At 40.7% G+C, this 144179-nt stretch overlaps 6 protein-coding genes across 7 annotated transcripts; 1 reads left to right on the top strand and 5 right to left on the bottom strand.

The window, feature by feature from the left end:
* Window positions 1–62153: 62153 nt before the first annotated feature.
* adgrf3b (adhesion G protein-coupled receptor F3b) lies at window positions 62154–79575 on the top strand. Its single transcript, XM_080452537.1, has 15 exons — window positions 62154–62285; window positions 67603–67758; window positions 69214–69284; window positions 69439–69497; window positions 71032–71156; window positions 71708–71944; window positions 72224–72466; window positions 74926–75066; window positions 75247–75446; window positions 75774–75962; window positions 76111–77430; window positions 77570–77611; window positions 77731–77766; window positions 78557–78627; window positions 78890–79575. Exons 1-14 carry the CDS (start codon window positions 62171–62173, stop codon window positions 78617–78619), a joined length of 2997 nt encoding a protein of 998 aa, XP_080308663.1. The 5' UTR covers window positions 62154–62170; the 3' UTR covers window positions 78620–78627; window positions 78890–79575.
* Window positions 79576–85904: 6329 nt separating this feature from the next.
* mep1a.2 (meprin A, alpha (PABA peptide hydrolase), tandem duplicate 2) lies at window positions 85905–93386 on the bottom strand (the record flags this gene model as incomplete). The annotated part of the gene is made up of 12 exons (XM_080452780.1): window positions 85905–86055; window positions 86403–86688; window positions 87630–87803; window positions 88166–88609; window positions 89184–89399; window positions 89908–90054; window positions 90454–90675; window positions 91519–91694; window positions 92759–92876; window positions 92969–93044; window positions 93136–93173; window positions 93320–93386. The coding sequence occupies 12 exons, from the start codon at window positions 93384–93386 to the stop codon at window positions 85905–85907; spliced, it is 2115 nt and encodes a 704-aa protein (XP_080308906.1).
* Window positions 93387–95750: 2364 nt separating this feature from the next.
* On the bottom strand, window positions 95751–101855 carry mep1a.1 (meprin A, alpha (PABA peptide hydrolase), tandem duplicate 1). Its single transcript, XM_080453114.1, has 12 exons — window positions 101778–101855; window positions 101329–101373; window positions 101051–101091; window positions 100733–100808; window positions 100457–100574; window positions 99709–99884; window positions 98737–98958; window positions 98241–98381; window positions 97937–98152; window positions 97171–97632; window positions 96234–96407; window positions 95751–95820 (listed from the first exon to the last, which is right to left on the bottom strand). Exons 1-12 carry the CDS (start codon window positions 101827–101829, stop codon window positions 95771–95773), a joined length of 1773 nt encoding a protein of 590 aa, XP_080309240.1. The 5' UTR covers window positions 101830–101855; the 3' UTR covers window positions 95751–95770.
* A 4554-nt stretch (window positions 101856–106409) lies between these two features.
* Window positions 106410–109958, bottom strand: LOC308103287 (uncharacterized protein). Its single transcript, XM_080453209.1, has 5 exons — window positions 109754–109958; window positions 109099–109257; window positions 108745–108799; window positions 108279–108373; window positions 106410–107225 (listed from the first exon to the last, which is right to left on the bottom strand). The coding sequence occupies exons 1-5, from the start codon at window positions 109772–109774 to the stop codon at window positions 107007–107009; spliced, it is 549 nt and encodes a 182-aa protein (XP_080309335.1). The 5' UTR covers window positions 109775–109958; the 3' UTR covers window positions 106410–107006.
* Window positions 109959–110279: 321 nt separating this feature from the next.
* On the bottom strand, window positions 110280–123807 carry brox (BRO1 domain and CAAX motif containing). Of its 2 annotated transcripts, none has more exons than XM_080452590.1 (13): window positions 123668–123807; window positions 122451–122588; window positions 121797–121903; window positions 120756–120852; window positions 118886–118981; window positions 118694–118766; window positions 118329–118434; window positions 117629–117718; window positions 117076–117161; window positions 116026–116107; window positions 115310–115460; window positions 114342–114501; window positions 110280–112679 (listed from the first exon to the last, which is right to left on the bottom strand). In XM_080452590.1, exons 2-13 carry the CDS (start codon window positions 122549–122551, stop codon window positions 112593–112595), a joined length of 1236 nt encoding a protein of 411 aa, XP_080308716.1. In that variant the 5' UTR covers window positions 122552–122588; window positions 123668–123807; the 3' UTR covers window positions 110280–112592. The 2 variants fall into 2 exon arrangements, with proteins under 2 accessions (XP_080308716.1, XP_080308717.1); XM_080452591.1 differs by having other exon boundaries at window positions 122451–122585; window positions 123668–123749.
* Window positions 123808–124593: 786 nt separating this feature from the next.
* On the bottom strand, window positions 124594–128756 carry LOC308103508 (alpha-1,6-mannosyl-glycoprotein 2-beta-N-acetylglucosaminyltransferase). Its single transcript, XM_080453505.1, has 2 exons — window positions 128649–128756; window positions 124594–128513 (listed from the first exon to the last, which is right to left on the bottom strand). Exon 2 carries the CDS (start codon window positions 128220–128222, stop codon window positions 126960–126962), a length of 1263 nt encoding a protein of 420 aa, XP_080309631.1. The 5' UTR covers window positions 128223–128513; window positions 128649–128756; the 3' UTR covers window positions 124594–126959.
* Window positions 128757–144179: the final 15423 nt, after the last annotated feature.

The raw sequence follows: 144179 nt of genomic DNA, 5'->3' as shown, positions 1-144179 counted from the left end.
TGTTGTAGCTGTTGACAGAGGTTGTCACAGTCAACCAAGTTCAGCTGTGGATCTGAAAACAGGTGAGATGTTCACCAAAGACACCGTAATGCTGATTTGTTTTTCTCTCTGGGAGTCAACTTAATTCAATTGAATGATTAAAAATCTAGTTATGGATGAATGCATGCATTGAGTAAAGGGTGGAAGGAAAAAATAAGTTGCCCCATTTCTCCTTATTAACTTTGAGATTCAAACAAAAACGATGGAGCTTGCACAATAACACATTTCACTCACTTTTTACACCTGTAAACCTGTGATGTGACAATAAAGATGATTCTCATTCACTTTCTTACTCTTTTTTTCTTTCTCTTCCCAGCCCCGTGTGCCCCATATAACGTTACTGCCAGTCTGGTGTGTCCCAACTCAACCCATGTGACCTGGTTGGGAAGCCCCAGTGCCACAGCTTACAACGTGACAGCGGTGGGCCAGGATGGACACATATATTACTGCTACACCAACAGTACCAGCTGTCAGATAGCCAACATGCACTGTGGCCAGAACTATACCATCACAGTGACACCATATGCTGACTCATGTGCTGGGAATCCCAGCACTCCTTATCAGTTCATTGCAGGTACAGAGCAGCAACAAGACTTAAAATCTAAAAACGATGTACTAATCTGAATAATCTCCAACAGACAAATTCTATCATACTAATTAAAATATCCTCCACATACCTTGTATGTGTTCAGTTCAAAAAAGCGCCAAAGAGAATAAACTTTATTTTTCTCCACTTCTTCCCTCTTATGTCTCCAGGTCCCTGCCCACCCAGTAATGTTTCTGTTTCTACATTATGCGGGGTTAATACAGTGTCCTGGTCCCCTGACACAGGAGCAGACATGTACATAGCAACAGCAACAACACATGATGGACACATCCACACCTGTAACTCAAGCAATGCAAACTCCTGCTCTTTCACTGATCTATACTGTGGTGAAAACTACTCTGTCACTGTTGTAGCTGTTGACAGAGGTTGTCACAGTCAACCAAGTTCAGCTGTGGATCTGAAAACAGGTGAGATGTTCACCAAAGACACCGTAATGCTGATTTGTTTTTCTCTCTGGGAGTCAACTTAATTCAATTGAATGATTAAAAATCTAGTTATGGATGAATGCATGCATTGAGTAAAGGGTGGAAGGAAAAAATAAGTTGCCCCATTTCTCCTTATTAACTTTGAGATTCAAACAAAAACGATGGAGCTTGCACAATAACACATTTCACTCACTTTTTACACCTGTAAACCTGTGATGTGACAATAAAGATGATTCTCATTCACTTTCTTACTCTTTTTTTCTTTCTCTTCCCAGCCCCGTGTGCCCCATATAACGTTACTGCCAGTCTGGTGTGTCCCAACTCAACCCATGTGACCTGGTTGGGAAGCCCCAGTGCCACAGCTTACAACGTGACAGCGGTGGGCCAGGATGGACACATATATTACTGCTACACCAACAGTACCAGCTGTCAGATAGCCAACATGCACTGTGGCCAGAACTATACCATCACAGTGACACCATATGCTGACTCATGTGCTGGGAATCCCAGCACTCCTTATCAGTTCATTGCAGGTACAGAGCAGCAACAAGACTTAAAATCTAAAAACGATGTACTAATCTGAATAATCTCCAACAGACAAATTCTATCATACTAATTAAAATATCCTCCAGTCCACATACCTGGTATTTGTTCAGTTCAAAAAAGCGCCAAAGAGAATAAACTTTATTTTTCTCCACTTCTTCCCTCTTATGTCTCCAGGTCCCTGCCCACCCAGTAATGTTTCTGTTTCTACATTATGCGGGGTTAATACAGTGTCCTGGTCCCCTGACACAGGAGCAGACATGTACATAGCAACAGCAACAACACATGATGGACACATCCACACCTGTAACTCAAGCAATGCAAACTCCTGCTCTTTCACTGATCTATACTGTGGTGAAAACTACTCTGTCACTGTTGTAGCTGTTGACAGAGGTTGTCACAGTCAACCAAGTTCAGCTGTGGATCTGAAAACAGGTGAGATGTTCACCAAAGACACCGTAATGCTGATTTGTTTTTTCTCTCTGGGAGTCAACTTAATTCAATTGAATGATTAAAAATCTAGTTATGGATGAATGCATGCATTGAGTAAAGGGTGGAAGGAAAAAATAAGTTGCCCCATTTCTCCTTATTAACTTTGAGATTCAAACAAAAACGATGGAGCTTGCACAATAACACATTTCACTCACTTTTTACACCTGTAAACCTGTGATGTGACAATAAAGATGATTCTCATTCACTTTCTTACTCTTTTTTTCTTTCTCTTCCCAGCCCCGTGTGCCCCATATAACGTTACTGCCAGTCTGGTGTGTCCCAACTCAACCCATGTGACCTGGTTGGGAAGCCCCAGTGCCACAGCTTACAACGTGACAGCGGTGGGCCAGGATGGACACATATATTACTGCTACACCAACAGTACCAGCTGTCAGATAGCCAACATGCACTGTGGCCAGAACTATACCATCACAGTGACACCATATGCTGACTCATGTGCTGGGAATCCCAGCACTCCTTATCAGTTCATTGCAGGTACAGAGCAGCAACAAGACTTAAAATCTAAAAACGATGTACTAATCTGAATAATCTCCAACAGACAAATTCTATCATACTAATTAAAATATCCTCCACATACCTTGTATGTGTTCAGTTCAAAAAAGCGCCAAAGAGAATAAACTTTATTTTTCTCCACTTCTTCCCTCTTATGTCTCCAGGTCCCTGCCCACCCAGTAATGTTTCTGTTTCTACATTATGCGGGGTTAATACAGTGTCCTGGTCCCCTGACACAGGAGCAGACATGTACATAGTGTGGTATATGGACAGTATGCAAGTAAAACCCTCATAACATAATGTACAAATCTAAAACCATATGTTAGCAGTACTGGGATCACAAGTCCACTTTGGCCTGTACACAGGAGAGCTTATTCAGAGGTGGCTGATGGGCCTAGCCAGGTGGGGGTGGAATTAGCATTACCAATTGGGGAGACAGAAGTCTCCACATTGTCTCCACTCCCTTCCTCCAGGCACTTGAATGATCAAAGAAGTTGAACAGTCAACAGTTGGTGGGGGGATTCTCTGCCACCCAACCACCTGTGTTCTAATGTAAATGTGAAATACAGGGCATAAAAGTAAACTGTAATGTGACTTTAGACTAGAACACTCTCACAAGCCGTCAGGCTGGGGGGTGGACAGGGGCTCTGCTCCTGGCTGCTCTTCTGAATGCTGGTTGTTTGTTGCTGACTCTGAATAAACACACTGGAGATTCTATAACCTGGAAACCCTGACGTCTGTCTCTGTCTGCTTCTCCTCCACTTCTTATAACAACTACAAGCCTGCTAACCTGCAGTTTATGCCTCATAATATACGACATTTGGCGAACCAGCGGCTATTGTTGCTTTCCTTTCCGGAGGCGCTTTAGAGAAGAACCTGTGTATTTTGAGGTGGCCGCAGCAGCGGGCCTGTGCGGAGAATCGGATCCGTGGATGTCTTCCTACGGCGAGGAGGGCCACCGCGGAGCAGACCATGGAGACTTCGGGGCGACCTACGATGAATGCCTCGCGACGGCGACGTTGTGATGACTGCGCGGCCGCTCGTGACCAGATCTAGGACGGCTGGACGACTCATCTGGCTGCGCAACATATCTTCTGCGATCGCTAGAAGGGCGCGCTGCGGTGCGGACGGCAGAGCGGAGAAATTGGTGTGTCGAATTTCTTCGTGGCGGGTATGTTGTGGGGAGAGGACAGCGGGTGCCGGCAGAGTGGAGGACTTGCGATGATGGGGTTCTTCGTGGAGAGTGTGGTAACACATCTTCAGCGATCGCAAGTGGAGCGCTCTGTTGTTAAAATGCAGCTATCTGTTGGAAAATCTGGGTACGGCGTTGGAGCGCCTGGCTGGGAGACGGCGGTGCGGAAAACTTTCTGTCGAAGTTGTCCGTGGGGGGAGGTGGTGAGCATGGAGGCTATCTTTTGGCTGGAACAAAGATATCACCTGGAACTGCGCTCGGCTATTCTGCTGGGTGCGTGGACATTGAGGTAGAGACTACAACAGCAGCATTATCGGATGGAACACTGAACATTCGGGACAAGAGGTTGTATTTTGGTGATAAAGTGATTTGAACCACGGAGCGTTATTTTTGTTGCCGTGCGTAAAAGTGTGATGTGAGGATTTAGTTGTTACACTCTCTGGTCTATTTCATTGAAGAAACACTGTCTTCTGTTCAATGTAGGCACCTCCGTTGGTAGTTAGCATGTGTAGTTAATAGGAGTACTCGAAAGGTTCTATCTTTGGTTACAAGTTTGGTGACTCGGCGTGGGGGGACATTGGTAGGGGGAAGGGTTATCTTTAGTGGGAGAGTTTAAAGACAACAGAGAGACCTGCGCACTAATTGAATGAGAATGCATTTTGACTGGTGTTTTTATTTTCGAGACATGGTTATGATGAAGTGAAGAAGTGGTATAAAGAGAAAGTTCAGCACCGTATTGATGTATTTTCTGTGAATATTTTTATTTTGAAATTTAAGGTGAATCACTGTATGACTATTGTGTAATTTTGAAGCCTGTATCTAAGTTGCTCTTTCTGATGTGTTGTTTGTGTTGAATCTACTGAATGTCTTCTTTGTTTAAGTTTCAGCCATTGATTGGTCTTGGGGGGTGTAAGTTGGAGGATGTTGTTTTTTTATGTTTTTCTTGCAAACTGTTTTATTTAATATACCTGGTTGCGAAAGAAGTTTAATTCTTTCGTGGGGGGAATAGTTGTGTGGTATATGGACAGTATGCAAGTAAAACCCTCATAACATAATGTACAAATCTAAAACCATATGTTAGCAGTACTGGGATCACAAGTCCACTTTGGCCTGTACACAGGAGAGCTTATTCAGAGGTGGCTGATGGGCCTAGCCAGGTGGGGGTGGAATTAGCATTACCAATTGGGGAGACAGAAGTCTCCACATTGTCTCCACTCCCTTCCTCCAGGCACTTGAATGATCAAAGAAGTTGAACAGTCAACAGTTGGTGGGGGGATTCTCTGCCACCCAACCACCTGTGTTCTAATGTAAATGTGAAATACAGGGCATAAAAGTAAACTGTAATGTGACTTTAGACTAGAACACTCTCACAAGCCGTCAGGCTGGGGGGTGGACAGGGGCTCTGCTCCTGGCTGCTCTTCTGAATGCTGGTTGTTTGTTGCTGACTCTGAATAAACACACTGGAGATTCTATAACCTGGAAACCCTGACGTCTGTCTCTGTCTGCTTCTCCTCCACTTCTTATAACAACTACAAGCCTGCTAACCTGCAGTTTATGCCTCATAATATACGACAATAGCAACAGCAACAACACATGATGGACACATCCACACCTGTAACTCAAGCAATGCAAACTCCTGCTCTTTCACTGATCTATACTGTGGTGAAAACTACTCTGTCACTGTTGTAGCTGTTGACAGAGGTTGTCACAGTCAACCAAGTTCAGCTGTGGATCTGAAAACAGGTGAGATGTTCACCAAAGACACCGTAATGCTGATTTGTTTTTTCTCTCTGGGAGTCAACTTAATTCAATTGAATGATTAAAAATCTAGTTATGGATGAATGCATGCATTGAGTAAAGGGTGGAAGGAAAACATAAGTTGCCCCATTTCTCCTTATTAACTTTGAGATTCAAACAAAAACGATGGAGCTTGCACAATAACACATTTCACTCACTTTTTACACCTGTAAACCTGTGATGTGACAATAAAGATGATTCTCATTCACTTTCTTACTCTTTTTTTCTTTCTCTTCCCAGCCCTGTGTGCCCCATATAACGTTACTGCCAGTCTGGTGTGTCCCAACTCAACCCATGTGACCTGGTTGGGAAGCCCCAGTGCCACAGCTTACAACGTGACAGCGGTGGGCCAGGATGGACACATATATTACTGCTACACCAACAGTACCAGCTGTCAGATAGCCAACATGCACTGTGGCCAGAACTATACCATCACAGTGACACCATATGCTGACTCATGTGCTGGGAATCCCAGCACTCCTTATCAGTTCATTGCAGGTACAGAGCAGCAACAAGACTTAAAATCTAAAAACGATGTACTAATCTGAATAATCTCCAACAGACAAATTCTATCATACTAATTAAAATATCCTCCACATACCTTGTATGTGTTCAGTTCAAAAAAGCGCCAAAGAGAATAAACTTTATTTTTCTCCACTTCTTCCCTCTTATGTCTCCAGGTCCCTGCCCACCCAGTAATGTTTCTGTTTCTACATTATGCGGGGTTAATACAGTGTCCTGGTCCCCTGACACAGGAGCAGACATGTACATAGCAACAGCAACAACACATGATGGACACATCCACACCTGTAACTCAAGCAATGCAAACTCCTGCTCTTTCACTGATCTATACTGTGGTGAAAACTACTCTGTCACTGTTGTAGCTGTTGACAGAGGTTGTCACAGTCAACCAAGTTCAGCTGTGGATCTGAAAACAGGTGAGATGTTCACCAAAGACACCGTAATGCTGATTTGTTTTTCTCTCTGGGAGTCAACTTAATTCAATTGAATGATTAAAAATCTAGTTATGGATGAATGCATGCATTGAGTAAAGGGTGGAAGGAAAAAATAAGTTGCCCCATTTCTCCTTATTAACTTTGAGATTCAAACAAAAACGATGGAGCTTGCACAATAACAAATTTCACTCACTTTTTACACCTGTAAACCTGTGATGTGACAATAAAGATGATTCTCATTCACTTTCTTACTCATTTTTCTTTCTCTTCCCAGCCCCGTGTGCCCCATATAACGTTACTGCCAGTCTGGTGTGTCCCAACTCAACCCATGTGACCTGGTTGGGAAGCCCTAGTGCCACAGCTTACAACGTGACAGCGGTGGGCCAGTATGGACACATATATTACTGCTACACCAACAGTACCAGCTGTCAGATACCCAACATGCACTGTGGCCAGACCTTTACCATCACAGTGACACCATATGCTGACTCATGTGCTGGGAATCCCAGCACTCCTTATCAGTTCATTGCAGGTACAGAGCAGCAACAAGACTTAAAATCTAAAAACGATGTACTAATCTGAATAATCTCCAACAGACAAATTCTATCATACTAATTAAAATATCCTCCAGTCCACATACCTGGTATTTGTTCAGTTCAAAAAAGCGCCAAAGAGAATAAACTTTATTTTTCTCCACTTCTTCCCTCTTATGTCTCCAGGTCCCTGCCCACCCAGTAATGTTTCTGTTTCTACATTATGCGGGGTTAATACAGTGTCCTGGTCCCCTGACACAGGAGCAGACATGTACATAGCAACAGCAACAACACATGATGGACACATCCACACCTGTAACTCAAGCAATGCAAACTCCTGCTCTTTCACTGATCTATACTGTGGTGAAAACTACTCTGTCACTGTTGTAGCTGTTGACAGAGGTTGTCACAGTCAACCAAGTTCAGCTGTGGATCTGAAAACAGGTGAGATGTTCACCAAAGACACCGTAATGCTGATTTGTTTTTCTCTCTGGGAGTCAACTTAATTCAATTGAATGATTAAAAATCTAGTTATGGATGAATGCATGCATTGAGTAAAGGGTGGAAGGAAAAAATAAGTTGCCCCATTTCTCCTTATTAACTTTGAGATTCAAACAAAAACGATGGAGCTTGCACAATAACAAATTTCACTCACTTTTTACACCTGTAAACCTGTGATGTGACAATAAAGATGATTCTCATTCACTTTCTTACTCATTTTTCTTTCTCTTCCCAGCCCCGTGTGCCCCATATAACGTTACTGCCAGTCTGGTGTGTCCCAACTCAACCCATGTGACCTGGTTGGGAAGCCCTAGTGCCACAGCTTACAACGTGACAGCGGTGGGCCAGGATGGACACATATATTACTGCTACACCAACAGTACCAGCTGTCAGATACCCAACATGCACTGTGGCCAGACCTTTACCATCACAGTGACACCATATGCTGACTCATGTGCTGGGAATCCCAGCACTCCTTATCAGTTCATTGCAGGTACAGAGCAGCAACAAGACTTAAAATCTAAAAACGATGTACTAAACTGAATAATCTCCAACAGACAAATTCTATCATACTAATTAAAATATCCTCCAGTCCACATACCTGGTATTTGTTCAGTTCAAAAAAGCGCCAAAGAGAATAAACTTTATTTTTCTCCACTTCTTCCCTCTTATGTCTCCAGGTCCCTGCCCACCCAGTAATGTTTCTGTTTCTACATTATGCGGGGTTAATACAGTGTCCTGGTCCCCTGACACAGGAGCAGACATGTACATAGCAACAGCAACAACACATGATGGACACATCCACACCTGTAACTCAAGCAATGCAAACTCCTGCTCTTTCACTGATCTATACTGTGGTGAAAACTACTCTGTCACTGTTGTAGCTGTTGACAGAGGTTGTCACAGTCAACCAAGTTCAGCTGTGGATCTGAAAACAGGTGAGATGTTCACCAAAGACACCGTAATGCTGATTTGTTTTTTCTCTCTGGGAGTCAACTTAATTCAATTGAATGATTAAAAATCTAGTTATGGATGAATGCATGCATTGAGTAAAGGGTGGAAGGAAAAAATAAGTTGCCCCATTTCTCCTTATTAACTTTGAGATTCAAACAAAAACGATGGAGCTTGCACAATAACACATTTCACTCACTTTTTACACCTGTAAACCTGTGATGTGACAATAAAGATGATTCTCATTCACTTTCTTACTTTCTCTTCCCAGCCCCGTGTGCCCCATATAACGTTACTGCCAGTCTGGTGTGTCCCAACTCAACCCATGTGACCTGGTTGGGAAGCCCCAGTGCCACAGCTTACAACGTGACAGCGGTGGGCCAGGATGGACACATGTATTATTGCTACACCAACAGTACCAGCTGTCAGATAGCCAACATGCACTGTGGCCAGAACTATACCATCACAGTGACACCATATGCTGACTCATGTGCTGGGAATCCCAGCACTCCTTATCAGTTCATTGCAGGTACAGAGCAGCAACAAGACTTAAAATCTAAAAACGATGTACTAATCTGAATAATCTCCAACAGACAAATTCTATCATACTAATTAAAATATCCTCCACATACCTTGTATGTGTTCAGTTCAAAAAAGCGCCAAAGAGAATAAACTTTATTTTTCTCCACTTCTTCCCTCTTATGTCTCCAGGTCCCTGCCCACCCAGTAATGTTTCTGTTTCTACATTATGCGGGGTTAATACAGTGTCCTGGTCCCCTGACACAGGAGCAGACATGTACATAGCAACAGCAACAACACATGATGGACACATCCACACCTGTAACTCAAGCAATGCAAACTCCTGCTCTTTCACTGATCTATACTGTGGTGAAAACTACTCTGTCACTGTTGTAGCTGTTGACAGAGGTTGTCACAGTCAACCAAGTTCAGCTGTGGATCTGAAAACAGGTGAGATGTTCACCAAAGACACCGTAATGCTGATTTGTTTTTTCTCTCTGGGAGTCAACTTAATTCAATTGAATGATTAAAAATCTAGTTATGGATGAATGCATGCATTGAGTAAAGGGTGGAAGGAAAAAATAAGTTGCCCCATTTCTCCTTATTAACTTTGAGATTCAAACAAAAACGATGGAGCTTGCACAATAACAAATTTCACTCACTTTTTACACCTGTAAACCTGTGATGTGACAATAAAGATGATTCTCATTCACTTTCTTACTCATTTTTCTTTCTCTTCCCAGCCCCGTGTGCCCCATATAACGTTACTGCCAGTCTGGTGTGTCCCAACTCAACCCATGTGACCTGGTTGGGAAGCCCTAGTGCCACAGCTTACAACGTGACAGCGGTGGGCCAGGATGGACACATATATTACTGCTACACCAACAGTACCAGCTGTCAGATACCCAACATGCACTGTGGCCAGACCTTTACCATCACAGTGACACCATATGCTGACTCATGTGCTGGGAATCCCAGCACTCCTTATCAGTTCATTGCAGGTACAGAGCAGCAACAAGACTTAAAATCTAAAAACGATGTACTAATCTGAATAATCTCCAACAGACAAATTCTATCATACTAATTAAAATATCCTCCACATACCTTGTATGTGTTCAGTTCAAAAAAGCGCCAAAGAGAATAAACTTTATTTTTCTCCACTTCTTCCCTCTTATGTCTCCAGGTCCCTGCCCACCCAGTAATGTTTCTGTTTCTACATTATGCGGGGTTAATACAGTGTCCTGGTCCCCTGACACAGGAGCAGACATGTACATAGCAACAGCAACAACACATGATGGACACATCCACACCTGTAACTCAAGCAATGCAAACTCCTGCTCTTTCACTGATCTATACTGTGGTGAAAACTACTCTGTCACTGTTGTAGCTGTTGACAGAGGTTGTCACAGTCAACCAAGTTCAGCTGTGGATCTGAAAACAGGTGAGATGTTCACCAAAGACACCGTAATGCTGATTTGTTTTTTTCTCTCTGGGAGTCAACTTAATTCAATTGAATGATTAAAAATCTAGTTATGGATGAATGCATGCATTGAGTAAAGGGTCGAAGGAAAAAATAAGTTGCCCCATTTCTCCTTATTAACTTTGAGATTCAAACAAAAACGATGGAGCTTGCACAATAACACATTTCACTCACTTTTTACACCTGTAAACCTGTGATGTGACAATAAAGATGATTCTCATTCACTTTCTTACTCTTTTTTTCTTTCTCTTCCCAGCCCCGTGTGCCCCATATAACGTTACTGCCAGTCTGGTGTGTCCCAACTCAACCCATGTGACCTGGTTGGGAAGCCCCAGTGCCACAGCTTACAACGTGACAGCGGTGGGCCAGGATGGACACATATATTACTGCTACACCAACAGTACCAGCTGTCAGATAGCCAACATGCACTGTGGCCAGAACTATACCATCACAGTGACACCATATGCTGACTCATGTGCTGGGAATCCCAGCACTCCTTATCAGTTCATTGCAGGTACAGAGCAGCAACAAGACTTAAAATCTAAAAACGATGTACTAATCTGAATAATCTCCAACAGACAAATTCTATCATACTAATTAAAATATCCTCCACATACCTTGTATGTGTTCAGTTCAAAAAAGCGCCAAAGAGAATAAACTTTATTTTTCTCCACTTCTTCCCTCTTATGTCTCCAGGTCCCTGCCCACCCAGTAATGTTTCTGTTTCTACATTATGCGGGGTTAATACAGTGTCCTGGTCCCCTGACACAGGAGCAGACATGTACATAGCAACAGCAACAACACATGATGGACACATCCACACCTGTAACTCAAGCAATGCAAACTCCTGCTCTTTCACTGATCTATACTGTGGTGAAAACTACTCTGTCACTGTTGTAGCTGTTGACAGAGGTTGTCACAGTCAACCAAGTTCAGCTGTGGATCTGAAAACAGGTGAGATGTTCACCAAAGACACCGTAATGCTGATTTGTTTTTCTCTCTGGGAGTCAACTTAATTCAATTGAATGATTAAAAATCTAGTTATGGATGAATGCATGCATTGAGTAAAGGGTGGAAGGAAAAAATAAGTTGCCCCATTTCTCCTTATTAACTTTGAGATTCAAACAAAAACGATGGAGCTTGCACAATAACACATTTCACTCACTTTTTACACCTGTAAACCTGTGATGTGACAATAAAGATGATTCTCATTCACTTTCTTACTCTTTTTTTCTTTCTCTTCCCAGCCCCGTGTGCCCCATATAACGTTACTGCCAGTCTGGTGTGTCCCAACTCAACCCATGTGACCTGGTTGGGAAGCCCCAGTGCCACAGCTTACAACGTGACAGCGGTGGGCCAGGATGGACACATATATTACTGCTACACCAACAGTACCAGCTGTCAGATAGCCAACATGCACTGTGGCCAGAACTATACCATCACAGTGACACCATATGCTGACTCATGTGCTGGGAATCCCAGCACTCCTTATCAGTTCATTGCAGGTACAGAGCAGCAACAAGACTTAAAATCTAAAAACGATGTACTAATCTGAATAATCTCCAACAGACAAATTCTATCATACTAATTAAAATATCCTCCAGTCCACATACCTGGTATTTGTTCAGTTCAAAAAAGCGCCAAAGAGAATAAACTTTATTTTTCTCCACTTCTTCCCTCTTATGTCTCCAGGTCCCTGCCCACCCAGTAATGTTTCTGTTTCTACATTATGCGGGGTTAATACAGTGTCCTGGTCCCCTGACACAGGAGCAGACATGTACATAGCAACAGCAACAACACATGATGGACACATCCACACCTGTAACTCAAGCAATGCAAACTCCTGCTCTTTCACTGATCTATACTGTGGTGAAAACTACTCTGTCACTGTTGTAGCTGTTGACAGAGGTTGTCACAGTCAACCAAGTTCAGCTGTGGATCTGAAAACAGGTGAGATGTTCACCAAAGACACCGTAATGCTGATTTGTTTTTCTCTCTGGGAGTCAACTTAATTCAATTGAATGATTAAAAATCTAGTTATGGATGAATGCATGCATTGAGTAAAGGGTGGAAGGAAAAAATAAGTTGCCCCATTTCTCCTTATTAACTTTGAGATTCAAACAAAAACGATGGAGCTTGCACAATAACACATTTCACTCACTTTTTACACCTGTAAACCTGTGATGTGACAATAAAGATGATTCTCATTCACTTTCTTACTCTTTTTTTCTTTCTCTTCCCAGCCCCGTGTGCCCCATATAACGTTACTGCCAGTCTGGTGTGTCCCAACTCAACCCATGTGACCTGGTTGGGAAGCCCCAGTGCCACAGCTTACAACGTGACAGCGGTGGGCCAGGATGGACACATATATTACTGCTACACCAACAGTACCAGCTGTCAGATAGCCAACATGCACTGTGGCCAGAACTATACCATCACAGTGACACCATATGCTGACTCATGTGCTGGGAATCCCAGCACTCCTTATCAGTTCATTGCAGGTACAGAGCAGCAACAAGACTTAAAATCTAAAAACGATGTACTAATCTGAATAATCTCCAACAGACAAATTCTATCATACTAATTAAAATATCCTCCAGTCCACATACCTGGTATTTGTTCAGTTCAAAAAAGCGCCAAAGAGAATAAACTTTATTTTTCTCCACTTCTTCCCTCTTATGTCTCCAGGTCCCTGCCCACCCAGTAATGTTTCTGTTTCTACATTATGCGGGGTTAATACAGTGTCCTGGTCCCCTGACACAGGAGCAGACATGTACATAGCAACAGCAACAACACATGATGGACACATCCACACCTGTAACTCAAGCAATGCAAACTCCTGCTCTTTCACTGATCTATACTGTGGTGAAAACTACTCTGTCACTGTTGTAGCTGTTGACAGAGGTTGTCACAGTCAACCAAGTTCAGCTGTGGATCTGAAAACAGGTGAGATGTTCACCAAAGACACCGTAATGCTGATTTGTTTTTTCTCTCTGGGAGTCAACTTAATTCAATTGAATGATTAAAAATCTAGTTATGGATGAATGCATGCATTGAGTAAAGGGTGGAAGGAAAAAATAAGTTGCCCCATTTCTCCTTATTAACTTTGAGATTCAAACAAAAACGATGGAGCTTGCACAATAACACATTTCACTCACTTTTTACACCTGTAAACCTGTGATGTGACAATAAAGATGATTCTCATTCACTTTCTTACTCTTTTTTTCCTTTCTCTTCCCAGCCCCGTGTGCCCCATATAACGTTACTGCCAGTCTGGTGTGTCCCAACTCAACCCATGTGACCTGGTTGGGAAGCCCCAGTGCCACAGCTTACAACGTGACAGCGGTGGGCCAGGATGGACACATATATTACTGCTACACCAACAGTACCAGCTGTCAGATAGCCAACATGCACTGTGGCCAGAACTATACCATCACAGTGACACCATATGCTGACTCATGTGCTGGGAATCCCAGCACTCCTTATCAGTTCATTGCAGGTACAGAGCAGCAACAAGACTTAAAATCTAAAAACGATGTACTAATCTGAATAATCTCCAACAGACAAATTCTATCATACTAATTAAAATATCCTCCACATACCTTGTATGTGTTCAGTTCAAAAAAGCGCCAAAGAGAATAAACTTTATTTTTCTCCACTTCTTCCCTCTTATGTCTCCAGGTCCCTGCCCACCCAGTAATGTTTCTGTTTCTACATTATGCGGGGTTAATACAGTGTCCTGGTCCCCTGACACAGGAGCAGACATGTACATAGTGTGGTATATGGACAGTATGCAAGTAAAACCCTCATAACATAATGTACAAATCTAAAACCATATGTTAGCAGTACTGGGATCACAAGTCCACTTTGGCCTGTACACAGGAGAGCTTATTCAGAGGTGGCTGATGGGCCTAGCCAGGTGGGGGTGGAATTAGCATTACCAATTGGGGAGACAGAAGTCTCCACATTGTCTCCACTCCCTTCCTCCAGGCACTTGAATGATCAAAGAAGTTGAACAGTCAACAGTTGGTGGGGGGATTCTCTGCCACCCAACCACCTGTGTTCTAATGTAAATGTGAAATACAGGGCATAAAAGTAAACTGTAATGTGACTTTAGACTAGAACACTCTCACAAGCCGTCAGGCTGGGGGGTGGACAGGGGCTCTGCTCCTGGCTGCTCTTCTGAATGCTGGTTGTTTGTTGCTGACTCTGAATAAACACACTGGAGATTCTATAACCTGGAAACCCTGACGTCTGTCTCTGTCTGCTTCTCCTCCACTTCTTATAACAACTACAAGCCTGCTAACCTGCAGTTTATGCCTCATAATATACGACATTTGGCGAACCAGCGGCTATTGTTGCTTTCCTTTCCGGAGGCGCTTTAGAGAAGAACCTGTGTATTTTGAGGTGGCCGCAGCAGCGGGCCTGTGCGGAGAATCGGATCCGTGGATGTCTTCCTACGGCGAGGAGGGCCACCGCGGAGCAGACCATGGAGACTTCGGGGCGACCTACGATGAATGCCTCGCGACGGCGACGTTGTGATGACTGCGCGGCCGCTCGTGACCAGATCTAGGACGGCTGGACGACTCATCTGGCTGCGCAACATATCTTCTGCGATCGCTAGAAGGGCGCGCTGCGGTGCGGACGGCAGAGCGGAGAAATTGGTGTGTCGAATTTCTTCGTGGCGGGTATGTTGTGGGGAGAGGACAGCGGGTGCCGGCAGAGTGGAGGACTTGCGATGATGGGGTTCTTCGTGGAGAGTGTGGTAACACATCTTCAGCGATCGCAAGTGGAGCGCTCTGTTGTTAAAATGCAGCTATCTGTTGGAAAATCTGGGTACGGCGTTGGAGCGCCTGGCTGGGAGACGGCGGTGCGGAAAACTTTCTGTCGAAGTTGTCCGTGGGGGGAGGTGGTGAGCATGGAGGCTATCTTTTGGCTGGAACAAAGATATCACCTGGAACTGCGCTCGGCTATTCTGCTGGGTGCGTGGACATTGAGGTAGAGACTACAACAGCAGCATTATCGGATGGAACACTGAACATTCGGGACAAGAGGTTGTATTTTGGTGATAAAGTGATTTGAACCACGGAGCGTTATTTTTGTTGCCGTGCGTAAAAGTGTGATGTGAGGATTTAGTTGTTACACTCTCTGGTCTATTTCATTGAAGAAACACTGTCTTCTGTTCAATGTAGGCACCTCCGTTGGTAGTTAGCATGTGTAGTTAATAGGAGTACTCGAAAGGTTCTATCTTTGGTTACAAGTTTGGTGACTCGGCGTGGGGGGACATTGGTAGGGGGAAGGGTTATCTTTAGTGGGAGAGTTTAAAGACAACAGAGAGACCTGCGCACTAATTGAATGAGAATGCATTTTGACTGGTGTTTTTATTTTCGAGACATGGTTATGATGAAGTGAAGAAGTGGTATAAAGAGAAAGTTCAGCACCGTATTGATGTATTTTCTGTGAATATTTTTATTTTGAAATTTAAGGTGAATCACTGTATGACTATTGTGTAATTTTGAAGCCTGTATCTAAGTTGCTCTTTCTGATGTGTTGTTTGTGTTGAATCTACTGAATGTCTTCTTTGTTTAAGTTTCAGCCATTGATTGGTCTTGGGGGGTGTAAGTTGGAGGATGTTGTTTTTTTATGTTTTTCTTGCAAACTGTTTTATTTAATATACCTGGTTGCGAAAGAAGTTTAATTCTTTCGTGGGGGGAATAGTTGTGTGGTATATGGACAGTATGCAAGTAAAACCCTCATAACATAATGTACAAATCTAAAACCATATGTTAGCAGTACTGGGATCACAAGTCCACTTTGGCCTGTACACAGGAGAGCTTATTCAGAGGTGGCTGATGGGCCTAGCCAGGTGGGGGTGGAATTAGCATTACCAATTGGGGAGACAGAAGTCTCCACATTGTCTCCACTCCCTTCCTCCAGGCACTTGAATGATCAAAGAAGTTGAACAGTCAACAGTTGGTGGGGGGATTCTCTGCCACCCAACCACCTGTGTTCTAATGTAAATGTGAAATACAGGGCATAAAAGTAAACTGTAATGTGACTTTAGACTAGAACACTCTCACAAGCCGTCAGGCTGGGGGGTGGACAGGGGCTCTGCTCCTGGCTGCTCTTCTGAATGCTGGTTGTTTGTTGCTGACTCTGAATAAACACACTGGAGATTCTATAACCTGGAAACCCTGACGTCTGTCTCTGTCTGCTTCTCCTCCACTTCTTATAACAACTACAAGCCTGCTAACCTGCAGTTTATGCCTCATAATATACGACAATAGCAACAGCAACAACACATGATGGACACATCCACACCTGTAACTCAAGCAATGCAAACTCCTGCTCTTTCACTGATCTATACTGTGGTGAAAACTACTCTGTCACTGTTGTAGCTGTTGACAGAGGTTGTCACAGTCAACCAAGTTCAGCTGTGGATCTGAAAACAGGTGAGATGTTCACCAAAGACACCGTAATGCTGATTTGTTTTTTCTCTCTGGGAGTCAACTTAATTCAATTGAATGATTAAAAATCTAGTTATGGATGAATGCATGCATTGAGTAAAGGGTGGAAGGAAAACATAAGTTGCCCCATTTCTCCTTATTAACTTTGAGATTCAAACAAAAACGATGGAGCTTGCACAATAACACATTTCACTCACTTTTTACACCTGTAAACCTGTGATGTGACAATAAAGATGATTCTCATTCACTTTCTTACTCTTTTTTTCTTTCTCTTCCCAGCCCTGTGTGCCCCATATAACGTTACTGCCAGTCTGGTGTGTCCCAACTCAACCCATGTGACCTGGTTGGGAAGCCCCAGTGCCACAGCTTACAACGTGACAGCGGTGGGCCAGGATGGACACATATATTACTGCTACACCAACAGTACCAGCTGTCAGATAGCCAACATGCACTGTGGCCAGAACTATACCATCACAGTGACACCATATGCTGACTCATGTGCTGGGAATCCCAGCACTCCTTATCAGTTCATTGCAGGTACAGAGCAGCAACAAGACTTAAAATCTAAAAACGATGTACTAATCTGAATAATCTCCAACAGACAAATTCTATCATACTAATTAAAATATCCTCCACATACCTTGTATGTGTTCAGTTCAAAAAAGCGCCAAAGAGAATAAACTTTATTTTTCTCCACTTCTTCCCTCTTATGTCTCCAGGTCCCTGCCCACCCAGTAATGTTTCTGTTTCTACATTATGCGGGGTTAATACAGTGTCCTGGTCCCCTGACACAGGAGCAGACATGTACATAGCAACAGCAACAACACATGATGGACACATCCACACCTGTAACTCAAGCAATGCAAACTCCTGCTCTTTCACTGATCTATACTGTGGTGAAAACTACTCTGTCACTGTTGTAGCTGTTGACAGAGGTTGTCACAGTCAACCAAGTTCAGCTGTGGATCTGAAAACAGGTGAGATGTTCACCAAAGACACCGTAATGCTGATTTGTTTTTCTCTCTGGGAGTCAACTTAATTCAATTGAATGATTAAAAATCTAGTTATGGATGAATGCATGCATTGAGTAAAGGGTGGAAGGAAAAAATAAGTTGCCCCATTTCTCCTTATTAACTTTGAGATTCAAACAAAAACGATGGAGCTTGCACAATAACAAATTTCACTCACTTTTTACACCTGTAAACCTGTGATGTGACAATAAAGATGATTCTCATTCACTTTCTTACTCATTTTTCTTTCTCTTCCCAGCCCCGTGTGCCCCATATAACGTTACTGCCAGTCTGGTGTGTCCCAACTCAACCCATGTGACCTGGTTGGGAAGCCCTAGTGCCACAGCTTACAACGTGACAGCGGTGGGCCAGTATGGACACATATATTACTGCTACACCAACAGTACCAGCTGTCAGATACCCAACATGCACTGTGGCCAGACCTTTACCATCACAGTGACACCATATGCTGACTCATGTGCTGGGAATCCCAGCACTCCTTATCAGTTCATTGCAGGTACAGAGCAGCAACAAGACTTAAAATCTAAAAACGATGTACTAATCTGAATAATCTCCAACAGACAAATTCTATCATACTAATTAAAATATCCTCCAGTCCACATACCTGGTATTTGTTCAGTTCAAAAAAGCGCCAAAGAGAATAAACTTTATTTTTCTCCACTTCTTCCCTCTTATGTCTCCAGGTCCCTGCCCACCCAGTAATGTTTCTGTTTCTACATTATGCGGGGTTAATACAGTGTCCTGGTCCCCTGACACAGGAGCAGACATGTACATAGCAACAGCAACAACACATGATGGACACATCCACACCTGTAACTCAAGCAATGCAAACTCCTGCTCTTTCACTGATCTATACTGTGGTGAAAACTACTCTGTCACTGTTGTAGCTGTTGACAGAGGTTGTCACAGTCAACCAAGTTCAGCTGTGGATCTGAAAACAGGTGAGATGTTCACCAAAGACACCGTAATGCTGATTTGTTTTTCTCTCTGGGAGTCAACTTAATTCAATTGAATGATTAAAAATCTAGTTATGGATGAATGCATGCATTGAGTAAAGGGTGGAAGGAAAAAATAAGTTGCCCCATTTCTCCTTATTAACTTTGAGATTCAAACAAAAACGATGGAGCTTGCACAATAACAAATTTCACTCACTTTTTACACCTGTAAACCTGTGATGTGACAATAAAGATGATTCTCATTCACTTTCTTACTCATTTTTCTTTCTCTTCCCAGCCCCGTGTGCCCCATATAACGTTACTGCCAGTCTGGTGTGTCCCAACTCAACCCATGTGACCTGGTTGGGAAGCCCTAGTGCCACAGCTTACAACGTGACAGCGGTGGGCCAGGATGGACACATATATTACTGCTACACCAACAGTACCAGCTGTCAGATACCCAACATGCACTGTGGCCAGACCTTTACCATCACAGTGACACCATATGCTGACTCATGTGCTGGGAATCCCAGCACTCCTTATCAGTTCATTGCAGGTACAGAGCAGCAACAAGACTTAAAATCTAAAAACGATGTACTAAACTGAATAATCTCCAACAGACAAATTCTATCATACTAATTAAAATATCCTCCAGTCCACATACCTGGTATTTGTTCAGTTCAAAAAAGCGCCAAAGAGAATAAACTTTATTTTTCTCCACTTCTTCCCTCTTATGTCTCCAGGTCCCTGCCCACCCAGTAATGTTTCTGTTTCTACATTATGCGGGGTTAATACAGTGTCCTGGTCCCCTGACACAGGAGCAGACATGTACATAGCAACAGCAACAACACATGATGGACACATCCACACCTGTAACTCAAGCAATGCAAACTCCTGCTCTTTCACTGATCTATACTGTGGTGAAAACTACTCTGTCACTGTTGTAGCTGTTGACAGAGGTTGTCACAGTCAACCAAGTTCAGCTGTGGATCTGAAAACAGGTGAGATGTTCACCAAAGACACCGTAATGCTGATTTGTTTTTTCTCTCTGGGAGTCAACTTAATTCAATTGAATGATTAAAAATCTAGTTATGGATGAATGCATGCATTGAGTAAAGGGTGGAAGGAAAAAATAAGTTGCCCCATTTCTCCTTATTAACTTTGAGATTCAAACAAAAACGATGGAGCTTGCACAATAACACATTTCACTCACTTTTTACACCTGTAAACCTGTGATGTGACAATAAAGATGATTCTCATTCACTTTCTTACTTTCTCTTCCCAGCCCCGTGTGCCCCATATAACGTTACTGCCAGTCTGGTGTGTCCCAACTCAACCCATGTGACCTGGTTGGGAAGCCCCAGTGCCACAGCTTACAACGTGACAGCGGTGGGCCAGGATGGACACATGTATTATTGCTACACCAACAGTACCAGCTGTCAGATAGCCAACATGCACTGTGGCCAGAACTATACCATCACAGTGACACCATATGCTGACTCATGTGCTGGGAATCCCAGCACTCCTTATCAGTTCATTGCAGGTACAGAGCAGCAACAAGACTTAAAATCTAAAAACGATGTACTAATCTGAATAATCTCCAACAGACAAATTCTATCATACTAATTAAAATATCCTCCACATACCTTGTATGTGTTCAGTTCAAAAAAGCGCCAAAGAGAATAAACTTTATTTTTCTCCACTTCTTCCCTCTTATGTCTCCAGGTCCCTGCCCACCCAGTAATGTTTCTGTTTCTACATTATGCGGGGTTAATACAGTGTCCTGGTCCCCTGACACAGGAGCAGACATGTACATAGCAACAGCAACAACACATGATGGACACATCCACACCTGTAACTCAAGCAATGCAAACTCCTGCTCTTTCACTGATCTATACTGTGGTGAAAACTACTCTGTCACTGTTGTAGCTGTTGACAGAGGTTGTCACAGTCAACCAAGTTCAGCTGTGGATCTGAAAACAGGTGAGATGTTCACCAAAGACACCGTAATGCTGATTTGTTTTTTCTCTCTGGGAGTCAACTTAATTCAATTGAATGATTAAAAATCTAGTTATGGATGAATGCATGCATTGAGTAAAGGGTGGAAGGAAAAAATAAGTTGCCCCATTTCTCCTTATTAACTTTGAGATTCAAACAAAAACGATGGAGCTTGCACAATAACAAATTTCACTCACTTTTTACACCTGTAAACCTGTGATGTGACAATAAAGATGATTCTCATTCACTTTCTTACTCATTTTTCTTTCTCTTCCCAGCCCCGTGTGCCCCATATAACGTTACTGCCAGTCTGGTGTGTCCCAACTCAACCCATGTGACCTGGTTGGGAAGCCCTAGTGCCACAGCTTACAACGTGACAGCGGTGGGCCAGGATGGACACATATATTACTGCTACACCAACAGTACCAGCTGTCAGATACCCAACATGCACTGTGGCCAGACCTTTACCATCACAGTGACACCATATGCTGACTCATGTGCTGGGAATCCCAGCACTCCTTATCAGTTCATTGCAGGTACAGAGCAGCAACAAGACTTAAAATCTAAAAACGATGTACTAATCTGAATAATCTCCAACAGACAAATTCTATCATACTAATTAAAATATCCTCCACATACCTTGTATGTGTTCAGTTCAAAAAAGCGCCAAAGAGAATAAACTTTATTTTTCTCCACTTCTTCCCTCTTATGTCTCCAGGTCCCTGCCCACCCAGTAATGTTTCTGTTTCTACATTATGCGGGGTTAATACAGTGTCCTGGTCCCCTGACACAGGAGCAGACATGTACATAGCAACAGCAACAACACATGATGGACACATCCACACCTGTAACTCAAGCAATGCAAACTCCTGCTCTTTCACTGATCTATACTGTGGTGAAAACTACTCTGTCACTGTTGTAGCTGTTGACAGAGGTTGTCACAGTCAACCAAGTTCAGCTGTGGATCTGAAAACAGGTGAGATGTTCACCAAAGACACCGTAATGCTGATTTGTTTTTCTCTCTGGGAGTCAACTTAATTCAATTGAATGATTAAAAATCTAGTTATGGATGAATGCATGCATTGAGTAAAGGGTGGAAGGAAAAAATAAGTTGCCCCATTTCTCCTTATTAACTTTGAGATTCAAACAAAAACGATGGAGCTTGCACAATAACACATTTCACTCACTTTTTACACCTGTAAACCTGTGATGTGACAATAAAGATGATTCTCATTCACTTTCTTACTCTTTTTTTCTTTCTCTTCCCAGCCCCGTGTGCCCCATATAACGTTACTGCCAGTCTGGTGTGTCCCAACTCAACCCATGTGACCTGGTTGGGAAGCCCCAGTGCCACAGCTTACAACGTGACAGCGGTGGGCCAGGATGGACACATATATTACTGCTACACCAACAGTACCAGCTGTCAGATAGCCAACATGCACTGTGGCCAGAACTATACCATCACAGTGACACCATATGCTGACTCATGTGCTGGGAATCCCAGCACTCCTTATCAGTTCATTGCAGGTACAGAGCAGCAACAAGACTTAAAATCTAAAAACGATGTACTAATCTGAATAATCTCCAACAGACAAATTCTATCATACTAATTAAAATATCCTCCAGTCCACATACCTGGTATTTGTTCAGTTCAAAAAAGCGCCAAAGAGAATAAACTTTATTTTTCTCCACTTCTTCCCTCTTATGTCTCCAGGTCCCTGCCCACCCAGTAATGTTTCTGTTTCTACATTATGCGGGGTTAATACAGTGTCCTGGTCCCCTGACACAGGAGCAGACATGTACATAGCAACAGCAACAACACATGATGGACACATCCACACCTGTAACTCAAGCAATGCAAACTCCTGCTCTTTCACTGATCTATACTGTGGTGAAAACTACTCTGTCACTGTTGTAGCTGTTGACAGAGGTTGTCACAGTCAACCAAGTTCAGCTGTGGATCTGAAAACAGGTGAGATGTTCACCAAAGACACCGTAATGCTGATTTGTTTTTCTCTCTGGGAGTCAACTTAATTCAATTGAATGATTAAAAATCTAGTTATGGATGAATGCATGCATTGAGTAAAGGGTGGAAGGAAAAAATAAGTTGCCCCATTTCTCCTTATTAACTTTGAGATTCAAACAAAAACGATGGAGCTTGCACAATAACACATTTCACTCACTTTTTACACCTGTAAACCTGTGATGTGACAATAAAGATGATTCTCATTCACTTTCTTACTCTTTTTTTCTTTCTCTTCCCAGCCCCGTGTGCCCCATATAACGTTACTGCCAGTCTGGTGTGTCCCAACTCAACCCATGTGACCTGGTTGGGAAGCCCCAGTGCCACAGCTTACAACGTGACAGCGGTGGGCCAGGATGGACACATATATTACTGCTACACCAACAGTACCAGCTGTCAGATAGCCAACATGCACTGTGGCCAGAACTATACCATCACAGTGACACCATATGCTGACTCATGTGCTGGGAATCCCAGCACTCCTTATCAGTTCATTGCAGGTACAGAGCAGCAACAAGACTTAAAATCTAAAAACGATGTACTAATCTGAATAATCTCCAACAGACAAATTCTATCATACTAATTAAAATATCCTCCAGTCCACATACCTGGTATTTGTTCAGTTCAAAAAAGCGCCAAAGAGAATAAACTTTATTTTTCTCCACTTCTTCCCTCTTATGTCTCCAGGTCCCTGCCCACCCAGTAATGTTTCTGTTTCTACATTATGCGGGGTTAATACAGTGTCCTGGTCCCCTGACACAGGAGCAGACATGTACATAGCAACAGCAACAACACATGATGGACACATCCACACCTGTAACTCAAGCAATGCAAACTCCTGCTCTTTCACTGATCTATACTGTGGTGAAAACTACTCTGTCACTGTTGTAGCTGTTGACAGAGGTTGTCACAGTCAACCAAGTTCAGCTGTGGATCTGAAAACAGGTGAGATGTTCACCAAAGACACCGTAATGCTGATTTGTTTTTTTCTCTCTGGGAGTCAACTTAATTCAATTGAATGATTAAAAATCTAGTTATGGATGAATGCATGCATTGAGTAAAGGGTGGAAGGAAAAAATAAGTTGCCCCATTTCTCCTTATTAACTTTGAGATTCAAACAAAAACGATGGAGCTTGCACAATAACACATTTCACTCACTTTTTACACCTGTAAACCTGTGATGTGACAATAAAGATGATTCTCATTCACTTTCTTACTCTTTTTTTCTTTCTCTTCCCAGCCCCGTGTGCCCCATATAACGTTACTGCCAGTCTGGTGTGTCCCAACTCAACCCATGTGACCTGGTTGGGAAGCCCCAGTGCCACAGCTTACAACGTGACAGCGGTGGGCCAGGATGGACACATATATTACTGCTACACCAACAGTACCAGCTGTCAGATAGCCAACATGCACTGTGGCCAGAACTATACCATCACAGTGACACCATATGCTGACTCATGTGCTGGGAATCCCAGCACTCCTTATCAGTTCATTGCAGGTACAGAGCAGCAACAAGACTTAAAATCTAAAAACGATGTACTAATCTGAATAATCTCCAACAGACAAATTCTATCATACTAATTAAAATATCCTCCACATACCTTGTATGTGTTCAGTTCAAAAAAGCGCCAAAGAGAATAAACTTTATTTTTCTCCACTTCTTCCCTCTTATGTCTCCAGGTCCCTGCCCACCCAGTAATGTTTCTGTTTCTACATTATGCGGGGTTAATACAGTGTCCTGGTCCCCTGACACAGGAGCAGACATGTACATAGCAACAGCAACAACACATGATGGACACATCCACACCTGTAACTCAAGCAATGCAAACTCCTGCTCTTTCACTGATCTATACTGTGGTGAAAACTACTCTGTCACTGTTGTAGCTGTTGACAGAGGTTGTCACAGTCAACCAAGTTCAGCTGTGGATCTGAAAACAGGTGAGATGTTCACCAAAGACACCGTAATGCTGATTTGTTTTTCTCTCTGGGAGTCAACTTAATTCAATTGAATGATTAAAAATCTAGTTATGGATGAATGCATGCATTGAGTAAAGGGTGGAAGGAAAAAATAAGTTGCCCCATTTCTCCTTATTAACTTTGAGATTCAAACAAAAACGATGGAGCTTGCACAATAACACATTTCACTCACTTTTTACACCTGTAAACCTGTGATGTGACAATAAAGATGATTCTCATTCACTTTCTTACTCTTTTTTTCTTTCTCTTCCCAGCCCCGTGTGCCCCATATAACGTTACTGCCAGTCTGGTGTGTCCCAACTCAACCCATGTGACCTGGTTGGGAAGCCCCAGTGCCACAGCTTACAACGTGACAGCGGTGGGCCAGGATGGACACATATATTACTGCTACACCAACAGTACCAGCTGTCAGATAGCCAACATGCACTGTGGCCAGAACTATACCATCACAGTGACACCATATGCTGACTCATGTGCTGGGAATCCCAGCACTCCTTATCAGTTCATTGCAGGTACAGAGCAGCAACAAGACTTAAAATCTAAAAACGATGTACTAATCTGAATAATCTCCAACAGACAAATTCTATCATACTAATTAAAATATCCTCCAGTCCACATACCTGGTATTTGTTCAGTTCAAAAAAGCGCCAAAGAGAATAAACTTTATTTTTCTCCACTTCTTCCCTCTTATGTCTCCAGGTCCCTGCCCACCCAGTAATGTTTCTGTTTCTACATTATGCGGGGTTAATACAGTGTCCTGGTCCCCTGACACAGGAGCAGACATGTACATAGCAACAGCAACAACACATGATGGACACATCCACACCTGTAACTCAAGCAATGCAAACTCCTGCTCTTTCACTGATCTATACTGTGGTGAAAACTACTCTGTCACTGTTGTAGCTGTTGACAGAGGTTGTCACAGTCAACCAAGTTCAGCTGTGGATCTGAAAACAGGTGAGATGTTCACCAAAGACACCGTAATGCTGATTTGTTTTTCTCTCTGGGAGTCAACTTAATTCAATTGAATGATTAAAAATCTAGTTATGGATGAATGCATGCATTGAGTAAAGGGTGGAAGGAAAAAATAAGTTGCCCCATTTCTCCTTATTAACTTTGAGATTCAAACAAAAACGATGGAGCTTGCACAATAACACATTTCACTCACTTTTTACACCTGTAAACCTGTGATGTGACAATAAAGATGATTCTCATTCACTTTCTTACTCTTTTTTTCTTTCTCTTCCCAGCCCCGTGTGCCCCATATAACGTTACTGCCAGTCTGGTGTGTCCCAACTCAACCCATGTGACCTGGTTGGGAAGCCCCAGTGCCACAGCTTACAACGTGACAGCGGTGGGCCAGGATGGACACATATATTACTGCTACACCAACAGTACCAGCTGTCAGATAGCCAACATGCACTGTGGCCAGAACTATACCATCACAGTGACACCATATGCTGACTCATGTGCTGGGAATCCCAGCACTCCTTATCAGTTCATTGCAGGTACAGAGCAGCAACAAGACTTAAAATCTAAAAACGATGTACTAATCTGAATAATCTCCAACAGACAAATTCTATCATACTAATTAAAATATCCTCCAGTCCACATACCTGGTATTTGTTCAGTTCAAAAAAGCGCCAAAGAGAATAAACTTTATTTTTCTCCACTTCTTCCCTCTTATGTCTCCAGGTCCCTGCCCACCCAGTAATGTTTCTGTTTCTACATTATGCGGGGTTAATACAGTGTCCTGGTCCCCTGACACAGGAGCAGACATGTACATAGCAACAGCAACAACACATGATGGACACATCCACACCTGTAACTCAAGCAATGCAAACTCCTGCTCTTTCACTGATCTATACTGTGGTGAAAACTACTCTGTCACTGTTGTAGCTGTTGACAGAGGTTGTCACAGTCAACCAAGTTCAGCTGTGGATCTGAAAACAGGTGAGATGTTCACCAAAGACACCGTAATGCTGATTTGTTTTTCTCTCTGGGAGTCAACTTAATTCAATTGAATGATTAAAAATCTAGTTATGGATGAATGCATGCATTGAGTAAAGGGTGGAAGGAAAAAATAAGTTGCCCCATTTCTCCTTATTAACTTTGAGATTCAAACAAAAACGATGGAGCTTGCACAATAACACATTTCACTCACTTTTTACACCTGTAAACCTGTGATGTGACAATAAAGATGATTCTCATTCACTTTCTTACTCTTTTTTTCTTTCTCTTCCCAGCCCCGTGTGCCCCATATAACGTTACTGCCAGTCTGGTGTGTCCCAACTCAACCCATGTGACCTGGTTGGGAAGCCCCAGTGCCACAGCTTACAACGTGACAGCGGTGGGCCAGGATGGACACATATATTACTGCTACACCAACAGTACCAGCTGTCAGATAGCCAACATGCACTGTGGCCAGAACTATACCATCACAGTGACACCATATGCTGACTCATGTGCTGGGAATCCCAGCACTCCTTATCAGTTCATTGCAGGTACAGAGCAGCAACAAGACTTAAAATCTAAAAACGATGTACTAATCTGAATAATCTCCAACAGACAAATTCTATCATACTAATTAAAATATCCTCCAGTCCACATACCTGGTATTTGTTCAGTTCAAAAAAGCGCCAAAGAGAATAAACTTTATTTTTCTCCACTTCTTCCCTCTTATGTCTCCAGGTCCCTGCCCACCCAGTAATGTTTCTGTTTCTACATTATGCGGGGTTAATACAGTGTCCTGGTCCCCTGACACAGGAGCAGACATGTACATAGCAACAGCAACAACACATGATGGACACATCCACACCTGTAACTCAAGCAATGCAAACTCCTGCTCTTTCACTGATCTATACTGTGGTGAAAACTACTCTGTCACTGTTGTAGCTGTTGACAGAGGTTGTCACAGTCAACCAAGTTCAGCTGTGGATCTGAAAACAGGTGAGATGTTCACCAAAGACACCGTAATGCTGATTTGTTTTTTCTCTCTGGGAGTCAACTTAATTCAATTGAATGATTAAAAATCTAGTTATGGATGAATGCATGCATTGAGTAAAGGGTGGAAGGAAAAAATAAGTTGCCCCATTTCTCCTTATTAACTTTGAGATTCAAACAAAAACGATGGAGCTTGCACAATAACACATTTCACTCACTTTTTACACCTGTAAACCTGTGATGTGACAATAAAGATGATTCTCATTCACTTTCTTACTCTTTTTTTCTTTCTCTTCCCAGCCCCGTGTGCCCCATATAACGTTACTGCCAGTCTGGTGTGTCCCAACTCAACCCATGTGACCTGGTTGGGAAGCCCCAGTGCCACAGCTTACAACGTGACAGCGGTGGGCCAGGATGGACACATATATTACTGCTACACCAACAGTACCAGCTGTCAGATAGCCAACATGCACTGTGGCCAGAACTATACCATCACAGTGACACCATATGCTGACTCATGTGCTGGGAATCCCAGCACTCCTTATCAGTTCATTGCAGGTACAGAGCAGCAACAAGACTTAAAATCTAAAAACGATGTACTAATCTGAATAATCTCCAACAGACAAATTCTATCATACTAATTAAAATATCCTCCACATACCTTGTATGTGTTCAGTTCAAAAAAGCGCCAAAGAGAATAAACTTTATTTTTCTCCACTTCTTCCCTCTTATGTCTCCAGGTCCCTGCCCACCCAGTAATGTTTCTGTTTCTACATTATGCGTGGTTAATACAGTGTCCTGGTCCCCTGACACAGGAGCAGACATGTACATAGTGTGGTATATGGACAGTATGCAAGTAAAACCCTCATAACATAATGTACAAATCTAAAACCATATGTTAGCAGTACTGGGATCACAAGTCCACTTTGGCCTGTACACAGGAGAGCTTATTCAGAGGTGGCTGATGGGCCTAGCCAGGTGGGGGTGGAATTAGCATTACCAATTGGGGAGACAGAAGTCTCCACATTGTCTCCACTCCCTTCCTCCAGGCACTTGAATGATCAAAGAAGTTGAACAGTCAACAGTTGGTGGGGGGATTCTCTGCCACCCAACCACCTGTGTTCTAATGTAAATGTGAAATACAGGGCATAAAAGTAAACTGTAATGTGACTTTAGACTAGAACACTCTCACAAGCCGTCAGGCTGGGGGGTGGACAGGGGCTCTGCTCCTGGCTGCTCTTCTGAATGCTGGTTGTTTGTTGCTGACTCTGAATAAACACACTGGAGATTCTATAACCTGGAAACCCTGACGTCTGTCTCTGTCTGCTTCTCCTCCACTTCTTATAACAACTACAAGCCTGCTAACCTGCAGTTTATGCCTCATAATATACGACATTTGGCGAACCAGCGGCTATTGTTGCTTTCCTTTCCGGAGGCGCTTTAGAGAAGAACCTGTGTATTTTGAGGTGGCCGCAGCAGCGGGCCTGTGCGGAGAATCGGATCCGTGGATGTCTTCCTACGGCGAGGAGGGCCACCGCGGAGCAGACCATGGAGACTTCGGGGCGACCTACGATGAATGCCTCGCGACGGCGACGTTGTGATGACTGCGCGGCCGCTCGTGACCAGATCTAGGACGGCTGGACGACTCATCTGGCTGCGCAACATATCTTCTGCGATCGCTAGAAGGGCGCGCTGCGGTGCGGACGGCAGAGCGGAGAAATTGGTGTGTCGAATTTCTTCGTGGCGGGTATGTTGTGGGGAGAGGACAGCGGGTGCCGGCAGAGTGGAGGACTTGCGATGATGGGGTTCTTCGTGGAGAGTGTGGTAACACATCTTCAGCGATCGCAAGTGGAGCGCTCTGTTGTTAAAATGCAGCTATCTGTTGGAAAATCTGGGTACGGCGTTGGAGCGCCTGGCTGGGAGACGGCGGTGCGGAAAACTTTCTGTCGAAGTTGTCCGTGGGGGGAGGTGGTGAGCATGGAGGCTATCTTTTGGCTGGAACAAAGATATCACCTGGAACTGCGCTCGGCTATTCTGCTGGGTGCGTGGACATTGAGGTAGAGACTACAACAGCAGCATTATCGGATGGAACACTGAACATTCGGGACAAGAGGTTGTATTTTGGTGATAAAGTGATTTGAACCACGGAGCGTTATTTTTGTTGCCGTGCGTAAAAGTGTGATGTGAGGATTTAGTTGTTACACTCTCTGGTCTATTTCATTGAAGAAACACTGTCTTCTGTTCAATGTAGGCACCTCCGTTGGTAGTTAGCATGTGTAGTTAATAGGAGTACTCGAAAGGTTCTATCTTTGGTTACAAGTTTGGTGACTCGGCGTGGGGGGACATTGGTAGGGGGAAGGGTTATCTTTAGTGGGAGAGTTTAAAGACAACAGAGAGACCTGCGCACTAATTGAATGAGAATGCATTTTGACTGGTGTTTTTATTTTCGAGACATGGTTATGATGAAGTGAAGAAGTGGTATAAAGAGAAAGTTCAGCACCGTATTGATGTATTTTCTGTGAATATTTTTATTTTGAAATTTAAGGTGAATCACTGTATGACTATTGTGTAATTTTGAAGCCTGTATCTAAGTTGCTCTTTCTGATGTGTTGTTTGTGTTGAATCTACTGAATGTCTTCTTTGTTTAAGTTTCAGCCATTGATTGGTCTTGGGGGGTGTAAGTTGGAGGATGTTGTTTTTTTATGTTTTTCTTGCAAACTGTTTTATTTAATATACCTGGTTGCGAAAGAAGTTTAATTCTTTCGTGGGGGGAATAGTTGTGTGGTATATGGACAGTATGCAAGTAAAACCCTCATAACATAATGTACAAATCTAAAACCATATGTTAGCAGTACTGGGATCACAAGTCCACTTTGGCCTGTACACAGGAGAGCTTATTCAGAGGTGGCTGATGGGCCTAGCCAGGTGGGGGTGGAATTAGCATTACCAATTGGGGAGACAGAAGTCTCCACATTGTCTCCACTCCCTTCCTCCAGGCACTTGAATGATCAAAGAAGTTGAACAGTCAACAGTTGGTGGGGGGATTCTCTGCCACCCAACCACCTGTGTTCTAATGTAAATGTGAAATACAGGGCATAAAAGTAAACTGTAATGTGACTTTAGACTAGAACACTCTCACAAGCCGTCAGGCTGGGGGGTGGACAGGGGCTCTGCTCCTGGCTGCTCTTCTGAATGCTGGTTGTTTGTTGCTGACTCTGAATAAACACACTGGAGATTCTATAACCTGGAAACCCTGACGTCTGTCTCTGTCTGCTTCTCCTCCACTTCTTATAACAACTACAAGCCTGCTAACCTGCAGTTTATGCCTCATAATATACGACAATAGCAACAGCAACAACACATGATGGACACATCCACACCTGTAACTCAAGCAATGCAAACTCCTGCTCTTTCACTGATCTATACTGTGGTGAAAACTACTCTGTCACTGTTGTAGCTGTTGACAGAGGTTGTCACAGTCAACCAAGTTCAGCTGTGGATCTGAAAACAGGTGAGATGTTCACCAAAGACACCGTAATGCTGATTTGTTTTTTCTCTCTGGGAGTCAACTTAATTCAATTGAATGATTAAAAATCTAGTTATGGATGAATGCATGCATTGAGTAAAGGGTGGAAGGAAAACATAAGTTGCCCCATTTCTCCTTATTAACTTTGAGATTCAAACAAAAACGATGGAGCTTGCACAATAACACATTTCACTCACTTTTTACACCTGTAAACCTGTGATGTGACAATAAAGATGATTCTCATTCACTTTCTTACTCTTTTTTTCTTTCTCTTCCCAGCCCTGTGTGCCCCATATAACGTTACTGCCAGTCTGGTGTGTCCCAACTCAACCCATGTGACCTGGTTGGGAAGCCCCAGTGCCACAGCTTACAACGTGACAGCGGTGGGCCAGGATGGACACATATATTACTGCTACACCAACAGTACCAGCTGTCAGATAGCCAACATGCACTGTGGCCAGAACTATACCATCACAGTGACACCATATGCTGACTCATGTGCTGGGAATCCCAGCACTCCTTATCAGTTCATTGCAGGTACAGAGCAGCAACAAGACTTAAAATCTAAAAACGATGTACTAATCTGAATAATCTCCAACAGACAAATTCTATCATACTAATTAAAATATCCTCCACATACCTTGTATGTGTTCAGTTCAAAAAAGCGCCAAAGAGAATAAACTTTATTTTTCTCCACTTCTTCCCTCTTATGTCTCCAGGTCCCTGCCCACCCAGTAATGTTTCTGTTTCTACATTATGCGGGGTTAATACAGTGTCCTGGTCCCCTGACACAGGAGCAGACATGTACATAGCAACAGCAACAACACATGATGGACACATCCACACCTGTAACTCAAGCAATGCAAACTCCTGCTCTTTCACTGATCTATACTGTGGTGAAAACTACTCTGTCACTGTTGTAGCTGTTGACAGAGGTTGTCACAGTCAACCAAGTTCAGCTGTGGATCTGAAAACAGGTGAGATGTTCACCAAAGACACCGTAATGCTGATTTGTTTTTCTCTCTGGGAGTCAACTTAATTCAATTGAATGATTAAAAATCTAGTTATGGATGAATGCATGCATTGAGTAAAGGGTGGAAGAAAAAAATAAGTTGCCCCATTTCTCCTTATTAACTTTGAGATTCAAACAAAAACGATGGAGCTTGCACAATAACAAATTTCACTCACTTTTTACACCTGTAAACCTGTGATGTGACAATAAAGATGATTCTCATTCACTTTCTTACTCATTTTTCTTTCTCTTCCCAGCCCCGTGTGCCCCATATAACGTTACTGCCAGTCTGGTGTGTCCCAACTCAACCCATGTGACCTGGTTGGGAAGCCCTAGTGCCACAGCTTACAACGTGACAGCGGTGGGCCAGTATGGACACATATATTACTGCTACACCAACAGTACCAGCTGTCAGATACCCAACATGCACTGTGGCCAGACCTTTACCATCACAGTGACACCATATGCTGACTCATGTGCTGGGAATCCCAGCACTCCTTATCAGTTCATTGCAGGTACAGAGCAGCAACAAGACTTAAAATCTAAAAACGATGTACTAATCTGAATAATCTCCAACAGACAAATTCTATCATACTAATTAAAATATCCTCCAGTCCACATACCTGGTATTTGTTCAGTTCAAAAAAGCGCCAAAGAGAATAAACTTTATTTTTCTCCACTTCTTCCCTCTTATGTCTCCAGGTCCCTGCCCACCCAGTAATGTTTCTGTTTCTACATTATGCGGGGTTAATACAGTGTCCTGGTCCCCTGACACAGGAGCAGACATGTACATAGCAACAGCAACAACACATGATGGACACATCCACACCTGTAACTCAAGCAATGCAAACTTCTGCTCTTTCACTGATCTATACTGTGGTGAAAACTACTCTGTCACTGTTGTAGCTGTTGACAGAGGTTGTCACAGTCAACCAAGTTCAGCTGTGGATCTGAAAACAGGTGAGATGTTCACCAAAGACACCGTAATGCTGATTTGTTTTTCTCTCTGGGAGTCAAATTAATTCAATTTAATGATTAAAAATCTAGTTATGGATGATGCATGCATTGAGTAAAGGGTGGAAGGAAAAAATAAGTTGTCCCATTTCTCCTTATTAACTTTGAGATTCAAACAAAAACGATGGAGCTTGCACAATAACAAATTTCACTCACTTTTTACACCTGTAAACCTGTGATGTGACAATAAAGATGATTCTCATTCACTTTCTTACTCTTTTTTCTTTCTCTTCCCAGCCCTGTGTGCCCCATATAACGTTACTGCCAGTCTGGTGTGTCCCAACTCAACCCATGTGACCTGGTTGGGAAGCCCCAGTGCCACAGCTTACAACGTGACAGTGGTGGGCCAGGATGGACACATATATTACTGCTACACCAACAGTACCAGCTGTCAGATACCCAACATGCACTGTGGCCAGAACTATACCATCACAGTGACACCATATGCTGACTCATGTGCTGGGAATCCCAGCTTTCCTTATCAGTTCATTGCAGGTACAGAGCAGCAACAAGACTTAAAATCTAAAAACGATGTACTAATCTGAATAATCTCCAACAGACAAATTCTATCATACTAATTAAAATATCCTCCAGTCCACATACCTTGTAGGCCTATGTGTTCAGTTCAAAAAAGCGCCAAATAGAATAAACTTTATTTTTCTCCACTTCTTCCCTCTTTTGTCTCCAGGTCCCTGCCCACCCAGTAATGTTTCTGTTTCTACATTATGCGGGGTTAGCACAGTGTCCTGGTCCCCTGACACACGAGCAGACATGTACATAGCAACAGCAACAACACATGGACACATCCACACCTGTAACTCAAGCAATGCAAACTCCTGCTCTTTCACTGATCTATACTGTGGTGAAAACTACTCTGTCACTGTTGTAGCTGTTGACAGAGGTTGTCACAGTCAACCAAGTTCAGCTGTGGATCTGAAAACAGGTGAGATGTTCACCAAAGACACCGTAATGCTGATTTGTTTTTTCTCTCTGGGAGTCAACTTAATTCAATTGAATGATTACAAATCTGGTTATGGATGAATGCATGCATTGAGTAAAGGGTGGAAGGAAAAAATATGTTGTCCCATTTCTCCTTATTAACTTTGAGATTCAAACAAAAACGATGGAGCTTGCACAATAACACATTTCACTCACTTTTTACACCTGTAAACCTGTGATGTGACAATAAAGATGATTCTCATTCACTTTCTTACTCATTTTTCTTTCTCTTCCCAGCCCTGTGTGCCCCATATAACGTTACTGCCAGTCTGGTGTGTCCCAACTCAACCCACGTGACAGTGGTGGGCCAGGATGGACACATATATTACTGCTACACCAACAGTACCAGCTGTCAGATACCCAACATGCACTGTGGCCAGAACTATACCATCACAGTGACACCATATGCTGACTCATGTGCTGGGAATCCCAGCTTTCCTTATCAGTTCATTGCAGGTACAGAGCAGCAACAAGACTTAAAATCTAAAAACGATGTACTAATCTGAATAATCTCCAACAGACAAATTCTATCATACTAATTAAAATATCCTCCAGTCCACATACCTTGTAGGCCTATGTGTTCAGTTCAAAAAAGTGTTCCTGTAAACCTGTAAACCTGTGATGTGACAATAAAGATGATTCTTATTCACTTTCTTACTCTTTTTTTCTTTCTCTTCCCAGTCCCTTGTGCCCCATATAACGTTACTGCCAGTCTGGTGTGTCCCAACTCAACCCATGTGACCTGGGTGGGAAGCCCCAGTGCCACAGCTTACAACGTGACAGTGGTGGGCCAGGATGGACACATATATTACTGCTACACCAACAGTACCAGCTGTCAGATAACCAACATGCACTGTGGCCAGAACTATACCATCACAGTGACACCATATGCTGACTCATGTGCTGGGAATCCCAGCTTTCCTTATCAGTTCATTGCAGGTACAGAGCAGCAATTTGGTACAGTAAGTGGAGTGTCAGAATTTGGAGTAGAGAGATGTTGACAGATGGCTGAAGGGGAATTTTAATTAGATTGTAGTCCTCAACAGTATGAAGATTACTGTGAATAGAATGTTGTCTAGCAGTAATATGCACAGGAATGGTCACGATGCAGAATGTAGATTGAGAATGTAATAGACAGGGAGATTTCGGGGATCCACATAGTTAGAGTTAGAAACTGTTGAGGGAGGTATAAAAGTATGGATCGGATCGCGCCACACTTCATATCAAGGATTAAAGCAATGAATTTAATGAAATTGTCCCACAGTATTTTAGTGCCCTTGCTGTTTAGGTGCACACCATCTTTCCTATACAGATTAGGGATACGGCAGAAGTAATCAAAGTTCGGAACCTCTTTCTCAGAGTCAGAAATAACTGCTTTACGTGAAGGGATATCCTTAGAGCTGGGAGAGAAATACAACATAATAAGGGAAGAATTATACTGTGTTTTAGTTGCAAAATTATAAGACAATCTTTTTTTTATTATCATTGTTGTCACCAATTCTGCAAGTCTGTGGCATAACCACAGAGACCACTCTCCACAAAACTATTAATAAAACTATTCTTGAAAAAATCCTTTTCACTTTCTTGATAATGCACTTTCAATGGTGTATGTTTGGTACACCCTCTACTATACAACATATAACACTTGTACACTTTTCTTTGTACAGTAACAGCAACTCTGACAACTCCTCCAACTTCAACAATTCTGACAACAACAAATTCAACAACTCCAACTCCAACAAATTCAACAACTCCAGCTCCTTCAACAACTCCAACAACTACAACTCCAACAAGTGCAACAACTCCAGCTCCTTCAACAGCAGAAGGAAATACAACAATTGTTCCGAATCCATCAACTCCAACTCCAGCAACTGCAGCAACAACAAGAAATCCAATAACTAATCAGAATCCAACAACTGCAACTCCAACAACTCCAGCAACTACAAGAAAACCAATTCAGAATCCAGGTATCGTATTACACAGCAAATGAAAACAATGAGAGTAATTGTCTTTAAACAGGTAGCTTCAACCAAACAATCACACTGATCAAATATGCATTATGTTTTGACATTTCCCTTAAAAGCATGGCTAGTCAAAAATGAAATTGCATGCCACATGAACTCAGAACAAAAGGGACTGTAAGATAAATTACTTTGTGGCATAACAGAGACCACTTTCCACAAAACTATTAATTAAAATCATCTTGACCTTTTGAGAGTTCAGTGCCATAGTCAAATACAAACTTTTATTTCTCTCCTCAGTCTGTCAAAATCATCCCATTTTTGGTAGTGGAACTGTTGGGCAAGTAGCTAAACCAGGTTGCAAAGATGATGAAGTGGGAGAGAAGACAGCTGTTTGTAAAGCAGATGGAAACTGGGATATACAAGACAACTGCATCCTGAAAGTGATTGAGGACCTGTTTCTTCAGTCTCTGGTAACATCTAGTCAATTGCTCATGTATTATGTATATTATGACATGTTTGGGGTGTTAAAATTGGGAATAGAGTATCAAATCAAGTCCAAGTTGTTGAGGCCAACAGTGGTCTCACACACTTAACATTAAAAGGCAGATACATAATGTATCTAAGCCATTCAATAACGTAGATGTAGCCTTAATCATATGTAGTAGAAGGCATGCATTGCAGATACAGCAATTGTGGGGAAAAAAACATTCCATTAAAATAAATGAAAGCAGGGTGTCTGTTGGCTCAGTCCTTGTGAGTCACGAGGACAAATCCAACTCCTTGCATGTACCATCTCTGCCCTGGTTTGTCTCTCTACACTCTCCTGTCTAAATAAAGGAGAAATGATGCCAAAAGATCACCTTTGGCTGTAGATGATGAACTGTGTTATTTGTGGTAACCGTGTAGATGCAGAATAAATTAATGTAAATTAATGTAACTAATACATTAAACAGTCAAACCCTGACCGCACCATTTCGTGCTATGCAACATCTTGATTGATGGTTTAAAGTTGCCTTTTACAAAGGACATATTACTGACCAGATGCAAGATTTTGTTTAGCACCATCTGTGACCTCACCCTTCACATACAGTATGGCTCTTTTTGACTACAAGAACTAAGCGAACTGTTCTGGGGATCCATGAGAGGAGCAAGTCGTACTGTTGCTCTGAATTTGTAAATATGTGCCCATGTGCGGAGAATTCTCACAAAGGTTTCATTAAGAATCAACACTCTGTCTGAGTTGCTTTGTTCAGAGACAGACACAGACAGATACATAAAAATGATTAAGTAATAATGAAAAGTGATTGCAGTACTCTGTCACAGATATAGACGTTACGTGTAGCGGGCAGGATAACTATGACAGTGGCAAATATTCATGATGACATTTCAGATATTTGTGACAAGGTGTTAACTGCATAGCTGTCACTACAGATACAACTTATATACAACTACTAACTTTTATATTTCAGAATCTGAATGAAACCATCATTTCAGGGTTTCTGGAACAGTTCAGCGAGCTCACTGCCAACAACACTGAGAGAGTGGTTAAATCTCCTGCCAACATTGGCCGCATTGTTGACACACTGAGTAATGTGGCAAAGACATTTATACCACTGGATAAAAAACTAATGACGGTAGGTAAAGTAGTAGACAGTATTTTGTACCTATAACAAAGATTTGTTTTTTTTAAATGTGACAAATAAAATATTCATATATTCACCATCTGTAAAAACAAATCCTCCTTACAAAATAATAGCAACCATTATAGATTTATGGAATGCTCATATATAATATGGTGTTATGCTCTATTGCATGTTTAGCCCATTGACTATGATATGGTATACTCGACATTGCCGACCATTTTCCAAAGCATAGTGGTTTGTTTGATTTTAAAGGAAGTCACTGGATACAGTTGATATCAATATGTTAAGAAGATAAACTTGCAGAGACTTAAAACTGAATTTAAATAGGTAATCTAACATGTTAAATACAATGCCATGGTTATTTTGTGTCAAAGTCATTGTTGTATTTTAATTAATTTTAAAGATTTGAAACGTATAGCCAGAAATAGTCCCTGGAGAACAGTAATTTAATAAACCAATTCTTCATACTACACAATTATGTTTGGACAATGTTGACTTTATTTATATTCAGGTAAGTTGGGTAATGTTTTAATAACTGGACAAAACTAATTCAAAGTCTAAAAGTAAAGCCATTCATGGAGAATTGGTCTCTGTGCGTTATGTATGATAAATGGCTAAAGCTGTGAATAGACAATGACTGTGTTGATGCAGATATAGTCCGTTTACACAGTTTTGTATTGTAATGATAGAATCGCTTGTTTTCGCATCTGACTGAACAATACCAACTAGAAAAACCTCTTCAAAACATAACATTTGTACGTAAAAGGTATTTTTTCCTTGTTTTTCAGGATACCCTGAAAATTGTAGATATCCTCATATCTGATGCAACAATAGAGTCATGGATATTTTTAAATGACAACGCCACTGAAAGCAAAACTAGAAGTGCCGCTGCTCAACCTCAAAGTGACAGCTCAAACTTATTGAATGCTATTGAAACAATAACCGGTAACCTGACCAGTGACGCTTTTGTAATTCAAACACCGCTCATTACCTTGAACAAAAGCACCTATAACAATGATCTGAATTCATCTGTTGAGATAGACATACCAGTATCTAACATTCCTCACAGTGCAATCACCACTGTGATATTTGCCTCAATGCATAATGTCCTTCCCGCAAGAAACACCACCAACAATGACACAAATTCCACTGTCATCAATGGAAATGTGGTTCTAGTCAAGACTGAAGCCACTATCAACAATGTGTCATTCACCTTTGATATTTTTAATGAGACTCTGGGCAATGAGACTCTGGGAAACCCTCAGTGCGTCTTCTGGAACTTTAGTCTCTTCAGTGGTCTTGGCGCATGGAACAGTGAGGGATGTGTGTTGGTGAGCCATGCTAATGGAACTGTGACCTGCAACTGCAACCATCTCACCTCCTTCTCTATCCTCATGTCGACCTCGAAACAGCTTGACAAGACAGACATTCTGATTCTGGACTACATAACCTACATTGGAGTGGGCATATCCATGGGTTGCTTGGTCATATGTCTCATTATTGAAACAGTCATCTGGAGAAAAATAAGAAGGAACGACACTTCCTACTTGCGACATGTGTCCATCGTCAACATTGCTGTGTCGCTCCTGATTGCAGACATTTGGTTTATTATTGGAGCAGCCATTTCAGACCCAGAGACAGACAACGTACCAGCATGCACTGCGGCAACATTCTTCATCCATTTTTTCTACCTGGCTCTGTTCTTTTGGATGCTGGCATATGCTTTGCTGTTGCTATATGACACAGTAGCCGTCATGGGGAATTTGTTTAAAAAAAGCAGGCTAGCTATTGCTTTCTCTCTAGGCTACGGAGCACCTCTCATCATCGCTACTATAACCATAGCCGTAACTGCACCCAAGAATTATACCCGAAGAAACGGGGTCTGCTGGCTGAACTGGGACCTCTCCAAGGCTCTATTGGCGTTTGTCATCCCTGCCCTTATGATAGTGGCCACAAACCTCTTGATCCTCATTGTGGTGATGTACAAATTGTTGAGAAGAAGACAAGTGGGAGAATCGTCACGGTCTGAAGAGCGGCATGTCCTGGTGACCATCGCTAGAAGTTTGGCTGTGCTAACACCTTTTTTCGGAACTACTTGGGGTCTGGGAGTAGGAACCATGGTTTCTCCACACGACAAAGGAATCCATATTGTGTTTGCACTCTTTAATTCACTACAGGTATTTGACACACACAGTTGATATTATGGAGTAATGTACAACTTATGAATTTGGAGTAAAGTTTATAGTATGAATAACACCATGTTAGTAATGCTTTAACAGGGTGTAACACACAAGGAGTACCTGACAATGTTCAATATTACCTGTGTTTTAAGGACAGTTTTGTGTTTGAACCTCTCAAATCTATACTAAGGTACAGGCATTTATCTATACTGCTCAGCATATATTACTCAGTAAATTGATTGATTGAATATGTTATTAGTCAAAAAATGTAAACAGCACAATTACATTTATAATACTTTGTCTAAAAGGTCCGTCCAAAAAAGTCCTTGTGGTCTTGTTTCCATTGGGGTCCTAAATAATACATAATTATGATATTTTAATATATGTCAGTACGGTAACAGTGGAATAAGGCCAGTGGAAAGTAAAGTGTTACACAGTTAATCCTGCCTTTAACTGGTCTCAATGTATCTTTACAAAAGGGATTCTTCATATTGGTGTTGCTAACACTGCTGGACAAAAAGGTGAGTACATGTGTATGTATATGGGGCTTTGCAATGAATGGCTTTCTGAAAGCCTTTACACTACATATTTTTACCACATGCCCAGCCCTTATTTTCCCCTTGGGAGAGGGTGATAACCACAAGGGTAATAAGTTGTGGTGTGACTATTTTCGGTACTTAACGATTCCATACAATTTTGATTATTGGGGTCAAGTTTCAATTCAAAATCCATTCTCAATTCAAAATGATTCCGGATTCAAAATAGATGTTTGATTCAGTACTCATGGGAAGTGTCCTTCAGGTATTTCTTTTTTTCACAATATGCACGGGCAGCACACGCACTTCCTCAACGTGATAAGATCATTGCATGCGTTTGCGTGCTGCTTGTGTCCATTTCATGTATACTGTTGGATATTTTTTACTACTGTCATGTAATTTGCTCAAATAAACATTTGTAATATATATATATATATTTGGAAAAAGACCTGAAGGACACTTCCGTGAGTGCTATCATTCTTCTGTTTTAGCACACTGATCTGCACAATCTAAAGCAGTGGTTTTAGTAGGGACCGGGGGCCCCTAGGGGTCCTTGAGGTTCCATGGGGTCCCCAGCAAACTTTGTTAATATAGCATAACAATCTGTTTAACCACTTAAACCCTATGTACTGCACATCGGTTATTTGAAAATAGCAGATCTACCAGCTCATTGCATGTGTTTGTGCAACCCGATCTCACACAACACGGTGAAATAGCACATATTGACATTCCGTACATAGACGACTAAAACAACAGAAAAGCTGTGCCTAGCCGCCTCGTATCCCCTCCATTGACTTTGTTACGTTTTAGACCATGTCGGAGGCGCGCATTCTCAAGCAAACTTGAGCCACGTGAAGCACCACTGAGCGAGCTAAAGCGAGCGAGCGAGTTGCCGTGCCAAACGTTGCGACGTTCGCTTGAGCCTACTTAGCGCCGTCCGAGTTATATAGACCGTGAATGCTGAACTGGCACAGTAAGCATCCTCCCTGCTAACGAGCTCAGCGTGTCAATCTTGGCTTCCAAACACGGCTGTTGTGGAGGCTTTGGTCAAATAAGATAAATAAATTATCACACGCAATTGAATGTTACCCTTGTTATGCAACTTAATGGGGCGATGAGAGTTTGATTGATTGAATACTTTATTAGACAGAAATGTAAACAGCACGTTGTGCAGTCAGACATTTGAGTCCTAGAAACTAACTGTAACAGTGTTACAGCTGTTTCTAAGTGATAACCTTTATCTATTTCAGGGCTTTAGATGTTTTAATTTCTGATCTCACTTTTCTGATTGTATTTCAGATTCGATCAGAGCTTAAAAATGTATTTGTGTCAAATTCTGGTTCAGCTACAACGGTAAGAGTTGTTTTGTCTTTGAATAGCTATTCTGTGGTGAACAGTGCATCAGTCACATCTCAAATATCTGTATATTTGGTTTTCCTTTCAGAGCATCCCCGACACTTTGTCAACGAGACTGGGCTTCTTCCGGAATTTGAGAAGAGGTATGATATCCTATATTAAAATTGCAGAGAGGGTGGGTGGACATGCAGACTTGCAAGGTGCACGGTTGCTCCAATTCGTACCAAACTTGACACAAACACTTTTCAGGGGTCTGCCATGACAATACTCAGGGGCCACTCAGTGGCGGAACAACTCAAAGCTGGGCCGGGAGGCATAGCACAGTGATCAGGCCCCCTCTGCGCATGCACGCACGCGCGTGCGCGCAAAATTTTGTGGGTTTTGGGCGGATTCGGTCACTTTTTGGGGGGCTTTTTGTCACTTTATTTCGGTTTTAGGGTTAGGGTAGGGTTAGGTTAGGGTTATGTTGTTTAATTCTTATTTTTGCCTGATTTTACCGATTTATTATCTGACGGGCCGGGCCCTCCAGGGTCGCGGGCCCGGAGGCGGCCGCCTCCCTGGCCTCCCCGGACGCTCCGCCACTGGGGCCACTGGTGTTGGCTACAGTCAGTGCAGGATTAACGGAAGGGCTTTAGGTGCTGAAGCACAGGGCACTAACCTTGGGGTGTCACAGGTTCGACTCCCTATTTCGATGGCCTTTGCTGTGTGACACTCAGCAATTTCCTGTCCCACTATCCTATCAATAAAAGGCAGAAAAAGCCCCAAAAAAATATATATATAAAAAAAAAAGAAGCAGCGACTGCTGAAGGAGCGCTAAAGTGGTGAAAAGTGCCGGCGAAGCTGACAAAATGGTCCTGGGGGGCACCGTAATGGGTCGTAGCACCGGGCACCACGAAGGGTTAATCCGGCTACCGCTTTTAAAAAAAAAAAACGTACTCCTAAAGATGTTATCCAAACATCACGCAAATCAGTACACAGTATCTCTATAGTCATGTGATAAGCACGGATCTGTCCAATTTTCCATATTCCATCCTGATTGGCTAAGGTTGGCTTCCAAAGTTTGCAGTATTGTTCCGTTTTGAACAAAATTTCACACGCACATTCCCACTAGGCCGAGGAAGAAATGCCACTTGAAAATGTCCAAATCAGCCTCACGGTGGTGCTATAAAAGGCCGATTTGCTTTTTTAACTATAACTGCACCGATCTGCGTGAAACTTTGCACGCACACTCCCTAGAGGCCAAAGAAAAACATCTGCCCTGCATTTTTCACATTGGCTTTCATAGCGCCACCAAGAGGCCGATTTATATAAAACCTTTTTTTTTAGCCTTCAGAATTTGTCCAAATTTCACGCAAATCGGTACACATGATCTCTATAGTCATTTGATCAAGATGGATCTGTTTAATTTTTCATATTCCATCCTGATTGGCCAACATTGACATCCAAATTTTGCAGGATTGGCCCGTTTTGAACAAAATGCCACAAATCATCCGATTGCGGTGACACTTTGCACGCACATTCGCACTACGTTTAAGAACAAATGCCACCCTTTTACCATTGCCCTATTGTAGCGCCACCAGGAGGCCGATTTTTGCAACACTTTTCCTTTTTATAGTACTCCTTCAAATGTTGTCCAAACATCATGCAAATCGGTACCCATTATCTCTATAGTCAAGTGATCAAGATGGTTCCGATTTTTCATATTCCATCCTGATTGGCGAATTCCGAACATTGCTGGCCCACAATAACCTACCTGACCTGGCGGAGACCTGTGCTCCGAGGAGCACTTTTTCTAGTTTATTACATCATTCATGCCAATTATGCTGATGACAAAGGGTTGCATGATTTAGTTATGGTGAGGTAATAATGTCTGGACATGTAAACATAGACTTAGAGTCTATGAGAGTATGAGATCTAATCTCTCTAAATTGAAAAAGTAAAAAATGTAGCACATCCTGATTTCTCAATCTTATTTGTGCATACTCTATGCATATTATGCTAATTAGGAAAGGTTGCATGACTGCACCATGATAATTGATTAATTTCTGGACATCACAATTATGGACTTAGACTCTTGGATTACCGTTCTAAGTTAATTAGAAGCAAAAAGCGATTTCCATTTTTTGGCCAATAATTGCTAATTATGCAAATTACGCAAACTAAACACAACAGAATACAATTGAGATATCTTTATTTGACTTTCTAAGAACCCCAAGAATCAAAACATACCACTCAACAAAGATAAATAAGTGACACGGTGGTAAGGCCACCACAATTTGATGGATATGCCCCCTGAAAAGTAGGCGTTTAAAATTTTATGGCCAGGAGTAATTTTTTACTAAAAGCTAATGGTTGGAATGGATTCGGGACCCCTGAAAACCTAAAATTAGACATCCCACAAGTTCATATTGGCCAATTTAAAATGTTACGTTTTTTTGCCCAGGCCCTCCAAGTACCCCAACTTTCTTTTTTGAGTGTTTTCACTAACCATTGAAAAATCATAGAATATTATTCTTCACAAGGATCCACCCGCCGATCGCTTATATATATATATATATATATATATATATATAATAAGCGATATGATATGGGCAGTTGAATGAGGGGTGGTTTCGCCCCAAAACAGAAAGCAGAGAAAAAGGCTTTTTCTTTTCTTTTTTTACACAGAAGTGGACGTGCTGTTTTTTGCCCCCCCCTGTATGAATGAATGAACCATTGTAAAGCGCTTTGAGTTAGTTTGAGTACTTAGAAAAGCGCCATATAAATGCAATTCATTAAACACGTCAATGGCACTCTGGGCCTTTGGTAAAAAACCTGTCAAACCCGTCATTGACTCTGAATGAGTTAATGAAGAATGCTAACAATGATTCAGTCATTTTGGTTTTATGGTCAAATGTAAAAAACATTTCCTGCATTTAACAAGAATCTAGTGAAAAAAATGTAACAAAATGAGCTAGTGTCTGGCTTGGTTTATGTCTGTTAAAGTATATATTTTAAGATGTTATCTTCCCTCATGCATCACTTGTTCCATTGCTGCACTGAACATGTCATGTTCTCCTCTCTTTTATATCAGGTCGTTACAACGTGACTTCAGGTGCAACATCTAGCAGTACTGGTGCAACATTTAGCAGTACGTGCATCCCAGGTCTGTGTACTAATGTATAATCCATTTCTATGTCCAAATAAAAAATGAGGAAAACAAGAAATGTGCCCATTATCCATCTTTTAGTTTCAAACCTAAAATGAAAATAGAGAATATGGGCAAATTTTTTGTGTTTTCCAAATGTCTGTAAACATATTGTACAATCAAGTTGTACAAAGTTGAAAACTGCAAGATTTTTAGTTTGGTGTCATTTTAATTTTCCCTTCAAAATCAGGATCAAGAAAGCAGAATCTGAACCTGTGTTCCGTTGTTCCATTATCCATCTGCACTGAACTTCAAGTGTAATAGACGGCTTGTTTCATGGTCTGCTTGGGGTGTCACAGGTTCGACTCCCGATTCCGATGGCCTTTGCTGTGTGACACTCAGCAATCTCTCTCCCCATTTCCTGTCAGCCCACTATCCTATCAATAAAAGGCAGAAAAAGCCCCCAAAAAAATATATATATAAAAAAAAAAAGAAGCAGCGACTGCTGAAGGAGCGCTGAAGGAGCGCTAAAGTGGTGAAAAGTGGCGGCGAAGCTGACAAAATGGTCCTAGGGGGCACCGTAATGGGTCGTAGCACCGGGCACCACGAAGGGTTAATCCGGCTACAGTATATACACCGTAGCTATTTCCTGGTTTCAGCTTATTGTCTCCGCCAGGCCGAAAGGCATTAGCCTGGTAAAGCCCCTCCCTCCGGAATTCTCATTTCCATTTGAAGTCACTCCTGAAATAAAATACAAATGAGATTTCTGGAGGGAGGGTTTACCAGGCTAGAAAGGCATGGCGAGAGTATGTTTTACCCCCTGTCCGTCCGTCCGTGTGTCTGTGTGTGTGTGTGTGTGTCCGTCCGTGTGTCACTCTGTCATTTTGTGTACAGCTAATCTCCGACAACGTTGGCTTGATCGCAGCGAAACTGTGCACACACTCCCTGGATGCCAGAGCAGAACCTCTGCCCCACATTTTTCACATGGGCCTGTTATAGCGCCACCAGGAGGCCGCTTTTTGCAAAACATTTTTTTTTTTACCGTACTCCTAAAGATTTTATCCAAACATCACGCAAATCAGTACACAGTATCTCTATAGTCATGTTGGACAGATTGGACAGATCAACACGGATCTGTCCAATTTTCCATATTCCATCCTGATTGGCTAAGGTTGGCTTCCAAAGTTTGCAGTATTGTTCCGTTTTGAACAAAATGCCTCAAATCATGAACGCAGCTTGCGATTTCCGTGAGATTTCACACGCACATTCCCACTAGGCCGAGGAAGAAATGCCACTTGAAAATGTCCAAATCAGCCTCATGGTGGTGCTATAAAAGGCCGATTTGCTTTTTTAACTATAACTGCACCGATCTGCGTGAAACTTTGCACGCACACTCCCTAGAGGCCAAAGAAAAACATCTGCCCTGCATTTTTCACATTGGCTTTCATAGCGCCACCAAGAGGCCGATTTATATAAAACCTTTTTTTTTATATTAAGCCTTCAGAATTTATCCAAATTTCACGCAAATCGGTACACATGATCTCTATAGTCATGTGATCAAGATGGATCTGTTTAATTTTTCATATTCCATCCTGATTGGCCAACATTGACATCCAAATTTTGCAGGATTGGCCCGTTTTGAACAAAATGCCACAAATCATCCGATTGCGGTGACACTTTGCACGCACATTCGCACTACGTTTAAGAACAAATGCCACCCTTTTACCATTGCCCTATTGTAGCGCCACCAGGAGGCCGATTTTTGCAACACTTTTCCTTTTTATAGTACTCCTACAAATGTTGTCCAAACATCATGCAAATCGGTACCCATTATCTCTATAGTCAAGTGATCAAGATGGTTCCGTCTGATTTTTCATATTCCATCCTGATTGGCGAATTCCGAACATTGCTGGCCCACAATAACCTACCTGACCTGGCGGAGACCTGTGCTCCGAGGAGCACTTTTTCTAGTTTATTACACCATTCATGCCAATTATGCTGATGACAAAGGGTTGCATGATTTAGTTATGGTAAGGTAATAATGTCTGGACATGTAAACATAGACTTAGAGTCTATGAGAGTATGAGATCTAATCTCTCTAAATTGAAAAAGTAAAAAATGTAGCACATCCTGATTTCTCAATCTTATTTGTGCATACTCTATGCATATTATGCTAATTAGGAAAGGTTGCATGACTGCACCATGGTAATTGATTAATTTCTGGACATCACAATTATGGACTTAGACTCTTGGATTACCGTTCTAAGTTAATTAGAAGCAAAAAGCGATTTCCATTTTTTGGCCAATAATTGCTAATTATGCAAATTACGCAAACTAAACACAACAGAATACAATTGAGATATCTTTATTTGACTTTCTAAGAACCCCAAGAATCAAAACATACCACTCAACAAAGATAAATAAGTGACACGGTGGTACGGCCACCACAATTTGATGGATATGCCCCCTGAAAAGTAGGCGTTTTAAATGTTATGGCCAGGAGTAATTTTTTACTAAAAGCTAATGGTTGGAATGGATTCAGGACCCCTGAAAACCTATAATTAGACATCCCACAAGTTCATATTGGCCAATTTAAAATGTTACGTTTTTTTGCCCAGGCCCTCCAAGTACCCCAACTTTCTTTTTTGATTGTTTTCACTAACCATTGAAAAATCATAGAATATTATTCTTCACAAGGATCCACCCGCCGATCGCTTATATATATATATATATATATATAATAAGCGATATGATATGGGCAGTTGAATGAGGGGTGGTTTCGCCCCAAAACAGAAAGCATAGAAAAAGGCTTTTTCTTTTTTTTTTTTTACAGAAGTGGACGTGCTGTTTTTTGCGATCACATGGTTTTGCTTCTTCTGTGCCTCTGAGGGAGTCAGATGGTGATCGCGGGTTGGCGAACAGCGCCATCTAGTGGAAAACCACAGAAAACACGTTAAACACGTCAATGGCACTCTGGGCTTTTGGTAAAAAACCTGTCAAACCCGTCATTGACTCTGAATGAGTTAATGAAGAATGCTAACAATGATTCAGTCATTTTGGTTTGATGGTCAAATGTAAAAAACATTTCCTGCATTTAACAAGAATCGAGTGAAAAAAATGTAACAAAATGAGCTAGTGTCTGGCTTGGTTTAGTATATATTTTTTTAAGATGTTATCTTCCCTCATGCATCACTTGTTCCATTGCTGCACTGAACATGTCATGTTCTCCTCTCTTTTATATCAGGTCGTTACAACGTGACTTCAGGTGCAACATCTAGCAGTACTGGTGCAACATCTAGCAGTACTGGTGCATCCCAGGTCTGTGTACTAATGTATAATCCATTTCTATGTCCAAATTAAAAATGAGGAAAACAAGAAATGTGCCCATTATCCATCTTTTAGTTTTAAACCTAAAATGAAAATAGAGAATATGGGCCAATTTTTTGTTTTCCAAATGTCTGTAAACATATTGTACAATGAAGTTGTACAAAGTTGAAAACTGCAAGATTTTTTGTTTGGTGTCATTTTAATTTTCCCTTCAAAATCAGGATCAAGAAAGCAGAATCTGAACCTGTGTTCCGTTGTTCCATTATCCATCTGCACTGAACTTCAAGTGTAACAGACAGCTTGTTTCATGGTCTGCTTTAATGTACATTCATCGTCATTGAAACCAATAACGGAGGACCTTCAAAATAAAAGTCACGTGTTTTGAGGATTTTACTGTCAGAATAGCGACCCTGCAGCTTTAGATTAAGCAAAGGTTAGCAGTGTTTTTTTAACATTATGTTTATTGGGTTTTACAGCAGAAAAACATACAGTCATACATAACATTAACAATAACATTTCTGGAAACCCCATCCCCTCACCCCAACCCCAGTCCCAGTCCCAGTTTATGATTATTTAGAGGGTCGAGGCCTGAAAGGTTTGAGAACCCTTGCCATAACCCACTTAATGTTATCATTGGAATGTTTTTATATTATAATGATGCTAATAATAATACTTTTACATTTTTCATTAAATGTACATTCCTCTATCATTAAATGTGTTGTTATTGACCAATGTGTCGTAACTTGTGATGCGTTGCATTGTGAGCTTGTAGATCTGTTTTAATTATTTTTGGAAAATGTGATGTTTTATGTTTTTATTTAGAAGTCTGCAAAACATTTATGTGACACAGTAACATCCATCATTTGAATGTGATGAGGAGTCTTTTAATCAAGTAGCTTGCAGACAAAATAGGGCCATATCGCAATTATCTGCTGTTGTAATGTACTAGAGGCTTGACCTACACCGTCTGTACTATTAACACATTAAGTGCCAAAGTTTTATTAAAACAGGGTACATCTAGTGCTGCCATTCTTACCATTTACACTGATATGTTGCATGCTGTTGAAGCCTCGACGAGGATGCCGCGTTATATATATATATATAATACGCGATATAAACAAAGGGTACGTACACGACGGTGGAGGGTCCCGAGTCGACTATCGGAACAATAATATTTCTAACGCGATCCGCCATTGCAGAGTGATCGCCCATCGAAAACCACCACGTTAAAAAGAACTGGCGATATGAAGCTTTTTCTCAGTTATAATGGGAGAGGACGAGAGGTAGCTTTTTTGGCATGGATCCACATCCGTCCTTTCCATTGTTCCACGTGACCTGGGACCTTCTACTCCACTACAGTACATCTCAAAGACAAATATTGTACTTTTACTCCATGTACTGAACCCCATTTATTTTGTTTAGAAAACTACACCACCTGCTGGACGTTTTATGTATAGCACTGGGTTTATGTGTCACAGGGTGGTAATTAGTGCCAATTGACCCTATTGGGGTCAGCTTGCATACTAGCAGCAAAGCCAAAGGCAGTTCAGTTTGGCTGCAGACAACAAACCTTCTTCAGCCATGGTCAACACATGTCTGTGAGTTGTGCTTTGTGATGTATTTGTGTTACTTGGTCATGTTTTTGTTTAAATGCTACTTACACAATTTATACCTACCTGTTATTGTAATACATTTACCTGTAGCTTTATGTTGAATTCATGGGTGTTGATTCATTGGACTTTGAAGTTATAATTTAACATACTACTACTTGCCTTTTCTTACCTGCTAACCTGTATAAAAAAGAGAACGAAATGACATATGTGAAAAAGAAATGCTTTATGTTTGATATAATGTTAATATTCAGCACAGTGCTTTATTTACATTTGAAGTAACTGACTGAATGTTTTCTGTATGTCTTGTGTTTTTCAGTTTTACAAAATGTTCAAAGTAAAAGCTACTTCAAGACAAAACACTGGACTGGCTTGAAGCTTTATTGTTCGCTAACTGTCAAACTGTTGTTGACTCACAATAGAGAGGACAGTATACTCCACTACAATTATTTGAAAACTTTAGTTAGTTACTTTGCAGATATAAATATGTTACATTATTAGACATACATTAACCACTTTAGCCTTATTTTATACATAGGCTGTTTGAAAATAGCCGATCTACAGACTCGATGCGACGCGTTGTGAGCTTGCAGATCTGCTATTTTCAAACATTTTAGTACTTTTACTTTTGGTACTTCAAGTACATTTTGATACCAATACTTTTGTACTTTTACTCAAGTAAATGTTTAATTCCAGACTTTTACTTGTAACACATTACTTACTTCTACATTTGAGTACTTTTTCCACCACTGCTGGAGACCAGCAAGGAGGGAGTTGCAATCATAGACATATAAAGATAGACGCCTCCTCCGGCTCTGAGGCGTCTATATCGCGACCTGCCTTTCTACCCCGGGTCTCAGTAGCCGTGGGCGGGTGCGGGGAGAGCCTGGCGAGGTGAGGCAAACGAGTTGGGGCAAACGTAGTCCCCACAACATGATTTATTTATGATTTTTAATCGGTACATAACTCGGACGGGGCTGAGTAGGCACAAGCGAACTTCGCAACGTTCGGCACGGAAACTCGCTCGCTCGGTGGTGCCTTACGTGGCTCAAGTTTGCTTGAGACTGCGCCCCTCCGTCGCGGTCCAAAACTATACTTTATCGGCGAAAAAGAAGTAGTCAGCGTTTTTTGTTGTGTGTCCCCAACGGGAGTCGAGCCCAGGAGGTATGGGTTGAGAGTCTAGAGATTAACGAGGGAAGCCACTGAGGCCGGTGCTGAAATTGGGTATATGGGCTGGATTAGAATGTGACAACCCCCACCGTTCCCAACTCTTCTAATGTAGAGCGAAAGAAGGCCCGCCCAGAAGGCCCCTAGGGGTCTACAGGGCGGGGCTACTGAGATCCGGGGTAGAAACACTGCTCGCGTGTATCGGGGGCGCGCTTCCGCTTCCGTAGGGCTAGCGGGAAACTTCCGTGTGCGTCACAGAAGGGGGCGTTCGGTAGGCCAATCAGAGGCAGGTGGGGGTGGGACAACTAGATTCTGACAAGTCCTGGAAAAGACGTGCTGTGATTGGCCAGTAGTCAACGCGCTGTGATTGGCCAGTAGTCAAGAGCCTTGTATTCGAATGAACTGCAGAGGCCAATGAGGTATCTAGGTTGCGTCATCGCAATATCTATACCACTTCTGCATGATTGGCCAATACGCTTGTGCAAGGGTGCGCTGTGATTGGCCAGTAGCCACTTTGAGTGGCAGTTGGGGCAAACGCTCTCACCAAAACATGATTTACTATTCTGTCCCTATCGGTACATAACTGGAACGGCGCTGAGTCGGCCCAAGCGAACTTCGCAACGTTCGGCACGGCAACTCGCTCGCTTTAGCTCGCTCGGTGGTGCCTCACGTGGCTCAAGTTCGCTTGAGACGGCGCGCCTCCGTTGCAGTCCAAAACTATACGGACTAAAGAAATAGCCCGCAGTTGTTGTTGGCAGAGGCACTTCCGCGTTGGCCACAGAAGGGGGCGTGTTTATAGCACAACTGGTATAGACTTTAAATGTCGCATCTAGGTTTCTATATCTATGGTTGCAATAGTTAAGCATGGACATGACTGAGGTTTGGATAAGCCGGCGAGCAGACTCCCTGGTGAGGAAGGGTCTGAGGACACCTACAGGATGGAGTGATCTTTGCAGTGTGCCTTGTCAGTTGGAATAGGAGTCACCAGTTTTGATGGAAATGCAAGGAATCTCCAGGAAAGAAGAGAAGCTTAAGATGGCGGGAACGGGAAGGCATCCACTGTGAGTTGTAAGCCAGGCATCATGCAATGATGCTTTCTTCAACCTGTGTGGCAGCCAGTATGGTGTCTGGAGGCCCTTTGATCCGCTTTCAAATATTTATATTGAGCAGGTTGACAAATTTACGGATAAGGATACAAATGTCGGCTCAGTTTGTGCTCTTTCCTTTTTTCCCCCAGAGACACATAAGGCACAGATGATAAAATACAATACAAATACCAGATACCCATAAAATAACACATAACCCAAAAACAAAAATAAAATAAAAATAAGGCCTAACTACCCTCTAACCCAAACAAAATATAAAACACTGTACAACAGACAACCAAGAACGTTACCCCCCCTAAACTGTAGGTCTACATTAATTTTGCTATTTGTAACAAAGCCATGTTCTTCTCATGTTCTACAAAAATACTTATATATTAAAGGGTCTACACCATGAAAATCACTTTTTTCTTGTTTTTTTGTATTTTTTGGGGTCCCCAGTGTCTCTTGTACCCAAAAAAATGTTTTTTTTTCAAATTCAGTCATTCCTTCTCATTTCATGGATTTCCAGAATGGGCGTGTCTGAACAGGCGATCTCAGAATGGCAATGTTTATGATGCAAACCCAATGTTAAATGAAAAGTGCCCGAATCGCTCCGAAACTTTTTCTACCCCCCCTAAGTGGGGGTCTACGAACAAATACTTCGGGCTCTGATTTTGGCTCCGCCCCCCGGAAGTGGGTGAAACAGGCACCTCAAACACTTGGTGGAATTGTTAAAAAATGTTCAAAGTGGTTTTTTTTTTATTTTGTATTTTTCTTAGATGCTTCTTTTTATGCAGAATTTTTCCATTTCTTTTATTTTTTTATTTTTTTATTAACAGAATTTTGTATTAACAGAATTGCTCAGTAGCCCCCCCCTGCCCAAGAGGACGTTTTGGTATTGCAGCTGAAAGTGCTGTATAAGCCAGAGACAATTGACTTGGGATGAGTATATCTGAGTGATGATTTAGGCTCAAACCTTTTGAAAAAGGTTTGAGGGACATACACCATATGATATTAAATATCAAATATTTTTTTTAAATTCATGGTGTAGCTCCTTTAAGTCAATGATGTCATTTAATGATAAACTAATTTATTTTCACTTTGAAACACTTATGGGGTCATTTTAACATCTACTCTGGCTTTTATGTGCATTCCTGACAGTTTTTACGTTGCTTGATTCAATATTTAGATATTTGATATTCATTTTATCAGACACGTCGCCTTCCTATATAAACCCACAGTAACTTGAAAACTCCAGAAGCCAGTGAAGGAAAACACACAATCTCTGCTTGTGACTATAGATGGGTTTCCGCGCGACGTCATCACAGAGCAGAGTGCGCAATCTGCGCATGCGGGTGGTAGAACGAACCGGAAGCGCCATTCACTCTGTTGTTATTTTCGGGATTTAGATAGGCATAATGCTGCTATTTTAGGCATAATAGGCATAATGCTGCTATTATATACAAACAGATCCAACTTCCAACAAATCATTTTTATTGAGTAAAGAAGATATTACAAACTGCATCATTTAATCTACTTTCATTAAACCTGGTGAAGACCATTTCTTTTATGAGTGTACATTTGACTAGAGCTGCTGCGGGTAATAGCGCCCTCTACTGCTCAACCCTCCACTGCGCGCGCATCATCCTCTCATGTTTACAAACAGGAAACCCATCTATATATCCTCCTATGGAAGGGGGGTGACACTTTGGACCAAACTTATTAATTGATACCACTCAAATCAAGTACTATCACTATATAACACTAACTAGCAAACTTTTGCTTAATCCAAAGCTACAGGCAACCAATTAATTGGCAAAATATCCTGACAGTAAAATCCTCAAACGTGACTTTTATTTTGAAGGTCCTATAGTCTTTTTATTTTATTTGTTAGTATTTTATTTAACTTTGTTGTTTCTCTTTTTTTGCTGCAGCAATTGCAGTACAAAAAAATGCCTATAAATAATATGCAAAATGGGTTTGTTTTGGTTTACTTTGCCTATCAAATCAGTTAGACAGAACTAGAGTGCTCTTCACATGGGCATTGACCAAGTTGTACCCCAAGGCAAATCACAGTGGCAAATTTAGACTTAGACAAGGCTATCAGTCAAATCTAATATCAAGCAAACTGGATCTTGTCCGACAGTGGATGTCTTAATAATGAATTGTTGGTTGCCGAAAAACTGCTCATTGTGAATTAAATTTGGACCAAACCGTCACCAAAGTTGGTTACAGAGATGAACCGTACTGGCCAAAAAACTACACTCACTGCAGAAATAAAGGATCATTATCCCTGGTGTCCCAATTCTGGACATAATATATCATTACAGTAGGTGAAAGGTTTCAAACATTTTAAGAAATATTCAAACATTTTAAAAATGGCAGATCTACAGTAGAAGCTGTAGATCGGCATCACAGAGTTCCTTTGGTATGGAATGAGCTTCAGGAACGTATGAAACTGCATGGACTTATGCAATTAAATTGATGATCAAAATGATCAAAATGAAAATGTTGTCCCATAGTCTGCAGCACGATTACAAAGCATCTTACCTGCCTTCAATGTAGAGGATATTTTTTTATTTCTTTTATTTATTAATTGTCTGTATGTTCATGTTTACATTGCCATTTTGAATCTGTGAGACTAATTTGGTTGTATAAAAGTTAAATAAATTAAATAAATGTATATGGCACCAAAAGGTGCCTATAGCAGGGTTTGTCTGTATCTCTGTCTGTCTCTTCACACTACATGAAAATGGTGCCAAATAAGACTAAAAGTGGTTATTTGGTTCATAAACAAGAATGCAAACTGTTTTGGTGCACGTTTGTAAATCTTGCTATACTGTTAGGAGTGTCTAAACTAAGTGGAAAAATCAGTGGCATAACGGGATCTTTGCCCCCAAAGACAAAAATTGTATCTCTTTCCCCACAAAAGTAGACCAATCACAGCTCAGCTCACATTGCTATGTGCCTACAGAGAACCAGTGGCGCCCTCCTCCCCTCCACACAAGCTCACGTTAGCATCATCATTGGTGATGTGTAAGCATTGTTCAAGAAGATATAGTTTTTCTCCCACTACTGTTACTGCTAATTAACGTGGCAGTCTGGAAGACTCTTCAGTTGTACAGTTCACTCTGTTATTAGACCCTGTGTGTGTATACAAGGAATTAGGGGCTTTGGGGTGGGTACTGTATAAGACAATGGTCAAGACATGCATCTGCTCCTCTGAAGGGTTTGTTGAAGATTAGACAATACAGTGTCGTCTGGTAACCACAACAGGGGCATACAGGGTCGAACCCAGTCTTAGTGATACCCTAGGGTTCCTAGGGTATACAGTATAATCTTAGTATGTTGACAGTTTGCTGAGATAATGCTATGATCACAAGATTGCCCCAAATCCTAATCTGATCCTCTCGGACAGGAATTCAATGTTTTGAACTATCCGTTGAGGTGATTAACTGAATTAAAGAACAACCTGATGTTCGCTTTCCTCCCCAGGTACGTAGTCAGACTGTATCTTTATTATTCATATACAAATTATTGACTTATTCTGTGCATGTATTGTTCTAATTAGCAGCCTAAAATAAGATGTGAAAGCAATGGTGGTTTTCACTGTCTGGCAACGGGCGATCATGAACGTCAGCTTATACTTGAGCTGAAGTTTGCCGAAGCAGCCAAAGCAAGTCACAACAACAACATAGCAGTCCTATTCTGCCTGTTGCTACTGTGTTTGTGTAGCATTTGTACACAAGGGATGTTGATAGGGTTGTTGAATGATTTGCATAGGCTGTGCATCAAACATCCTATTGTCCTGCTTCTCCCACCAGATCATGCTACAATGTATAAATAGGCCTACAGCCACCAAACGTTAGGATACCACAGCCTGGGTTACCACAGGGAATACATTTGCACCTGCCCCCTACATTTAAATGTTTTGCCTAAAATGACATGGATTGAAAGTGGTTAAAGAAAATGTTGACAATGAGCATGTCCTTGAAAATAGCATTATATTAATAATAGTAATAATATTTTTTATTTGTATTGCACTTTACATTTGAAACAAACCTCAAAGTGCTACAGTACATAATAAAACAGATAAAGAAAACCATTTGCAAGAGAATCAAAAATCAAAAAGGCTAAAACAGGATTAAAACATGTTTAAAACAAGTTTAAAAAGGAGAGACAGGGTTATTAAACCGGCTTAAAAAGCTAACCAAATGCTTTGTTAAAATGGTAGGTTTTTAGTGCTCTCTTAAAAGTGATCACAGATTGTGGAGCTCTGAGATGGTCTGGGAGTGAGTTCCACAGCCGGGGGGCAGCTGCATAGAATGCTCGGTCTCCCATGGTGCGGAGGTTGGTATTAGTTTTCTATGCATTTAGGACTACTTTAAGAACAAGAAGGTTGGTATGAAGACATTGAAAAGCAGCTTGGCTTCAAATCGCCTGTGTAAAGGAGGGAGCATTTTTTACTAAAATGTAACTTGGCTGTAGCCTATGCACTCTTTTTATTACAAAAAGAGAAAATAAAACTGGTGCTATGATGGACTCCTGCCGAACACCTTTTTTAATTTAAAAAAAGCTTAATTTATAGTGCTCCGCAAGTACACATTTTGTTCAATAATTTCTGAACCAGCCAACTTCAAAGATTTTCAGAAATAGTACAAATATAAGATCTACAAGCTCACAACATTGGCTATTTTCGCTACTTTTGTGTGACACTGTCATACAACAAAATATAAAATAGGGCTACTTTTTTATTTTCTATTCTGCTAGCTGGTATAAGCCAGTGTCCAAAATGTTCAAGTGCAAACCGAGAGCTGGCTGCAACTTATCACCAACTGTGTGCTTGTTTTCATTATATTACTGTACTTTGATTTTTGATCTTCTGTAACGTATATTGCAATACCTGTGACCATACAACATGAATAAACTTACTGTATGTAGAGTACTCCATGTACAAAAATGTACTGTTGTCTTATTAGTCAATTGCGACTCTCTGGGGTTAGATGTACAGTAAATACAATAATGTTATACCATTGATGAATCAGAGGGTGAATGATTTACAGCATTGAAGTCAGCTAAAACACTGAATCCTCTAAGCAATTTCTTTTTTTTCCCAGGGATCGTATATGCGTACTATTTAACCCATTTTGGGTGGGAACCCCTATTTGTAATTATACCTTTCAGGACGGGAGCCCCTTTTGGGGTTCATGTTGCTATATATACAGTATATAGCGACATACATTTGTTTGTCAAGTTTTTCAGAAAACTTAGGTTAGACCTCGGCCTCAGTTCTAAATGGGTTAAATGCCATTCCATCTCGTCCCTCTTAAAAATAACAATAAGAAATCTTGGTGCCCAGTTATGGTGTACTGGTTGAGGTGGGTCAAGGCCTTGTATTATATGTGTGCCTTGACAGCTGGTCTGTGAACTCCTGAAGGAGAACGACTCATTTGATAAACAAATCCTCCTTCCCGACAAGGCCAGCAAGCAGAGATGCCATCAATGCAAATTTGGCATGGAGTACAAAGTCAAAGTTTACAGAATATCCAGAAGCAAACCACACACACACACACACACACACACACACACACACACACACACACACACACACACACACACACACACACACACACACACACACACACACACACACACACACACACACACACACACACACACACACACACACACACACACACACACACACACACACACACACACACACACACACACGCTCTACTGACAGATGTGCCCACGCACTTGCAGTGCTGACTCTACTTCTCTACTTCTGATGGTAGTTATGTAGTACTACCAAACTTTGCTTGATAATAACACGCCTGTTTGCAGTATCTACACCCACGGTAAGAGTGTTTCTTTATATAATAGCTTGACTTGGTGTTCTTTAAATGAGATTATCTGGGTAAGATACTTCCCCATAGATAGATGTCTGAACCACAGTAGGGATGCGCTTACTACATCTCAAATTTCATTCATTCAAATTTCATATCATTGTAATAGTAATCAGAACACATGCACCAAAACTAAAGTTGTGGTTTGGAAAGGATTCCATTGAAATCTGAATTAAATGTGAATCCACTTATTGAATCTTTTGGATAGATTATGGACAGAAAACTATTTCTCGGGGCAAGCAAGTGCACTTGTAATACTCTTTCAGCCTTCTAGAAAAACACAATCATTTCCAAATTACAAGATAAGTAGCAGATACAGGGTGAAGAGATTATATTTTTTAGATTTATTTGGCTTATTGAATACAAATATTTTGCAAACTCGGTCAAACCCAAAACCTAAATTAAATGGATTATTACAGTATGTGAATCAATTTGCAAAGACCTTACATAGATTTTGGATAAAATGCCACAACTTGATTCCTTTTGCCCAGTGCTCTGTTAGTACATAGGGCCCTGCACACTGGTCAAGTGATTCCCAAACCACTGTACTGGTTTGCTATTCTAGCCATCAAATTGGATACTACATCTGGGACAACAACTGAATGCCAGTCAGAATATAAAACTAACAGTATCTTCCATCCCAGGACAAGAGTTGATAATGACACTGTTGTTGAATGATGATTAGATCTTGTTACAAACTAAACATGGTACCACTGACCCCCGAAAAAAGGCAAAACCTGTTACAAGATGGAATAGCGGCCATTTTATTATAATTTTGATGTCCATGCAGTGTTTCTAAATATGTGAATACTCTGAATTAGGAAGTCGTCAAGGTGCAGTGAATGGGCATGAGAAGGAGTAAAATGAAGTGGATATCAGTTGAAATGTTTACTTCTGTTAAATCTTATGATGCTTATAGTAAATAATTAATATGAGTGTTTGCAATTATTAACATGTTTGACTTGTGTCAAACCTGTGTGTGTGTGTGTGTGTGCGTGCGTGCGTGCGTGCGTGCGTGCGTGCGTGCGTGCGTGCGTGCGTGCGTGCGTGCGTGTGTGTGTGTGTGTCATACAGTACTAATACTAATCCTGTTGTGGTACAATACTTGAGGAGACTGTATTGTGGCCTCCACCAACTCTACCCTATGTGGACATTAGCCAGCCCTATTTTATATTGTGTAATACACTCCCTTTAAATTCATACATTATGACGATGTATGCAAAGTGATGGAAACTGAAGTATGACTAGCTAAATTATTGCCCTCTCATTCCATGGGACTGTCCTCCTAGGTTTATGATTAACTATAACGTTAATGTTGCCACAATGAGCACCATTGTCAATTACTGTAGTCAAGTTAGTTACTGGAAAACTCATGGACTGTAATAATGTTCACAACTAAAGTCTATGTTTTGAAAGGGGAAGAGAGCACACAAGAGATCATGTGAAAGGATGACATTGTGGTCTAATGTTGTCTGCACAGAGTTATGGGCACACAGTAGATGGTCCCATCTAATCTCTTTTACAGTAACAGGAATAACAACAATAGAAGAAGGAAAGAAAAGAAAGGGGCATTAAAGGTGGTGTAAGTTATATGTTTTGGTAAAAACAAGCAAAACAAAAAATAATTTCTAGTTAAAAGGTAAAGCTCTATATTAATTCCAAGTAATAATTGTTATAGAGTTCAATAACAGAGGTCTCCCCGTCCCTCCAGCTCTTTAGTAAACAGAAAATACATTTGCAGGTAGTAGTAAATTATAGTACATTTTAATTTTACCAATTTTAGGTCATTTTTCAGCATCTATTTAGATTGTATAGATTAATGTTCCAGTTCCAATTTTGTCTGCAAATTGTCTTTGGTTTCATCACTTCTAATTTCACTTGTAAGTGCAATTGTATCCTGTATGAGTTGTATCCTGTATGAGCTGATGAGAACAGCAGAGAGGTTTTCCTATTGGAAGTCGGCTGTGCTTTTGACTCAAGTTTAGAGGAAGCCTTCCTTACTATACAAGTAAAATACCAACCATTAGTACAAGCCATTACACATCTAGGCTATAAGTGTCAGCTCATTGCTTTTATATTTGGTTAGGGGCTTGAGGTTGTCCAAGTGTAAAGCAAAGCAGCTTGCTCAATCTCCTGCATTATAGGCAGTCGTTCTATTTGGAGGAGAAGATGCTTCCTGTATCCATAATTGTGTTTACATTTTGTAAACTTGTTTGAAGCCATGCACTGACGGGTGGCGTGGATGCAAAAAAGCTAGCAAAGTATTGTGCTTTCTCTGCTATAATTGGCAGCCGCCATATATGGCGGAAACGCTACTACTTGTGCCCATAGAGTACATGCTTGTGACATGCTTATTGTATCATGACAGATTTTGTGAATTTAACCTTACTGCACCTATAATATTGGTGTCCTTGTATCATGCTCTCCTTTATTCTGGACGTATATAAATTGTTAAAATGTGAGTCTATATTCCTTTCACTTCCATTGTCTAGCTATATTAATATATTGTCAATCTTCCAGATTGACAATGTGGTGCAGAGCACTAGTGATCCTGACAGGAGTCATATACATCTCCCATCAGGTAACAACGCATCTCAGTCCTGCATCTTTTCATTGACAGTTTAGAGCAGTGTTTCCCAAGCAATGGGTCGGGACCCATTTTTGGGTCGCCGACATATTTTCATGTGTCACGAGTAAATATCCTAAAAGAAAAAAATCCAATATTTAAAAAAGATTTTAAAAGATTTACATATTTTCTAGATGAAAATTTTCAAAAACTTTAAAAACATTAAAAACATTTTTCAAAAGTATTTGTACAATATGTATGTATATTTTTTAAAGGGTGAGGCGCGTTGTGTGAGGCGTTGTGACCTTGTAGATCGGCTATTTTTACAATTAAATTGTGCTTAAAGTGTTTTGAGTCTCAGCTAAAAATGTTTGGGAACCAATGGTTTAAAGTGTTCATTTTACGTTTCGAGTGTATAAATGCACATTATCCTCTATGAGACGTGATTGAAGTTTGAGATAACTAGTGTGGTATCTTCTATGGATGGTACAGTATCACTACTATATGTGTTTTCTCTAAGTGTGAAGTGCATTTGGTAGTAAATAATAATAATCCTTATGAATGAGAATGTTCTTGGTTGACAGGACGGCAGTACCCAATAACAGTTCTGAAGAGATTAGATTAGATGGACATAATATGATTTAAGGACATAGATTATATTGCTTATTTCCAGTGTCTGTTTATGAGATTTTTTTTATTTCAATAGAATTGTATTAATTTATTTACAAAATAAAAGAGTAAAATCACAGAGTGAGTTTGCATGTGCCTATACATTTTAAGATTCTGTACAAATGAGTTGAGTGGGTTTTGAGTTTGAATCAGTAATTCAACATTTAAAAATGTAATGTACTGTAAATGTATTCCATTTAGTGGTGATACTGCCTTGGTCTTAAAATCGTCACCAGTAATTTAATTGACTGATTGATTTATCTCTTTCTCAATGCAGATCTTTGCAATAGGTGAGTCAATATACAACATTAACTTCAAAATCTCTATTTTAGAAAATGTTTTCTTATCCAGAGCAAGGTCTTGTGTCACCATGACATAAATGTACTATGATGCATATGTAAATGCATCATACTGTAACATGATGTCTTCACTGATTTGATTGCACAGTCTCTTATAAAAGTTGATATTGTGCATTTGAATTGTGTAATAGCCAAGCACATGATTACAATGTTTGTGTTGATTCGTGCTGTTGTTTTAGACACCTACATTGCTGAACTCATGATACAGAGCAATGTCACCTTGGATGAATCCACCTTGTTAACAACACTGAATGGTCCATACACTGATGTGGACGGGAATCCAATCAACATCATAAAGACTGAACTGGTGGCAGGTATTGTGTTGCTGTTTATATATATTGTAATTTCAAATACATTCTAATTTAATCACAGTAATAATAATGGATTTTATTTATAATGCATTTTACATTTGTGGAAATCTCAAAGTGCTACAATAAGCAATTGCATGAAGAAAAAAAAATCACACCACTAAAAAAGATCTAAGAAACTGAAATAAAACATTTAAAACATGAGGGCATAAAGCTTAGAGGTAAAACCAATGTAGCAAAAAAAATGCTTTGTTAAAAAGGTAGGTCTTCAGTCCTCTCTCTCAGTCAGTGCCAATGAAATAAAAAAATATTTTCATACTGTGCCAGCAATTTTTTTTAAGTAAAACAAAATAATAATAATAATAATAAGTTAAACAAGAAGTGAATGGAGCAGCAAATCTTCGGATCACGATATCTTGGGTTCTGAAAATTCTTTTCCCAAAAAAAAAAATATTTTTTTTAACTCGGGATAACTCGTTCTTGGCACTGAGGGCATTCAGAAAAAAATCGGGATAACTAGTTTTTGGCACTGAGAGAGTTAAAAGAGTCAACCGACGACTGTGGTGCGGCGAGCAGAAGGCCCGGTCGCCCATGGTACGTAGGTTGGTCTTGGGATCCGGTTAACATTAAACTATCAAAATATACAAAAAGTTAAAAGAATATACGTTTTAAAATAGAATTTAGAAAATGCGATAGGGCCTACAATGCGCTCCGCGCAACTCACGATATTAACATTAAAATGAATGGAATTGTGCGGGGAGTCATGGTATATTGCAACATCATACCGTCCATCAATGGGTGCACAATCAAAACAAAAGGTCACATGGCAGAGGAGGAATTTAAGTTGTAAACAGAGGTGGGCTTGTTTTACCAGAGTTTTTATGCACTCGATTGTGTCCTCTTTTTCCCCCCCAACCAATTCAAGTCAGGTTAACTTTGGCTATGTCTCATAGCTAAAATACAATGATTTCATTTGGATAGCGCCCTCCATAATAATAATAATAATACCTGGGATTTATATAGCGCTTTTCTGAATACTCAAAGACGCTTTACATAGAACTAAGAAGAGCAAAATAAAAACAAAACAAAACAACTTTAATAAGAGAATCTAGAGAATAAAAGTTAAAAAGTTAAAAAGGCTGCAGAGGGCCAGGGAATAAAACAAAAGTTGGATGGCAGTTGAAAAGGTGGTAGGAGATCAGGCTAGGTGGGAAAAGCAGTTCTGAAAAGGTGGGTTTTGAGGGAGGTTTTGAACACGGCAAGGGTGGGGGCGGTTTTGATGTGAGGTGGGAGTGGGTTCCAGAGGGTGGGTGCTGCAACGGAAAATGCCCTATCACCCCAGGTGTGCTTGGTTTTTTTGGTGGGGAATTTGAGGAGGTTGGCATCGCTGGATCTGAGGGAACGGGTGGGGACGTGGTTGTGAAGGAGGTCGGAGATGTATTGGGGTGCCTGGTGGTTGAGGGCTTTGTAGGTGATGATGAGGATTTTGAAGCTTATCCTGTGTTTGACCGGGAGCCAGTGGAGGTCACGGAGGACTGGTGTGATGTGGTCTCTGGAGCGGGTGTGAGTGAGCAGGCGGGCGGCTGAGTTCTGTACATATTGAAGTTTATTGAGGGTTTTGGCGGTGATACCGTGGAGGATGCTGTTGCAGTAGTCTATCCGGGATGAAATGAAGGCATGAATGAGGGTTTCGGCAGCGGAAGATGTCAGGGAGGGACGGAGACGGGCAATGTTCCGGAGGTGAAAAAAAGGCTATTTTAGTGATGTTTTTTATATGAGGGAGAAATGACAGGGTGGGGTCAAAAATTACACCAAGGTTGCGGATGTGGGGGGAGGTTTTAATGAGGGAGCCGTCGATGTTGAGTGAGAAGTCCTGGGTGGAGCGGGTGAGGGAGTCGGGGCCGATGATGATTATTTCAGATTTATTGCAGTTGAGTTTTAAAAAGTTGTTTTGCATCCAGGTTTTGAGTTCTGTGAGGCATGCGGTGATGGTGGAATGGGTGGCTGTGGTGATGGTTTTGGTGGAAAGGTAGATTTGTGTGTCATCGGCGTAGCAGTGGAATTGAAGTCCGTGGTTGCGTAGTATCTGTCCGAGGGGAAGGATGTAGATGGTGAAGAGCAGGGGACCAAGCACTGAGCCCTGGGGGACTCCGTGAGTGACTGGGGCAGTGGGGGAAGTGCAGTTGTTGATTGAGATGTATTGTTGGCGGTCTGAGAGGTATGATTTCATCCAGGAGAGGGCAGTGCCGGATAAGCCGAGGGAGGAGTGGAGGCGTGATATGAGGATAGAGTGACTGATGGTGTCGAATGCGGCGCTGAGGTCCAGGAGGATGAGGATGGAGAGGAGACCATTGTCGGCGGAGCGGAGGATATCGTTGGTGACTTTAAGGAGTGTGGTTTCGGTGCTATGGAGTGAACGGAAGCCGGATTGGAAGGTTTCATACAGGTTGTTGGAGTGTAGGTGGGATTTGATTTGTGATGCAACTGTGCGTTCAAGTATTTTTGAGAGGAAGGGGAGATTGGAGATGGGCCGGTAGTTATTGGGGATGTTGGGGTCGAGACCGGGTTTCTTGAGGATGGGGGTGATGGCAGCCAGCTTGAGGGCAGGAGGGACAGTGCCAGTGGACAGGGAGGAGTTTATTATGTTAGTGATTAGTGGTGTGAGTGAGGGGAGACAGGCTATGACGAAGGTGGATGGTATTGGGTCGAGGGTGCAGGAGGAGGCTTTCATGCCGGAGGTTATGGAGGATAGGTCGGATGCGGTGATTTCGGTGAAGACAGAGAGTGGGTGGTTGGAAAGTTGAGGAGAGGCATGATCGGGGGCAGGGGGGGTGGTAGGGGAGGAGGTGGCCAGTTCGGAGTGGATGGTGTCGATTTTGGATTGAAAAAATGATAAAAAAGCTTCACATTTGCTGGTGGTGAATGAGGTGGTGGTGGTGTCAAGGGGTTTGAGAAGTTTGCTTATGGTGAAGAAAAGTGTCTTTGGGTTGTTGCTGCCGGATTGTATGATGGAGGAGTAGTGAGAGCTGCGTGCGGTGTTGAGAGCATCCCTATATTGCTGTTGGTGTGATTTGTAGATGTCAGAGTGGATGGTGAGGCCGGTTTTCTTGGAGAGCCGTTCAAGTTGCCTGCCTTTGGCTTTGAGGTGACGGAGGTGATCAGTGTACCAGGGGGCGGAGTGGGTGTAGGAGACAGATTTTGTTTTGATGGGGGCGAGCTGATTGAGACAGGAGGAGAGTGCGCTGTTGTAGCTGGATACCAGTTCAGTGGGGGAGGGGTTCTGGGTGAGAGAGTGGTCGAAGGTGGTGTCAGTCAATAGGGCGGAGAGAGATGAGGGGTGGATGGATTTCAGGTTCCGGAATGATATGGAGCGCTGCTGTTTGATGAGCGGTGTGGGGATGTCGATGTCCAGGGTGAGGGCCAGGTGGTCTGAGATGGCGGAGGTGAGGTTGAAACTGGTGAGGTTGCTAATGGTGATTCCGGTGGTGCAGATCAGATCCAGGGTGTGTCCTTTTTTATGGGTAGGGAAGTCGACGTGTTGAGTAATATTGAACGAGTTCAGAATGTCCAGGAAGTCGGTGGCAGCTTTACAGGTGGAGGAATCCAAATGCAAATTAAAGTCCCCCAGAAGTAAAACAGATGGAGATATGGCGCAGAGTTGAGTGAGGAATTCAGAGAGATCGGAGAGGAATGCTGGGTTGGGTTTGGGGGGGCGGTAGATGACTGCAGTGACCAGGGGTTTGGGGCCGGGTAGTTTAAATGACTGTTGCTCAAATGAGGAGGGGGTTGTGATGGCAATAGGAGAGGGTTTGAAGTGCTGGCGGTATATTGTGGCTAAACCACCAGCATGACCAGTGCGTGGTTTGTCAATGTAAACATATCCGGGGGGTGTAGCTTTGTTGAGTAGACTGTATTCCTGAGGTATTTGCCAGGTTTCGGTTATGCAGAAAAAGTCAATGTTATTGTCAATAATGAATTCAGTGAGTATTGCGCCTTTTTTATTGAGTGACCGGGTGTTGAATAGAGAAAATTTGAGAGTTGGGTGGTATTGGATGGGGGGGGGGGCTTTGGTGAGTGGTCGCAGATAGGCAGAGCGCACGTGTGGTTTGTTGTTGTGAGTGTGATGACGTATGACGACATCGGAGGCGGGGCGATTGTTTGTCCAGAGTGTGGGGATACAGTGGTCAGTCCGGGGGTAAATAAACTTTCTGCGTGAGCTACGGTGGATATATCTGGGTCGGCGAAGAAGTCCATGTTTACTGATGGCTGCTGTGATGCGCGATGAGATGGGGATGTTTTTATTAAGTTCAAGCAGATGTGAGGCGGAGAATTTGAGTGGCATGCTGTAGGAGATGTCGGAGATGGACGTTGAAGTGGATTCGCTGGCCAGTGGCCACTTCAAACTTGTTGGCCAGGAGTGGAGAAACAGGCACAACACATACATCCACAGCATGACAGAGGAAAGCCAGAAACCAAAGATGGACAGTGACAGTTGAAGAGAGAAGTGCGAGGCAGTTTCCTGCCCCTGAAGCCCCTCACGTCTGTGTTATCATAAAATGGTTTCTGATGACAAATTAAGTGAAAAATGGACAATGTAGTTGCTCAATATTGATTCATTTCACATTTACAATGGCTACACTTACGTGGGGTAGTCCTGGAGCTGTGGTTATGCATTAGTTGGTTGGGAAAAAAGGCCCACTTGATTATTGCAACACACTTTGCCTTTGCCATACTTTGCCCATCATGTGACCAGGAGGGTATTGGGCAATGTGTCTTTAAATGAATGCACCCAATGCGAGTGCATGACTCTGGTGGAGACAAGTCCTTGACTTCACCTCAAATGCAAATGTTTTTAAATCTATGCGTTCCTCAAAAGATCAATTAATGCTTTGCGCAACAAGCAAGGCTGGCACATGAACATGTATGTAGGTTGATATCCTTACAGTTATGTCTCAATGAAACCTTTATACATTGGATTGTCAAGCTATGTGACAATTAAGATGTTGCACTATTAGGCTTTAAGACAAGGTTTAAATGACCAAAGGGAACAAAAGACAAAATTTCCTTTTAACCACTTGAGCCTCATTTAAAAGAAAATAGGGCAAATAGCCCATCTACAAGCTCACAATGTGTCTCTGTAGATCTGTTATTTTTGCTATTTTTTTATTTGTTGCCATTTTTGTCAATTTTTTTTTTAAGTATTGTTTTTTGTTTTGTTTTTGCAGAGTTTTGAAAATGTCTGTCTATAACTGGGACACTAAGTTGTAAGTGGTTAAGGCTGTTTGGTTAAGGCTGTGATGGATGTTTCTGTGTTTCTGTTTAGAATGCCTCCTTACTGGAAGTGAGACAGAATGCAACTGCACAGAAGGGTACGCCTGGACTAATGAGGTGTGCTACGACTACGGCTGTTGCAATGGCTCAACTTGCAATGCAAACATTTCCCACATCCCCACTTCAATCTGCATTGCCAAGGTCAAAGGTATGTAGTCTCTCAAGACAATCTTCGAATGCTACAGAGAGTCAAATTTCAGGAACAGGAAACTCATTTGCTCTTCTGAGCGAAATTTGACTAATCACGACACGTTGATCACAATTCAGTTGGCTCCATATATGGGCACAAAAGGGGAATGCCCATATATGGGGATACACTGATGACATCAGGGATCACCATATATGGGCATTAAAGGGACAAGAACTGACAGATACAGAGATCTCCATATATGGGCATATCTGTCGGATTGCCGCGTAGCGGCCCAAACTCTAGTATATTTACAACACACACACAGATATATACAGTATAATAAAACATCACAAACAAGCATGCTCGATCACATTAGTTTCATGTACAGGTACAGTAGATCAGCTTGTATTGCATGGACCTGGCTGTCCCAGGTACGATTCCAGGCCAGCAATGTGTTGATGTGTGTCCCTGAGCAAGACTCTTAACCCCTAATTGCTCCCCGAGCACCATAGAATGGCTGCTCACTGCTCCTAGTTGTTATAGGATGGGTAAATGCAGAGGAAAAAATTTCACGTAGTGCATATACAGGTATATACAGTGACAAAAAAACACCCCAAGGAGTGGGGACTATTCTATGCATGAGGAAATAAGTACGGGCAGCTCTGTCATGCCTCAGTAGTGGCGTGCCTTCTCCTCCCATGTGCCGTCCATTCTGTTCACTTGGGAGTATGTACTGTACAGTACAAGCAAAGTGCACAACAGAACTGGGCAGTATGGCTTCTCAAATATAGTCTTACTGGCTTCTCCTCCAAAATGGCTGGCAGTAAAAAATGAACTAACTAACTACGCCCCCTTCCATTACATGACCTATACAGGTCAAATAAAACATCAAGTTTCCTATACTTCATCTGCTAAAATAACTCTTGTACAAATGACCATCCTTTCCATGTTTGATTATGGGGATGTCATTTACAGATCTGCAGGCAGGGCTTGATGTCCTTTTATCGCTGGGTACAAATGTTCCTTTTAGAACGCACCACAGCACTCAATATGTAAACCAGCCATGTTTATACACCTAATTATTCATTGGTTCATACAGTACAACACTCCACTTGGTTTGCCCCCCCAGCCTGTGTCATTTGTTGCATACTTGCTGAGGGTTTCCAAAAACAAACACTGCGTTCGGTTTGTCATCATTACAGTCTGCCACATCAACCAGAGACTGGAACAGCCTACAATCTTTGTTAAACTCAACACTTTAATCCCAAGATCAGCCTTTACTCTGTTGTGGACATCCTCCCAGAAAAATGTTGCCGTCCTTCAGACTGCTTGTTTTTATTTGTGTGTGTGTGTGTGTGTGTGTGTGTGTGTGTGTGTGTGTGTGTGTGTGTGTGTGTGTGTGTGTGTGTGTGTGTGTGTGTGTGTGTGTGTGTGTGTGTTAATCATGATGAATTATTGTTTTTATCAACATAGTCCACATCAATGGGACAGTCTCAAAATCTGAAGCGGCATGGACTGATGACGAACAGACAGTAAAACAGAAGGTAAGGTCCATTCCACTCTCACTGAGATGCACTCCAATTTCAATAATTACATTTTTGATTCCCCTACTTCCTTTGTCCAACATACATGACCTCTGTATTACAGTTTATCTTGTATGTTATGTATTGTGTCCCAAACCCCTTATTTCTCTTTAAGCTTGAAGACGGCTTGAAAACACTGAATGGGTTGGAGGGTGTGAATATTACAAAATGGAGGTACTTTACTCAGTAGAGGTGTACTTTACTCATTTAAATGTTATCATTTGTTTATAGATGGTTGTTGCTAGGAGACATGATAACCTTTGTCAACATCCAGTAGGCTTACACCCAGCCATTTCAGGAAGGATATGCTCAAAAGCTGACTGAAAAGAACCTGAACTGGCATTTGGATTAAACTTTTCTGGCTTTTTTAGCAAGCTAGCCAACAGCTGCTTCTCTGATCGTTAATGCTGTTTACCATGACAACGGCAGTTACCAACAGGATGTTCACAAAGGTTGGATTGTCACAGGCAGTGTTACTGTTTAAACCCTGAATCCATTTGTATTATTTATAGTTTATAATTTCACATATTGTCTTTTTCTGTACCACCAATGTAATTTTTTTAATGTTTTTCCACATGCCATTGACATCAACACTACAAACTGATATACATTGCCATACCATTAAAGGACCACTTCACCCATTTTCAACCCATCTTCATATATAATGATTGGTCCTCGCTTATTATAATATGTAATGGTACCACTTTTGTCTACTCACTCAGTTTGTGTCTCAGAGGAGGGCTGTGGACAGTTCAGAAACCTGCGACAGTGACATCATCACTGGGGAATCCAAGCTAGTACAAACTGCAGGCTTTCTATTCCTGGAAAGTTAACATGCTATAATAGAAGCCGTTGTTCTCACATTAATAAAATAAATCACACCCTGTGTGAAGTGGGCGGTGTCTTGCTAGCTAATCACAATACTGAATGGAGTCAACCAATCATGTACAAAAAATAAATACATTTATTGAAACACTCTTTATGATGGAAGAAACCATAACTTAAAAAAAACTAATTTATGTTTTTTTTTAAGTTATGGTTTCTTATATAGGGCTATGCACATGTGTCATGTGACACTGGCCAATCACAGTCCTGAATAGACTGTGATTGGCCAATCACGGTGCAGGGTTAGGCGGGGTATATTTTTGGCCAATCACAGCGCAGGATTTGTTGTACAAATATCCAAACCTCACTTATAGGGGCGGTTTCACCGCCCAAAAAGAAAAAGAAAACTTACCTGCCTACCGATGATATCACTGGTAGGCGGGTTCCTGAACTGTCCACAGCCCTCCTCTGAGACACAGACCGTAGACAAAAATGGTACCATATTAAAATGACCATTAGTGAGGAACAATTACATGAAGATAGGTTGAAAATGGGTGAAGTTGTCCTTTAATAATATTTAGTGACTGAATGTGGAAGCTAATGTAGAAGCTACTATAATAAAAAGTTATGCAAGCTCACTGTGAACACTACTGGAGTTAACCACTTAAACCCCAGCATCCAAATTCTAGGGAAACCTTTCGCAGTATAGAGCCCTGAGGGACTCCACAAATGGGGTTTAAGTGATGTAAATGGACCAATGACAAATATAAATACATTTCCACTGCTGTGAAACCAACAGCAATTACAAATCACACATATTAAAATGTACATTTACGTTTCTCTGGAACTGTATAACTTATGTCCTCTACCCTGTGCTTATAAGCTCGGACCCCAGCATTGCTGACTTTGAGGCCGAATTCAGTGTCTTTTTTGAGACTTTGAGACTTCAGACGGCAGTGACTGAGCTGGAAACCAGTCTGGCTGCCATTATTCTTGTTGACACTTTAGGTATGTAAATAAAAAATTTTTTTTTTTTTTGTTAGATCGGAATCGAAATAACCTACCTCTAACAAGTGATAGACTGCACGCTAGGACATACAGTATGGCATTATTAACATAGATACAGTATGGCACAGTTTTGTTTTACGAAACTTTTCTTGGCAAGTTGGCATCATTTTTTCCACCTACAACTGACACAGGCCAGGTTCACTTCAGCATAGAGCAAGGAACACAGGGGCTTTGGTTATGCTGTATCCTGCACAACCAAAGCCCACAATCACGTGGCTTTAAAAAAAAATAGGACTCAAGTGGTTAAGCTGTGAAATGCTCTTGCTCAGTCTCAAGCTTCTCTCAACCATTGCTACTACAATTCCTGCATTCCTCTCATTTGCTAGGCTTAGTTTAAGGTGTATGCAGGGAGTGACAAATAGATGCCAAAATGCCAACATGTATACTCTCATTCGTTCTCAGTAAATCATGTGAGTAGTCTGACTGTTACAGATTAAACCTAACAAGAACAAATGACACACGTTTATACTAACACCCATCCCCCAAAACAGGAATGGTCTGTATTGACTACCCATATGACACAGTGTTGTATGAAAAAGACGCTACGTTGAATTGTACTTTTGGAGAGGCAACAGACAGCTCTGGCTGGAACCTGACCCGGATGGACAAAAACCTGACTCGGTTTGAACTCAACAAAGGCAGCGTTGTTGTGAGCATGGATGACTGCTCTACAGAGACTCAGTCTTGTGTTGAGCTCACACTCAAAAGAGTGACAGGGACCTGGGCAGGCAAGTATCTGGGAGAGCCAGGCATAATGCCTACCTCGAGTGAAAATAGTCAAGATTGTGACGGTCCTGGGGAACAACAAAGATGACATATGTATCCTCCTATATTAAAATTGCCGGGCGGGCTCCTTCTAAAGGGTTGCCTTGTTTTTTTACACATTGGGAACCTACAGTAACAACAGTATGTTGTCACAGTGCCAAGAATTACAAGTTGCTCTGCTGTCTACATTAGCTGGGTCTCATCTGTTCTTAACTGGTGTAAAACTAAAATGTTCTCCACAGGTACATACGAGTGTGGCTTCACCAGTGGCTCAGTCAGACATACAGCCAAGGCAAAGCTGATGGTGGCACTCCTGCCTGACACCATCACCATGACCACTGACCCTCTGACAGTGGACTGTAAAGAGCTTAGGAAAGTTAAAGTTACTGCTGCCATCCAGAACATCCAGAACATCACAGAAGAGCTGGTGACCACATGGTCCTACAGAGGGGAGGTCAAAGGCCCTATAAAGCCAAGCCCTAGAAGTAAGTCGAGCAAGCCGTATGCTCTAGGTTTATGTTGGGACATATCTTCGCTGTCGCGTGGAACTATATTGTACTGCATGTCCCAAATCGTTACTTTTCAGAAAATGGAATAAAGACCCTGGGCCCTATTTTCCACCCTGCGCTATCCCTTGGCACTAACCGCTACCCGTTAATTACGCACAAGGCAGCTGGCGCTGTCCCCAAACGGTATCTTACGGCCATGCTACCCGCTATACGAACATTATGCTGACTCCAATATTTGCGCCTGTAGGTGTGGCCATGGCCGTGTTGTTGCGATATCCCTAAAATTGCTATCTTGCCTATACACGTATGGGAAAGTGCATAGCGGATTCTAAAACCACCCGCTATGCCAAATCTGATTTGTAGAGCCGCCTGCAATGGACATGTTGGGAGTCGGGCCGGGCGCACAACATTCTCTCTCACTCCTAATTCTCAACGAATCTCTATGATTCAAATGTTCCCATTATCAGCAGAAGTGAGAGTGTCAATTCATTGTGTCAATTGTGTTTAAACAAGATGATAGTCTATTCAAACACAATGATTTGTGCTGCGTGGTGCTGTTCGCTAAAATACACACTTCAGTTTTATGAATCCATTGCGCAGGAAATAAAGAACGGATTACAATAATATAACATTCTCTATAATCAGTAACATGTGGGTGATAATTATGAATTTATTGAAAGGCAATCAAAGGCTATAGAGCGTATGATGCAAACGTTGGGTATTGTGTCCAAGCGCCTCAGGGCAGCTGCTGAGTTTTCAGCGTAACACTTGTGATTGTCATTACAATTTTACTGTAATCCACAAAAGTGTGAACGTTAATTCCTTGTGTTAATAAGTTGTGTTATCAGCAATTGCCAGTTACGCTTTAAGGGCAAGACCACTTTGGTAGAGGTTTGGGTTGTGTATTTACCTTGCCATGATGTAACTCCAAAGGTGGACAAGAAATAAAAAATGATTGCTCCATTGATTGCTCCTCAAAGTTGATTCAGACAATATAGAACATCACCAAACCCAGTACTGTTTTTTTTTTAATATAAAAATGAACTTCATGTTGATTTTGCTATTTTTATTAAAGGAGAAATCCGGACATTTTAAGTGTTATCTTTGATGTGTCGTTACTCACCTACCGACGTAGAAAGTGGCGTTGTTTTTTTCCAGCGATACCCCTGTCGTCATTTTTTCGACCCCCTCCGTTGGCATAATGGGAGCGCGTGGCTAAGGGAAATTCGTCTATTATAACCGATGCAAAGTTATTTTTTTCTCTACAACCACTCATTGTAGAGTCTCATGATACTCAAACATGCACTGAAAGTCCCTGAGAAGCTATCGCTAATGCCGAACGAGCTAACGCTGGTTGCTTGTTTCTCTCCCAGAACCTGGCAACTCGGTGTTGCCAGGGAGAGAAATAAGCAAACAACGTTAGCTCGTCCGGATTTCTCCTTTAAGAAGAAAACCCGGACTGGATTCGCGGATCCGGATCCGGATCTTCAAATAGTAAAATCAACAGGAAGTTAACATTTTTATTAAAAAAACAAACAGTACTGGGTTTGGTGAGGTTCTATATTGTATGAATCAGCTTTGTTCGTGTTCGTTTATGTGCTAAAAGAGTGACTTGAGAGCTGTTGTACCGTACAATGTAAGTCAATGAGGAGCAAATTTAGAATTATCAATTTCTAATCAATGGAGCAATTATTTTTGATTTCTTGTCCACCTTTGGAGTTACATCATGGCAAGGTAAATACACAACTCAAACCTCTACCAAAGTGGTCTTACCCTTCAAGGGAAATAAAATGTCGTTTGATCTGCGTTTGCTATAACCACACAGACCATTCAGTTAAATTAATCCAGAACACAAGCAATTGTTCTCTATAACCAGCAATGTGTGAGTGATAATTCGATGTATCAAATATAAATGTATTCCAAGGCAAGGTCGGACTGCCTCTTCCATGGGCAGAGAGGGAGAGAGAGCGTAAGATTGCACTGGGGATAACGGCTTGCGCAGAGGCAATGGGATCTGGCACGCTGATTGGTTTTATTAATGTAACGCCCAAACCACACCTATGCATAATGTAACGGGTAACACCACAGCGCGGGTGTTTTAGGGATAAGACACTGTCATGCGACAAAGTATAAAATAGGGCATTCATTATTGAGCCAATCTACAAGCGAGCTTGACGATCTGCTATCTTTAGTGGATCTGCTATTTTTGGTGGATGTGTTGCACTTTCCTCTTTCCACAACCAAATTCCGCCAGATTCACATTCTGGGACAGCAATCCTAGAATCTCCTGACAATGCTTCTCAGACGACGTCTCCCTCTCAGCTCTCCTATTAAACTGACAGCCACTATACAAATATTATGTAGGGACTGGACTTTTCACTTAGAAATGAAAGCTGTATTGAAAAATATTTTTGTAAATGTAACTTCATGTTAAGGTGACGGGGACATCATCTACTACGATGTCGAGCAAGAGATTGACTGCAAGGAAAGAGAAACACCGCAAACCTTCGGTATCTTTTTTAAGAACCAGCAGAACCAAGTCAAGAATGGAACTGTAGATATTCCAGTGATTTACGGTAGATCTGAATGTCCTTACACCTTTGATAATGTAGTGCAGAATAATTATTCGTTATACTATAATAAGATTGAAAAAAGTCACAATTAACGATTAAAAAATCATAATGTTTTTCATTCAATTGCTTTTTCGGGCCATCTTCTCATGCATAATGTGACTTTTGATTGATTTAATCATGTAGCGGGTGGTAAAATTTGTGAGGAAATCGAGGAGGAGAATATAGCTTGGCCAAAAGCCCCAGATGGAAGCACTGTCATCAACCGACAATGCCCTCCGGGCAGAGTTGGCTACAGGGAGCGGACATGTGAAGGTGGTAAATGGAAGGCGGTTTACTCCAACTGTGTCAATGAAGAGCTGAACAAAGTAAAGATAGCATCTGAGGTAAGTATGGCATCACAATATGTTCATTACTTTTACCCATTTTACCCATTAACCATTTGGATGGCGTCGTTTTCTGGGATAAAAGAAAAAATAGTTTAAAATTGTTAAAAGGGTCTCCAAAAGTGCTTGTAGGTCTAGCGTGAAAAACACTGTTAATTTCATACAAATTATTTAGAGTTTGTTAGTTTGATAGCAAAAATACTAAATTTTTCACAGTACACTCATCAGTAGAACCCATTACCAATAAGCTTAACAATCATATTGTGATTATGGTAGACGCTATTTTCAAAGGCTATCATTAACGTATTTTTTGTTGTATATTTCTAGAACTTTCTGAAGGGACTTGGGGCTACAAATGAGGTAGCTCTGGTTATCTTCTCTGGTCTGTTGAACAGCACCAAGTCTGAAGACAGTACACCCACTGACACCATGGCTGACCTGGGTGCATCCATCACTATTCTCGATTCCATGTCCACTGCATCGCAAACCATAATTTTGGACGAAAGTCTCTTTGATGTGAGGCTGCCGTTACATTTGATTATAATTATTAATTCCACATGGCCTCCACATACTGTAAATTGTGTAAATTAGGCCAATTGATAGGCATTTATAGAATGAATGTATTGTAACAGTAATGTAGAATTAATTTTGCTCTTTGTTTTAGGGCTTTCTCGGTGCAGCAAGCAATATGCTTAACCAGTCATGGGACAAGGTTAACAAGTCCATTGAATACGGAATGTCAACAAAGTACCTTACGTCTGTGGAAGGTCTAGTTAAAAATATCAAGGTCAACAACAGTGAAGGTCACAACACAGAAAATCTAGAGCTCAAAATCTGCCGGGCAAACAGTGGCTCAGACTGCAACCGCACAGTGTTTGGCGTTGACGTCAACCTGGACAAGACCTCTGGAATCATCAAAACCATGGCGATGAAAAACCTTGTCTCAAAACTCCCCGACAGAAACTCTGAACATATCCGTGCCTCGGAAATGTCCAGCCTTTTGGTATCAGCTACGGTGGCGAACAGCACAGGCTCATCCATAAACATTACACTGGCCTTCCCCGCGGAGCTGACTACCGAAGCTAAAGCTCACTGTGTGTTCTGGAACACCACCACCAACGAATGGTCAGGCGAAGGTTGCAGCTTGAAAACAGGCATGGATAACTTCACGCTCTGCCAGTGCAACCACCTTACCTCATTCTCTTTTCTCATGTCCAAGAACCCTGTCGAGCTCCCGTTCGAGGAGGAGATCACTTACATAGGCCTGGGTGTGTCCATCTGCTCCCTGCTAGTCTTCCTCATCATTGAGGCGTTGGTGTGGTCAGCTGTGGTCAAGTCCAACCTTTCGCTTTTCCGCCACACGGCCATGGTCAACATCTCCATCTGCCTGTTATTGGCCCTCTGCAGCTTTCTTGCTTCCTTTGACCCCGGTAGCCTCGGTGACACCGTGTGCCTGGTCCTGGCGCTGTGCAAACACTTCTTCTTCCTGGCCATGTTCTGCTGGACGCTGTGCCTGAGCACCATGCTCGTCCACCAGCTCATCTTCGTCTTCAGTCCGCTCAGGAAGAGGGTGTTCATGTTCTTATCCACCATTGTGGGCTACGTCTGTCCCTCCGTCATCGTGGGTGTCACCTACGTGTATTACAGGTACACCAAGAAGCCCTACCATAAAGGCTGCTGGCTCACCTACGACGCGCTCTTAAAAGGCTCCTTGCATGCCTTTATCCTCCCTATGGGAATCGTTGTTATGACCAACATGTTCTGCATGGGCGTGGTCATCCTAACGCTGACGAAGAACACTGTTTCTGACGGCAGTGACAAGGACAAGGACACGGCAAAGGGTATCCTGAAGGTGGTGGTCATCCTAACCCCCCTCTTTGGGGTGACATGGTTCCTGGGCTTCTTAATGCTCATATTTGACGTCCCAACCTATCCCTGGGCAGTCTTTCTTAATTACGGTTTCACCATCCTCAACAGTTTTCAGGTATTTTCCAACAATTTACAAATTTCAAGCAGGAATATGTAATTATTTGTCTGTTGTTGATAACACTCCACACAAGTTTAGAAATGAGAAATTAATTACTACAGTATATTAGACTTAATGTCTATATCTTTCTATCCAGGGCTTCTTCATTTTGATAACAGGGTGTTTTGCGGAGCAAAGGGTAAGTCAATTTGCAATATTCATTAGTCCGTTTTTATCACTCCTTAATCCATATATTTAAATATGTACCCGTCAATCCCCTTTGATAACAATAAGCATTCCATTTGTGTTACTGATCAGGTCCGGGAAGAACTTATCAAGCTCATAATGTCTAAGGTAAGCCATGGATCAGTATTCTAGTATTGCATGACAATATTGAGTTATTAGCCAATATGTAGTTATTGAGACACCCCGACTTGATACAGGATTCAAGAACAATATTTAAAATGCCAACCCTAGGCAGAACTCACACAAAAGGGGAGAAATTGATTTGGTAAGAGGATTCATTAGTCCCCGTAATTAACAAATTTGGGTATTTTACAAACCTGGTTCCTTCCTAAACTGAACCATCTAATGGTACCCAACCCAACCTGTTAACCCCCTCAGTCTTTTCGATTGTGTTAATGAAGCTACGGTACAAAATACTAATACATTTGACAGGCTTTACAGAACAAAAGTCTGGATGAAATAAATAGCCTAATAAATAAGCAATATAAATGCAAGATTAGGTAGACGTAAATAAATAATTTAGATAAACAATAGATTACAAAAAGGAAAGGGAAATGGAAGGGAGCTGCCCACTCTTTCTTAAAAACAACAAGAAGGTCTTTACACACCAGGTGCGCTTTTTCTTTTGTGATAATTCAGACGAAAATTTATTTTTTTGAACAGCTATTTGTGTCAAGAGTACACTTTTCACAGTGAATAAAGGCGTCAACCTGTATGAATGAGGCATCAACTATATTAATATTCGCAGATGGATTTTAGTATTGTTTATTTGTCACGCCCCCAAGGTGTAAAGACCTTATCGGGAACCCCTGGCAAGACCGAGTACAATTGTAACTCAGGTCCGTTTCATTAAGAATAGAGGCTTTAAGTGGTTCATTGGATTCATGTCATTTTTCAGGCACCATTAAAAGGAAAAAGTGACAGCATGAAACAGTTGACCACCACTACAAAAGACAGATGAAAACTGAGGTCAGTATTGTATTTACTTTCATTATTGGCTGTTTTGCAAGTGTCCATAAAAGAATGCTTTAAAAGGGATGCTATCATAATTTATCTGTGTGTGTGTGTGTGTGTGTGTGTGTGTGTGTGTGTGTGTGTGTGTGTGTGTGTGTGTGTGTGTGTGTGTGTGTGTGTGTGTGTGTGTGTTCGTACGTGCGTGCGTGTGTGCGTGTATTTGAAAACCCTGCCGATTTAAAATCTAAATAGCCTCTTGGTTATTTCTGTATTTCAGTGTCAGTTCTGTCCACTCCAAATAAGGAGCTCTGAGACTCACATATGCAACTCTACAGTACAACCAGAAGAACTGATCTGTGGATTTGTTTATTATTGGACTGATCCAATGATGGTTGCTATGGCCAACGTGTAGATGACTGGTGTAAAGATAGGGTTATGTTCAACTGAAATGATGTTACTATAGGATGTCAGTTTTAAGAATGAGTTAAGTGGTCATGATGATATCTCAATCTGAAATTGATTTCACAGAGATTGCTCGTCCACACAGTGGAATTAAAATCGACATTTTACACTCTTAAGAGTCGAATTAACCTTCAGGATTTTGCAGTGTAACATAATTAGTTTGACCTACTACGGTAATTCATTTGTTAGTCAGGTTTGTTATTATGTGAAAATTGAGGCTGCGGCAACCATTATAAATGGCTGCAAGTCAAGATGAAAAATGTAATAAAATGCTGTTGTTCTAAACACCGCTGAGAATTTAAGAATAACAGGTAATGTCCATTTCAGCTACAATAATATTGTAAACAGTAATAGCACATACACCTGTATGTGGACAGAGAAAAGTGTATCATCTTAATTGTTCCTAATGCTCCCCAGTGTAAAGTAGCAGGGCATTGGTTAAACAGAGTGATGTGACTAGGAACTGATAATTTAACCGCTTTTGCTGCTCTCAAGATGGACTCTCCCTCATTAGTCGTGTAGAATGTAAATACAATAAAGCTGAGTTTCTTGCACAACTAGTGGACTTCATTTTTGCTTAGACCAGTGGTTCTCAACCTGTGGGCTGGGGCCCACTGGTGGGCCGTGAGGATATTGCAAGCGGGCCCCCAAATAATTGGCAAAACACAAACAGTTTAATGATAATAGAACATGAATTAATTCACAATCGATCGACTGGTCATAAAGATAAACATGCTCTGAAAATGCACACGGCCCACCCATCTGACCACTTAAGACCACTATTGAGATTTTTAAGTGGGCCTTGATCCAGAAAAGGTTGAGAACCACTGGCTTAGACCTAGAATACTGCTGTGATGCTGCTAGAACACGACAGCCACCAGAGTCACATTTTGAAAGCTTTGGGCCCATGATGGACACTCACTGATTCATGTTTTCATTGTTTAGCTTTTTGTTCAACAAGTTTAAGTGTTTAATCTTGGGCTAGCTGCTAAACAAATGATGTAACAGAGAGAAGAAAAGCTAAATATGTGTCTCTTTGATGACGGGTAAGCAGTACAGCATAATATAATATGGCCCACCCCACAAATGTACCCACGATGCTTTGCATAGTGACATAACATAAAATATTACCTATTTAGTCATGTTGCATGAATGTAATCACCATAATGTTGAGAAAACAATGCAACAACATGCATACAAAAGGCAATATGAAAAAGACCAGCAAGGTATACATATATTTTAGTGTATATATTTAGCAACTGAACACTCCATTGCAATATTATGGATCACATTGGCTCCACTTAAACAACTTTCAACCTGGCATCTCTATGTTTAGTAATGCAAGTAACAGGTTATTTCTTTGCTGAGTATTATTTCTACTCTAATGAGATGCGGTTACAGTACACTATACTTCTATATTGTAAAAATATTATCATTACTTTGTTATATACATTGGGAGAGTCTGCTTTGTTGGCAATTATTGATAGCTAAAAGTATGGTTTTGAGACCTGTTTAACTATTTACATTATTGAGACTGAATGGAATCACTAATAGTTTCTCACTCACAGAGCAGAAGCAACAGATAGAGATGATTACAATATCTGGTCTCCCCATTTAGCTGCGGTATACCACCCAATGGTATACCACAGTGGTGTATTGGTTGAGGTGGGTCAAGGCCTTGTATTATACGTGTGCCTTGACAGCTGGTCTGTGAACTCCTGAAGGAGAATGACTAATTTGATAAACAAATCCTCCTTCCTGACCAGGCCAGCTTGCAGAGATGCCGTCAATGTAAATTGGGTCTTTGAATACAAAGTCAGAGTTTGATGAATGTCCTGTCACACCGGAGCACACACACTAATTATATATATTTTTAAAGAGAGTAAAATGCTGTAATAGGGCATTACAATTAATTAAATTAAATCCATTGAGTGGACTAGACAAAACATAGGGCAACCTAAGACTGAGCTAAAAGCAAGAGAAGGTCTTTAAATAAGAAAGAAAATGGCCAATGGACTAACCAGTCCATCAGCAGTATGTGGTGAATTGACATAATAAATACTTTGGGAAGAAAGAAAAACTAGAAAAAGTGCTCCTCGGAACACAGGTCTCCGCCAGGCCAGGTAGGTTATTTTGGCCTCCTGGTGGCACTATAATAGGCCAATGTGAAAAGGGTGCCATTTCTTCCGAGGCCGTGCACAGCAATGGGACACTGCATTCATGATTTGAGGCATTTTGTTCTAAAAATTTGTTTTGCTAAATTTGACCTGCTGGTGGCGCTACAACAGGCCAATGTTAAAAGGGTGGCATTTGTTCTTCAACATAGTGTGAATGTGCGTGGAAAGTTTCACCGCAATCAGACGCTGCGTTCATGATTTGTGGCATTTTGTTCCAAACAAGGCACTACTGCAAACTTGATGTTAATCTTAGTCAATCAGGATGGAATATAAAAAATCAAACAGATCTTGATCACATGACTATAGAGATCATGTGTACCGATTTGTGTGAAATTTGGATAAAATGGGAAGGAGTAATATAAAACAAATTGTTTTACATAAGTCGGCCTCTTGGTGGCGCTATAAAAGGCAGATGTGAAAAATGCAGGGCAAAGGTTTTTACTTGGCCTCTAGGGAGTGTGCATACAAAGTTTTATACAGATCGGTGCAGTTATAGGTAAAAACACGAATCGGCCTGTTATAGCGCCACCATGAGGCTGATTTGAAAGAGTTGAAGTGACAATTCGTCCTCGGCCTAGGGGGAATGTGCGTGCAGAATTTCAGGGAAATTGCATGCTGTGATCATGATTTGAGGCATTTTGTTCAAAACGGAGCACTCCTGCAAACTTTGGAAGCCATTTTTAGCCAATCAGGATGGAATATGAAAAATCTGAAATACTGCTTTCGTTTAATGACTATAGAGATACTGTGTACCGATTTGCGTGATGTTTGGACAAAATCTGTAGGAGTAGTGTCAACAAATGTGTTTTAGAAAAAGCGGCCTCCTGGTGGCGCTATAACAGGCCCATGTGAAAGATTTGGGGCAGAGGTTCTGAATTGGCATCCAGGGAGTGTGTGTGCACAGTTTCGCTGCGATCAAGCCAACGGTGCCGGAGATTAGCTGCTCACAAACGGACACACGGACACACACACACACACGGACGGACGGACGGACGGACAGGGGGCAAAACATACTCTCTCGCCATGCCTTTCGGCCTGGCGGAGACAATCATTGTTAATTGAACATTAATGCTCATCGTGAATCCTTGTCCTTGAAGGCTAAAGTCCAAGCCAGAAATGACAGTGAAATAATGAATTCAGATCAAAATGTCAATAGCCAGATCACGTCGATAAAAAAGGTTATATACTTTATCATTTTAAAAACTTTAGCAAACAAGACTTTGAAAAACATATCCATGCCGGAGTATGAGTATTTTTTAAAGTAAAAAAGTGTGAAATATACTGTACTAATCTCTATGGTGGTACAGCATGCGTATTGAGACCCACCAACTGTATGTACCCTTGCTGTAAATACACTGTGGGCATTTACTACTACTGCTGTATGGATGTGTGTGACATACGCCAATCATGTAGTGGTACAGTACTTGACGAGACTGTAATGTGACCCCCACCAACTGCACCCTGTGTTAATGGACATTAACCAGCTCTATTTTATCAATAAGGTGTCTGTATTGTGTGATACAGTCAATTTAAATTGACTAAAATGCAAAGTGATGCAAACAGAAATATGACTAGCGAAATTATTGCCCTCTCATTCCATGGAAACATTTATGAGTCATAGAATGTCCTCCGTGGTTTATGATTAACTATGACTTTAATGTTGCCACTATGAGCACAATTGTCAATTAGTCAAGTGAGATTTGAAAACTCATGGACTGTAATAATATTAACAACAAAGTCTATGTTTTAAAAAGAGAAGAGAGCACACATGCACTTTTACTTAATGTTGTAATCCTGATTATTAATCAAAAGGAGATTAGGGCAAGGTGCCACAGCTGACCAAATGAGTTTCAATTAATTGCCAAGTTTCACAATTTCATAGGCCAATTGTGAAATATAAAATCCTGATTCACTCGACAAGGGGTATTCTCATGCTACACAGTTCTGTGTACACACCTACTGTACTGTAGATGGTGATATCTAATATTACCATATTTTACAGAATAAATAACTAATTTAGCTACAAGCAGCTACTAACAGGTCTATACTGTATCCCAATATGAGTGAGGAACATGATCTTAACTTTTGTTACACAAAAATTGCCTTGAATTTTTCTTCTAAATTATTAATATAACCGAAGATAACTTTTAGAAAAACAAGGTTATGATGATCATGTTTGCAAAATCAAGTGACACACTTTTTAAGCGGATGATATGTTGAAAGATCTCCACCTATTTGTGAAATATTATAAACACTATATAACACTATATATTATAAACACTATTGCAATATTACAACTATTTGTGGAAATGTATGTACAGTATATTAGTGCTACAAATACAGTTTCTGACAAACAGCAGTACTTCTGATAGGCGAACGCTGTAATGACAATGGAGGTGTCGCCAAAAAGACTAAATGAATGTTACACAGTATTACTTAAAGTAGGCCTAGCAGCTCATAAACTTTGGAAGACACTTACAGTACTGTATTGCCCAAAATAATTTGTAAAGATGTGATCTGAACAAAAGTGAGGTTGTCTTACATTAGAGGACTGGACTTTTATCATTATCAGGGTTTAAATTGCACTGGAAACAGCCCGAGATGATCTCCAGTACACATCATATCAAATACTGTGCTAGACACACATCTATTCTGCCAATTGAAAACAAAAAGCTACAACAGTAAACTTTCAAACTCTGTATCACTCCCCACCTCATCGTCTCATAACATTTCTAGCCAACAGTCAGAGGTTGTCGCTCACCTGTTGTTTTACTTACAGTACCTTTTCTCGCTGTTGTGTCCAGGATACAGGTTACAGTGGGCACCTCAATGTTAAATTGGCATTTTATTCTAAAATTAAAAAAACAAAATAAAGAATAAGTATGATTTTAACATGCACGGTAGGCTACATCATTATCAGACCTACAATTTACCCTTTAACTTCTTGTTTATGCCCGAACTGACTGAATATCACAAGTTGTTGCAATTTGTAGAAATATTGGGCCTTAAATGTAAAACAAAAACAAATTGTTATTTTATTTATGTGTATGTGTATGTGTGTGTGTGTGTGTGTGTGTGTGTGTGTGTGTGTGTGTGTGTGTGTGTGTGTGTGTGTGTGTGTGTGTGTGTGTGTGTGTGTGTGTGTGTGTGTGTGTGTGTGTGTGTAGAATAAATGTAGAAAATCAAATGTAAAACAAAAGAATATAAAAAAAAGAAATGTTGCCCTGCCCAGTGTTCTCTAGGTTACCTTGTCCACCATCATTTCAAGGGGAATTCCAGGAAACTGCTGCCTCATTGTGGTGCTTCAGATAACTGCAGTAGGCTACTGTTAAGATGCATCAGGTACATAACATGTTTACATTGGTAAACAGTAACAGGATATCCGATAGGTACAGCAGCCATATTGAAATGAAATAGCAGTATAATGTTACTTCCCTCACTTCCTTCACAGGTGGTACTAATTATACTAATTAAAGCTCTGTTCCATGAAGCAGAGGCAGAGCCTTCCCAGTGAGCCAACATGCACAAACAGCAGCACCCTGCCTCTGTTTGACCTGAATGAATGTTAATTAGTAGCATTGGTAGACCTGAACTATTTCATGCCAGTATGGCTGCCATGAGGGTCTATTTCTCATTGATGGCATGTATGCGAAGGTCAAGGTTGAACTCTGGTCTGCAAAATCTGCCAATAGAAGAAAAACTACATTCCCTGATCGCAACATTTTGGCAGTGTCCCGTCCTATTTTGTTCAATACCACAATTAGTCCTCCTTGGGCCAGACCAGATGTCGTTACCACTCGAGGTGACAACGGTTACTTATAATTTTGGAAAAGATCCATGTCTGTAATCTGTAGATCATATTTTGGTATGATAACCCTTCCTGAGTCACAGCTAAATTAGTGTTATCAGCTGTTAAAGTTACCTTTTAGACACTGGTGCATATCTTGGTATTGACTCATGTTCATATTTCAATGTTTTATTATTGTGTTGGGGAACTCTGAGCTTTCATCCAAGCCCCTTTTGTGAATATTTATATGAAAAGTACAGTGAGTGGTCACTGGAGCTCTTCAAACTTTTAATCACATACATTTTTCCACAATTGTCGCCTAAATCATATATACAAATTTGAAATGAAAAACTATAAATTGAAGCTAATAAATGGTCATTGTGGAGGTCTCTGTCCTGATAGGATAAAATTAGTATCCCAAAATGAAAATGTGTTTTCTGATCACTAGCTAGAAATCTTCTACCAAGGATTTCAACCTAGTTTCCTGCGCAAGTGCTGACATTTTTACCATTGAGCTAATAGAGCCTGCCTGTTTGCTCAGGGGATCAATTGAATCTTGACCATCAGGTCAGAATTTGTGTCATATCCTGTGTCTAGGTGAGACATGACCTTTGACACAATCTAAATGTCTCAATAGAAGAGCAGGGAGACAAAATACAACCACCCCAATTGTATACGTTATATTGTATTAACATACTCTACCATACAGATTGGACAAAATTACATTTTATTCGTTGAGTTACATAGTGCCGCTTTAAGTTAACAGTTGCCTTCAGGTGTGGTGGTATAGTTTTGTTGCTATACCGAGGAGACCACCATTAGCTGAAGGAATGTAGGGGAAACACTGGTGGTCTGTCTGAACAGTTTCACTGAGGCCTCCTGATGACAGAGAAGATGGCCAGCGTCAGAATGATTGTCCCCGAGGCCCCGCCAATCAACACTCCAAGAACAGTTCCGTCCATGTGCTGCTTTTGACATCTCTCACCCGCATAGTAGGTGGCCTGGCCTGATGCACACCTGAAGTCAGGGGACAGATACAGTACATCATGTCATTAGAACATCAGGGCTGCAACTATAGATCGTTTTCTTGGTGATTATACTATCAATTACTTTTTCGATTAATTGAATAATCGACCAGCGTGTTTGCACACACGCACGCACACGCACACACACACACACACACACACACACACACACACACACACACACATATATATACATGTATATCATTCACTAAATCAGCCTTCTCATGGGCTACAGAGTACAGACCTACTGCATACATCTATGCAAACAAACAGTACAAGCATACACACATCACACACACATGCATGCATGCACTCACAGATGGACACACACACACACACCTGCATGATGCTTTCCCTTTACTGTCTACGCACACTCCTCCATTTAAGCAGGGGTTGGGAAGGCAGGGATTAGTAGTGGCGGAGCGCACATCTCTGCGTTTTGGAACCTCAACGTTCTTCTTCTCCTCCTCCTCCCTGATTGGCTGTACTTCTGTGATGTCATCACTCTGCATAGCTGGAACCTCAGCATTCTTTTCCTCCTCTCTGATTGGCTGTACTTCTCTGATGTCATCCCTCTGCACGGCTGGTACAACAGGCACCTCAGACTTGATCAGGTGGGTCAAATCTGATGGGATGAAGAGAAGAGGAACATTTTACATGACTAATGGTCAGATTGCATTACCTATGATTTGCTCATCAACATGGTTTAACAAAGTCAGAGAGAGACGATCCTGTGGCAAGAGACAAGATTCCAACCCTCTGATTTTACATCAGCACATTACAAGGTGAAACTGATAATCAAATAACTTCTCATATGAACAACGGTGATGAAAGGTTCACTTGCTTTCAGCATTATGCTCAACAAAACTCTGCATGCAACTCTTCTACTGTAGTAGAATAATAAATAATAGCCACAAACTTCCCTTTACCAGTACCACACATTAACATGTCGATAAGCCACACAAAGGCAATTCAAAGTGCCTAACATAAGGCATAAATGTCATTAAGGAGAAATAAATAAAATAAAATAGCAAAAATAAAATAAAATGGCATAAAAAGACACATTTGCCACATACAAGCTTTCTCTACAGTTAAATTGCCTACATTGATCTTGTATTCACACACTATACAAAAGGAATATAAATAAAATACAGTGTAATTTTACAAATGTATTCTTATCCTTCTTTTCATACACCACATATGGAAATTACTGTGTTGTGATTACTGGTTTTGTATTTCCAAATCACTTTCTAGAACTTACACACAGTAAAATCCTCAGTGTTAATTAACTTATTAGTGTTTATCCATTTGTAACTTGTAAATTGTATACATGTATCCAAATGGACACATTTGTACATTCTCAAAGTTAAATTAACACCATGGATTTCACAGTGCACCCAGGAAGGACTAACCACTTAAACCCTATACTTAGATGACTGGATTCCTGAAGGCTCTATACTAGGACTCCTCCTGTTTTTGCTGCACATTAAATACCTACTAGCTTGTAGATCTGCTATTTTATAGGGACGCTAGGGTTCATGTGGCTAATAGTATCCTGCCTCTCACCATTGAAGTCAACGGTGATGATGAGGTCATCGCCCTTGAGGAAGCTCCTCCTCTGCAACTGTTTGAGAGTGATGAAGGTGGCCCAGCCATATTCATTACTACGGTAACACTGGCACGTCTCATCCCACACTGCTCCTGAGGTAGCTGAAGGCTTGAGCCACCGTTTACTTTCATCTGGAAAGGAAAAAAAATACACATTTAATATGATCAAATATTATAAATAATTATTTGCAATTTTCCTAATATTCAAAAACATCAACGGAATTATTCTTTAATGATGATCTTCAATTAAAATGGAACTAATGTATCTTAAACAAACTAAAATACTTCAATGTAGGCCCTGGGTGAATAAGGGCTGAATCCAGTGTAACAATATATGTTGAAAATACAAAAATACAAATCCTGAAACAACTAATCAATAAATGTGTCCTAATTAAGGCTTTTACTACCAACAAAGACATAACAGCAGTTTTTTTAAATTACAGTTTGTGGACTATGGGTAATTCCTCACTGCTAGTGTATAAACTTGGGCCCACCAGTTGTGAAGCTTCTGGCAGCAGACATCCTCTGCTTGACATCGGGATCCTGGTCCATGGCTGTGATGGTCACCTGCCTGTTCTTCGCCGGCCACTCCAGCACGGCATCATCTGGTCCGCTGCAGAGGTGAAAGTACACGCCAACGTAGTCGCTGTAATCTTTTCCATTCGGGTAAACGCTGATCCCAAAAGCGTAACCTTCCGAGTCGTAGAAGGAGCAATCGCTGCTAACTTTAACACCCAAGGGCGTGGCGGCGAGCAGGCCCGTGAAGTTCTGGATCTGCCAGACGGCACTGGGACAAACCGTCTCTGTGAGCGTGATGTCATCGATCAAGATGGCACCCGTGTCGTTCGCTGATCCTCTGATTGCCTGGAAGAAGTAGCGGAACTTCTCTGTGACCTTTAGGGTCACATGGGCTATTTTCCAAGAGTCGTCTAAATCACCTGAGAAAGATGAATAACAAGGGATTTAACAACTGTATTTATTGACACATCCAACACAATCCTACAACCCCAAAAATACATATCATTCAGTATAATGATTTGATCCAAAACATTACAGAATATGTTTTGAATGGGTTGTGATGATCAGGAAATTCAAAATTCAGTAAATGTAAAGAAAATGTTTTAAATCAAGGCAGAAATCAAGTAAGTATAAAGCAATGCCAAAATTAGAGGTATAAGATTTTTGTGTGACAACAACAACAATATTATAATATGCACTGAATGAAGTTTACTTGGGGGATGGTGCTGCTTGCTCTGCAGCAAGAGAGCATTTCTGTCCTACATGCTGAGTGAAATGTAACCAATACTGTCCAGCGCTGTACCACACACATTGAGTTTTCCTATGCATGAACGGTGCAACACAAATAAAGTTATTGTTTTTATTATGCCATTTATATTGCTTTAATAGATAAGAGAGCATAGAGAGCATGTGGTAAGTGCTCTAACTGTTTGAGTCACCAGGCACCCCTAAATGGAAGTTTGTACCAGACTTGAGTGGACTAGAATGCAAAACCTGTGATAGTGTGGATCTTCCTGACACTGCGAACAGTCCCTGTCCCGTCATCAGTTCTGATCCAGATAACCAGCTTGTCCCCTACGCCACCAGTCATCCTGTAGAAGAACTGCAGGCACTGTTCGTCTCTCTTGGGGTAAATGATGCGCGACTCCAGCAAGCCGCTATGACCAGCGATACCAGCGGATGTGTCGAACTTCATGAAGTAGCCCGCGTCTAAAGAGATAGCGAGGGATGACAAAAGACATACAGTAGTTGGTCAATGAATCTTTTAAGGCATTGGTTCTCAAAGTGGGGTCCGGGGACCCCCAGGGGTCCTTGGATGGATACCAGGGGATGCCCAGCTAAATTAGTTAATAAAGTGTCCCCTTTATCCATATTTTATACTTTGGCTATTCAGAAATAGCAGATCTTCAAGCTCATAGCTTGTAGATCTGCTATTTTTAAAACATCTTGAAAATGTGTGCAAATCTTTCAATCTTTTTCTAAAAGGCGAATTTTTTTAACACAAATCTTTGCTTCTGGGGGTCACTGCCACATCATATTTTAAGGTGGGGGTCCGCGGCCACATGCATATCAATTTGGGGGTCCTTGGCACGAAAAAGTTTGAGAACCACTGTTTTAAGGTTTAAAGGTAATACTATGCAGGTTTTCAATTTTGGCACAATTAATCAAAGTGTACTGATTTGACAAAAAACAAACTATTGATTCATTTGCTGCTAACCTTTGCAGCGCCCTGCCAAGGTGTGATCTATCTCAATCGGAGTGCTTAAGGTCTGGACCCAGTCTGCATTGTCTGCCTCGTTCTGGATCATTCCACAGATGTTGATCTGCTCAAAGGAACACTGGTCCAGGAGAGTAAGGGTGTCAGCTGCAACAACAATGGTCCATAATTAGAGTCGTGCTTTATCAGGTTAAAATCATCTCTGGATCTCTGAGTTACAAATAATTAAATGATCACTGAGGATAATTAAATTATCACATACTATGTATGTGAAGAGAGTTTTTGTTTCCCATTTTAAAATTCTCATTTCCAATCAACTGATCATGATTATTGAGGAATGTCTTTCTCTAAGGAATTTTACTTTTACTTTAAGAACATTTTGATACCAATACTTTTGTACTTTCACAAGTACATTTTGAATTCCGGACGTTTACTTGTAACAGAGTATTTCTACATTGCAGTATTGATACTTTTTACTTAGGTGAACAAATTGAGTACTTTTTCCATCACTGTTATAATTACTTAATTCCATCTTTGTACACTTACCACAGTCGTACATGCGGTTGAGCCTGGTGATGTCCAGAGGACTGAAGTCAAGCCGCTGCCCAATGATCTCGTTGAAGTACGGTATGGCGGTGCTGATGGTGGGGAGGCTGGCGTTCTTGTTGAAGGAGAAGGGTCTGTAGTGCATGATGGACTCATAGTTGTACGGTGTGTTCAGATCGGTGATGAAGTCATCGTCATACTTGTTGAAATTGTGCTCCATGCCTGTGTGTGTGTGTGTGTGTGTGTGTGTGTGTGTGTGTGTGTGTGTGTGTGTGTGTGTGTGTGTGTGTGTGTGTGTGTGTGTGTGTGTGTGTGTGTGTGGTTGGGGGATCAGAGACAGTATGATTACTCTAGTCTAGACTGTAGATTATAATAGTGCATTTCTGTCCTTTTGTTCAGTTTTGTCTGTTTTTATCAAATGATGTTATCTCACCTACACATTAGTAGGCTAGTTTTAGTTTGCTTCTTCATGTATTTTGGTCTCCATGGTTTAGTTTAAGTTACATCATCATACAAATAAATACAGAAGCAAAGAATTAAAAATTCTGTGAAAATTATTATTAAAGAAACCTAATATTAGAAGTAAATAGACAGCTAAAAGAGAATATGTACCGTAATTTTCGCACTATAAGCCGCACCTGAATATAAGCCGCAGCAGCTAAATTGAATGATTTGTACATATATAAGCCGCACTGGACTATCAGCCGCGGGTGTAAAATCCATAGATTTAGGAGGTCCCCTAGTGGCCGTTAGCTGTAAAAATCCATATATAAGCCGCACCGTTATATAAGCCGCAGGGTCGAAAAATTTGAAAAAAGTCGCGGCTTATAGTCCGAAATTTACGGTAATGAAAATGGTATACATGAACGTTAATCGACATACATTTTAAAAAAATACCCTGATGCGGAAGTTATACACTGTAGCATGGCAATTAAAAACTTAAAATAAAATCACATCATAGTGTGACAGTGTTTATTTATCCATTTGTAACTCAATGTACAAAATGTTGACCCTGTCAATATGGCTACATGTGTAAATGAACACAGGATTTTACAGTGTACGTACCTTCTGTAATCTGGTCCCAGTGGATGATGACGTAGTCGTCTCTATCGGAGCGGGACTGCTCGTGGTAGAAGCCCAGAGCGTGGAGGAGCTCGTGCTCCACAATGGCCTTTGTGTCACAGCGCGCCCCAATGGACAGGTTCTGGCCCGTTTTGAAGTCTCCAACAAATGACCAGCATCTGTACAGCATTGAGGAGATGCCACAGGATTACTGCTACTACAGCAGCGACGCACAAACTTTTGAATGTCAAGGACCCCCCTGTTTGATATGCACCAGAACAGGGGGTCTTCAATGTTTTTCAGGCCAAGGACCCCTTAGCTGAGAGAGATGAAGCAGGGACCCCCACTACTTATTGTATAAAATTGTGTTGCAGATTAAACATTTCATAGATAGTTGGATTCATACTAACGTGTATTTTCAGATAGTTAACCTTTTAAACCCTCAATATTTAGTCAACTTGACCGTTGTGGCTCTGTACTTGGTCTGCTCTTTTTCCCTCTCGCAACTCTCTGAAAATAGCAGATCTACAGCTCACAACGCCTCGCAGCGCGAGCCGTTGTGAGCTTGTAGATCTGCTATTTTCGGCTAATGATCCCCATCGCACAAAGATTTCGCGGACACCCGGTAGTAACTCTGGGGTTCCGGGGGTCCCGCAACCCCTGTTGAAGACCCCTGCACTAGAACACTGACCCCTATTTGATACCACATTTATTTTATCTCTGGGACCGACAATTTACACAGTAAAATCCTCAGGGTTGATATAACTCTGAGAGTGAACAAATGGAACCAAATGGACCCATAAGAGTTAATCTACAATCTCAGAGTTACAGGCCTGCAACTCTTCAGGACCCCTGGCCTGGGGGGCCCCGCACGTACCCCACATTGAAAACCAGTGTACTATAGCACTACACAAGACTGTTCTGCCGCTTTATCAAAATCTTCATCATGGTCTGTTGTGGGAGATTATAAATGCTTATGTTTATTTTAGTTCTATTGAAGCTAAAAGCAAAGCATTACTGTACTTCAGTCACCAAGCAAAGCAGAATATCCATAAATAAGTAAATGGTCAATTTAACATACGTCTTGGTTTTTGTCTTTTTACATTGCAAATGACACATCACATCATGATGCCTTGTCACATAAGCATGTTTTGATCTCTGATTTGGAAGATTTGACATAGTGGTCCTATTAAGTTGAGCAACAGTCCACATGGCGCTACTCGGACATTCTGGCATAACTCACCCTGACAGCTTAGTGAATGAAATGTAGGTGCTCTCCCCTTCATAGGGCTTAAAGTCCACACAGGATTTCAAACGATAGGCTTCAAAAGCCTGGTGGATCACACCTTTGGCATTCAGCTCTAGAGAAATGGGAAACTGATTTGTAAATTATCAATAATGTAAGTTCTCATCAATGCGTCATTTTGGATATGTATTACACTGTAGTGCATACCTAAGGAATCTGTTAGGATGTAAGGGATGGGAAACGTCCATCTCATGGTTTCATTGAGGATTGCATTTCTGCTGGCCTGCAGAATGTATATTGAAATAGTCAGGCAGTGTGTGCATGCACAGTATGCTATGATTTGAATTCTTTATAAGGAGGTAGCAAACACTTACATCGATAGCAATGTCTCCCTCAAACAGGTGAGTTAAGTCTGTGAAATCCATAGAATGTCTCCAATTAGGCTATTTATCTTTGTATCATATGCATGCTCTATCAGTGGTTAATGGTTACAAATGACCAAATGCACACACATTGCCATCAAGGCATATGATCATAGTGGACGTGTTGAAGCGTTACCTCTGTTGATGTCAAATATGTCATCTCTTAGTTCTCCTGCATCTGCATCTGCATCTCCACCTGGCATTCAGGGTCAATGACAGAAAGATTTACTATAACCAAAGGCAAAGAAGAGTTGATGTAATGGAAATAGTGATCTGTCTAATAATGAAGGAACTTCAACCTACCGTAAAACGTTGGAAGAGCTTGGACCTGTAACACGAAGGAAAAAAAGACAATCAAGGCATAGACTTCTTTCAGTTTAATAATAATCAACATAACTTGAATTGCTATGCAATTGCTATGCTTCAAAAACGTTCAATTACCTCCGCTTGGAAAGTGGTGAAAATTGAAATGAATGCGGCAATCCTCCACAGTGTGCTTCCACCATCCATGTTTTCGGTCTGAAGACGTGTGAGAAATGTGCTTCTGTCACACAACAATAAACACCTCCATAAAGACATGCAGCTGGACTGGAACTTTGGTCTTGGCAGAATAGCATTTAATGAGTAACACACGGGTCCTCACTAGTGTTCATATCACTAACATTTTATCAGCTGTATAGTGTACTGCTAGAATCAATTACTTATTGGTGAACTGTGAGCTTATCTGACCTTTACAAGAGTTTGGGACTTCATGACTTCTTTATCAGTTCAATCTCATGGCCGACCAAAACATTTGAAATAGCATTTTCTGTCAGACTTCAGCATTGTTTTACAATGTCACATAGTGAGTGATTATGTTAAAAATTACACCTATTAAACCTTGCCCGTAACGCTTGAATTGATTAGATGTAGTATGTAGTCACTCATGAATAGTTGATGTTGTACAGTGTACGGTACCCATCCTTGACTTTTCTATACAAATTAACCAAACGAACATCAGAGCAGTTGTCCCTTGCAAACGTGCGCAGTGTAATGTTTTCTGCATCAGGGGTTTTGGACAAGTACTTTAGACATAATGAGTTCACAATAGTATGTATTCATAGCACAAAACATTCAAAACTAGTGTTTTATCTATGTGCAGGCGATAGCAGGATACACTGTATAATATAAACCGCACTGTAAGTTTATGCTCAACTGTTTTTATTTTTGTTCTCTTTCTGGAAAAAAACGAATTTCACCCACTGTTTTACACCACCTGTAAACCTCTGATGTGACAATAAAGATTCTGATTCTGAACATTAGATTATGGTGGGCCTGTTCTTCTGCAATTTTTGATTGATTGAAATTTTTATTAGGCAAAAGAATGTTAAACAACACAGTTACATTTATAATACTTTTGTCTAAAAGGTCCGACCAAAAAAGTCCTCGCGGTCTTGTTTCCGTTGGGGTCCTTGAAACGGTGACTTGTCCCTGATCTTGCAGGACAACATACTTTTGGTATTCCAAAACAATGGCTGACAAGAAACTTCTTTACAACACATTTGCAAACATACCTGGGCATGGTGACCAGAGATACAGATTGACGAGGAAACATACATTTCTTTATCCATTTATTTTTTTCATCAAGTGTTATGTTAAAATGAATCAATGACTGTAAACTCATAAATCAAGAACATTCTACATTAATGTCATATCAACCTTGATATATTTATTTATTGTACAATTTATTCGTATCTGCCTGGACATTAGCAGGACATAATTAACTCATTATCTACACAATCACTAAACTGATGAGTGATTGAGATAACCTTAAGTTTTGCAATCACTGCCATAAAATTCCATCATATTCCATGTCAGGGGTCATTTTACCTAACCATAGTTCTTAACAGCTGTACACTTCCAATGTCCAATCCAATGTCTCCTTCAACAATGGTCACTTTCAGGTGTATTTAAGTATTGAAAATAGCTACACATTTATGTGACTGAAGTAGAAGTTCAACTTGAACCTTCTCCCATCCTGAAATGATTGTGCAATTTGAGAATAATATATATTTTGATATGCATTCTGTTGCTATCAATAGCCCTATCACTGAATAGGATGCACTGTTTTCAATAAATGTGATGAGATGTTCATGGCATTCCGTGGGCTTTGTCATTATTTTTTACAAGAAAAGTAGTCCTATAACTGCACAAAATGAACCAATTATTATAGGTATAGTTTATGTTGCTTTTATTGAAGAGAAAAGTAAGTATCCACCATTTGTCCAAATTGCTTAACGACACTTAAATCTAGAATGTCTTAATACATTTGTCAGTAGTCTGATGACCTTATTCATTTGCAAACAACAAATGTACATTTGTATTTTAAAGCACTACATAAATATGTGGCATCACCTTGGAAATCATCTGGACATCACCCTGGCACATCACATCCACATGTCTGTGGTGTCTGTCTCATTCAAATGACAAAGAAAGAGATTCATTTTTTAGATGACATAATCATAATAAAGAACATGCATCAGTTGGTGAGGTGGACCCTGTAGATGATAAAATAAGTATAGTCCTACCTTCAATACAGTAAGAAATGTTACTTCTTTGGCTGAATAGGAACCTCCGTTTTGATCAGGGATGTTATGTCTGGAAAATAAACAGTATACATATTATATTTATTTACCTACTCATCATTTTGGATTTACACACCTACCAGTAGGTATCCATTAAATAGATCTGAGGACGTAGTCATTAGCTTGAAAGAAATATAGGCTCTCTCCCTCTCTCACACACACACACAACAATGGCTCAGGACGTAGAGCAGGTCTCTGGAAATTGGAAGGTTCCTCGTTTGAACTCTGTTCCCCCTAGCATCATGTCAAAATGTCCTTGAGCAAGACACTGAAACCGCTCGCAATGAGCGACCACACACACGCATGCGCGCGGACACACACACACACACACACACACACACACACACACACACACACACACACACACACACACACACACACACACACACACACACACACACACACACACACACACACAGCACTAACCTTCAAAGTCGACAAAGATAATGAGGTCATCATTCTTGAGGTAATTCCGTCGTCTCAGGTCGAAGTGCTTGACGAAGTTCCGCCAGCCCCACGTAGGTCCTCTGAAGAAGTTGTTTTCTGGGTCAAGTACCCCCACCTTAGAAGGTTTGTCCCAAAACGGCAGTCCGGCTGTTGCTAGAAAACACCGGACGGAAAAATAGGACTTGACTATGTGTCTGTTTTTTGCAACATTACAAAAAAGAGCACATATAAACTTACTAAAATTACTAAAAGGGTACAAACAGAAGAGAAAAAAACAACAGTAAAAAAGACCTAGTTTTGACCTAAAATACAAGACACCCAAGAAAAAAAGAAAAAAAAACTACTACATAATAACCTATTTATAGATTTTCACGTTTGATTGATCTTAAAAGATGTAAATGATGGACACTCTCTGATGTTAGTGGGTAGATGGTGTAAATTGGCAGACAATAGCGCCATGTAATAGGCGAATTAGCATGTTATGCTTATACATTGTATGTGTTATTTTGGTGATTTCTTATTTAAGTTCAAATCAATATTACTGACCAGTGGTGCACCTGCTGGCCTAGCGGTCCGGGCGCATGCCACATATAAGTTTTAATGCAGCTGTGTCGCCGGTTTGAATCCCGATCCAAATGACCTTTGCTCTTTTAGTAAACTTGTACTGATGTTTTACTTCATTATGATTAAATGCTAACGTTTTTGTACATTTTTAAATACTCTTCAAAGTATTAGAAAATGTTTCATCATTTTTAAAAGTATTAACACAAATCTTCTCTTCTGGGGGTCTCTGGCACAAAGCATTTTCAGATGGGGGTCCGCGGCCAAATACATATCAATTTGGGGGTCCTTGACATGAAACAGTTTGAGAACCACTGCCATACAGGCCCTTACTGGGCACGGGTACAACACTTACTGTTCCTCATGTCTGTGGTAAGGCTGCGGGCGGTGGACATCCTCAGCTTGATGTCTGGATCCTGGTCCATCACCACCAAGGTGGCCTGTCTGTTGACCGCCGGCCACTGCATCACCACATCATTCTCCCCGCTGATCAGGTGGAAGTACAGACTTGTGTAGTTCCCTGTGAAGTCTTTGTAGCTCGAGAGGGGGAAGACGCGGACGCCATAGCCGTAACCTTCAGGGCTGTAGAACCGAGGGCTGTCGATGAACGTGTTCTCGTCGGCCGTTTCCATGAGCCCGGAGAAGTTCCGGATCGTCCACACGCCGTTAGGGCAACGGGTCTCCGTCAGGCTGATGTCGTCGAGGTAGATGCCGCCGCCGGCGGAGGTGTTTCCACGAACGCCTTGGAAAGCGTAGCGGTATTTCACCCCTACCTCCATTGGGACGTGGGCGATCTTCCACATGTGGTCAGAGTCCGCTGGGAGTCAGTGCAAATGAAAAGGCTGATTAGTGGACATAGCTGTACAGTCAGAGGGCAAAGTAGGACTGGGTAACATATCGATATTATATCAATATCATGATATGAGACTAGATCGTCTGGGATATCAGATATCAAAATATTGTGATATGGCATAAGTGTTGTCTTTTCCTGGTTTTAATCACTTAAGCCCTACTTTATACTTTCAAAAACTTTCACAAAGATTTTCGAAAACAGTGAAAATAGCAGATAGTACATCTTGCACATCTGTTTTTTTTTCTTTTTTGTAACAGCCAATAGGTACCATGAATGGTGTGGATTTTCTTCACTTTGCGTACGGTGCCTGTGCCATCGTCCATCTTGACCCAGATGACGAGCCTGTCCTCGGAGCTTCCTGTCATCTTGTAGAAGAACTGCAGACACTGGAACTTCCTCTTGGGATAGAGGGTCCGTGACTCCAGCAGTGCAGACTCCTGCGCCTCTCCAACAGCGGTGTTGAAATGCATGAAGTAACCGGCATCTGAAAACACAGAAATGAAGTATACATTAATAAAATCTTTTAGTGTATATTAATATTCGGTTTATTCCTATCATGTTTTAACAGTCACCTCGACATTGTCCCATGAGGGTGTGATCGTGGGTGTGGTCGAGGGTGTGGACCCAGTCATCGTCATCGGTGGTGCTCTGGATCATGCCACAGATGCTGGCAAACTCAAATGCACACTGGTCCACCATAGTGAGAGGCCCCGCTGGGGGTGGTGGAGAGAGAAGAGCAGGATGTAAAGTCTCACCATGTTCTCATCATGTGAGAATTTAACCACTAAATCCATTCATACATCGCTGACCGGTGTGTCTATACTTGGATCCCCTTTTCCTCTACACCAAATCTCTTTGTTGAAAATAGCCGATCTACAAGCTCACAACTGAATGCTTCACAGGTTTCTATGAAGGCCCAATCTGGGATTTTTATTTGGGGGTTTAATTTGTAGATTTAAGATATGGCATTTCAAACTTGAGAGAGAGAGAGAGAGAGAGAGAGAGAGCGAGACGCCTCAAGCCTGGTTCCTTCCACATGTTAATGTGCTTGCTGCATATAATGCTTACAGCATTGGTACATGCGGTTGAGCCTGAGGGCGTCCAGCTTGCTGAAGTCGAGGTACTGGCCGATGACGTTGAGGAACTCTGGGATCTTGGTGGTGATGGTGGGAATGCTTTCGTTCTTGTTGAAGGAGAAGGGTCTGTAGTGCATGAGTGACTCGTAGTCGTATGCCGTGTTCTGGTCTGTAATGTAGTCGTCGTTGTACTTGTTGAAGTTGTGCTGCAGCCCTGTGGGAAATGCCACAGATTTTGTTTTGTTATTCTTACCAAAACGAAGGGCTTGGAGGGCATGCAGTCAAATCAGTCAGATCCAGGTTATTCTATCTAAGATGGAATCAGTGTTGTTAATGCACTTCTGAGGGCTGTTGGTATCAAGTGTAAATTTTGTTAACCCATTAAAACCGGGAACGCACCTGTGTAACTACTTTAACCATTATTTTATACTTTGGCTATTCAAAAATAGCAGATATACAAGCTCATAGCTCATGTACACTCTGCTATTTTTGAATAATCATGAAAATTTGAATATATATTTTCTTAAAGCAAACATTTGTAACTCAAATCTTCTGGGGGTCCCAGGAACTTAATATTTTGAGATGGGGATCCACGGCCAAATACATAAAATATTGGGGGTCCTGGACATGAAAGAGTTTGAGAACCACTGATATTATAGCAACCTAAGTGTTTCAGAAAACTTTAGAAGACATTTGTAGAATCGGCCTCAGGTCTTATGGGTTAAATTGCATAATATTTGTATACATTTCACAGCATTTCACACACCAAGCATCCACTTGACAATCTGGTTTATGAACGAGCAGGCCACAAAGAAGAACAATAACAAACGTGTTTATAGACTCCCTTTCTTATCCTAAGCACTCCTCACCCCATTATGTGCAATGGACACGACAATTATCAGTTTTTAGAACAATAATTACCATACCATTAATGACATCATTGGTGGGTAATGGGTAGCCATACCGTCTATAACCTGGTCCAGGTGGATGTCTACATAGTCATCTCGATCTGTGCGTGACTGTTCGTGGTAGAAACCCATGGCATGAAGCAGCTCATGTTCTATCACAGCCTTGTGGTCACAGCCTGACCCCAGGGACAGAATCTGACCTGTCTGTTGGTCACCAACACTGGAGAAACACCTGGGAACAAACACAGCAGACAGAAACAGACAGTGGATGTAGGATCTGTGCAGTATCTGTACACTACAGTTAAACCTCAGTGTTATTTTAACTTGAGTGTGTATAAAATGTATCCATTTGGTTGCATTTGTATACTCTCAGAGTTACAAATGGATAGATGAACACTGAGGATTTTACTTTGTACAATCATTCTTATCTGAACAACAATATTTGCAAATTGCAAGCCGAGACTTTGTTGTAATGCAAATGCGATGAAACCCCCAAGCAGCCAAAATAAATGGGTTTGATAGAAAATGTTGTTTTTCCTCCTAATGAGTTTCAGCTACTGTACATCCGCCTGACATTGGTACTGAGTACAGCAGGTTACAGCTGTACACAGGTATAGCAACACATGTACAGTGGAGGATGAGGAGAAGACGGGCAATGTCATTTGGCTTAAATTCAACTTCTGATCGAGACCTATCACAAGACAATGGACATACAAAACATGTATTATGGAAGAGTTGATTTGCATACTGAAAAACAACATCATATTCAAATCAATGACAGATAACTCTAAACTGGCACCATACCCGCCTCTCTTCTCAAACTTGATGAAGGTCTTCTCTCCCTCATAAGGCTTGAAGTCAACGCAGGACTTCAGTCGGTACATTTCAAAGGCCTGATGGACACAGCCTTTGGCATTCAGGTCTGAGGATTGGTTTTAAACAACACAATTGTAACAGTGGTATTGCGTACTGTACTATAACCCTAGTCCAGCCCCTAATGTACATTGCATGTCAATTTTTGCAAAGGGAATAGGGAGTACAATTCGGTGGGTGTGTTCTTATGTAGCTCAAGAAACGTACCCAAGTCGTCACCCAGAATGTAAGGGATTGGGAACTTCCACCTGTACGTGGTATTAACCATGGCATTACGTCCTTTCTGTGACAGGAAAAAGATGTACTGTACTATGCAGGCAAAATATTGTGATCATTAGCTAAATGGAGGGTAATAAAGACCCTTAATGAAAATATAACAATCTGATATTTTGGCTAATATCCATGTTTTCAAAAAGTCAAAAATGACGCCAATAAATAAACAAACAATCTATTGAGGGCATTTACACCATGGACTTTTAGTTTAGTAGAACAGTGATAAAAAAACAACTAATCTATAAAACTCACTGGAAGGACAATGTCCCCTTCAATCAAGTTGGCATCTGATCCTGCAGCACCAACACACACAAACACACACACACACACACACACACACACACACACACACACACACACACACACACACACACACACACACACACACACACACACACACACACACACACACACACACACACACACAATTATTTTCATAATAATCAAATGCATTCTACAGCATATTATGTGCATGTTTACTGCACGTCCAGGCAGCGAGAGTGCATTCAGGTTAGAACTTTGCAACTTACCCAAGTTAAGGAAGGGGTTCTCATCCTCGCCGTTCTCATATACCTCTGCATTGGAATAAGAAGAAAAAAGACAATGTTTACCTACTTTTGACAGTATATTAGTTACACATATTTTATTTCAATTTTATTTGGACCAATACAGAGCATGAAACTGATTGCACAGAGAGTTTATAGCTATTGCTAATTCTTAATCCTCATCATAAAACCACAATATACTACAGATAAGGGAGTACATAAAATGTGCATAACAAAATTACACTGATAGCAAAACAATTAAAAAACGATGAAACAATGAAAAAATTACAATTAACATACATTTAACTAAAAACTGGGTCATTCTCTGATTTGCTTTTAGTCAGTATGTTTGTTCTAAAAAGTTATACATCTGTAATGAATTAATACACAAACGATTGCATAAAAATAGTTTGTAGATGAACACTTTAACATACCATGTACTTCAGGGGACACACGTATCTGCAGGACAACAACACCATTAACCATTTTGAATCATCACAGAATATAGGCATGTATATAACCAAATCAGCAGATGCTCATAACACACGTCCTACACAGAATTTATTCTGATTCTTCCAAATCTATGCATAACAGATCAAGTTAATAATATAGGCCCACATTTACAGTAATAAAGAAATAATAATACTTACAGAGTAGGAAGTGGCTAAAGCCACCAGTCCTGTCAATAACAATAGTCTCTGCATGGTGGAGATGTTGAATGTGAAGATCCTGTCACCTCCTCAGATTTACCCATGCCATGCCATGCACATTTACAAGACCCAACCTTTAGCCCTTGATAAAGTTTATGAGTGACTGAGAGTCCTTGACTTTGAAGCACTGCTGATAGAGGAGCTGGTTTATGAAGTATGCAGACATTATGATCAGGTAAAAAGTTTGTCCAGTGGTAGAAGTGGATTAATCGATGCCACATCTATTGTAGTGTGCCTGCTGGCCTATGTAGATCAATTTCTACTTTATTGTCACATCATAAGTTTAAACCAGGTATAAAGGAGAGGAGGGGAATTATTTAGGGAAACCGTCCTATGAATTGCAGTTACATCAAATGAGAACCATCCAAAGACTCACTTTCAGCAGACAGGACAGTGAATCAAGCAGGGTTTTCAGTTGTGAATCAAGCAGGGTTTTCAGTTGTATGGATGTGCTAATAACATAGAGCTCCCTTCCATTCACAACCTCCCCAGTCATTATAAACATAATCTATTTGCTTTAATCCTCTAGTAATGGTAAACTCTTTCTTTCTTTTGCAACTGACACAAAAATGCAATTTGATATTACACTATCAAAGATGGTGTAATATCCCCCACCCTGCTTGAAGCTGGTCAAGCTGTTTTAGACTGACCAGGCTGGACTGGTCAGCAAAAGCCAAGCAAGACTCATAAGTGAGTCTTTACCATGAAGAGGAAAAGGCAGGTTAAGAACATTAATTAATTAAATTAATACTTTTTAGTGGATTGACATGGCCTGTCCCAAAAATGCCTACTACACTTTCACCCCATGAAGAACAATTCATTTAATCAATTTATGAATAATAAACGGAGATTTCCTCGATTTTGAAAAATAAAATAAGAAATAAGGATATTATATAATATATTATATATATACATATATATATTTTTTTTCCCCATAATAATTCGTCTCAGTTCATCAAACAGCTCAACAATCTAAAATATCAATGCAGTTCGGTTCCTTCATCAACAACAAAAAGTCCACTTAACTTCTATTCTATTATTCAAGGAAGCCATCTAGTGGCCACATTGAATATTAGAAGAGGGTTTGACTGTGTAGTCAAGTGTACACTCTGTGGCTAGCCCTGAAACATGACTGTCATACCATGACAGTCATGGTGCCGAGTCCCCCTGGTCTAAAGTTGTGTTCGATTTTTTCACATTGCCATCTCTCACATAAACATAAACGTTCAGATTTCAAATATAAAGTGCTTACCACCGAGCCACGGATGTTACAAGGCGATGCGGACCGCGATGAGTACCCGTATCTCCCGTATTGTTCAATAAAAAGCATTTTAATCCCATCGCCGGCCATTTTCTTTTTTTGTTTTTTTTTGTTTTGTAATGTATCAGAGTGCAATACACCTCCCAACCATTAGTGTCGCATGGTTGAAAGTATAGGAGACAATTTGGAGAAAATGGACGGCGATGGGATTAAAATGCTTTTTATTGAACAATACGGGAGATACGGGTACTCATCGCGGTCCACATCGCCTTGTAACATCCGTGGCTTGGTGGTAAGCACTTTATATTTGAAATCTGAACGTTTATGTTTATGTGAGCGATGGCAATCTGAAAAAATCGAACAAAACTTTAGACCAGGGGGACAGGGCACCATGACGCTTGTATACAAGCGTCATGTGAACCATGGCTAACTCTGTGGCCATTTTATAACAACTACTATGAGACGTTAAGTGACCTGATATCAGGTCACTTTATGTTCTTGCTGGTATAGTATATATATATAGTATAGTCATGATAAGCACATTGGGCAACAAGATGTCAGGTGTGTCATAGCAGCAAGCGAAAATAAATGATACTATTTAATGACAGCTGTGGGAATACGCCCGCATAAGCGCGTGCGTCTGCGCGTGGACATTATACACAAAATCCATGGTACATTCAGACGGCACACCAAACCCTGGTCTAAAGAGACATATTTTTGCTGCATAATGCATTAACGCAGACATAAAATCGACGCCAATAACAGCTGCGGTACGCCACTGATGACGGCCGAGCTATAAATGCCCACAATCACAGTGGCTAACGTTAGCCTTAGTTAACGTTCATAACTAACCAGATCCTGTGTAGAGCCCGCCTACTGTATCCGGTAATTTGCACACCCATGTGCCACCAATGTATAGTCACAAGCACACCTACTGTTTCCTTATCCGGTCTAGACCGGATCTGTAACCTGTAAAGCTAATTGGGCCTAGTCTATTGTCAAACTGACCAGGTGATGCGTTTATAACATATGCGATCGTTAAAAAATAGCATCATATGTTATGAAGTAACATATGACGTAATGTATAACAATATGGGAATATTGTTAGATAGAAATTTAAATTAAATACAGAACCGGTGCATATCAGACGAGGTGGCCGAGTGGTTAAGGCGATGGACTGCTAATCCATTGTGCTCTGCACGCGTGGGTTCGAATCCCATCCTCGTCGATCACTTATGATTTTTGATATTTAACACGTGCGAGTGCCATACAAAAAGTTCGGTCCCTGCGAACCTAGTCTCGGTAGACAGGCTATTTTATTCGGCTCACCGCGACCCCGACTCCCCGAGTCGTTTCCACTGAACTCGGTATGACGTTGATTAAATTCAATACGAGCTACGCAATATTCTCTCTACTGTTAAACGCGAGGAAATGCATTTATTTTACGGTCAAATCAAACAATGGATTAATAGTAATTAAGTTAATTAAGTGCAGGTTGAGTAACCTACCCAGTAGGCTACGTTTACTTATTATTTTGAGGTATTTTTTTTACTTTACTGGAGTATTTCATATTTTCTGTAGGCCTACTTTTACTTCTACTCCACTATCAGAGGCAAAACATTTATTTTACCCCACTACTAAAATTATTTGAAAACTTTAGTTCCTAGTTACTTTGTAGATTTGAATTATTAATACAAAACATACATTATCATTATACCCACTTCAGCCCTATTTAAACTTTGGCTATTTGAAAAGAGCCGATCACACAATGCATTGTGAGCTTGTAGATCTGCTATTTTCAAAAGATTTCAATACATTTATACATAACATTCTGCATAATGAGTAGGCCTACTTTTACTTTTGGTACGTTAAGAATATTTGTATGCATTACTTTTGTACTTTTACTCAACCGGACTTTTACTTGTAACAGAGTATTTCTACATTGCAGTATTGGTACTTTTATTTAAGTAAAACATTTTAGTGACCACTATGACCTTTCAAGACTTTTTATACTAAATGTTTTAAGCAAGATGGTGGCATCATTGCACAATGGCTTAGAATATCAGAGAGACCCCCACCATTTTTCTCATTCGCACTCGTTTTTTTTGGTCATTCCTTGACATTTGCATTTCTCGAAACAACTCATACAAACTGCACCACACACAATGGATTATTACCTGCACTGTGCACAAGACTGTAACTTAATGTAGTTAATTCTCCTCTTCGTCTTCCTTCCTGGGTAGCACATGGTCTTCACTTCACCTCTGTTCATCAATGGACGCCTTATGCTGCCAGTGGTGGAACGTACTTGTTACAAATAAAAGTCCCGTATTAAAAAATTACTTGTGTAAAAGTACAATACTTTTCCCATTAAAATATACTTACGTATTGAAAGTAAAAGTACCCATTTGGCAGAATTTCCCATTTCCCAAATGTATAAAAATGCTTTGAAAATTGCAGCTCTACAAGCTCACAACAATAGCCTACATATGCATAGGTCTGAAGTGGATGATGTTTTGTAATAATAATCAAAATATTCAAAGTAACTAGTAACTAAAGTGTTCAAATAATTGTAGTGGAGTAAAATGTACAATATTTAGCTCTGAGATGTAGTGGAGTAGAAGTAAAAGTATTGAAAATTGTAAATACTCCAGTAAAGTAAAAATACCTCAAATGTACTGTACTCAAGTAAAGTACTTCCGTAAATGTAATTAGTTACTTTCCACCACTGCTTGCTGCCTCATCTATCCTCCTCCCCCCAGCATTTGGTTGGCTATTGGTTGATTTTATTTGTATTTATAAAAGTACAAACACAATATAAATCATCCCCAGAATAACACAAGTATAATGAAATATATCACGCCTATATTTTCGTGTGGTTCTGTAATTGAACTCAAATGCTTAGCCATGTTGCCAATGATTGTACATTCTCTCAATTTCAAATCAGGCATTTATTTAGAGTAGGTTATCTGCAAGTATGTTCTGATGTAAACTATGGCTACGGTGGTTTTGATGACAGCTGCACTTTAAAAAAATGCATATTTCAACAATAGGCCAAGTTACACATTAGGCTACTTGCAAGAGATTGGACAGGATTCACATAGTCTACACTTTAATCTGTTCACAGACTATGTCATTGCACAGAAAAAGACAAGACTGTTTTACACCTCTGCATATCACAAGGGGGGGGGGCACAATTAGAAATGCTTTAACATAGGAAACACTAGAACTGTACAGCGCTGTCAGCTCTGGCAATTACAGAGCAGTCTTACATCACCTGACATTCATTTAAGTTGGGCAACATATTCTCATGCACATCACAATCAGTGCACATTTCCAAATGTCAAATAGAAGTAGAAAGTAGTAATAGGAAATATGGGTGACAGATAATGACGACTGCTAAAACATTTAGCATGTATGTAGTAACATACAATATTTTGGGTGGTAAGACTGTTAACAGAACAGAGTACATTTTGATCAACATGACATACTGTAAGCAATTGTTAATGTAGGAAATCGATACAAATCATTTGCTTGAATGTGCGTTTGCAATTAGTCCAAATGAATGAAAGATTGTGTTCATGATGTGCAGTTTGCACAAGTGATGATGATGTGAAATGATCAAACAGGTAGTCTTGATCATTTCAATTCAAAGTGTCTTGAGAAAAACTGCTCCTGCTTCAACACGGCGATTACTTCAGGTGGTCATCATCGTCATCATCTTCCTGGTAGCCTCTGTTATTAGATCCTGTGCTTATGTCGTCAGTACATTTGTGACCATTGGCTTGTGAAAGAGCAGGGTGTTTCAATGTACTTGTAGCCCCATATTCCCTGTCTAGTCTGGAGGACAGGTTCACTCTTTCTCCCTGGCCATCACAGACGTCGTCTTCAGTGCCTTGGTTGCCTGATATCTATGAATGACATGGGGAGTGTGAGATTTATAATCAGATCCTGTCCATTAAGTGAACAAAATTCTATTGTATTTGTATTTTTTACATATTATCAGTCAGTTTTAAAAAACATTGTTAATATTGAGCAAATGAAACAGGAGGGACGTGTTAAGAGACGCCACTTAATAATAAGTCAATAAGCTTGAAGGAGCCCCCTGAGATGATGTAGTGGTTACAAACTGTCTATCCTTGATGGCTTTACCTAAAGTTACCAGAGCCTTCCCTGTGCCTCCCCTTAGATGTGTCCCTCTTGAACCCGAGTTATAACTAGTTGCAAACATATTTGCGATAAAGTAGGCCTATTTATTGGACAATGTTGGGCATGTTTTAGGTAATTTTGTCGTTTTATGGAAAGACAGAGGAAGAGGCTTTTAGCTATTTGACATCAGAGCCGTGGACTGGTAGAGTAGTCCACTAGTTAGTGTCAATGACAACAGCATCTACATTTTCATCTCCGCTCACCAGATCGAATCCCATGCATAGCACTGTTTAAACTTGTTCAGCTTCCTTTCATTCCTTTGTTGAATCCCGCTGTTCCATTAATTAATGCCAAAAATGTGCATATTCAGTTTCAACAATTCTCTGTGATCGGTCAGTTTCTTAAAAGGGAGGTTTTGATATGTGATGTAATATCAACACGACCGGTGCCGTGAGTCTGCCTGCTGTCCTCAATGTACCCAGACGCAGACGGCACAAGTAGCCTACACAGTACACACACAGATCACTCTCTTCCCCTGAAATATGTTGCATGCTTGCATAGCCTAGACTACTAGTAATTCAATATAGGCTACTTCATTGTGCTTCTACGGGTTTGACGCATTAATGAATGACGTGACCGACATCATTGTCCTTTCTTTGTCTTGAGCTGCGTAAAGGAATTTCGGGTGCGCACTGCCAATCCAGTCTCTGCAATGGAAACATGGCGAGCACAACAGCTTCTGTGTGTGGTGCATTTCGAAACGAAACGAAATTAACACCGATTTTTCATGCATTATTAGATAGGCTATACTTGACCTTGTTTTCACGATGGTGCTGATCTATGGCATACTGGTATTTGGCTGCATTCAGTCCAAGAAGACCAGCCAGTTTTTCTCCAAAGAAATCACAGGCTGATGATAGACAGCAGTAGTTGTTGACAAGTCAATAAGACTTTCATACAAGACAAAAAATACACTAACATGTTTATGCAGAAAGTCTTGTACAGAATACATTTTCAAACTACACTTAAAATTACTGAATAAAGAAGGCGCTGTATTCCATCTGATGACCTGACAAAGATGTAATCTGACATCGCAACGTCGTTTTTTTCTGTGCTTTGCACCCTGCTATTAAAGTATAAAGGCTCCAATCATCCGAGTTACTCCAGCGCCTTCTTTATTCAGTTATGTGTTCGCTCCTGAAATGCACCGGATCAGCCTGATTTTGGCTTGAGTTGCAATGGAATATCCCTTTAACCCTGACTACACTTAAAATAACTTACCATGCAGTGACACCCTCCCAACTAGAATGGCCACATTCTTCCATGAGAATTCGGCCTAGAGAGAGAGAGAGAAGGCTGAAATGGTGTTCTAGTGATTACATCTTTTTGTAATCACCATGTTATCTCCGCCATGGGTTTCTACAGCAGATTTCCAACATAATTATTGCAATAGGATAAATAAGTGTAAACATATATATATATATATATACATTTCCTGTGTAAATCAAGAACCCTATGGTAAGAAATTAAAAGTTAATCATTGCAAACTCACTTATAGGTTTTAAGACTATAAACTTTAACACTCATACTGTGTGCCTATTAAGACAAACTTTCTGTCTTGAACAGTTTTCCCACCTTCTGTGTTGATTCACTGAAAGCATGTCTACTTGCTGAATCTTCCTCTTCACTGTCCTCCAGTTCTTCTTCCAGAGTTTCACCACTGGAGAAGTGGACGACCTTCCTCTCCCTGGACAGTTTGGGACCACCAAACTCCGTCTCCTGAATGTCCATACCCTGACACATGAGACAGTCATATAGAAACTGCTAAATTGAATAGATTTTTTTAGGTATTAAAATAATGATCTAGCAGCCTAAATGTCAATGTCATTATGAAACACCTCGGCATAGGGTATATATACAATACAATAAAATGAAATAAAATACATTTAAGTCAAAAAAGCTGATCGTAGACAAACTACACTGCCATTAGTGTGTGTGAACCTTTTTAGAAGTTCTTCTGTTTAAATGTTGCTAGGCCCAACTTCAACAACCCTGCCTTTCTCCAGCTTTTCCCCACCTCCCTGGAAGTGCTAACACTTTTGTGAGTAAGTGTGAGCATGCACAATAGAGCAAAAATATGTGTATCATTTAGTTTCTGGTTATTTACAGCTTCCCCAGTCACAGCCAGCATACACAAAATGTTTAACAAGAGCTTGTAAATACATCAGCTACAGTGTTACAGAAGATGTCCAAAGCTTAACCAGCTATCTACAACATTAACAAAACTTACTTCCCTGAGATGGTCACTCATTCTTCAAAGAAATATTCCTTAACCGGTCCAGTGACATGGGGTTTATCCTCTCATTTTCACGGTTGTAACATTTGTCTTTTCCCTCACTCTGATGGAAGAAAAACATTGACAAATTTAAAAGCCAAACCAAATACAATCGTTACAAACTAAAACCAGGATGTCAGGTCCTGTTATCAGTCTTGAAACCTGATGCTGCAATAAACAGGGGTGTAAACTTCAATATAGGCAGGCACTAAAGAGGGTTGGGCTTGTTGCACTGTGCAGAATGTCGTGGTTTACTGAGAATTCTTATATATAGACTTGGCTGTAATGTTTCTTGTCCTATGTTAAAGTGATGCTTAGCTACAAAACACCATATCTAAAAAGATTCTCTCTATATACTTCACTCCATTTGTTATATTACCGTTTGAATACATTCAACACTTTCCATGTCTGTCTGTCTGTCTGTCTCTCTCTCTCTCTCTCTCTCTCTCTCTCTCATTCACACACAAAAACACGATTATGCTTTCATGAATATTTATTTCCATTTGAAACACATTTTAAATGAAGGACACCATCAGACAAGGCTACAGTAGTGTACATTATGATTCAGAATATATCACCAATATGCATCTTAAAAGAAAGAATGAAACAGCATTGGTCCAAATTATGCAGTATTTGTTTCTCAATTAAATCTACTGTTCCTAATATATATATACAGTATTGAGCCAACATGACCGTATATAAAGAAACCGGTATTAACCAATCTTCTATAACACAACAGTGCTATAACTGTGCACAAGCTACAGCGCTTTTCCCACTGCATACTCAATGGAAAATCTGCATAAGTGACTTTAAAGTGCAAAGGGATTGCAATATGTAGAAACGATAAATATAGTTACTGTACTTCAATGCCTATGTTCAGAATTGTACTGCTGCCCACAGCAGGTAGGTTCCTGCTCACCACCAAGATATCGATTGAAAGCAGATAGAGAAGCTATGGTATGTTAAGGAGATGACTGAATGAGTATGGAACAAGTACATTACAGCGTAAACAAGAGTATGATTGATTGACAGCTAAGATTAATCTGAAATTCCCTGCATTTATTTTTTCCATCCTTCAAATCAGTATTAGTATTTGACATTTTCAACACCTTGTTCATCCATTTCAAAACACGTTGAAACTCCTCAACTATATAAATGACATCATATTGTAAATACAAAAGTCGGTGTGTCATTTTCTGACCCACCTCAGTATACGTCTTAGTTGTTCCACTTCTGTACATACATGTTCTGGATACAACTTAAGACAAGTAAATCAAGAGGATAAAACACAATACTTTGTTCTCAGCCATTGAAAAGCACACTTCAGCAATTCAAAGCATTACAAGAATACACATGTGTTTCAACAACTATACTGGTGTTTCTAAAGAGGGTAGCAAGAAAAGCTACATTATAACCTCAGGATTTGTTTTACATGGGAATTTTATGTCACCGTTTTGTTGGTTATCATTCTAAAGCATTAAACAATATAAATAAATTATGATCTAATATTAACAAGGATTTATTACAAAATCCCCAAGTAGCCGCAAGAAAGAAAATATGATTCAGTCTTTCCCAGAAGTATATGTTTAAAAATGTATATTAAAAATAGAGAACAGATACCTACAGTACTCATGTATAAAAAATAACTAAAATAGATGGATCATGCCATACAAATACAAAATAAAATGCTTCAGTTAAACCAAAAAGACCCAGGAGAGTAAACCATGCAGCATTGTTCAATTTGTCTGTTTTCTTGCTGATTTATTTATTTGTAATAAATTTTCATTCCATCAGTCTAAGGCATTCCTGATAAAAAAATCTTTATTTGAACAGTTGGAAGTCAATTAAAGGTTTTCCAAGAACAAGCATGGGATGATTGGGTGAGGGTGATACCAAATTTACCAGTAATTTGTTTTCTAATAAAGAATGAGAAGTTAATTTCAATTTCTGGTGCTACTTTATGTGCAGCCAAGAAACTAAATCCAATCAAATATCAAACAATTTCTCTCATCTTTTGCCCCGGACAATATTCAGAGCTCATTATTCAGTATGTTTATTTAAAACCATAGCTAATTAGAGCCAGATTAAATTTGGGTGTATGATTTTAAAATGGTTCCGTTTAGGCATTAGGTAAGAAATGGCTAGTTTTAGTTATGTTCAAAATAGCCGTGTTTAGGTAGGTACAGTATAAGGTTAGAGGTTGTTAGGTTTAGGTATAAGCTTACAAATGACTGTTTTACTTTAGGTATGAGATTGTATGAGCTCAATCTCCCAGAATAATATAAATTGGGTACCAGTACCGGTTCAAGACCCACAACCTCATTTATCAAATTTGTCTCCATTATCTGCTGCCTGAGGAAGAGTTAACAGTGGAAACCCATTGCTAAGTGGTCTGCATGTACATACTGTATTTGCCGTTTTAATTGTGTCTGAAAGTCAAATCAAACAATGTTATGGGGGCAAAATTAAGGCTTTTAACAAAGTGTCGTTTGGCAATATACATGGTTTCCCCTTCTCTCTTTTTTTAAATGTTCTGTATCTGAGCAAGCCAGTGCACTCCAATGCCAGAGAGCTTGGGAGTTCATAGAGGATAATGAATGTCTGACAGGTGATGTGGTACAGCCTATAACTAAATGCACTGCATTTTATCAGCAAAAAATGTAAAACATCATGAATACAGTACAAGAAAAAAAAGAAAGCCTTTTTCTTGTGGGGGATGACTTTTTCATTGAAAGAAAATAGATTCCCTCACTACAGTAGGAGTTAATGAGTCTTGAGGAGCCGGGGGTTGAGTTTAGGAGATGGCGCAGCCTGTATCTTTCTGAGGCTTCAAGTCGGGCTCTTTCACGGGCTTCACCTCCTCCTCCTGTTTGGGTTTGGCCTGGAGTCAAAGCAGCACAACATGGAATAGTGTTACCAAGTCAACACGGAGATCAGATGTGAAAAATGATCAATCAGAATTCTCATGACGTAAACCAATTAAATGTTTTATTAAGTTTAATTTTTTTTCTGAAACTTATAAAGACCTTTTCTTCCTATTTGTTTTTTGTTTATTTGTTTATTGTCAAAATAAGGTCACTAACTATATCCAGAGAAGAATGAACTCTGGACTGCACTAAATGAAGAGGGGAGTTTCGACTTCATATCATACATGTCCTGTGCAGCTTAAAGGGATGTTGAACCTCGGTAGAACTTGGGCTTGTACAGCTACCTGGGCAAGAGACTGTAAGAACAAATACTGTCGATCATCGTTATCTGTTGCTTCAGTGCTATGTGACAGGGATGCTCCGATCAGGAAATTTGGAGCCGATCACCTGAAGCCGGACAGGGCCGATACCGAGCACCGATCTGATCATGTGGGAGAGCAATATTTCTATTTAAAGAATCTATTTATTCATTTATTTATTGTGCAGAATTATTTATTTACCATTATTGTGTAGAAATAAATGTAACTATTCTTAACAGCACTGGGGAATGATAAACACCAGAATGGCCTCTAGAGGTCACTCAAGGACTGGCAAGAGATACATCAATTTCAAAGTTCAGTGAAGACAAACATATAAACAGGCAAAAGAATAATAAAAAGTGTAGTCAACAAATAAAAGGCAATATAATGCCTCTGAACATTGGTTTGCAGTTGCATTACTGCACTGCCTAAACGCAATAATGATATTAGGCTTTCCATTCAGGATGTAAAATAAAGTAGCCTAGTGTGGCTTATAAAACATAATCGCTGAAGCGCTCAGTCTCAACACTTGTGCAAGGTAAAGAGACAGGTAAGCTCTTGTGGTTGGTTTCCAATGTCTTCTTTCATAAAGTTTTCTGTGTGTGAATGAATACACTGCCTGGTAGTGCAACATTTGAAAAGTATGTGCGTACTGGGAGGGTGTAACAGCTGGGCTCAACGTGAGAGAGTAGTCGCTAGGATCCGAGGACTTTTCTTGTGAAGCCTTATTTATAACTTTTTCACACCACTGTGTTGATCAACATACAAGCGGTCTTGAGCTGCATAGGAGACATTTGATGCGTTCTCTGCCTTTTTCTTTTCACTCTATGTGGTCAGTTTAAGAAACTGCCGGACCACGATGGCTGGCTGATCTGATAGTAGCGATAGTAGCCTATTCTGCGATCGAGGAACCAGAAGTAGTGATTCCATTCTCGTTACATAGGACATGGTCTCATTACATAGGATTAGGTTAGGAACATCCAGTTCCTCTATCACTAACACAGAAGTAACATATAAAGATGTTCAATATTTGGACTATCATGCTGTAGCTATACAACAAGGTTCTACAAAAGTTCAACATCACTTTAACACATAGCTATTCTGAGCAAGTTATAGTAGGCGTTGGCGAACATCCGGCAGAAATAGATGAACATTCTGCCACAAAAAACGAACATTGAGCGAAAATAGCAGACCTACAGTACAAGCTCACAGCGCATCCCGTTGCAACGTGTTTTGAGCTTGTAGATTGGCCATTTCACATACAACAAAGTATAAAGTCGTAAAAATATACATATACACTAAACCACGTTCTAGTACCTTGTCGTTTTTGGCCCCCCTGGTGAGGTCAAAGGTGGCATAGACTTCAGGAGTGCACTGCTCACTGAGGCCTGGTAGCTCGAAGGCAATGGGCTCCGCCAGGCCGTAGCTGGCCTTCAACTCCAACTGTGGTGCTTCGGCTGGAACCTTGTGGAAGTATCTGGATACATGTAAAAAAAATTGAAACAATTTACAAAGATTGTTAAAAAATTATACAAATTGGTAGAATTTATTAAAGGAAAAGGTAATGTACATTTCTAAACATGTATGACTGGACCAATAGGATCTCTGTATCCATGTGCTGGGATTTTGCCCATTAAGCAGGGGTGTGTGCTTTTAAATGAATAAATGTAGGCATTTAGCAGATCGCTATTATCCAGAAAAAAAGTGCTATAAATTGTTTATATTTGTCTACAAATATAAGAATGTTACTACATGTATGCATGTGTGGGTTTATATTGTCCCTTGTAGAAGAGTATAGCAGACACTTTCACACATGCATGTTCTCTGCCAACATGTCTTTATAACTGCCCTGTTTTTAAGCATAAGCATAAGCACCATGTTTTTGCATGCAGAAGTAATTATCTGCCAAAGTAAACTGTTTTCGGCATGGACAGAGATATCTTCACGTTTGCTCATTAGGGCTGGGCAATATACAGTATCAATATTAAATCGATACTGTGATATGAGACTAGATATCGGCTGGGATTTTGGATATTGTAATATGGTGTGGCTTATGTGTCGTCTTTGCCTGTTCTTGCTGTTCTATTATTTGCCTTTACCCGCTTACTTATTACATAGACATTACAGAAAATGATTTATCCACAAACTCATGATGCATTTTGTAAAAGCACCAATAGACATCCCCTCAATATCGTTTTGATATTTAGTCAAATATTTCAAGATATTTTATTTTGTCCCTATCGCCAACCCTACAGCACGTGTTCTGTCTACGATGTGTGACTCACATGAAACCGTTCTCTCGTTGGCATTTCTCCAAGGTGTTCTTAATGAGGCCTCCCAGCTTGAGGAAGAAAAGCTGTTCCGAGGGTTTGGCTGTGCTCCCTGGGCCTTTGGTCTGCCGGTAGTCTTTACACAGGGCCTCGGCACGGGAGTAACCTAAAACAATGATATCATCCCCATAGCATGCACAACAGGCAGACGTGGCGGAAGAGAAGTGAGAAGGAGGAACATGGACAGAACAGAATGTGAGCAGAGCAACACTTATGGTCTAATCCCATCATGTGTTGATCTCTGACCTCAGCGTAAGCCAATAGAAATGAATTTTACGTGCACATGCATTACACTACACAGTAAAAGCCTCAGTCTTCATTTAACTCTGAGGGTGTACAAATGGACCATTATGGGTGCATTTGGTTCCATTTGTACACTCTCAAGAAATTAACACTGGATTTTACAGTTTAATCTGTACATACTAAATGGAAAACCTTGATATTACGCATACTGTGCTGACAAGTTGTGTAGATGAACACATGCATGTAGAGCATGTTTGCACCTCAAACATGCACGCGTGAACACACACACACACACACACACACACACACACAACCTAAATGTTTCTAGTAATCTTTCTCTGAGGTAATTAGACTGTGATGCTTTGTATACAGTATGCAGCACACACACACGGTTCTAGGAATCTCGCCTTTTCCCTAGACGTACTTACACTTCTCTGCTTCTTGAAGTGATCTAATAGATTCTCCACACTTGTCGCTCGCCAGCAGAGTCTGTCCATGATAGCAATATGCCTGCCAACAGAAGGTATTGCCATAAATAAAAAGAAACAGTGTTTACATAAGAAACATAGGCTGAGTGCTCTCTCCCTCTCCCTCCCACAGCTGGGACTCCAAACAGGGCTGAAACATGGCCAAAACCTGCCGTCTACAAGGCCAAGGGCTGATGAGCTGCCCAGAAAGAACTGAGCTGTTATTAGGCTTTTATTGCAGAACCCAGTCTGTTGTTGCAAAACTGGACCCGAGGGTGAACAATGACCAAATTGTTGGGTAGGTAAGTAGGTCGAAGTGGCCTATTGTTGGTACCAGCCCAACGAGGGCGTCTATCCCCTTTTCACTGCACTAGACCCCTGGGAGATGGATTGCTGAGGTGGAGCACCACACCTACAGTACCATCAGCTCCCTGTACTGACCGAACATCTTAGGTACCGAAGCTGTGCTTCTCATACACTGACTTCTCGGTGCCCGGGATCAAACCCATAAAAGGCAAGGGTTCTACAAAATGAGCTACTTGGACACTAGGTGTTGGGTAGGACTCTACCTTGCAAGGTTAGAAACCAATGCTGCCTGTTTGATACAGGGGTTTTTATAAAACAATGTTGATATTTGAGCAATAAAGTTTCATATTACTAATTGATATGCCAGTGCTGATTATGGCATGACATTTCCTCATATCACACACTAAACCTTTGTGTGATTAAAAATATTCATAAAAAATGCAGTGGTGGTACATTTATGAACATAAAAAAAGTGTTTACAAAATCCTTTATTAACACCTTTTCTTAATAATTCAAATTTATGTGCAGTATATCATTCTAGTACTGTATGTGATTACAGTAGTTCATATTAGTAATACTAAGCGAATGCAGAGAGAGACCACAATGCCAAAAATGTAGCCACATATTGGAGGTTAATATCTGTCTGTCTTTAGAGATTCAGGTGGAGATTATAACACTAAATAAGTATGTGTATGATGGACTTACATAGGCCATGTAAAAGTGTTGCTTCAGTTGAAGGTATTTCCTCCACTTGCTGCTGCACTCTGGCTCCAAGGTGTTCAGCGTATGGTCTGAGGAGACAGGTACGCTTAACTCATTGAGTGCCATTAACGTGTTTCACGTGTTTTAGCGCTATGGTGCAACGTGCCATTAAACGTGTTTCACGTGTTTTTGATTTATTTATTTTTAAAACAAAAAAATTAATAATAAAAAAACAAGATATCATTATCTGAAGATTTGCAGCTCCATCCACTCCTTGTTTAACTTATAACTGAAAAAGGCTGTATCTCGCTTCCTAAGCACTTTTTTTTTTAATCGTAATGGCCAGAAATAGATAATAATAATTTGGGCACTCAATGAGTTAATGGACCATTATATTGCATGCAATGGAAACCTTCATTATGCTTTGCCGTCTTGCTGTGTAAACATGATGTATTTTATAGCAAGTGGGTCTTAATATGTACATATTACATAAGCAGGCAGAGTAGTAATATTTGTAAAATTAAGCATATGACACTACAGTTGCAAAAACACTGACCGGCTTTCTGATAGAAGTTTGCCGTCTCAAACGACAAAGCTGCAACGAGTGTAGCATTATGCTTCAGTTCAATCGCTCTGGCAATCGTCACTGTGGAAAAGACAAGAAAAGGAGATGCGGGGTGGATAAGAGCCAGTCAGGATGGGAAAAACAACATTGACAGTACGAATCTGATAGCACATTATCTGAGTAGCCAGCATCACTGAATCATTCACTTTACTATGGTTGAGCTGAGAAGTGGTTCTAAGGTAAACACTCCTGTAGGCAAAAGACTGCATAGAATACATTCCAACTTTTACCAAATTCACCAGAGAGAAAAGACAAAGTAAACCCATAACTGTTAACTGCAAAATTTGAAGCAATTAACCCATTAAGACCTGAGGCGATTCTTTAAAAAAATCTAAATCCTAACAGTTTTTTGAAAAAAAAAATCTCGGTTTTTCAAAAATAGCAGATCTACAAGCTCGTAGCGCGGCACTCGGTGCCGCGCTATGAGCTTGTAGATCTGCTATTTTTGAATAGCTTAAAGAAATATAAAAGTGACATAGATGCGTTGACCACAAGACCAGGTCTTAATGGGTTAAAAGCATATTAGAGATTTTTGTTGTATTTGGTTTATCTGCCATAGCCAAGCTATGGCTGCAATGGCAATTAACTTTTGTTATGCTTTAGAATGGCTAGTAACTGTAGTGCTATCTACCTTCCTGTGCCTCTGCTTGGCACTGGATGATGTAGGCATCGATAACTCGCGGCTCCAGGTCTCTGCCCTTCTCAGCTGGGGTGATAAGACGGGGGATGTGGACGTCCTGTGATAAACACACCAGGCATATAAGGTTTCAACAGTCTACTGAGGCTAGGAGACATGAAAATTCCTGTAAAACGCGAAGGTTCACACTACTAAGTTGCCTTTTGAATGTCCAATGTGGGATTTGTTTTGAACATATGTAAATCTGGGTAAATCAGGGTTATATGCACATACTGTAAGAGTTGGATTTGTCGACGAAAAATGTGTTTACATTTGACTGATACAAGTCACTTAAGTAATGTACAGTACACGTTTCTCACCTTGAGGTTTTTGAATATGCCAGCAGCAACCTTCAGGCTACGGTGGACATCTTTTGCTTCTGCCTCCGTTACGCTGTCAAATATGCAAATACATTATGTTTGCAAGTATCCATCAATGCCAAATACGATGGGCTCACGTTGATGAGCATTTATCAGATCAACAGACAATACATACAGGTAAACTAGACATACTTCTCCTTCCCTGCTAGTCGTGAGGCAAACTTGGTGTACCAGAGTGCCACGTTGAAGGCCATGGAAATCAGTTCAAAGATGGCATCCTGCTGAGCACTGCAGAGAGACAAAAATGGGAAAACAGGGTGGTCACAATAGTTACGACTCCAAGGATGGAAAATTGCCACTAGCCAACGTTCATTTCATGTTATAATCCATCCAATCCAAAATTTCTAATTTATACACAATCTCAAGATCCAATGGCTGGATTGCAGTGAAACTTGATGGCGCCACCCTTAGGCCAACATGTCCAGTTGGGTGTAAAGAGTAGCACATGTGCGCACTTCCATGGATTAAATTTGTATAGGCTACTGTGGTCAGTAGACAGACGATTTAGTCTCCAATGGTAAAGCTCACTCACTAAATTACTGCAACACACTGTGATAACAGAGTAGGGCGCCAATGGGGATAGAATAATTATGTAAATAACGAGAAATGGTTTGCAGTGACCACTTCATGCTGTTCACAGACTTTTGGAAGGGCAGGTGCCCTATTGTAAAAAAGCCCCCCCAACAATAACCATTATTCTTTTAATTGTGGAAAACAAGTATTATTATTTTCATTGTGGTGAAAACCGAAACAATGTGGTAGTGAATGATGAAAACCGTTTTATGATATTTGTTGGGACTAGCTTGTCCCAGCTTGAAACTGGGACAATTCCGGTCATGCCTATGCTAGGCATATCCTAAAACCAGCATTATCAGCAGGGAAAAACATGGGGCCCTGCCAACAAAATGATCTAGACTAGCCTTTGTATTGAATGAGAACAGGGCAGAGAGCAACTGCAGTTTGATTTGGCAAAAGAGAAATAAACTAGAACAAATGTGGTCCTCGGAGCACAGGTCTCCACCAGGGCAAGTAGCTTATTGTGGGCCAGCAATGTTCACGGCCATCGGACGCTGCTTTCATAATATGAAATCTGCCTGTTATAACACCACTATGAGGCCAATTTGAAAAATTATGGGTGGCATTTCTACCTTGGCCTAGTTGGAATGTGTGTGACACTGAGTTCATGATTTGAGGCATTCCTGCACACTTTGGAAGTCAATCTTAGCCAATCTGGAAGGAATATAAACAATTGGACAGATCCTTCTTGATCACATGACTAAAGAGATAATGTGCCATTGCGTGACAAGAGTAATATAAAATAATGTTTTGCCGAAATCAACCTGGTTGGTGGCGCTATAACAGGCCAATGTTCTCGAATCAAGGGAGTGTGTGTGCAGAGTTTCATGCCGATCGGGCCAATGGTGCCGGAGATTAGCTGTCTACAGACTGACGGACGAACAACACACACAAGGATGGACGGTGAAAAAAAATAAGTGAAAATAGCAGATCTACAAGCTCAAAAAGAGTTGCAACACGTTGTGAGCTTGTAGATCAGCAATTTTCACTATTTCTGTACAAAGTATAATACAGGGGTAATAGGTTAATCAGACTAATCGATTATTTAGTCGATTATTTAAATGTTTTCATGTCGATTCTTCGATATAAAAAAGAAAGAAAGAAAACGAAAAAAGAAAACCATGCTTCTTGATTATAATATTAAGCTACATGAGCAAAATAAAGTCAGTTATTGGTTCTAAATATATTTATTTTTTTTGGTATTTTTGGTTAGTCACCCAGCTCTACACAAATGTACTGGTTGGCTCGTTCCTGTTATCAGTGGCCTTCCAACAGAGGTTTCAAACAGTTTCAAAAACCTTTAGAAAATTGCAAAAATAGCAGATCTAAAAGCGCACAACATGTCGCATCGCGAACTTGTAGATGGGCTATTTTCGCTGCATGACAGTGTCGTACGATCAATGACGTGTACAGTGTGCAGCTTTACCTGGGTGTGTTTCCTTGTAAGGTGTCTATCCACTTGAAGTTCTGAATAAATCTCATCTTGTTCTCCTGTGTTGTTCCATCCAGAGACGCAATGAAGCCTATTGTACAATAAACCAGTCAAAACGCCCAGCAGCAGCTTGTCAGTAGCAACGCAGTCATCACAAATAAATGCAACGTTAGAGGACAAAAGAAAAACTATTTAATTAAACACTGTTTGAGTGCACTGTATCCAACGCTTCATCAAAGTAAAACCTATTAAAAGGATCCCTGGTTAATGAGCCAAATATGCCTTAATACATTGTAATTGTCCTCTATAACTAAATTGCCCCTCTGGAGTAAAAGATGAGGATAAGGATAATTCCTTTTAACAGGACGTTCATGTAAGTCCTTGCGGGCTTGTTTCCAATGAGGGCCTGTGAGCAATTAGGGGTTAAGAGTCTTGCTCAGGGACAAATTTCATTTCATCGACACATATGCTGGCGTGGCCTGGAATCGTACCTGGGGCAACCAGGGCCTCTGGCTCCCTAGGCGGGCTCACTAACCACTCAGCTATGGCCGCCCTCTGTTTCTAAAATAAATAAAATATTTAAGGCGATTTCAATGTTTTATTTTAGTTATAGAGGGCAATTATAATGTATTACGGCACATTTGGCTTATTAGCCAGGGATCCTTTTAAGCACTCAAATTTTTTTTGTAGACAAACAAAAAGTGTTCATAGTTGTCATACCAACATGGCACGTTGGTCGAAAACAATGGCACTACCATTATGATTCAGAGTGAAATTTATCTTTTGTCATATACATTGAATATGGGCACAAAATGTAGTTATAGAATTGACTAATGACCCTCTATTCCTTACCGCCTCCCATTGATCCATTTCTAATAGTGTGTAGATATATTATCACTTACTAGCAATAATTAAAAAATATACAGCCTAGGCACTTAGCAGACCCTCTCATCCTGAGAGATGCAAGTGCAAGATATACTTTCGCCAAAGTGGCATGAACCCTAAGTAAGCCAACTACAGTGTAAAAATGGTCACCTTGTAAGAGGGAGAAGTAGGCATCTGTAGCGCTTTTCATGATCTCTGAGTTGCAGGTGACATCCGTGAACATCTCCAGGAGCCGAGCTCTGGTTGTCCTCAAATCACTTTTGTGAAAAATGAAATGCAAATAAAATAAAACAGTCAGTCAGTATTCATAGCTAGTGTGTTTCATTACACTGCAACACAACCATCTTGTGTGGTTGAGATCAAATAAGAGACACCTTTGCAAGGAGTTGTATTAATAGTATGTGCTATATTATTACCGACATTGTCCAACCCTGAGCAAGCAATATTGCGACATTGGCAAACAAAAAACTCCCCACTGGAAGAAACATCAGGCAAACCCAGGCTCTAGGGTGGGCGGCCATCTGCCTCCATCAAGATAAAAAGTCTTATTCAACCCCATGGTTAACTTATGAGTAGACAAACTTGCGATGATATCATGATGGCATTGTGAACAGTACAAATAATAAAGATAGTAGTATGTATAGTAAAATCCAGTGTTCATTTATCCATTTGTAACTCAAGTGTACAAAAGGTAACCAAATGTACCATTACTGGTCCATTTGGTTACACTTTGTACACAATCAGAGTTAACAGCCAGGATGTCAGCATCATCCATTGTGATGTTAATAACACGATAACACATACTTGCATATCTTATTGGCAGCAGGGCTGCCAGCCACTCCATAGAAGTTGAAGGAAACCGGCGCAGTGGCCTTCAGTGGGTTTCTGTGAAACCAATGTGCCATCCTGTGGCTTGGATGATGAAGACACACTTAAAAGCTTCTGGAGGAGAAGCAGAAAACAGTTGATCATTGAAAGACACCAGTGGTGGAAAGTTACAAAGTACATTTACTCAAGCACTGTACCTTTTTTGAGGTACTTTTACTTTACTAGAGTATTTCCAAATTTCAATACTTTTACTTCTACTCCACTACATTTCAGAGGCAAATATTGTACTTTTACTCCACTACAATTATTTGAAAACTTTAGTTACTAGTTACTTTGTAGATTTTGATTATTATTACAAAAAAATACATTAACCACTTCAGCCCTACATTTCGGCCATTCGAAAATAGCAGATCTACAAGCTCACCGCATTGTGAGCTTGTATCTGCTATTTTCAAAAGATATTTATACATTTGAAAACTTATGAAATGGGACATTCTGCATAATGAATACTTTCTACTTTTATACTTTAATTACATTTTGATACAAATACATTTGTACTTTTACTAAAGTACATTTTGAATTCCAGACACTTACTTGTTACAGAGTATTTCTACATTGCAGTATTGATACTTTTACTTGAGTAAAAAAATTTAGCACATTTTCCACTACTGAAAAACACTCATCATTCTCGCAGCTAGTACCTACTGAACTGGTCTCAACGACACACGTTTCAGAATGATCGTAGACAGCAGCATCTAGTCGATGTTTAGCTTAGATCTCTAGTAGAACTAGGAGAAAACGCTACATTAAGTCATGATTCTTTGGCCTATGATTTCGCTGTAATGCTAACTAGCCGCATTAGCTCGTTAGCCCCCTTTACTAGTGGTGTGTCCACTTGGCAAACAGATAACAAACACACTTCTACGGACTGTTTCCGTAGTGATGATCATGTTGAAAACGATGTTTCGTTTTATTTTTTTGCCTATTAATGTGGGACAAAAAATAGACCTTACGTAATCTAGGAAAAGTGACATAGCTAACGTTAGCATTTGTCTTGAGACGTATTCAGTCTGCTGGAAATCACAACTATAGGCCTCCTGGCAGCTGGCTTAGTGTGTCGCTATTCATTTAAACACTGAAGGAAGATATGGTCACAAACAAGGTACAAGTATTCGGTGTTAAACCACTGTTACCTTATGTTAGCACAACAACAACAAGGCTGCGGGTCCGTTTAAAGCCCTTTGGAAACTCTGACAGACTACCATTCACTTCCGGAAATAAACACGAGTGGTTTCTGTCCAATCGGAGCGGCAGCACTGAATCATGTGACCTGTGTGTGTGTGTGTGTGTGTGTAAGAAAAGACAGATCATCTGTGAGCAGCGTTGTGGTTTCTTTACGGTCTACTATTGAGTGGTGGAAAAAGTACTCACACGTTTTACTTAAGTAAAAGTAATACTGCAATGTAGCAATACTCGGTTACAAGCGTAGACAGTAAAACAAATATATAGGTAATACAAGTCTGGAATAAAAAAACAGTAAAAGTACAAAAGTATTGGTATCAAAATGTACTTAAAGTACCAAAAGTAGAAAGTACTCATTATGCAGTAGGCCTATAACATGTATAAAAATCTTTTCAAAATAGCAGATCTACAAGCTCACAATGCGTCGCATCCCGACGCATTGTGAGCTTGTAGATCGGCTATTTTCATGTATGTTTTTTGAAATAATAATAATCAAAATCTAAAGTTACAGAAAATTGGAAATACTCTAGTAAAGTAAAACATCAACATTTTACTTAAGTACAGTACTTGAATACTTTACCCCACTGCTTTACAGTTATTCAGGGCTTGTTTACTCTGTTGTCAGAGAAATACTGATCTGTCATCAGTGTTGTCTTGTGCTCAGAGCTTGTTTACTGATTATGATCAGAGGCCAAGAACCGCCTCTCATGGAGTGAAAAACGCCCTTTTGAATGAAAAACATGATCACCCCACAATCATCTTCTTTCATAGGCGGCCAGACATTAAGCCAAAGCTAATGGCTGTTATTTTTTTTTACAATAGTAAAATTTAGAACAGCTGTGTTTATATTGTGTTTGTGTAAAGACAGACACCGGTGAAAAATCAACCATTTTTATTTTCCCACTTTGGCAACCATTGGATGATGTGAAAATAGAGCAATTTAACAATTATTTCACATGATAGACAAGGACAAACAATAAAAGACAGATTTGGTCCGACTCTGAACAATTATGTACACCTCACACACTGAGTCAAGAATTTCCAACAAACAGAGTAAGTTACCTTTTATAAAGATGTCCATGGATTAACGACAGTGAAGAGAAACAACCCAAACCAAATATAATCTAATAAGGCTCATAACGAATAGATTGTGCTTTGCAAAAAGATTTAAAAAAAATAAAAGAAAGGTTTAGACGTCAGAGCAATGAATCATTCCAATTTCACATTGGTTTATCACATATTTACCCATCAATTACTATAAGGCACATATTTACAATTTGAGGGGCAAAAAAAAACAGTCCACAACTAATAAACGTCATGGACAGCCTAGAAATATACAGGGTTGTTGTCACAGTGCCATACACAGTAAAATCCTAAGTGTTACGTATCCAAATGTGACCAGAAGATCAAAATGTAACCACTTGGTTACATTTGGAGACGGTTCTACGAGGTCATAGGAGTAAAATGAACCACTTGAACCCCAGCATCCTTAGCCAAGAATAGCAGATCTACAAGCTTGCAACGTGTCGACGCCGGCGCGTTGTGAGCTTGTAGCTCAGCTATTTTTGGCGAAGGGATTTGGTGTAGACCAAAAAAGTCAGGAGGGTTTAAGACTTGAACCCTCTTGACTTTAAGTGGTTAATACTGAGGATTTTAATGTGTATGGTGATAGTGGAATGATGATCAACAGGCTCCCGCTTGACCAGAATACCCTTACAAAGACCATCTGCATAAAGGTCATATGCCCTTTACATGATTCTAATTAAGTCCCTGGGGAAAGAAATGCCACTATCAAGAGTTGATGACATATTAATATGCAATACCAGCAAGCCCACATAAATAAGGACTTGTAGTTGTGTATATTTGATCAACATCTATGTAACTCTTAAAATATTAATTAATGTCAAGTTTTGGCAACAAAAAAATGTATGCACATGACATCATTTAGCTTACATTACTGTTTCTAAAATTAAAATCCGGGTGTTGTGTGCTTTATGATTCAGTGTGTCATACACATTTTGTGAGTGCCTGGAACAGGTAAAGTTTATAATTTTCTATTAATAAAAAAATATTTAATTTTGGTTATAAAATCAAGACATATCCCAGCATATCTTTCACTAAATGATGTGCAAATGTACAAAAAAAAACGTTGTTTGCCAACCCAAAATTTGAACAAAGTCTCCACAAGGTTCACTCATGCCCATCACAAAGCAAACAGTGACAGTTGAGTGAATCGATATCAGTCAGCCGACAATAAATGTGTTCAAGTTTAGTGGGATGTGTGTGTTATTTTACTTCTCCATTCACACATTCACACACATTCACACACACACACACACACACACACACACACCTAAATGGAGAGGTAAAACCAGTTAAACCACAGTTCCCAACTCCCTCAATACCCAGTTAACTATGGAAACAAACAGAAAGTTACATTCAGTAACATAAAAGGCCATTAGCATGTCCATCTCATCATTTTGTAGGTGAGGTCAACAGTCAACTACAAAGGCAGCACTGGCTCAAAAGCAACAAGTTTGACTTGTTAGAATTACAACTTAAATGTGTGCAATATATTGATGATTGTCCTCTACAAATCTGTAAAACCCTACATATGGGTGTATGCATTACATGTGCATTTTTGATTGTTACACTTAAAGTTGTACCATAACATGTAAATATATTGCATTGGAACATTTGCAATACAATATTCTGCACTTTCACATCATTCAAACATGTCACACTGCTTAGGCACGTTTCACAAGTGAGACAAGATTTGATTTTGCAATATGCATGTCATCAAATCATATATGTGCCAATTCTGACACAGATACTTTACCCTCACCTCCTAGTCCTACACTGACATAATCAATATCTTTGTTTATGCCACATCCAGAGAAGCAGAAACCTGACACTGAAAGTGAATGTGAATCACAGAATTTCCATGCATTACACACAACACACGAGGAACGTCTTTGGCAACTGCGTAGCTTTGGTGATAAAACAAGTATTTTGAAGACTAATCTCGATGCCTAGCTGCATAAACACACACCACATTCTCAGACCTCATTTGGTCCCAACCTTTGGAAGACCTCCCTCACTGAAAGAAAACATAAACATTACGGAAAAGTCAACACAGTGGAACCCTGAAAACCCATGTGTATGAATGGCTGGCGAGTCTTCCACAGCATACCAACGAGAACGTTTTATCCATACCATTTCTCAAAGGGGTGAACGCACGGGTCACAGGCGTTTGGAATAGTTTTTACACAGGACATGGTCTCGAACGTCTCCCCATCCACCGTTCTTCATGTGCGGCTTGTGGTCCACTGGTTCTTTGCCGCTCAGGACAAGAGATGGAGGGAAGAGGCTCTCTTTGGCCTTTTGGAGGGATTCCTCGGCCTTCTGCAAGGCCCATTCAGGCCTGCAGTTTTCCTTCTGATGCAGGCCGCAGTCTCCTGTGTGGAGAACCCTGGACCCCTGGGCCACCAAGACCTTGATGGGCTTCGATATGCAAGTCCCCGAGAGACGCTGCAGGGTCCAGTCCCAGTTGTAGTCGTCGTAGGTGCAGTAGTCGTCGCTGCAGCCCATCAGCTTGTAGTACATGTCTTTGGAGATGCCCATGCCGATGTTGTGCTTGGTGGACATCCACCCAGTGGTCAGCACCTTATTGGACACCGCAGAGAAGTCGGCGGTGGGGTCGTGGTTGCCCAAAGCCAACATGTCACAGTCCGAGCAGCTGCTCTTCCTGTGCTCCGCCATCAACTTGTAGAGATGGTAGAAGTCAGGTAAGAGGAAGTTGTCCTCCTCCAGGAAGATCGCAAAGCCGCTGTAGCCCTGCATGGCCTGCACTCGCTCCCACACAAAGTGCATTTTCCACCACCAGTGGTGTTTGGTTTGCGTGATGGAGGCTTCCCTGTAGTGTCCATATGAGTCAGGGTGCTCTGCGTTGAGGCATCCTGTTTTCAGGGCCTCAGCCTTGGCTATGTCTCGAGAGCAGTCATTTGGATCCTGCCCAGGAAACTCACTGGGATACAGCTGAGTGCTAAAAGGGAAATAGATTTGCAGTACTTTGCAGAAAGTTATCCCTTGCACAATGGAATTGATTTCCTGTGAAAAATAGTCGTGGCTGAAGATAAGGAGGAAACTGTGGACCTCAGCAGCGTTCTCCAACGACTTGACGAGTAATCTGAGGTATTCAGGTCTGTTATGGACCTGTACAACCAACACCAGGTGAGGGTCCCCTGGAAACTTATCCACATTGAGAATGTTCTGTTTGTAATTGGCAACATAAACAGACTGAGTCAATTCTGGCACAGAACCAAAATTAAACTTAAGTTTGTCACCCGATTGCTGAGCCTGGCTTTCCTGTACCGAAGTATTAGGTCTACTAGGTCTTTCATCATCAGACATTATTAATACACGTGTAGTAAACATGAGAGTCACAACTATGAAGGAAATACCCAGCAAAGCGAGCAGATTCCTCTTGTTCAGTCTGAACCTCATTTTCGCGTCACGTACAATGTAATCTTTGTATTAAAAAATAATGGCTTTAAATCACCTACAAATCGAGAGCTTCATTGTGAACCTTTACTCCGTATTCCGTGTCGTGTTTCCCCCTGTAGTAATGAAACTCCAGGCGCTCCAGGCGAGTCTTGGCGAGTGGCACGATCGAGTCGCAAACAAAGTGTCAAAAGTTCCTTGATGGCTTTTCTTTCGCCGACTCGATTGTGTCCAAATTTGAGAATTCGGTGTCATCTGCGATACAATAGCCGCTCCATTCTGCCAGAACACCACCTGTAAAACAGCAGGACAAAAGTGTCTGAAAAACGTTTCAACTCGGCTTGCGTTTTTACACGGAGAGGTCGCGTAGAATGCCGTTTAAAAACAAGTTCCAAAAGAATGTAATTCACTTTCGTTAAGTTGACTTACCAAACGTTGGGTGTCATGTGTCACTGTGCGTTCATACCAGGAAGAGACTAATAGGACTATGAACCATCTTCTGGTTCTACAGTGACTTATTGACTGCTGACGTGTACAATCCAGCCAACGGGAACAGACAGGGGTTCCTGTTCAACGAATCGCTGCTCTACCTATAGTTGTGTAATGTGAGACTAGAAGCTATACATGAAGTGGAGTACAGCCCTCTTTTTTTTACTTAAGTAAAAGTATCAATATTGCAATTTAGAAATACTCTGTTACAAGTAAAAGTCCGGAATTCTAAATTTACTATTTTACTACTTTCAAATAATTGTAGGAGTAAAAAGTGCAATATTTCCCTCTGAGATGTAGTGGAGTAGAAGTAAAAGTATAAAAATTGGAAATACTCCAGTAAAGTAAAAGTTCTTCAAAACTGTACTTAAGTAAAGTACTTGAGTAAATGTACTTAATTACTCTACAACACTGCATGTAGGACCATCTGAACAAAATGGAAAGAAAAAAAGAAAGAAAGAATTAGGTCTATAGGCTACCAGACTAAATTATATATTTTAAACTAGTCATGGCGATTGGCCTATTATTAATAAGAATCATTCATAAGGGAGGAATTCTCACTCATATATCATGAAGCTATTTGCATAGGCTCATCATGAGGCTTTCTTTGGCAGAATGGCAGTACCAGTTGATTTGCATATTTACACTTTCAGGTTTGACATGTTGAGTGGCTCTTGTGTTGCCCCAGAGGGGAGCATACTCAAGTTCCCTCAGCCTTATGTTCCCTCAGCCCTATTTTCTGGGATAAAGCAATGTCTGAAGTTTGTTAAAGGATTGATTGAGCGAGTGAATACTTTATTAGCAGTTTGCTAAAAAAAAAAAAAAAAAGCACAGGAAAGTACAGTTCAATACAAGGTCTGCTAAGAGGACAGACAAATATACACTAGGCTACTATGCAAAACATCATATAGACAGTTTGAAAACAAAAACAAAAATACACACAGTAAACAGTTCAGGGGGGGGGGTAGGCTAGTTCTATGTTAAAGTCCTGTACAACCACAGCAACAAGTATTTTCCTTTTATTAAAGTTTTTTTTCTTGTGTCTGAATTAGACACTTGTGCATGGACACCCCTGTGCCGTATGGGACACACGTCGAGTTTGAGACTGTACGGTCGGCCGGTACTTGAGTTATGCCCAGGACACACAGACAGACAGACAGATAGATAGACAGACACATATATATATATCGGATAGATGTATTCTTCTGTGGACTGCCTTGATGGACAATGGCAATACTGCAGACTGTGAGACGGAAGCCACATTTGATGGACATAAAGAGTGGCGCCATATTGTGGGTTGTCACTAAACTGTCATTGTCCAAGTAGAAATCCCAGCTGGATACAGATGCAGACTGTCACTGGCTCATATCCTGACCTGGCTGGGAAAGTCTGGGTGGGTAAATTGAGTGAGAGAAACACTCTCCTCTCCCTCATCAACCATCATGTTGAATGGCATGGAGTGAGGAACCCCAGGTGCTCCCTCTGGAGCTGCTAAGTGGCCAGAACAAGAAGACTGCATTTATGAAGAAGGTACCAGGCCAGTACTGTGTAACTGTGCGCGTGTAGTGAAGCAGTGCATTGCTGAAAAATTACTATTTGTGCACAAGCAATATACTAAAATATATCTTGTCCTTGTACCCTCATTTTATGCCATCATTTCCTGTCTGTCTGCAGGAGTAAAGTTTATTGCTGTGTCCTTGCTGAGGCAGCTGAACCACTTCCTGTACATAACATGATTAGATGAGAACACACAGCAGGGAAGTCGACCCCGCCGAGAAGAGGTGCCAAACCTGCCGAAAAGATTTTCATTTATTCTGGCTTCTGAGGAGACGGTCAGTATATCACATGGCCACGGTGCTGTGCTGAGGTTTTCACCACCACAGTAGTCTTTCCTACAGTACATTCTTTCTGCTGCACCCTGTCTCTTGCTTAGATGCCCTGCACAGCTAAAAGAAAGAAAAAATTAAATGTCCTTCCTTCTGCAAGTTTATCACAAAATGTAATCAATTGAAACAAAGTGGATCTTCATGAGTCACAAGGCAAGTTTGCCTTCCGCCACACTGAGAGCTTTCGCAATGAGTCTTGAAAGAAAGAAAGAAAGAAAGAAAGAAAGAAAGAAAGAAAGAAAGAAAGAAAGAAAGAAAGAACCAACAGGAAGTGTTCGAGGAATTAGCATGCTACAAAGTAACTAGGATAGTATAAACTAAACAATACAGAGTACCTACTGTAGCATCTAAATAACATTCCAACTGTTTAAGTAAACAATCAGTACCTAATAGCATCTATCTATGCATCTAAGCTGGGGTATCTAAACTTTGACCTATGTAATGGGGTTCTGTACTTGCTGTCACCACTCTTCATCGTCAGAGGGAGTGTTATGTTATTTTTGGATAGTTTGACCCGCATATAGAGTGTAACAATGGACACGTAGCATTTAGGACTTTGCTGTGTACGTTCAATCATCAGTGTGATGTCAAAGGCAACAAATGGCTTGCCTTTGAAGTTCCACTTTATCAGCTCAGGAGGCACAGATGGAAAGCAAGTGGGATACTTGGGTTCAGACAGTGCAAGAATGAGGAAGTCTTGCACACTCCTGTTAAGTTGCAAACTTCCAAAACTTCAACTTCAATACATCCATCGACGAGTACATTGGAGCTGAAACCACTACCCTCATTCACCAACTAGGTACTGGTTAGTGGTTACACATACTGTCAGAAAACAACCACATATTTTAGTGTCACATCCTCTTAGCTTCTCAAACAGGTGGCACCACTAACTGTAAATGGTGACGTCAATCGACTCATCATTAAAAAAACTAAAAACATAATATTAAGAAGACAAGTCATAGTGTTTCCTTCAGCATAAATGTAAGTGACTTACTGTTATATAGCTCCTAAAAAGCTCAAATATCCTTGGAAACACAACTTATACTACATGAAAACAGACTATATAACAATATATGCAGCACTGCAGTTCAAATGTAACTAAATGTGTGTTATGTTCATGTAAAAGTAATATAGGCTGTTATAAACTGATGAAGTGATTACACATAACTGTTTACAAGGCAGTGTAACTGACCACATCTTTCTCTCTCTCTCTCTCATCACCAGGTGCAGCATTTGTGGGTGTATCTGTACAAAGCAACAGTCTTAATCCATTCAGTGTGTACAAAAAAACATAAAAGTAAAGAAAAGGCCACACACTCGTAGCCACAAAGCAGGATTTATTTAAATGAAAACCAACATATCGACCTGGAAAGGTCTTCTTCAGGGAATAACACAGCGGGAAAAAAACATGACATCACCTGTCACAGACAGACTATTGGATGGATGAAATCATGGAAAGTTGAATTTGGGGTTTTGATTGATTAATAGATGTTTCTATTGATATGTGTATACATGGCCATATATTTGTACATAAAATAAAAAATGTCCCCCTTTTCTTTTACCAAATGGGTTCCCAGATTGCAACTCAACTAATTGATGGTTAGGTCCAGCTGGTCTGTCAGTCAGCTCTTTATGGAGGACTTGAAGTTAACAATGGAGCTAAATTGACTTAAGGCTTGCAGGTAATCCATTCCAGATAACTGATGCAGAGTATTAAAAGTTTAACATGTCCTTTCCTATTATAGAGCTCTTGATTGTGATAGGTACACAGTATGTGGAGCTCCCTCTGGTGGAATAAGTGTGTACATTAGGTATCACCTTGTTTACAATCCCATGGACCATACACATTTTAATTTTTTTAATGTGATACTCTCTCCTCCACTCTGAGCCACTTGAGGCTAATAAAATGAGCAGGGAGAACAACGTTCTGGGCTGGAGTTTAAAGATCAAGGTCATTTGTTTTGAGAGTTCTGTGATTTTTTGGGGGGGGATGCTAGTTAATACCAGGATGTGTGTCATAATCAAAGTTGCAAGTGCCCCAGCCAGTATTTTAAGAGTGTTTCTATTTATGAAGTGGATATTCTGGTTAGAAATGTTAATATGGGGATTACTTTTAGTGCCATACTCTCTTCAGTTAGTTTGTTGTCCAGTATAGAGCCTATAAGTGACGTCTTCATTGGCTGTAACTACAAACTAAGTCACCTACTACCACTCTGAACCCAGGGGACTTATTTAGTTTTGCATTAGACCCAGGAAACAGAAGATGGAGTCAGTACCACACCAAACAAGGTACAGCTCACACAGACACAACAGAGGTATTACAGAGGAAATAATAGATAAGAGACCAGGAGAAGATAAAAGACAGAGACTGTCATAAAAACAAACAAACTCCTGGCAGGGTGATTGATTGATTGAAGTGATTGAATGTTTTTATTAGGCAGACATGGTAAAAACAGAACAAGTACAGTCAAAACACTTTGTCTAAAAGGTACGTCCAAAACATATAAAGTAGCACCAAACTGTTCAATATCATCACAAAAGAAAAAACACTATTTGTACAGAGTTGGAAAAACAATGGGGGGGGGGGGGCAAAGGAAAGGGGGGGGGCGGTGGTCGTCTGTCCAGGGAGAAGTGGTACTACCTCCCCCTTTGGCCTCCTGAAAGGTGAAATTTCAGGGCTGTTTTAAAGGAAACCAGCGGCAGCGAACTACGTCCTGCCACATCACATTTTCTCCTGCAGAATCCAAAGAATCAGACTGGGGCCTCATTTGTATATATTTTACAGTATATATTTCAAATATGAATTGTTATTTGAATCTTGATTATTGCAGTTTTTTTGACTGATTTGACTTGTCCTCTTTGTACAGCCTTTTGGTCAACATGTGTTGTTTTTAAATAAACCGACTTGACCAGAAAATGGCAAACTCAAGTGCTAAAAACTAACAGTGCATTCCCTTGCCATTAATTTGGCCTGAACTGGAAAGACTGTTGATGTTTGTAGAGAACTCACATGCTCTGTCAGGGGAGGCACCAGAGTCCAGAGAGATAAACTCCAGACCCTGAACATTCAAACGTTCCCAACCCATGAGTCATCGGGTCATTGCACGTTTTCATTTCAGCCACTGGATGGCAGCAGTAGATCACATTCTACTTCAAAGATCCCAGTGTCCTACACAAGAGTCAGAATTAAGAGCTCTCTCTGGTATTCCTTTTGTTTGCTGAAGGGTTTGAAGGTTTTAGTCCTACTTTAAGGAGGTTGTAAACAAACAGGTACATTAAAAGGCCAAGGCACTCTTGTGGAAAAAATGTAAAGCCTTTAATAGTCAGGCTAATGTATGGCAAGAATAAAAAATACACCTACAGTATAAGCGTTGCAACAACAATGCCATCATAAGGGATTGTTGTGCCTTGGTCTCTTCCCTTTTTTGCCAATCAACTTTGTCACCCATTTGTACCAAAGAGCCACTTGTTGGAGATTTTTACTCTGCCAAACAGACGTGCTCCTTTCTCTCTCTCTTCTGCAAAGAACCATGTGGGTTCTTTGTTTAGACCAGTCCAATTACACAAGGTGAGCTTTTTAGACCAATCCTATTATGAAGTGAGCCGTAGTACTTTCTTCAGTTTAATATAGGACTATATTTTTAATTATTAATAGAATGAACTCCCTCTTTTAGGGCCAGGTTATATACACAGATGTTCTTGCTTCTTTTTAGGACCAGGCCTGGTTATAAACACAGATGTTCTTGCTTCTTTTTAGGCCAAGGCCTGGTTATATACACACAGATGTTCTTGCTTCTTTTTTGAACCAGGTTGTATAACCACACAGTTGCTCTGTATAACCTACACAGTTGTTCTTTCCTCTTTCTGGATCAGTTTATACTGTGTACAGATGTTTTTGTCAGTATCTGAACCAGGATATGTACAGCTGTTCTTGCAACAAAAAAATTAATAAAACCAAGATAGAAAGTTGTAATTGTAATTCATACAATATCAAAGCTGTACACTCTGGCTTTGTGAACTCAAACACAAATCAAATATTCATATTCATAACATAACCGACTTGTGCACGCCAAGCATGAAATGATAGAGCGTGAAGTAATGTAATTTGGGAATCACTATAAATGCAATTGAATGAAAAAAATAATAATTAACTCCTGGGATACAGTACCCATGAGACACCAAACTGCTGTCTTTAATCTAAAAGTTGAACCACCATCTCATCAGAATACACTTTCAGTCAGTGGTTTCCAAATGTTTTGTGTCCAAGGCACACCAATGGGCAAGTCAAAATGTCTCTGAAAATAGCAGATCTACAAGCTCACAATGTGTGGCGATGTGAGGCGTTGTGAGCTTGTAGATTGACAATTTTTGCTTCTCAGATAATACACCCGAGCATCGACCTTGAGCCTCTCAGATAATACACCCTAGCATAGACTTTCTAAGCCTTTCAATACACCCTGAGCATTTTGTATCCACATTGCATCCATTTGAGAGCATTCGTCCGTGTCTTGCATGAGACATACACAATGTCCTCATCCCTCTATGTCTAAACAAGAAGAATGTGGAACTAATCAATGAATGGCATCAATTATTGAGCTCTTGAAACCAAGTTTCAAGTGAGTCTGTGGTGTAGCCTACTAGCCAAAGGATCAGGGAAAGTGGTAGGAAGGCAGATTCAGACTGCTGATTGTTGTCAAAAGTGAACACAGTGCTGCCCTAAACATGTGTTAACGGCCTTGCTTTTATAGGGTGGGCAATTCTCACCTCAGTGCTACAAGCCAATACCATAAAATATGGTTAGTATTTAAGTTTAACATCACATTCTTAATTCAGGAAAATCACTTGTCCTCCATTTAATCTCATGTTCTTTACATTACTAAACAGTAAATATCAATACATGAACACTTCATAAACCAACAAATAAACAAACAAACAAATGAATAACAAACACAAATAACACTAATAAAATTCCCTTCCGTTGGTTTGGCTAGTTGACATCAGCAGTGATGTCAATAAGCTTATGAAAGTGAAGAAATGCTGGGCATCGCCCTCAAAACATTAGTTCTGCATGTTGATTATGAACAAAAAACAAGCAATCATTGATGCTTAAACTTGTAAAGATAATTGAAATTAAACAATGCTTATGTTTGCTATTCAAGAAAGATAACTGAAATTAAACCATGCATACAGTGTATGTGTCAATATCAATATCAATGGCCTATGTTCCTCAGGGAATTTAAAGGCCTAAGTAAGTAACACAAGCAAAGCGACATTATGGACGCATAAAATAGAAGCAAAAGAAAGCACATAAGGTTGAGAAAACATGATGTACCATCAGTTAAGAGCAAGGGACAAAATGGTGAGATCACACCCAGTTTGTAAATTGTAAAAACTCTGTTCCCAGCCTTCTCTGTACTTGAAAAGATAAATTGTGCTCTATGCACTGGCATTTGATTAGGTTTTAGTTTTGCACTCAGGAACAGAACTCATATATCGTATATTTGACCAGATGTGTGTTAGTTTTCAATACACCTGCTGCTTAAGGTAATTAACTACATGCTCCTTGTGAGTTTCGAGGACCTGTGCATGTTCGACCTTGTTGTGTGTCTCTCCTCTATGCCCTCGGTTTCCTGTCTTTCTACTACACTGTCCTATCAACAGCAGAACAAATAGTAAGTTGAGATAAACGATGAGTGGAGTCTAATTACTATTAGTCATTAGTCACATATTCTATTATAGTAGAATAGTAGCAGTGATAGTAGGACGATTTATCAAAACTCATGAGTTCAGGTTTCATGTCTGAAGGAGAAAAAAAAGAAAAGAAAAGAAAAGAAAAATGCTTCATTTCTACAGAGGAAGCAGCAGAACAGCCCTTGGACATGCTGTTATATTGTTCCTGGCCAACGATAATATTACAAAAGCATGTTCCGAAACCGTCTAGCTTCACTGTATCTATAAATGTTCCGAATCTCTGTCCGTGTAGGCCTACTGCACTAAGTACAACAGGAACAACAGCTTTCACAATAACAAAGCAGATTTGCTAAGTATAAAAAAGCATTCCCCAAAAAGTTACATTATCAGCGGACAAAGTGATGAAAATCTCAGTGAAATCACACAGTAAAACACTTACATCATGTAGTTGAGACTCTATTCTGAATCGACTGTTGAGTTGTAAAATTATATACAGTATGCCGTATACACAATCGATAACTATGGAATGTTTGAAGTTACACCGTGCAGAATACCACAAACATGAATTTACAACATAGTTACAGTACATACACATTGACATTGTCTATCGTCATGATCAACAATGAATTCATGATTAAATGACAAGCACAAGGGAACAATCAATCCACAGCACAATTGTGCACGTGCTTCCTTCTGCTGTAGTACCCCCCCTAGAATAATAAACGGCATAAATCAAAATAAGCACCATAAAAACATAAACAGAAAAATACTTGCACTGGCATCCATGTCTGGATTATATAACCCGCGCTGTTTGGTACAAAACGCATTATCTCACTTGCCGATTCAGGGGCCAAATTTCTCATGTTTTCTTTCTTCCTCCTGAGGCACCAGAGTTCCTCTTGCAGCAAACCTGTCCAAAACAAACTAGAAAATGTGCTCAGTAGAACGAACACAGACTTAACACAGGCCTCTTTGCGCTGGGACACCTTGTGAGCTTGAAGATCTGCTATTTTTGGTGTATAAGTATAACAGGCCCTCATCGTGTAGCGGTGCTTATAGGCACCAAGTCCCCTTTTGGACAATCATTGTGAAAATTGTATTAGTTCTTCTTCCTTGGACCAGGACCAACCTTTCCAACCTTTTCAGACCTTCAGATGGACACATATAGGGGCAGAAACATTACCTCCTTGGTGGAGGTAATGATTTTCACCAATTAAAACCGGGAAAACACCATTTTAGATTTGAGCTATATACATATGTAGCTGTGATCTTGTAGATCTGCTATTTTTGAAACAACGTTTCATAAAAACAAACAACAAACGAACAAACAAGAAAAATATCCTGGCAGGGTGATTGAATTGATTGAATATTTTTATTAGGCAGAAATGTTACAGAGCAAGTACAGTCAAAACACTTTGTCTAAAAGGTACGTCCAAAAAAGTCCTTGTGGTCTTGTTTCCATTGGGGTTCTGGTATTCAATTCATAAACATATAAAGAAGCACCAAGTTCAATATCATCACAAAATACAGAAAAAACACTATGTGTACAGAGTTGAAACGGGGGGGTGGGGGGGGGGGAGTCAAAGGAAAGGGAGGGAATGAGAGTCAAAGGAAAGGGGGGGGGTGGTCGTCTGTCTAATAGTGGGAGAAGTGGTACTACCTCCCCCTCTGGCCTCCTGGAAGGTGAATTTTCAGGGCTGTTTTAAAGGAAGCTAGCGATCTACGTCCTGCCACATCACGGTGTTTTTAACACAATATATTTTCAGATGGGGGCCAAATACATATCATTTTGTGGGTCCTTGGCACGAAAAAGTTTGAGAACTACTTATTTAGAAAGCATTGGTAGAATCGGCCTCAGGTCTTAATGGGTTAAAGAACCCCCCCCCCCCCCCCATATCTACAGTGTTAGTCTAGACATGCCACATTTTCAATTACTTTTTGAGTCACATTTCTATTTGACGTTGATCAACCAAGCTCAAGCTTTCTTTCCTCTTTCAATGTGTTGGGCTTCTGCCCAGCAAAGCTTTCATTGCATAAGGCAATGAATGTTAACTTTCTCAAATGGGCATTTCAAAGCTCATAAAAATCATGGATCCTGGGACGTTCTTCAAAGAAGCCTTGTTGTTATTTCATTAACTTCAGTTAAACACATATTTCCTCACACATTTAAATATGGTTGATGTGTGCAATAAGTCATTATAAGACTAACCCCCTAAAACTGAATTGAAAAATAGACAGAAAAAGATAAAGTAGCCCATTATCTCTATAAATTGGAGCAAAAACTTTTTTTTATTACAAAATAAAAAGCTCATTTTCTGCGGTGAGTCTCAGGGAACATTTCATTAAGAAACAATGTGCCTTTGTAGCAACGACCCTGACTGAACTGAACTGCTGAAAACACTGTCACAACAATGAGTAATAGCTTTTGATAGATGAATTGAGTCCCAGAAGGATTCACATTCTCTCATATGCCCTGCAAATTCATGCAAATTTCAAATCCTTATTGTGGAGATTTCTGTCAAACGAGGCTTGTGTAGAGCCTATGTTATTGTATTAGTAAGTTCACATTATTAAGCCATTAAGACCTGAGGCCGACTTTTTCGTGCTAAGGACCCCCAATATTTGGCCGCGGACTCCCATCTGAAAATGTTTTGTGCCAGGGACCCCCAGAACAGAAGATGTGTGTTAAAAAAAATGCAAGAATTATTAAAAGTTTTTCAAACACTTCCAAGATTTTTCTATTTTTTTTCAAAAATAGCAGATGTACAAGCTTGCAGCGCGGTACTAAGTGACGCGCTGTGAGCTTGTATATCTGCTATGTTTGAATAGCCAACACTAAAATCTAAAATGACACTGATATTTTCCTTGTTTTAAAGGGTTAACTAAAGTAGGTTTGATGTATTTTCAGCCTCCACCCTATAAAGTAATATTTGGCTGTCCAGTACAATTCACAGTCCAGTGGCTGAGTGGAAATCAATACCAGACAACGTATTGCCAATGCTGGAAATCATTACTGGGCGTTTTATGTTCCATATTCCCAGCTATGATGATTTTATTACGATGTTGTGTTTTCTTGTAGTAGTCCACCATGCCAACAGGGCTGGTTAGATTAACTCTAAAATGCTACAGATCAAATTGCTTTGTTTTGTGTGTCCTGTCGTTAACAACACCAAGCAAAACCACAAGATAAATGTATGTTGTACTTGTGAAATAAAGTTATTGCTGAAATCACACAACTGAGATGTACTGCAAGGATGATGTCTTGTCTGCAATCCATCATTATACACACTTTGACGCAAGTTGTGAAAAGAAAAATGCTATTAACCACTTAAGCCTTATTTTACTTTGTAGCAACAACAGCCGATCTACAAGCTCACAATGCATTGCCATGTTGTGCACTTGTAGAGCTGCTATTTTTGCATTTTATTTTTCCCAAAACAGAGATGCCAGGTCGAATTACTGTCGCTCTGCCATTATTGTCCAGAGACACTCAAACTCAGGGACCATAGCAGAGGAGGAACAACAAATAGTACTAATGGTAACATAATCTAGTCACAGATGACCTCATTGTGCACGCGTAACCAGTGACTCAATGGGGCCATCCTGCTAGAGGTCGAAACAGCTGTTTCTGCTTAGAGAAGTACTGTGAGTTATCTGTCATCATATTGTATGGCTGCGTGTGTGTGTGTGTGTGTGCGTGTGCGTGCGCGCGCGAGTGTGTGTGTACTGTGTCTATCTACCTGTGTGTATCTGTGTATCTTTGTCAGCGTGTCTTTGTTTGAGCGTGCATGTGTGCAAAATAATTCGTACACATGCCTGCTCTGTGTGAAAGTACTTTGTGTGCTGTGCATGGCTTTTCCCTGCATGTGTTCTAATCTAAACCACAGAAAACAGGAGTGAAAGAGAGAGTGAGGAAGAGAGAGGGTCTTGAGGGAGTGAGAGTGAACGAGGGATGATGTGAGAGAGAAAAAGTGAGAGAAACTGAAGAGATGATGCAGAGAGAGAGAAAGGAAGAGAGAGGAGACACTGTCAGAGATGGAAGATTCAGGGGCAAAAAGAGAGCGAGAGCGAGCGAGAGAGAGAGCAGAGCGATTGCACAGAGTGAAAGCGGCGAGCTGCAGGGCTGTGGTGTGCAAGAGGGTCATGACATGGAGATGGTGAGAAGTAAGTGAAAGCAGATGGGAGCATGCTAGTTATGTGAGACGCCCCTTTGACACGTTCTGTTGTCTCCCGTGCCAGGAAATGAAGGAATGTGTTTGTGCGTGTGTATATTTATGTGCGTGTGCGTGTGCGTGTGCGTGTGCGTGTGCGTGTGCGTGTGTGTTTGTTTATGAATGTATGTTTGTGAGTGACAAGAGAAAGTCAGATTGTGAGTTATTTGAGTGTGAGTGTGTGTGTGTGTGTGTGTGTGTGTGTGTGTGTGTGTGTGTGTGTGTGTGTGTGTGTGTGTGTGTGTGTGTGTGTGTGTGTGTGTGTGCATGTGTATGTGCATGTGTGTGAGAGACAGAGAGTGAAGTGTGTGTGTGTGTGTTGTGAAGTGAGTTGATGGGAAGTCAGGTTGCAGGTCTCTCTTCTGATATCTTGAGTGGATACTGTATGTACGCTATGAATAAATGATTTTCTGGTGTGTCTGACTGCTTTTCGTATCCTTGCTGGCAGGCAGAAACCTCTTATCTTCACATTTTAACTTCTTTTGTTTTTTTGTAAATGAATGCCCTACTTGGGTCACACCACAGCGTCACACAAAAGCATCAAAAGTAGCAGATCGAGAAGCTCGATTCGCGGCGCGTTTTGAGTTTGTTAATCTGCTACTTTTGCTATTTTGGAATTTGAATCCTGAAAAGTAACAGTTTTGGACACTTCCACCCAAGACGATATAAAACTAATTCAACACTAGATATCTGAAACGGTATAACTGAATGCACAAAATGAGTGAAGAAAATGTAGAGACCCCCTTCACAGCCTACAACAAATAAAGGCATTCCGTGCCAAAAGTATTTCATGAAGATCATTGCAGAATCTATCTGGGGGATAAAACGCTTAAAGAGAGGCGAGAATCATGTCAGCCTCCCACAACTAGCTAATAGGTTTCGTCAACAATCAGAGTTCTGTGGCAAGACAGCTGAATATGTTTAACTACAGTGGCAGCTTGGTGTAACCAATTCTTCATGAAGACCGCTTGCCAATGTTTAATCCACCACCACACTTGCCAACTACTGTCTCTCCTGCTTACATTTAGCATTTCCGATCTAGGCAATATTTCGTCATTTGTTGTGCCATTGAAAGAAAATCATCAGCTCTTTTCCGTGCACACATAGTCACATACATACCTATCCCCTGGGAATGGAACAAGAGTGCATCAACAGGGCAGCAAGCGAGAGGAGGAACTCATGGCTACGTCTGTGCATTGTATTCAATGGACTTAATGTACTGTAGATAAGTGACTTTCAAACATTTCAACTGTCTATAGTGGAGATCTGAGCAGTGGATAACAGTGGAGAGAGTGAAACCTACAGTATGATATGAACAGTCATTGTTACATTCTCTCTTTGGGCTAACGTCTAGCCAGTGAAACAAAATCAAAACTGTTCCTCGTTTTACTGGGAACTTATGGACCAAAGTGGGGTCCCCAGACCCCACTTTGAGAACCACTGCTTTAGAGCTTATTTATTGTTTAGTTATTGTTCTGCAGTTTGCAGTATTTATACTGAGATTTTCCCCCAGGGTTTTGAGACGTGTGCTTATCTTTTGCTGTCTTTTTAGTCTTATCTGCAGTATATCCTCTATGTTGCTGCGGTAACAACACAATTTACAATTTCCTCTTGCTGGCTAGCTACAGTAAATGCACAATATTGCACCAGTAGGGCAAAGAGCATCTATAAAGTGAGAATGCATCCACTGCACGACACAGCAAAGTGCACATCTGTAACTCTTTGCATTCGGTGCGTTCTAGTGGAAACTCGGTTGTAGTGTGATATGTTATGATATCTAAACATGCAAACAGCTCTAGAAACAATATACATTCCGTGTTGCAAGCGGCAGCCCACTCCCCATGGCCTGGCTTTGCCCTGAGAGCAGCCTTTGATTATGTTGGGACTAACAGACATGACTTCATAGGCCTTTTATCCACTCCCGTCAGAGAGACAACACGTATCTGTGACCATATGCACAGGGGCCTCTTTGGGATCCACCCAGTCAATTAGGCCTAACATAGTTTACTTTCCTAAACACTGGGACATTCAGGGCTGTGGACGGTCCAGACAGTTCCTGTACTCGTGTTTGTTTTTTGGAGGATCCCGCAGTACAATAGCTGGAGCTTGTATACCACTGCGTCTTGTTAAATCAGACCACCGACATTTCAGAGAAAGCACACAAGGATCCCCACATTTTATGCTGTATCTTGTGATACAGCCATGCACACATAGCTGGAATCACAAGGTTTATTTCGTTGCTGTCGGCCAGAAACCTATTATCTCCTTATTTCAACGTAAGTTTTTTTTACTTTTTTACAGAATTCATGAAAATAACAGATTTACAAGCTCACACAGCCTCGTGATGCAAGGCGTTGTGAGCTTGTAGATCGGGCTATTTTCACTATTTTAATTTGAAAGAATAATAATAATAAAAAAGGAACGGTTTTGGATATACAAGGTTTCCACCCGACAGCAACGATTTGTAAGTTGCTCTGGATAAGAGCATCTGCTAAATGCCTTGACTTTAGATTCTAGGTAGACAAAATGGACACAAAAAAGTTAGATTAAGTTTGAGTTGATTTAGCTGTTTAAGAGACATTTCTGTCACATGCTGCAGCCCCCTGCAATCCCTCATATAAAGCTCTGGGTATACACAGTCTCCACCGATGCGTGTAAAGCAAAGCTTAACTCTTTAGATCATATGTTTTGGCAGAGTTGGCCAGGCACGTGATCGGACAGTACATTCTGTTACAAACACAGCACATCTGGTTTTAGGACTTTGGACAACACAGCAGGGATGTGGGCCTGCAGTCAAGAAAGACTTTTCCTTTTTCTCAAGTGTTAAGCCCACCAAGGTCATATGGACAGCTGTAAGAGAGATGTTGAACCGTTAAGACGGAGGGGAAGAAATGCTTGAATAGCAGTGGACAAACCCACTTGTACAAATAATAGTGGGAAGGTTTTTGCTCCGACAGTTATTGTGCATAGTGTGTGTTTGTTTTCCGTCCCAGTTGCCACAGAGTCGTCGTTTGTCGGTCTGTGTTGAGTGCTTCATATGGAAATGTTAAAGAAAAACAATTGGACATGATTTCCGTTTGCCGTGTTTGTTGATGGTTTAGTCACTTAGAAACCGCATTAAAGGATGTGGAATTTGAATGTCAAGTTTTTTTACTTCATTTTATTACAATGCCCTTGGCACAAATTTTCAACAATCATTGTAAATTCTCACAATCAGCGGGCAGATGTGAATGAGTGCGAGTGCGGAAATGTAAACTGGGGTGTTTGCTGAAAAAAGAACATTCACGTGCTGTCACATTTTCCTGAATTACGGTTAAAAGTAAGTTGAATTACACGCTCTTTCCACCATTGATGATGTCATACTGATGGAACGTTCCATAAAAGTGTTAAATTCAAAATCACAGAAAAGTTATAGCAGTCGTTAAAGTTACATAACTGCACCCAGGGTGTTTTGAAATGGTAAAAAAAAAACATTGGAAATTTACCGTATTTTAACACTCTCCATTAAATTTACAATCAGGATTTTGCTCTGAAATGATTAGTGATCATGAAAATCCCACAGAAGTCTCCCTTTTATTTAATACATTGCGTAAAACTGTTCAGAGACATCAGCTCCAAAAATCTTCTGCTAACCAGCAGTTTGATACACATGAGTTTGATATTAAAATGTGCTTCTTCAAGTG

This window comes from Gymnoscopelus braueri, assembly GCF_963280865.1.
Source record: "Gymnoscopelus braueri genome assembly, chromosome: 16".
Classification (NCBI taxonomy): domain Eukaryota; kingdom Metazoa; phylum Chordata; class Actinopteri; order Myctophiformes; family Myctophidae; genus Gymnoscopelus; species Gymnoscopelus braueri.
Note: the sequence above shows the minus strand (reverse complement) of the source record. Positions and strands in the feature narration are given on the sequence as shown.

Excerpts from the sequence above, each read along its gene's own strand:
- adgrf3b (XM_080452537.1), top strand. The coding sequence starts at position 62,171 with ATGATACAGAGCAATGTCACCTTGGATGAATCCACCTTGTTAACAACA. Across the intron at positions 69,285-69,438 it reads AACAGACAGTAAAACAGAAG|CTTGAAGACGGCTTGAAAAC; the intron begins GTAAGGTCCATT and ends TTTCTCTTTAAG. Across the intron at positions 71,157-71,707 it reads TATTCTTGTTGACACTTTAG|GAATGGTCTGTATTGACTAC; the intron begins GTATGTAAATAA and ends CCCCCAAAACAG.
- brox (XM_080452590.1), bottom strand. The coding sequence starts at position 122,551 with ATGGCACATTGGTTTCACAGAAACCCACTGAAGGCCACTGCGCCGGTT. Across the intron at positions 118,435-118,693 it reads GCATATTCAAAAACCTCAAG|GACGTCCACATCCCCCGTCT; the intron begins GTGAGAAACGTG and ends TGTTTATCACAG. Across the intron at positions 112,680-114,341 it reads GGGGGGCCAAAAACGACAAG|GCCAAACCCAAACAGGAGGA; the intron begins GTACTAGAACGT and ends CTTTGACTCCAG.
- LOC308103508 (XM_080453505.1), bottom strand. The coding sequence starts at position 128,222 with ATGAGGTTCAGACTGAACAAGAGGAATCTGCTCGCTTTGCTGGGTATT.
- mep1a.1 (XM_080453114.1), bottom strand. The coding sequence starts at position 101,829 with ATGGTTAATGGTGTTGTTGTCCTGCAGATACGTGTGTCCCCTGAAGTA. Across the intron at positions 101,092-101,328 it reads GAACCCCTTCCTTAACTTGG|GATCAGATGCCAACTTGATT; the intron begins GTAAGTTGCAAA and ends TTGGTGCTGCAG. Across the intron at positions 99,885-100,456 it reads AAGTTTGAGAAGAGAGGCGG|GTGTTTCTCCAGTGTTGGTG; the intron begins GTATGGTGCCAG and ends GTTTGTTCCCAG.
- LOC308103287 (XM_080453209.1), bottom strand. The coding sequence starts at position 109,774 with ATGAGTGACCATCTCAGGGAA. Across the intron at positions 108,800-109,098 it reads TCAGTGAATCAACACAGAAG|GCCGAATTCTCATGGAAGAA; the intron begins GTGGGAAAACTG and ends CTCTCTCTCTAG. Across the intron at positions 108,374-108,744 it reads TGGGAGGGTGTCACTGCATG|CCTGTGATTTCTTTGGAGAA; the intron begins GTAAGTTATTTT and ends GTCTATCATCAG.